The following is a 144179-nucleotide window of genomic DNA, read 5'->3' as shown; positions in this document are numbered from 1 at the left end:
ATAGTTTTCCTGCAAGTTAGCTGAAACACAGGCTATGTCCTTGGCATTCAGAATGTAACAATCAGTTCTGCAGACACTAAATCTAAGCACAATCCTATAAAGTACTTAAACCCACAGAATCAGCCCCATTCTGCACAAAACCCAGTAGCAGCAGTCGTCATGCGTTACACACAGTTAACTAAGACTTTGCATAATATGAATAACTGTTTTACTGCATACATTATATACAAGCCATTTCTTTAAGCTCAAGCAGTCAGATCACTGTCCTCTGTAAAATGCTTTATTGACTTTCTTCCTATATTTAGTCTTTATGTAGCAGTAATTCCTTATTCTGTGACAACATGCCATTCCACTGCTACCTTCAAAATGCTGTTTTTCTACACATGTGTGCAATGTTAGCTCAGAAAAACTTCACTCCTCCTTCCAAAGCGGAACTGAAAATACAAAATATGTGCCCAAAGTAAGCACTCTGATCCAGACCCAGATTTCATGGCTGATTGATAGTATTTCTAGAATAGGTTAAAGCCAAAAGGCTTGAACTGAAGTCAACTATATGAACTATAGTCATCTTGAATAATCGCAGTAGTTATACCACATAGAGTTGTCATTTGGTTGTAATTCAAATGTGTCCTTACCTGCCAAGTGGCTTAAATCATAGCTTTAGTAGTCAGATAACATGTACAAAGATCCGCACAGTCTGCAGCACCAGAGCTGTACAGTCACCAAGTACTCGGGGGAGCACCGCAGCTGCCTCTCCGCTGCCAACCGTGCTCGGAGCAGGACCTGTCCTGCCTGCTCTCAGCAGAGTGCAGCTGCTCTCCCCACACCTCTGGGGAACCGGCGTAAGCAGGGGCAGTGACTGTCACGCACGCACCTGACCGGAGACCGAGTTGCCTGAGAAAAACCATGAGAAACTGTAGTCTTAGGCAGAACTGCACCAGGTGGAGCATTTAGCCTGAGGAGTGGCCAGCGGCCGTGGGGTCTCGATGGAGGGAAAGTCTTCACTGGCGGTAGCAAATGTCTAGGCTGAAGCACAGGTGCTTCTTGCATGCCCAGTCATCAGAAGAAACAGCATTCACTGAGGTACAGAAAGCTTAGAGACTGTGTCCTGGAGAAGGTAGTCCTGGCACAATTACGCCACTGGGTTGCACAAGATGTGCAGAGGACGAGACAAGCTGAAAGGCAGGTTTCTGGATAGGAAGTAGTGAGCCTTTTTGTTGGCCCTGCCATAGCTGACGTTCCAGGAGTAAGTGTCAAAATAGTTCTGTGAACCAATCTCTCAAGGATTTAAAAAAGGAGGGGGGGGTGGTGGGAAAAAAAAGAGCGGAAGAGGATGGAGTCCTGGGCAGGCCTCTCTCACGTGATGTTAGTGGGCATGTGAGGCTCAGGATGCACTTCTGGTACTCAGAGTTCTTATTCTCTGAAAGAAAACCGTAACGGGGAAAGAAAGCAAAGCTCAGCACAGCTAGGAAGATGGTTGTGCACAATAGGAACAGGATGAGGAAGAAGGGAGGGGAAATTCCCTGTTACAAGTAACAATATGATGAGTGACAACATTCAGTATCTTGCAATCAGCAGCACTTACACAAAAGCTGATGTAGAAGAAAATCTGAAAGTGTGTTACTACATTGGGCAGGGTGACTGGGAGCATGGTCAAACGGGAGGCTGCTCTCCGTCTCAGTACGGATGGGGTCTACAGCAAGCAGGTTAGAAGCTCTGCAGCGAAGAGACAAAGGCTGATGCCAGGGTGGGCTTTTGCTGTGAATCTCACCACCGCTGGAAGCAAAACAAATGGTGGCAAGACTGGTCAAAGGAACAGAACAGAGCTGGTTCTGGAGGCAAGAGTTATGATCTCCCCCCACAGTCGTCTTAGACTGGGCACTGAAGAGGTCGCTGTACTCAACTGGGGAAACGGAAATCTTCCCCTCGGATTTTCAAAGCAAGTCCCTCGGTTCCAGAACACACCTCAGCCTTGTTTATTGACCTCATATTAGTAGCTACCTTTAATCAGTAGCTTTAAGAGTCTCGTAGTATTGGGTGAACATCTTTAGAGTGAAGTAAATAAAAAAGAAAAAAATATTGTTTCTTTAGGAATTTAGATCATTTGATCAAAACTTTCTTTTTCTGTTGAAGGTATGAGCAATTCAGATGTGATGGTTGCTCTTCAGCGTGGGTACCGAATGCCACGCATGGAAACCTGTCCAGCTGAGCTTTACGATATCATGAAAACATGCTGGAAAGACAAAGCAGAAGAGAGGCCAACATTTGATTATCTACAGAGTGTGCTTGATGACTTCTACACAGCAACAGAAGGGCAATATCAACAACAGCCATAGAACAAAGAACACTTTTTCTATGGACATGGATCATTGGCACAGACTATTATTTGGACAGACTGCTCAAACCAATTCCTTCATGAATTTGGATGTCTTAACTGAGTGGGGAAGCTGAAATGCTGAAGGAAAAAGTAATTCTGCAGAGAAATAATAATGTTTTTATTTGGTTAAAACACTTCCTCTAAAGATCGAAGTTCTCCTTAAATGCTCTGTATTTTGCATCTGCAGAAACATCCCAAACCAAGCAGGCTTTTTTGGGGTGGGTAGGGAGAAGGAAGGAAAGCGAACATGCACCGGTACAGTTTGACAGTGCCTTCTTAGGATCTAAGTCATGGAATACATCACAAAGAGACCTTTATAAAAGGGGTGAGAAGATGTATGAACAGCTGTTTTTCAAAAGACAAAGTCATGAAGGAGAACTTACAGATTTAAGACATAGTGATGTTCTTAAATAATCTTTTTTTGAAATACAGCATATTGTGGAAATTATTTTTATATCCTTGTTATTTCACATTAGTAGTTGGAGTACTGTCACCTCTTGTAAGACTTTCTAAACGGTGTCATGGTTTCCTTTAAGGAAGGGTTATGTATGTAATTATTTACACTGAAGATGATTCTGTTTTACTGCTGTATTACTCATATTAAATTTAAAATCATTTTCAAAGCATCACACAGCCATCACAGGTGCAGAAGTGCAATATGAACACACATGATGGCAGAAGCAGCAGCACAACTATCTCTGTATTCAACCTTCCCTTTCCCACGAGGCCAAAGTCATCATCTGAAGTCCATGGGAAAGCACAGGATTTTGAAGGAAGTTAATACTTTCATTGCAGTTGCTGAGACTGTTTATCAGTGAAAATATTTTAATCTTAATTTTTAATCCTCTGTGATTATTCAAGAATATTCCTTATATTTTTTGCTGCTTTAATCAACTAACCTCAAATCTGTTTTAAGCTAAAACTAGCCCTAGCACTATAAAAAAAAACAATTTGTGGAAATATGCAATAGGATATCAAGTGACATTGCAGTGACACTATAGGTTTGTTGCTCAGTATATAAATCTAATTCATAAAAGTGAATGCAGTTTGCAAAGGTCCACATCTTGAATTGTTCTATCAAATTACTTACCGAAACAGCTGAGCTAGTACAATTGCAATGTAACTACAGCATAGATTAGGTTTGGGTTTTTTAATCCCCCCCAAAGTTACACTGGTTCTTACAACTGAAACTCAGTACATCTTTGCCACCCCTCATCCCAATTATTTAGGCAATGGTACTTTGCAGAAGCTTAAAACCCTTTTAATAAAGCTTCAGTGTGCCTGCAGCTGAAGTTCAACAGCATAAATATTCATTGCTTTTCTTTTCCATTGGCTTCCTTCAGTCAAACTGTGCAGTTTAAGCAGACTATCAGTTAAATATGTAAATAGTTTCTATTGTATGGTGATTTTTAATTTTAATAAACAGCTAATCTGAAGCAAGTTGTATGGTAGTAATTTGAGATAAAACAAACAGCTGATGTTCTATCCAGAATGGTAGCTTCATGTGGAACAAGGGAACATCTGTTCATCATCACTAACAAGATTATTTTGCAATGGTAAATATTAATGGATTCTGCTTTCTTTACATCCATTGAGCTTTGAGAAGCTGAAAAGGACTAAACCAGCCATTTCTGCATCCTTGTTAAGGTTTCTTTTTGGTGTGGAGGGCAGGAAGAGAGGAAGTCAAGTCCTCAGCTGTCCTCCAAAACAGCTTCTCAGAAGTCTTTAATGTAATAGCAGCATAGTCCATTGCAACTCTTTGGAAGACATTACAGTTAAGAATTGATTAGTACTTCACTACAGGCTTCATTGTATTTTAAGGAAAAAAAATAGCTTAAGATAATGTAAACTTGTCTTTCAAACCATTTCCTGTAGCCAAGCAAAGAGCTCTGGGAAGTAGGAGGGAACACGCAAACAGCAGTTGCTCAAGGGAGTAAGAGGTTATAGTTAGTGTTACATAAACTTGCTAACATACACTCTCAGGCAAGAGACAGAGAGTCAAGGTGTAATACCATTTCAAACGATCTAGCACTATAGAAAGTTTCCAGCATTAGCCTGTTTTGATGATTTTTTTTTTTTAACTTCTGTTTGAATATTGCTGTTAGACCAGTTTGTAGGTAACAGCTTTCTTATTGAAGGGTTCCATACTCAGTGTATTGTAGCACTACACAAAAAATTTTTAATAGCTGGAATAGTTTGTGTGGGAGTAGAATAATATTTTAGAAATTCTACCCTGGAGGGATTATAGGCCTTTAGAACTCCTGGAGCCAGATAACCTGTATTTAACAGAAACACTTCAAAACATGAGAACAGCACTAGCCCAAGTGCTACATCTCCAGCCTGGTTAAAGACAGGGCAGAGTCATTACTTATCACTGCATTTGCACAGACCAACCCCAAACTCAAAAGACCTGGCGAGAACATCACACCAGAGAAGGGCTGTTCTCAGTGTCACACAGGAAGGCTGCACCACCTAGTGTCTCTACAGGGAGGGTGAGGTTCTTGCTCTGAACTGAGTCCCCTTCCACTATGAGAAAAGGCATTACAGGGACCAGTGAACCCAATTTACTTATGGATTCTGCCTTGTTCTAAAGCAATTCTCCAGCACTTACAGCCATGGTAATTCCACAGTAGTTAGAAAAAAAACCTCTCACCCTCAGTGCCTGAAATGGCTTTAAGAAAACTACTTCAAATTTTGTCATGCTCCAGGCTTCCTTCCTTGAGTTACAAGATTAAGTAATATACTCAGCTATGATTCTTTCAACTCAAGAACATCATATGTAAGTCACCATGATCATTTGGCCTCTAAGTTTATGATCTTAACTTACCTTGATTTCACTGATTTTCTCACCTTTATAAAATGAATAATCATAGCTTAATTTAGCAGAGGAAAATTTTATTATAAACAGATTTTTCAAAGTTTAATGCATATTCTTAGTGGAAATTCAAATTATATTAAAACAAGTTCCTTTACAAAGCCAAGTTAGTTGAAAAATAGCAAGGAACCAGATAAGGCCTCATTTTGTTGCCTCTTTTATGAGGTTTTATGTTTAGCAATTTGCTCAGTTTGGTCCCAATATGGCAGTTTCCAGGTCAAAGCCAGAATATTAAGTGAAGAACCAAGCTATTTTGACTATTTGAGATTAAGGTTACAAGCCATCTGATTTCTAGGACTCAACAATGAAAATGAAATACTTTATTTAAAAAGGTAACAACAGCAGCAGATGAGGAGCATCCCGCTTTGCATTAATCAGGTTTATCAGTATAGAAGACCATGACAGCAGTTACTCAAGAATTAAAATTATATATATCTATTTTTCAAATCACATCCCTATATCAACAGTAAAAGCACAAGTTTAGGTCTATACTTACATAGCTCTAAATTCAACCCTGATTCTGTTAAAACAGTTCTGTATTAAACATTTTTCTGTCAGTTAACATGACAGTGAAGATGGCATCTGAGAGTGAGAAAAAGCTACCAACAGTTTAAGATTGATAAAGAAGCCCAGTAACTGCACACGGATTAATCAAATATTATTCCTTTGCTTTATGAGCCAACACTACTTGTTTTCTTGAAGAGGATGAAGCATCTTCATACTTCCCCCAGCCTTTACCAAGAGGTGTACTAGCAGTGGCTGCTACTGTGGATTTCAGGTTAGCCAACAAACCTCTCCTGGGTTTTTGTTGTTTTGGCTCCTCTGTAGAGAAATGCTTTTTCTGTTCATCAAGTTCTTTTTGCAGGGAAGACACTGTTTCTTCAAGCTCAAGAACACGTTTAGCCCAGTTCTGAAGACTATTCATTTCTTGATCCTATAAGGATAAGGCTGTTAGGTGTGTAAACACTCAAAAATCTTTTTTCATGTAGCTAATTTTCTGTTTCAGATTATTTTACTATACCAGTAAACACCCCTGTTATTACTATGCCAAATGGCTATTCAGTACTCATTTCTTCTGAATTACTTCTATGTAATTTAGCAAACAGCAAACTACAGGGCCATCAGATCTAGTTAGAGACTAAGTCTGACTGAAGAAGCTGATGCTAAAATGCTTAGCCACACTATGCAAAGAATTGCTGTTGTTCTAGGAACCAAATAAAGAAGGCTTTCCTGTCTTAAGCTGCAATTACAGAAAGCAGAACTGGTCAAATCAAAACTTATCATAGTTGTAAGTCTGCTAACCAGGACTGAATGAATGCTTTGAGTGGGCAGAATACAGAGTCTTAAAGATGCTCTCTAATCCTTGTGGTTAACAGAAAGTCACCTTTCTACATCTTAGAACCAATTAAGAAACAAAGTTCAAGATGAATAATTTTCAGTCTCAGACTTAAACTAAAAAGCAGGCAGAAGGTAATTTAATGTTCAAAGAAAAACTTCACTAAGCAGTCTTATACCTGCCTTGCTTCATTTGCAGATTACAAATGAGGCATAGATGCAAAGTGTTAAAAGTTCAAAATTTTCATTTTTTTAAATTTAGGAATCTAGTTGATGTCTGAGGTCAGATGCTGCCAACTTCATGAAGTCCCTGCTTTTGAAGGAAAGATATCTTCTATTTCAGTATTAAGTAGTTTACCTGCCCATATCTTTTATCCAGCTTGGCTACCTCTGCAGGAATGTCAGTATAGCTTTAAAGCCATAGATCCTTAGGTCTTCTTGCACTAACATTTGTGCACTGACAGCTTGCCTGCCCTCAGCAAAACACTTCATGACTAGACTTCCGCGTAGTATTTTCTTTGCTTGACAATAATTTGTGGCATCTTTAGATTAGCAAGAGTTGTCAGTACAGAGTTACCCTATTGACCAAATTGAAAAATGAATCTTGTCTTACAAGATACAAAGTCAAGGAGTGAAACACAAGGGCTTTGAGCTCATAATTGAGGAAATTAGGGACAGAAAAAAGGAAAGCAAAAAACCCAACTTAAGTAAAAACATTATGCTAACACAGAATCATAGAATAGTTTGGGTTGGAAGGGACCTTTAAAGGTCATCTAGTCCAACCCCCCCTGCAATAAGCAGGGACATGTTCAACTAGATCAGGTTGCTCAGAGCCCCGTCCAACCTGACCTTGAATGTTTCCAGGGATGGGGCATCGACCACCTCTCTGGGCAACCTGTTCCAGTGTTTCACCACCCTCATCGTAAAAAATTGCTTCCTTATAGCTAGTCTGAATCCACCGTCTTTTAGTTTAAAACCATTACCCATTGTCCTATCTCAACAGGCCCTACTAAAAAGTCTGTCCCCATCTTTCTTATAAGCCCACTTTAAGTACTGGAAGGCTGCTGTAAGGTCTCCCCGGAGCCTTCTCTTCTCCAGGCTGAACCACCTCAACTCTCTCAGCCTTTCTTCATAGGAGAGGTGTTCCATCCCCCTGATCATTTTTGTGGCCCTCCTCTTGACCCACTCCAACAGGTCCATGTCTTTCCTGCGCTGAGGACTCCTGAGCTCGACACAGAACTCCAGGTGGGGTCTCCAGAGCAGAGTAGAGGGGCAGAATCATCTCCCTCGACCTGCTGGCCATGCTTCTTTTGATGCAGCCCAGGATACAGTTGGCTTTCTTCTAGATTTTCATCCACCAGTACCCCCAAGTCCTTCTCCACAGGGCTGTTCTCAACCCCTTTACCCCCCAGCCTGTACTGATACCAGGGGTTGCTCCAACCCAGGTGCACGACCTTGCACTTGGCCTTGTTGAACCTCATGAGGCTCACATGGGCCCACTTCTTGAGCTTGTCCAGGTCCCTCTGGATGGCATCCTGTCCCTTAAAACTGAGCAGTGTTTTGACATGTACAAAGATGCAGAAACATCCAGTACAACTATAGATACAAGCCATATTACAGTTGCTTTAAAATTTTGACAAACCTTGAGCATGATTGTATGCTTCAGCTGACTGTTCTCTTCTGCCATTTTTCTGTAGCCTTCATTAGCTTCTAGCAGGGTTTCATTTAATTTCTGTATTTTAAACTTCAGAGATTTTATAAGCTGAAAGTAAAACCCATACACACTGAAGTTCAAGACAGCATGTTTTACATGAATTTTGTTTATGACTAGAACTCATACAGACACTGTAAGCATTTCTGTTTAATATTGAACAGTGCAAACTGCAAGATCAAAGCAAGGAAGACTAAGCCTGCTTCTCTTGGCCTCCTAGGTCCCAACCCATCATTTCTGGTGATAAAATACAGCTGGAGCATTCAAGCACTATTGTGCTGAAGCTACTAGATTTACACAGACCTGTCAATCAAAGAACAGCCACACAGACTAAGCTATTTCTGGAACAGTCTGCTCCTTTTCAGTAAGGGTAGTTAAAAGAATGCTCTCGTCTCATTAATGCTATTCATATAATGAATTGGAGCACAGTTACAACAGAAGACCTCACCTTTCTGATGGGAATATTGGTGATTAAGTCTGAGGGAAAAGAAACTCTGAACCAGCAAAATTAATGTTATATCATTAATTTACTTCTACAAGGTTGGAGGGAAAAATATCTAGATTGCTAAAAAAACCTTTGCCCACGTTTAATGGCTGAATTGGAGGGAAGAAAAAAAAAGTAGCAATTACTCATCACACATGCACAGATATGTGAGGCAAAGCAGCAGAAGGGCACTGATGGAACTGACTGCTTTAAACTGCTCTCACTTCAGTTATTGCCAGGCAGCAATCCCATCATTCTAACACTTCTAGCCACACGAAACAATCAATACTGTATCCCCATATCAAGCATAAAAGCCAAAGTTTCTTTCTAGCATCAAAATTTGAAATTGACATAGGAAATGGAAAATTATGTAGAGCTCTCAAGAACAGGAGTGGAAAACAAATGCCAGGGCCATAACACGAGACATTAAACTTGGTAAGGAAAAAGTTATTTTTGGAGTACACTTTCTCAACAGAAAGGGATTTAGGTTCACTTTCCATTTACATGGTTTATTAGAACCAGCTGGAACTGTTTCTCCAACCCCTACTCTTATTTGTTATTAGTGAAAGGAACAAGGCTTGTCTCTTCCCTCCTCCCCATCCTCTTTAAACATGGGAAACTAACTGTAGCCTTACAAGGAGTTCATTTGAGGTATAGACTAAACATGCATACCTAAAAATAATTAATATTTGTTTTCCATAACACAGCCTGAAGCTCCTAATTTCCACCTCTATATGCTACTCAGAACACAAGGATCTTGTTTGTTTGAAGAACAGAGACATTACCCTTTACTTAAGTTCAAGGGGATAGTGGAGTTCAGTACTTACAGAAAGGGCTGGTGTAAGGCACTGTTGTGGCTTTAGATCTAAACTGTTACCAGATTCTGTAACTCTTCCCCTGTGCATGATCAGGCAGCATTTCAGGAAGGAAAGCACTGAGGCCATGGCAGCAATGTTTACAACACACTCCAGTACAAGGCAATATATAATTCCCTACTTCCAACTTCCATCATGTTTACCATGTGACTTGTTACAGTAGTAGATGCCTTTACAAACTAGAGTAAAGCCAGAACACAGCCAATCTCCAGCAAAAGTCATCCACAGTTGGACAAGGGCTTTTTTGTAAACTCGACACCCATTTGCAGGAATCTTCATGCTTTTGTCTACAGTGCAGGTCTTTAAGCATTGAACCATGCCAGAGTTTAGAACTCTTATCCCCAGATTTGTTAAATACTAAGCAAGAGCTACCTCTTCTTTCTCTTTGCATTGTTTCTGCAATCCTTCATTGGCTCTCTTCATCTTATTCATAAGATCTATAGGCAAAAGAAAAGTTTGCTTGTTTATACACAATACCAAAAGCAAATTGAACTTTGAATATCCAAATTAGATTCCTACCTAATTCCATGTTATTTTCAGTAGTCAGTATATCTGAATTTGGACTTCCCAGAGCCAACAGCCTCCCTGACTGTTCATCAAGTTGCCTTTCCAATTGCAGTATTTTACTCTCTCTATCCTGAAAAAAGAAGGGCACATGGTAGAATTTGTCTAAATTTCTGCTTAACTTGATGCACTACTGCACGTCCTTCAATTATACTACACATGTATATTCAGTTTTAAAATAATTTCAGGTGGAAGTTCTGATGGTCATGGTTGAGAAATCACAGTAAGGAATAACACTCAGATCATGAGGCCTTCTAGGAGGAAGTTACTTTACACAGGAGTCAACTCCTCCCATCTGAAGATTTCTAAACTGTATTAAAAGTAACCATACAGTGGAAAGGAAATTTTAGTGCATCTGTGTTAAACACTGTTGCCAGTTAGCTTGCTAAATAAGGAAGAACATATTTCATACAATTAAGTTTCAACCTCAATCTCTTTTTCAGTACCTGTCAGATCCCTAGGGTGGTGTTTCAGAGTGAGAAATCAAACAAGAGTCACCATCAAGAAAAGTTATTGATCTAATTCTGGTTCTCTGAAGCTGCCTGCTCAGATTTTGTGTTGTGCTCTCCTTTGTCAATCAAGAATTTTATATCTTAGGGATTTCATCAGTTACTTATCTGACTTGCTACCAAGACCATCTTGTTCTTTGAATCTTCCCTTATGCAGCCTTGTGGCCAGTGTAAGAGGCAGCTATAAATACAGAGGGCACTATTAAAACTCTTTTCCTCCACCCCAACATGGTGTATAGCTAGGGCTCAAGTGAACATAAAAACAAAGTCTAAGGGCGGGGGGGGAAGGCAAGCATGAAGGAGCTGGAAAAATAGAGGCCATTATACAATACAGTGTTGCTTGTCAGCACCTGAATGGAGAGCTGTAAAAGCAGAAATATTTATATATCACAATCTACAACAGAAACCCACTTCCTTCATGTCTTGAAAGGAACCTGCCTACCACTGGAGTGAGATGTCTTATCGATTCCTGGATAGGAGAGTGCAGTGAGAAAGCACCTCTGGTGTTCTATTCTTCCACACAGACCTTCAGAAAAGACTGAGACGTACAAGTCTCATCTGTTGCCTGGATGCACTTAGCTATCTATGCAGGGGCTAGAAGTAAAGCCTGACAGTTGCACATGGCTAACGTGGCTCAGTTGCAAAAGGAATAGCAACTTACTGATGCCAACTCTGAGCAGTTCTAGGTATAAGTACATTCAGGAGATTAAGTTCTCCCCTGCATAGTTTGACTTCTCATCAGTTTCTTATCCCACAATCCTCCCTCTAGACCTTCAGAGCAGAGATCCATTATAATTAAAATAGCTACCCTGTACTGAATTCCCCACCAGCCCTTTCAGACTAGCTTTCTACAATACACCCTACAATCACAAGGTTCTCCACAAAGCCAGACTGCTGTATACACCATCCCTCTAGGTGTTCCAATCATTGCACTACAGAGATAAAGATGACTTGGATTTAATTGAACTGTGCCCTCAAAGATGAGGAAGTTTAGGTATACACCACAGGTAGTGTTAGACAGAAGACATCTCTATCCTTATGGTTATCACTGGACACCAGAACAGCTAGGCTGAACTGCTAGTTATTTTGACTGTCCAATGTTACATTTAGGATTCCTGAATGATTCTCCTAAGGAAAAGCAAAATTTACAGTTAAGAAGCTCGCATGCATTTTTTATCAGCAGTCAAGTCATACCTCAACTTTCTCTTGTTCAGCTAGAAATTCTTCTATGGGAACATAATGGTCTTCAATTTGTTCCATTGCACACATATAGGCATGTTTCTTGATGGCCTCTTTATACATTTCGAATTTGCTCTCCAGTTTTTCTTCATAACTGTCTTTCATATCTTCCAAGCGGTTGCTGAAGAGAACATGTTAGTTTTATTTAATCTATTAGCATTCCAGCTATTACAATTTGACAACATGACAACATTGCCATTCAACTGGCAATATCAAAGTTGCTCATCTAATCATAAATAGTGAAGTTAGGAGACCAAGAATTACTTTTCTCCCTTTTCTCCTTTTTATTCTCAGTGATGCTACAGACTTGCACCAAGGCATAACTTCTACTTGGCATATACCAACAAAAATGCTATAGGACACATACTTAAGATCTGTCAAACTAAAGTTTTATAAAAAAAATCCACCAACATGTAGTGATAGATATGACTACACCCTATTAGACCTGATATTTAAAGCACATTTCCAGGGGGTGTCTTTCACATTAGTTTTTTTTTGGTTGGTTGGTTGGGGTTTTTTCCTCCATTAAAGATAAATGCCAAATTGATTTTGCCTTATTATTTCAATACATTACACATTACGCCTGTCACAATTTAAAAAAATGCCCCAGCAGTGACACAGAACATCACCTCAACAGAGAAAAAGCATCACCGCTGTTTCATGTGTTTGGCCAAAGGCACCCAAACAATTTTGAAGTCAGTGCAGGTGTTAAACCAGAGCGTGTTCAGCTGGCAACTTAACTTGGGGTTAGTCTCTGTTAGCAATTCAAACAGCAGGAAACTGATTTCAAGAAGAGAAGAGTTAAGAGGAAGTGAATTCAGCTTGAGCAATCGGGACACACTTGAAAAAAACCCCCCGAATTAGTAACATCAGTGCATGCAGCAACAGTAATTTATAAGATAGTAAGCTGACAAAGGTTCATAGGTCCTCCAGGAGCAAGAATCCAGAAGGAGAGCTCAAAGAGATACAATTCAAACTCCCTTAAGCACATGCATGCATATTAGCATGAACAAGTGTAAGTTTTGGAACAATCACAAGCCTCAGTGGGGTACCTGTAACAGTCTTCCACATCTGCTAAATACTAATAACAAGTCAGGACAATCTCCAGTAATTACAAATCAAACAGAGAAAAGTTGAACAGAAAGCAGCATTACTTTTTCATTGTACATAGGAAGAGGCTGATCTGTACAAGTTTATTTTAATGTTCCTTCTTCTCTTTTCATCAGAAGCTTTGAAACTGTCCAGCCCTAACTTCTCTAAAGAACATGAGTATGCATGTCTTGCACATACATATACATGTATACACACATATATGTGTATATGTATAAATGTATGCATTTATATATGTGGAATCCTTTCAGTCTTGAAGAGGACTGCAATATGACTTGCCTCCAGGCTTCTTCTGTTTCCAACAACTGTCGGAACATTGCTTCTGCCATCTCTTTACGTATCTTCACCTCCAGAAGGAGTTTACTTTGCCTTTCTGCAACTAGCTTCTCCTTTAGGTTCTCTGTAGTTTTCAAGAGATCCTAAAATTTAACATATTTCAGTTCAGAAAACAAGCTAGAAACACATATTGATATGCATGTCACATGAAATATTCACACAGACAGCCATCCACAGAGGGCATTTCTACAAGCCTATATTTTCAGGGGGGCTGCACCAAAGGTTAGATATTTTCAAACATGAATTTCTACTGCAAAGACAACCTTTCTCCATCTTGATGGTTTCTGCTATCAAAAAGTTTACTACTGTTTTGGCATTTAAATATTGATTTGTACAACTGCTTAGCATAAAGCCTACTTGATTTTTACAGTTTATTGCTATTAGATTGTACAGTTGGTTTTTTTAAATGCTACATCTTAACTTGTTCCTGCTGTTCCCAAAAGAGGACAAACGACTAAATAATGTTGGTTTAAACACATATACTGCTTCCTTACTCTTCTTGTCGAGCAATCGGTTGAATTCCAAATTTAGCACTTGGCCTAACCAGAAAGCCACAGGCGGCCCCTTCCACAACTACTTCCTCCAAACTAGACCACTAAGTCTAGGTCTGCCTGACGCTGAGCAGAAGCTTACAAGTTCTCATTTGATACAGCTTCCAGCACATCTCTTATGGTAAAAGATTCTAATATTACAACTAATAGCAATGGCTTTCTTGGTTACAATTTTGAGTAGATATGTATTTACCTCATGACTCAGAATGGTGATGTCCACTTCCTCTTCTGCAGTGGTTTCAGTACTGTCAGGAAAATCATCTACAGATGTGCTAGCATCAAAGTGTATGATACGTTTGCCATCACCTCCAACTAACTTGGGTGGAAAGTAACCAAAACTTTTGGGTAGGATTGTCTGGATTACCTGGAAAATCCAGAGTTGAATGCATTGATTTGTCAATGCTGTCAATATTGCAGATATCACAATACTAGGAAGAAGTGGCATGAATGCATTGTTGTATTTACACTATAGTTAATGACTACAAGAACATTAACAAAATTTTCCATAGTTTTTAGCAGACAAAACCACCTATCAATATGAATATAAGACTTTGGTACCCTAACAAAGTGAAAATGGGAAAGATTATCTACTAACAAACTTTGCATGCTTATATAGAAACGTGTTTTCTCTCCCCCTAAAATATAAGGTTTTGGTGTAGTTTCCTGGAAAGTTAATGAAAAGCAGCAAATCCCTAAAACATTTTCTCCTTCCTGAAATACTGTGACAAGGATTCAACAATTCATACAAGTTATGTAAAGATTTTAAGTATGTATGTCATAGGACAACATATCAGAGAAGCTGATCCTCAGTGCATGCTCTTATCTTATGATGAAAGTTGCAGCTGAACAGAATTAGAAGAATCTTTCTCTCAGATCATATTAGACATGCCATTACAGGCTTGGAATGTGTCAGAACTAATCCATGGTTCCACACTAGAAATGGACTTTATTTATGCCATGAAACACAGTATAGCTCACCATCCCACTCCCTGCAAGAAGCAGCTTCTAGGGAAGCTGCATGAACTTAAGACCAAACATCAGCCCCAGGTCCTGAATTTAATGGGAGGCTGACAAGCAGAGGTAGCAGAAAAAGCATGAAAGCATGTATATTTAGCAGAGTTTTTTTGCCTTCAAAGGGGAGGAGCACAGTACCTTCAAGCATTAACTTACAAATAAGTCTTCTGTTTTTGTTATTAATTACTTGCACTTAGCCAAATAGGAGCAATGCAGGCACAAGAGATCTCATTCAGACTACAAAATAAGAGGCTGCTACCACTACTAGCTGTCCAAGAAGTTTTGAACAATTGTCATCTTGTGCAACAGATGCTTAACTGCACACAGGTTAAACAATTCATCAAAAGCCTGAATCAAAATCTTGCATTTGCTCAGATATATGGTATAACCAGTCATATCTGAAAGCGCCAGGACTATTTTACACAGTATGTCTGTGGTGTAGAACTGAACAAGCCACAGACAGCTGCAGCTATCTTAACTTCTTACTACAAATAGGTTTGAGGGTGGGCAAGACTACTAGAAGCCTTTTAGAGGGAAGCCACGTGCAGAAGAATTAATATGATGCATCAAAAGTCCTAATCACACTCAAGTCCATACAACCTGATTATTTCACAAACCAATAGTAACAAAGAATAGCAGAGAAAGTAGATGCACTCTTACCTGTTTGGCTATAGCTGAAAATTTCATTACATGTAGTGTTTCATCATATGTGGAAGCATGCTGATTAATGTTTACAATCATACAAGCTTTGCCTTTTCCACAAAAGAACGGCTGAAACAGACGAGTCAATTTGCTCTCTCTGAACGGAATATAGCTTGGCTTCATCCTCATGGAGAAAAGAATAATAAAATTGTGGAACAAAAAATTGTAAGAGGCCTGTGCAATGCTGTAACTTAATTCTGTTTCTCTTTCAGGAAACAGATCCCATAGGATGCTCATATTTAAGCCTAAGCTATTTCACATCAAAGAGCAAACTATTTCCTGGATCTCATAAGCTCTACAACAAATTAAAGTATTTAAAAGTAAGAGAAGTAAAAAGTGTCTGCATCACAGCTCCCTAGTGTTGAAAAACAGATCCTGGAACAAGTCAAAGGCTAAACACAGGATTACCTGTCAACTGTCAAATGAGTCCACCTGTGTAATTTGGAGGTGGAAGGGAAGAGGATGAAACAGGAGATCTGTGCACAAAGCATATTGCTCATATGCACACACTGAAAAAAGCTTGGTAGTTTGCTGCTAATTGCCTTTTTTTGTTCTCCACAAAAAACAGTTTTAGAGAAAGAATGTTCATTTCAGGTTTTCTAGTGACATCTGGAAAAAAGGCAGCTTACAGGATTTTGTAGATTTGTATTTTCCTCTGACTTTGTGAATCCCTTGCAGAAACATAAAGGGATGCTTAGGGTTTCAACCTAAAACTCAGCATGTTGTTTACAACTTGTCACTTACTTTGGATTTTGATTTTGCTTCAATGCTGCAATGCATTTTCCAAGGATATGAAGAGAATTATTAATATTTCCTGCTTCTTTTAGTCTGTCTCCAAAGGCTTGTGTTTTATTACACCTCTCTGATCCAGCCAAGTCACAGAACGACAGCCTGCATGAAAGAATTATCCAGAACACACATACAAACTTAATTCTAAACAGTATGAAAATAGAACTGCATGTCTTAATTTCTTTATATGTCTAAAGTCTAAACAAGCGACTCATTTCAGCCTACCTAGATCACAGAATAAGTTGTACTTCAGTGTTGACATTTTGTCTGGAACACACTACGCAAGGTATTTAGGATAACAGCACTAACCTATCTTCCTATTGTATATAAAGATACCTGAACAAGATTGCTGCTCCTAAGACAGTCTATTCTGCACATTCAAGAAGTCTGCTTATAGGCTTAATTTAAAACTTTGTAAGCATTCTTAAAGAATTTGGTTTAGGAACCCAAATTTTGTTGCAATCCTAAAGCGTGCGCTTCCAGACAAGACGAGGAATTTATGAAATAGTTTTGCATAGTGGGGCTATGTTACAGAAGCACTTTGACCGTCCCCTTCACCAGTTCCAGCACTGAGAGGACTGCAAGATAGTAGTAGGCTTCAATACACTGCAGTCTGCCTCTTTTGGATGCAGAAGAATGTGCTTCCTATTGCAAATAAGAGGCCAGAAGTCCTTCCCAGATCACCTTAGAGCTCTTTGGCTATAGCAATTGAGTGCTGCTAAACTCAGGCCACTGAATTGTCCCTCATGGTACAATAGGTTACAATCAGAGACAATTAGCCTGGATAATCAAGGAATTTAATCACTTTTACTTAATATAAAGAAAGCCCTTGAAATACAGGAAGCTCTGGAAGTTAGAAAGTTTATGTAACACAACTATTACTCACTTATACATACACTTATTTACATAAAATAACACCTTTGGAAGATCATAGCCTTTCACACAGTTGAAATATGTACATATTAATACTATACATATTAATAAGGCACATATTTCAACTGTGTGAAAGGCTGTGATCTTATGATTTTTATCCTTTTCAGTACAAGATGAAGAGCTTTTTTTCTTCCTTAAGCAACATACAAACTGTCATTCATCTAACAGCTGCTGCAAGCTTTGCCAGGGGAACACACCAAGACACAAAACAGCAAGGAATACAGATACAGTCATTTCCTCAAGTTATCTTTCCTTAGAGTATTTATCACCGTAACATCTGACATTAAAAGGTGTTACCTCACAATGAGGTGTATTTATTACCAACTCTGCTCAGCAAAGACAAGAGAGAAATCAGTAGGAGCTATAACTGAACTAAAACACTCTGTTAGAGGACTGTCCTCATTTTTCCATATCAAGCTAAGTGGACAATTAATCAGGGAAAAAAGAAACGAAAAAGCTATCTAAATGGCTTCAAACAGCTCCAAGCCACTTCCTCTAAATCACAAAATAACAAGAGAGGTGTAAGGACTTAGCACTGCTCTTACACAGTGCAATGACATTAGCATTTTAGGTCAGGAGAACAGTTATTAAGCAAATCACCTCTTACTGTAGATTGTACCATGGAGCAGTCCCAGAGCACATCACCTGCATTCTTTTTAGATGACAGACTTGAATTTGTGTTCCAGGAGCACATCAAATGTGCTGCCGCAAACATTGAACCCATAAACTCTAGTCTGGTCCCAAAGTAGAAAGATACACTGGCATAGCTTGCACCTTGGGTCTTCAACACTAGCTGCTGTGCTCTGACTTTAGAGACTGGCATCAGCCAGCCATTTGAATTGTGAATACCACACTATATATTTGGGTAATACATAGTACTACTCTGTCCCCACCTCCTCACTATGTAAGACAATATACATCTATTTCCCTCAATTTACATATTACTGACAGAGTTTTAACAGATTCCTTCAGCCAAACCTTAACAGAATAAAAGAGACAGGGGAACACTTCTACACCCATCCCTATCAGGTTTCCAGTCAGTTTTATGCAATCAGTGGAGTTCTGATTTCCTTCTCAGCTCTCACAGGATTTATTAAAAGAAAGTTCACCAGTTTAGCATGCTTACACCTTATCAACTTTTCTAAAATATTTACATTCTGGTAATCAGCTGAAGCATTCACTTACTCTGAAACTCCAAGAACACGCGGCTGATGCTCATCAGTTAGCTTTAGTAGCCTGATTGAAAATATACTGTGACTGGAATGGAAAGAAGTCCTTTTTAATAACCACAATTATGAAAATTAAGCAGTCACTGAAGCAAAGTAAAATTTGTATGCTACAGAAAGTTCAGTGCTGAAGAAAGAACAAGAATTTATTCACTAATTTATGTTAGTTACCTTCGCAATGCATCATTCACCAGCAAAAAGCAGCAATAAAAGTTGTATTTTGTGACTTTCCATTTCTTTCAATACAGGAAAGGGAAAAATATCGCATGAAGCATACAAGCTGTCTTGGAGAAAGAACAAGCTGCTTCACTTAAGTCTACTGATCATAAGATGAGTACTCAGGTAGCCACTTCATATACAAACTTTAGACAGTATCTGAACTCAGTAAATCTGAAGAATTAACTCCTTACAAATAAATAGGTGGGGGGAAGGGAATAAGTTTAGGTTCAACAGTCCTGTAATTTTGCCTACTTCAACATACAGTTATTTGTTCAGTTTTGAAATTATTCTGTTTTCTAGAAAGGTTGATTTTGTAATACTGGAAAATCCAGTTATTCTGTTTTAGACATCAAGCTACGAAGCCAGTGGATATGCTGTCTGAAACCAAAGAGAAAATCCCAGAACCAGAAGGGTCCTGTCCCCAGTTTATCCAGTAAATCAGGAAGCACAAGAGACAAACTTCCTCAGTATATATTTAAAGCAGTGCTTTACTCCTCAGCACCAACCCACAATTTAAGAATAAAGTTTCTAAAAACAAAACAAACAAAACCAATCTGAAACCAAACAAAAACACAATTCAGAAACAAGCTAAGTGGAAGTCAGCATATTCTCTGGAGCAAAAAGAGGACATTCTAGGCACAAAACTCTGCCAGAAAAAACACAGTTCTTTTTTGCACTACTTCAGGCTTGAGTGAAATTCAGGTGGAATCATAGCATGAAATTTAATGGCAGCTGTCTTTAGCTAATACAGAACAGCATAGCTCTTGCTTTTTAGAGAAAAAGCAGGCTTAGTAACACTATCATTATATTAGCTAAATATACAACATGGCCCTTCCACACTTAAAGGGCAAATTAATAAGAGGGCATTAAAATCAAGTAAGAAGGCATTTTCAACAGAAAGTATACCACTTTATTTCCTCCCACTCCATAAAACCAGATTCTCCCTGACCTGTCTCCCAGAGCTGGGTAAGAGCTAGGGGCTTAATTCTTAAGATACCAAGTAAGCTCAGCTAGAACACAGCAATCTAAAAGCATCTAGATAATCTAGCAGCATTGAAAGGTACTGCATGACTTGCTCCTTCCTACATCCCCTACTGACAACCTCCAGGTTTCCAAGAATTGTACTGCCAGTGATGAAGAACTATCCAGCTTTTCCTTCAACATCCTCACACAGCCATTCCAGTCAGCACCATTAGCATTTGCCAAGATGTATAGCCCTGTTAGCACTCAAAAATAAACGTGATTTGATCTTTTTGGTTGTCCAAAGCCATGAACAGCAACCCTAGTCCAGCTACTATTAAAGCCATAGGGTCCCTCCTAGCTTTCTTCCAGAATGAATTTCATAATAAAACCAGAATGATCAAGGAAAGACTTAAGCTATTATTGAAGAGTGTCTCATTTCAAACATATTCTAAAGTCTTCTCCCTCCCCTTAAAAGAAAAGAGACAGAGTATGTTTATAATTAGAGGAACAAACCTCCTACTTGATTGCTCATTCATTCTAGTACAAGCAAAGCTTCGGTTCTTGTTTCCTATTTTTAGTATTTTGCAGGCTTCTTCAGTGCTCTGAATGTTAATCCACTTTAAGTCTGTGAAAAGAGACCTTTTACATACACTTCTGATCATCAAAAAAATTATGTGAAACTGACAAGGTCATAAAACAGTATTATTACCTTTAATGTAAGAATTTCCTCCTTGATCCTCACAAATTCTTAAGACTCTGCGCTTCTGAGTTTTTGATGTAGATAATACATTTAATAGGTCATACACATATTCATTATAAATTTCACAAAAGGAAATCCACACAGATGCTTGTGTTCTTTGGTGTATATTAGTCCTATATACATCAAGTGGAATAAAGTTGTTCTCTGCTAACCCAAAACAGAGAAAGAGTTCAATGATCAAACAACTCACTGATAAATTTTAATTGCAGTATATAGAACCTTCTAAAAGGAGGAGGCTTGTATGTATCTCTGTTGTACAATGAGATACACAGTACTATATAACTTTGAGTTTACTCAAGAACGTTCAAACTTCTCAGTAGTCACCTGTAACCAGAATATGCCCAAGTTCTAAGCTATTGCCCCCCTCTACTACAAGCTTCCAGCAGCTTATATACTAGCCTTGCAGAACTAAGCCTCCCTCTTCCCCCAAAAGGAGCAAAGCTATCAAAATATTTTTACATTGTTACTGTTTCTCCTGAGTTGAGCCATTATAATTTGGTTAAAAACTCTATATATTTACTTTGTAGTATAGTACAGAGATCTTTTAATCCACCAATAATTTCTCAGTTATATTCCTAAATGTCTGTTCTTTTTTTTTTCCCCACAAAGTTTTTCCACTTTATTTTACCTAGTGAATCAGAAGGAAGACTTTTTGAAGTGCAGTTGAAAGAAGCCGACTCCACATCACACATATTTGTAATAGTATTTGAGATGCTTTCTGTCTCCTTGAGAAAATGAGACAGTTATATCCACGTGAACAGACTATGAGAACAGCAGAAGTAAAAAGTGACAGTAATTCCAGTATTTAAGATTTAAATATTGCAGTAGTATTAAGTGTTAAACCCCCCTTACTCTGGCTGCAAATGAAATGTTTTTAACAATACCAAACTAAAATCAATAAATGCTCTTTCCCTCACAAGAATTATTGTGCTCTGCTACTCCCAGCAACCTGTTTTGGAGGCCAATTGCTGCTAACATAGTAGACTTACTTTACAGTTCTGGGAGAACCAAGATCCTCTGTTAGTCTGACAGCCCAGAATGCCTTTATGAACTATTGGACAAATCTGAACAGTACTTCAGTCAACCAAAAGAACTGGAGAATTAAGTTTCTTTCAGGAACAGATAGCAGGGTGGTGGGCAACAGAGAGACTAAAGCAGCAGAGATTCCTAATTTGCTTGCTTGTTGACAATCACTTTTGTAAATCACAGGCTTGTGCCAGGTCTGTGAAAGTCTGAGTCAAACTTAAAGACCTCAGAGTGAAGTGATAGCTTCATAAAGGACTTAAAGATCTGATAAACCAACAGTCTATGTTGGTTTAATTCAGACTGAATTAAAAGGCCATTAAAAATCCTGTATAGATAACAGCGCAGTTTCTTTAAGTACACGTTTGCTGAACTTCTTTACATCAACAAAATTATTTAAAAACCTGCCAAGACCTTTCAAAGCTTAGGCTTCAGATTACCACTAGGAAAACTGGTGTAATGAAGTAGCAACTCCCACTATTTAGAGATTCCAGCATCTCCATGTACTACTACCTGCCTCCCCGTATTTTATACACCGATATAAACTTTCATTAGGACATTCACCCTGATTTCCCAAAACCCAATCCTGATAGAGGGTCATCCTACAGTAAAAGAGGGGAACAGATTCAAAGAAGTAAACCTTAACGTTCTAGCTATTAGAATGCAGTGCTAAATTCGTTATGGATTGTCTACTGATGCCTATGTTACTCGGTATATCCAAAATGGAATTTTTACAAACAGAAAAGTATGAAGCCATACTTTCAGATCTTCCATTTTAAAGACACATACCATATGATTTTGTTGTCATTTATTTTATAAATGACCATTTTGCAAAGACTGCACTGTCTATATGTTTATGTTGCTTGAGTAGTTACAAGTATAACCACAAGCATGGATTCTATTCATTCTGTTTGTAAAGTACAAAGCAGAATTCTAAAGCAGGGCAAGGGACTGACACACATGGCACATGTATACATGTCAAAAATGTAACGGAATGTAAAAAACCCAGTAGCACAGTACTTGTGCACATGGTAAGTTTTTGTAAAGGTATTTCAACAAAACTGAATGACTTAGCTATGTTGCTATACCATTCTTCAAATCCTAAGACCAAATACAGAAAAGAACACAAAGATGACTGCCTGAAAACAAGTGGGAACAGGAACTGACATTGTTTGCCAGTGACAGAAGCTGACATTTAATAGCAAATATGAGGACAGGTGGGAATAGGAATGCAAGTAAAGCAGCTTTTAATCCAGTAAAAACCAGTATTTAATCCAGTGAAAAGAACAAGTACAGGGAAGGAAAGAGAGGGTGTGAACCATACCAAGCAAGAGTTTTTGCAGCAGTTTTGTATAGAGGACAAACAGTAGAACATTAAATACAAGGGTATTGCAGTAACTCAAAGCAGTTTAAACTGAGAGAATGAAAGGAACAGCAGGCTCTTTCTGCATGACATGTAAACTGAGCCTGGGAAAAGGGCCTACAGAAATCCATGTAAACCAAAACCAAGCCCACCAAACCGTATCTGCTCTCAGGTTACAAGCTTGAGTGAACATCTGAACAGTGATGCTATTCACAAGCTATCAAGCAGCACAGCTTCAGTACTGGGGATAGCTGAGCTATCACTATGGAAGCATTGTAACTCGTAAGCAAGGTCTTGTCCTGTATTATTTTCTAGATGCATTTTTACCTTTCCTTCCAGATGGTGGAGTCTTGCTTGCTTGCTTTTCACTGTAGTGCATCAGCATCTAGATCACCTACTGCAACATTCAGTAACTAAACTATGAATAAAGTCAGACTGTGATTTAACAGAAAGGAATATTTGTATAGAGTTATCTTCAAAATAAGATGGCTGACCTCCTGTTCCAGACCTTGAGCTCCTGCTTATTCCTTCTTGCACACTTGTAGGTTCCATATAGTTTTTAAAAATATTTACCTACTATCCTCCTGACCATCTCAATTTTTCTTTGAGACCCTCACCCTCTGTGCATACACACACACACAGTGTGAGTGAGCTTTTAAGACCCTCAAAATAAATATGCAATCTTTAGCATCTTTTAGATTATTTTTTTTTGTCTGAGGTCTTTCCTCAGAAGTTAACCAGAATCAGACTAAATGAAGTTCTGTTTGCAGAGTTTAAATTAAGCAATAGAATTTAGAGTGGAACTTTACATATGAATTTGATTCATAGAAGGATATTCTTTCAGAGCTAATTGGAGTACTTTAACAACATTGGTATTAAAGACCACAGAAAAAAGAAAACCCAATCATTACTTCTATACTTCCCAGAATTCATTCAGAGGTGCTTTGAATGATAACCCCAAAATGCAGTAGGCTCACAGTTCAGGTTAAAAATGTTCTGAACATAGGGAAAAAAAGCCAGACATCTTGCAACTGGTCTTAGAACAGTCACACACACAAGTGTGCCCATTTTCTGATGAGACCCATTTCTTACACTGGAAAGAGAAATGACTAGATAATGAGAACAGGAGGCTGCCACAGTAAAGGACTCCTCTATTCTAGCTACAATCTTCAGAGACCAGAGTTAAAGATGCATACAATCCTCTAAAGCAGGCTGTAATCCTTTTAGGAAATTCATTTTGTGGCATCTCACTTCACCTGCTGTATCAGAAAAGTTTCTTTATGAAGTTACATAAATCACGGGTTTACCAACTTTTTAATCTGCCTTAAGACTCTTCCACCAAAAGGGACTCTTCTGCCTTCTTTGCTGCCCCTGCTAAGATGTTGCCATCATCTCTCCTGAGCTAGTACTGGAATTTGAGCAACTGCCCAGAGATCCAGCCTGGGAACCTGACCCAAAAGAAGATTCACTTAACAAGAAGCAGGTTTTATATAGGTCAGCTCTCACAGACTTTTACAGGGCTAGTGTCACCACAGTGTCAAAACTGCTCCTGTATGGAAATCCAGGCTTTGCAATGGTTTTTGGCTTGAACTGTGTGCTGCCTGCTGCACAAAGTTCTTCCAGTTTACCCTGAGCTCCAAAAACAGCCAGCTGCCTTATTATTCCAAGGTTCACCAAATATCTGTACTGTAGATTTAGATAAATCTGAAGAATCAATAGATATTTTATTAGAGATAGTCTGTTAGACCAGAAGTTTTTAAGAAGCTTCATGCAGTAACAAGGAAGTATTTGGTCACTGACCTCTTTCAGTGATGCAAGAATAGCAGTTTTTATGGCTTCTTCTTGCTTAACTTGTGCATCTTCTAGTTTCTTAACATCATTGCTCAAATATGGTTTGAAGTTCATCTTCAGGTAATGTCTTCCCCTTATGTGGTTAAAAATCACATCAAGTGAGCGAGGTAAAATACCAAAATCTTTTGAAGTCCCTTAAAAATAACAAAAGATAAAATGTAGAGATTCACACAACCTTCTCATTGGATTTTGACTTGGTTGTTATGTATGGTTTTTGGCAAACATTTTATACCTTGGATAGTGAATGTCTTGCCTGCGTTTGTAACCCCATAAGTAAACACCAGTCCATTCACTCCATTAACATACGCTCTTACTATCTCTTTCATTGAGCCTTCAAAAAATTCGCTCTGAGTAGTTTCTGGTCCAAAGACCTTGGAGAAGGGAGAAAAAAAAGAGAAAGACAAAAAAGGAATGATAAATGGCACAAAGAAGTTTAATGTATCAAAATATTAAGCACTGATTAATAGTGACTAGTTTTTCAGAGCAAGCTGAGTAGGAGATACCAGCTTAGTTTTCTGTCTTGCCTGAACCCCTTCTGATTCAAGATTTTTTGCTGGGTTCTCATAGGACGCCTGCTTAAGTCTGAGAGGCACTCAGGCTTGCACTTATTTTTGAATATTTTCCTACTCCTAAAATAAACTACTCAGAATGCTACTAAGCACATACTGTTTAGTGGATACTTTCAAGAGCTTTGCTAATGATGCACAACTCCCTCCCCACTGTACCAATCACCCACAATTGATGAGAAGATCAACATTACAATGGTCTAAATGACTCAAAGCCTGGAGCTGTTTATGTTTTGATACTGTAAGAACAGAAGTTCTTGCAGTAGGTAACCCGAGTTAAGAAGCCTAATTCCAGTATAGAAGGTTTAAGCAGTTAGGCTGCTATTCTTTCAAAAGAAAGTCCCTAAACACATGCTTACATAAGTCCCTTTAAACAGGTGATTTCCTGCAATACTTCCCAGATGAGGGCATCTGCAGGAACAGCAGAACCACTGTAAGTTTGTGCCTACAAGAAGCTTCTGTGGCATCTAATCAAAGAAAACAGAGCTACCAAAGAACCTTTCTTGTCTCATCTAATAGGCACCTCCATTGTAATACAGCTTTCTTGACAGCCTAACAGTAAATAATAAGCAGTCTTGTTTTTTTTAAGGCAAGTACCATCACATGTAATTCAAAGAAGAAAAATCACATTGCATGATATAGTAGAAAATTCAATTTTTATCATTACAGTGGGGAAAAAACAAACTACAACGAAAAACTAGAAAAAAGTTTGCCTACCTGAGAAAAGGTGAACCTGTGCACAGAATGACCAATCCCTCTTTCACTGTTTTTCATTGCAGAAGACTCTTTGGGTGCATTAAGAATTACTGTCTGGGGATCTTCAACAGTTACACAACCCTTAAAAAACAAGACAAGGTAAACCGAAACACAACACAAAATTATTTAGGAAGAAAGCTACCTAAAAAAAAACAACCACAAAAACCCTAGTGTTTTCATCTGTTTACCAGAGCTAGAGAGTTGCAAAATTTACATATAATCTCTTGAGGTGTGTAACGACTACAGAGATATCCACTTCACATGAAAGGCAGAGTGTAGACAAAGCCAAGGCAATTCTCTGGAGTTTTCTAAGAGGTATAAAATTTTTCTAAGGTTCCTTCCAGCAACTTTTTTTTTTAAAAAAACACTTTCTAAACCCTGGTATTTTGTGACTGTGGCTTGCACAATCCTAGCTATGAAAACAAAGCTATAAATAAACCTACTAGTTTTCCACTTCAATCATTTTCAGTGTAAAACAAGCTATGACCAGCATAAATAAAATAAGTTTGAAGCATTATCCTTTGATTGATAGATGGTGTTATGAGTAATAAAGAAAACTGAATTAGTTTCAAGTAATTTGATTGCCATTTCTCAATTAAGTGAAGGTGAGATGCAATTACCTAGCACTCACTAACTAGATAAATGTAGAATGCTGTAACCCAGGAAAATTTCTTTTACACCAGACAGGCTACCAAAAATACAAACTGAACTACCAGTATAGCTTAACAGTGCCTTGAAGCATCACCTGCAAGGACTGATTGTAACTAGATCTGACATTTATGTTCAGAGGCTGACCAGCACTGGTAAGACTAATAATACATGTGTAGCATGTACATAGGAAGTACTGCTCTTCCTAAGAGTCTCAATTAGCAATTCTGTTTATCAACTAGTATAGAAGCTCTAAGAAGCTGGATACTGAATTTAGACAAATCACTTGCTCACTGTGCCATGCTCTAAATCCATGTACTCTTTAACATTCCTCCGACATTACCAGGAACAGAAATGCAGGTCAGATGTACTAAATCCTAGAGAGCTACAAAAGAATCCAACATCTGCAGCATGTGCCATCAGCTGCCACCGGCCTCAGATGCTCATGAGTAGAAGCCTTGAGGTAGTCAGATCTGCAGAGCTGGAATCCAGCTAGTAACACGTCACTCTCATTGTCTCCCCCAGCTAACCCTGCAGGTAAGTTGGCAAGAGTTGGACCATTTCTGGCACTGTACACATCGTTTATATCCAAAGAACACAACTTCCTGCTCTCCCATGGATGACTCCAGAGAATCACCAGCAGTTGTATCAAGACTACAGAATTTCATACAGTGCTCTTATACTTTACTTGCATAAATCATTATCTCTACAAGCAACAACAGATCAGTTAACCTGTTGATTATCTCTGTTTAAAGCATCAGTCTACAGCTGTAAGAAACAGGGCTTGGGTTCTACTTTTTTCTTTTCTTGTTGCATATTTGGAACAAAGATGCCTTCCTGAAAATTATGCATGGCAGGGAGGAAAAAAGCACCTAAAAATTAAGTTGATCTCTCACTGATTATAGAGATGGGAAGGGTTTTTTGTTTGCTTGGTTGCTTTTTTTTTTTTAAAATTTGTTACCAAGCATCTTCTTCACAGATTCTGGTGATAGTTAACAGAGTAGAACACATTGAAGATGTTGAAGATCTTTCAAGCATTTATAGTTTTTGGAGGCTGAGGAAAAAGCATTCATACCATGCAAAAAAGGTTATACAGCTAATATATTGGAAGATCAACTATTTCATCATGAACTACATGAAGACAAGAACTTTAAAAAAAAATCTAGTACAAACTTCAACACTTACTTTTTTCCTCCTTGCTTTTAAGAACAAGTAGTTTCCCTAATGGTCAGATAGTCAGAAGTGTCCCATTCCAAAGAAGAATGAGATAGACAACTCTTAAGACAATTTGATTTTGTAAATCAATTTACCCTTACAGCCAGCTCAGATTGCTCAATAATACCAGACTGGAAGCACTGTGGCAGTGCATACTTCTCAACAAGAACTGCCTAAGGTAAGCTGAATGGAAGTTGTGGGGAGGGGGGAAGGAAATCCAAGTGAAAAAAATACAGAGGTTCCAACTCTGGCAGATTAAATGCAAGAATACATTTTGAAAAAGCAAATCAGAACTAGTATTAAATCCTTCTCCAAACAGGTCAGGAACAAGAGGACTATAAGAGAGCCTGTGAGACCCTGCAAATGTGAGGGCTGAGAGATATGCTGCAGAGACCTTGCCCTCCAAGGACAGCTAAATGAATTATTTGCATCAGTGTTCACAATGGAGGGGGGAGGGAGGAGTATTTCTGTGTGTTTGCATGTGTACATGTATGTGTGTGTAAAACACTGAAGCATCTGAATCTTGACAGTATAAACTGTAGAGGTTGTAGAAAAATTGGAGCAGCAAGTCACCAGGGATGAGGTAGCAGACTATTCTGGCATTCCAAAGAAACTCAGGGGCCAGATACCTGAATTACTCCTAGAATTGCATAATCTCTTCCATGAAACTCCTTCGTTTCTTGAGCGCTGTACAGAGTCAAGAGTGACACCAACTTTTAAATAACATACACAGTGAAATTTTGCAGAGCTACAGGTGTGCATGTCTGTACCACGCAAATTAGTAAAAATTGTGATTAAAAAACCCCCACATTTACCCAGGTGTCCACTAATTCTATTTGGAAGCAGTACATGGCTTTTATAAAAGAAAGTTCTGGCTTACAATACTTGGTGTTCTTTGGGGAGAAGAAAAACTTATTTCTTAATTCTCCAACTAACCTGAGATTCATGGTTTTCAAGCTCTGCTATAGAAAAGGGCCTCACTCTCAAGAAGACTTTCAAAGGTTGATATGCCTATTCATTAAAAAAAAAACACAGTTATAATGGCCACTTCTTAAACAGAACACCCCCAAATCATATCAGCATACATCTCTGATGCAGTATTTCCTCTTTTATCTTACTGCCTCACTTTCTCTTTCCTTGTGAAGTTCAGACCCTAAGCTTTCATTTGCTTCTTTACCTCCTAATGTCCTTAAGTAACCCCTTTTTTGTCCCGTCCCGTGTCGTCGTTCCCCCCCCCCCCCCATGTTCTTTTATGACAAAGGCAAGTTTTTTATTTAAGAAAAGCACAGTATTGGCAGCACAAACTGCACTGCTTCCACCTTCTGGTCTCCCTCTGTATTGAATCCAAGCTGTATTTTCTTATAGCTGCTCTGCAGTACTGCTCTTCCATTTTGTACACGGCATGTTCAGTTCATAGATGGACACATTCTTAGCCTCAAGAGACAGCTTCGTTACCACCATCCAGGCCTTAGCCCCTCATCTTCCTCACAGTAACAACCATGAAACAGTTCTCAGTTGCTAAGGTGGGCTTTTCCATTCCGTACCATTATACAAAGGTCTCCCCATCCAGGTGAAGCGTTAATAGCAGGGAGATTTTGAGAGGGATCCCAGCATTCCTGCCTTTCTCAGAGAGCTTCAAAGTCCCTACTTTGGCAACTTGTTCATTCAGCAGATGGACCTACCAGAGGTCTCCACAGCCCTCCCATGACCAGTACTCCGCTAATCATACAAAATTAAGTCACCTGAGGGAAGTCAATCAGGAAACCTATCATTCTAAAAAAGCAGAGATGGCTATACTATCTTCAAAAGTGCACTGCAGCACAGAATTATAGGTTTTTATTTCCAAGCACCTAACAAGTTTTCAACAAGGGTCTGTATCCTTTTTTAGCTTACTGAAAAGAACCTTACAGTCGCTTTACATTCAAAGTGCAATTACTGAAGTCCTTCACTTCCTTCTCAAAAGCTTAGCACAACACATCATGTAGCACTGACCATCTGCATTTGCTGCTGGCTATGATCTACTTGTAAGCAATGAGAAGTAAGCAGAAGAATCAAACACATCGTGGGGGCAGGGGAATACAGCAGTTCTTACCAAAGAAATATTTGTCAGAATTAAGGCGTGGAAAAAAAAAACCCCATAATCAGAAGACATATTACAAAACCAATCCACACCTCCTGTTCCTCTGTATTAGGCAATGCTGTTGACTCCATAGGTGAGGGTTTATCCACTATATTCAGAAAAGAAACTGATTCCAATGTATCAGATACATCTGCAGAAACATAGTTTTTCCCCTCATCATCCATTGTTCTGTGCAAAGGAACTTGTAAGGGGAAAAAAAAAAATCCATTATTTTCTCACCAAACAGCCAAAAATACACAGAGCAAAATAGAGATCAGAGCAGCTTGTATACAAACAAGCACTTCTGAAGAAAACAAGGTCCTCTAAAGAAGCTTGGAAGTACAAAGGAACCTTAAAACACAACTGGCAGTTGGGTTATACCGAGAAACATGCAAGTGAAAGCATACTAACTGCCTCTGTTGGGCATTACTCTCATCCACCTGCAAGTGCTGGGCCACAGCCTGTAACCCCCACCCGTGAAAGGCTCAACACTCCCCAGGCGTCAGAGACTCGGCCCTCAGGCCCAGGCCCGCACTCAGCCCCGAGGCCACCGTGCCCTGCCTCAACGAACCGACGGACCGTCCCCTCAGACAAGGCCCCGTTCACACACAGGAAAGGGGCAGCCTAGGGGGACCGGGCAGGCATCGCCAGGCGGGCGCACCCTCCTCAGCGCAACGGCGGCCGCCCGCCGGCGAAGGGGAGGCGGCACTCCCGCCCGGGCTCCGCGCGGAGCCCCGCGGCGCCCGGCAGCCACGCCGGGCCGCGGTGCAAGGCCTCACGCCGAGCCCCGCCGGCAGAGCGCTCGCGCGGCACCAACCGCCGCTACCTTGCCGCGCGCGGGAACCCGCGAACACCCCCGCGCGGGCGGGGAGGGTGCATTTGGGCGGGGGAAGGCGGGCGCTGATTGGCCGAAAGGGAGGGAGCGGGCGGGGTGGAGCGGCGGTGACGGACTCTCTCCGCCCGGCAGGGGGCGCCGCCGCACAGCGCAAGGCCGCCGCACAGCGCAAGGGCGCCGCGGCGCCGCCAGCCCCCGAGCGGGGGAGGCGGCGGGGGGAGCGTGTGCAGCGTGTGGTCGTGACGCAGATTTATTTATCGTTTTTAATAAGGGATGGGGGAAGGAAGCGGTTTGAACGGCGAAGTAAGGCGGCGCCGACGGCGGCAGCTTAGCGGCCGAGGGAGGGGTGTCTTGCCTGAGAGCGTGCTGGCTCGGGGGGGGGGGGGGGGAGGAGAGAAGACGGGGAAGATGCAGATACCTAAATATTTCCATCAAAACAGTTATATAAAGTTCTTGTGCCTGTTACGTAACCATTTCGACACCACGCGGTATTGTCGTAAACTAAGTAGAAAACAAATCACGAAACGTCCAGGTCACCCAAAGCGGGAGCAAGGGGCGCAGGTCGGGCGAAGGGCGCACGGCGGGGCGGCGGACCGGCCCTGCTGGAGGGATGCATCACTTCCCACAAGCAAACGATCTGCTCTTCTGGTAAGGAGCAGAAAACCTTCATGTATGAACCTGTCTATTCAGAGAGCAGAGAGACAGTTTTATTTCTGTGAAGTACAAGAGCCAGGTGCAAAGGCAAAGTTGTATTTGTCCTTGTTTTTAAAAGTAAGTTGGAGGCAGGTAAAAAGAGAAAAAACACACTCAAAAGACCACAGAAAACTTGTTTTTGAAGAGCCACAGCTGCTCAGAGAACATAGATGGGACTTTAGGTATGTTTAAGGGGCACCGTGGAAGTCAGAGGCACAGCCTGCTGTAAGCTGATAAAAAGCTATTATGTTTTGACCAACAGTAAAGACTAAAGACAGAAATTATGTCAAAGCTAGCCCGCTCTCCCCTCCCTAGATCCGTCCAAGTGCTTTTGGTCAGAAGGCTATTGGGTTCAGCAGAGGGAAGATGACTTGGGTGAAAGTCAGTAACTAATCACACACAGTCAGTCTCAGCTAGTGACACTTCTAGTCTGTTGTTTGTCTGCCCCAGTTTATCCCCTTTTAATCTGACCAGTCTCACAAAGTGAAGTTTGCACCATGCTTTTCAGAGCACCCCATAAAATATAAATAATTTTAAAACTAAGGCTAGAAATGTTTGTCAGGCAGCTCATACTTATAACATATTACCAGAAACTAACCTTTAGGAAGACACAGGTTTTTTTTCTCTGCTCACACAGTTCTTTGAGATGTTTCCCAAGGATGCAGGCTTGTTGCAATCCATGTGTGTAAATGCAACTAAGTTTCACACCTCTCCCTTCTACCAAAGCTCTTGAGCCTGCTAAGTATAGGGATATAATCCTTCTAAGGCTTTACATTTAAGGAAATTAAAACAAGTGGGCAGGTGAGGGACTCTTGAATCCCTTAAGAAAGCTCAAGCTTTGGCCAGTGTTTCAGGTCTTAGCAAATACAAATGCGACCTCAAGGTCCACACAACCACATGTTTCCTCACTTCTGCTTGTTTAATCAGAATCCAAGTTCTCTCCCATGCTTGAAGCAGAAGCAGCAACCTGATCTTAAGTGGATGAAATGAAACAGTGTTCTTTCATTTAACTCGGGGGTTTATGTCTTGTAGGTTTAAGAATTAATCCTAGTTCCTTTAAGGATTAGTTTGCAGAAGCAAAAAACCCACCACCAAACTTGAGAGGCCTAAGTAGCAGCAATGAAAATGGCTGTTTTATTGCCATATATATGAAACTTACCTTTAATATTACCTTTAATATTCAAATCTATGGAAATCTAAACCTAGAAAGACAACTAGAGAGTTCCACAGCTTAGTTTTGTGACTCTACATGCAAGTCTAAAGAAAGAACTTGCTAAATTCAGTGTATTCACCACAAATTACGAAGTTTTATAACTAACACCCTCAGGATCCATTGACTGTGAAAAGCATGGAAAAAAACAGCCAAGTAAGCTAAGTGTTAGTTCAGCCTAGCATAGCAAAAATTAAGAATTGAAAACTTGGTAATTTACCTAAACATCAATTTTAATGCTGCTGCTTGTCTGGGTATAGATTAAGATTTCAGCTAAAGTTAAATCCTTTATGGAAAATATATTTTTAATAATTTCAGTGCTGCACATCCATACAGTCACCAACCTCCAATGAAACTATGATGCCCAAGTTTCATCTTCTTGATGTTTACAACTGGCATATTGTTCCTTAAATATCATACAATCCTCTCACACAGCATTTTGGTTATGATCTCTGTTGTCCTTCTTCGTGAAAATCATCACAGGGCTACCCAAGACTCTTGGCACGCATATGAAAACAAACAGTGATGAAAATTTGTAAATCAACTTTATTCAACGATGACCATCATTTAGGCATCGGCAATAGTAACTTCAACTTCTACACCTGGTTCAATGCTGATGGAAGTGATCTGCTTCACGATCTCAGAAGGACTGTGTAAGTCAATGAGCCGCTTATGGATACGCATTTGGAAACGATCCCAGGTCTTGGAACCTTCACCACAAGGTGTCTTCCTGGTAGTGATTCGCAGAGTCTGAAGAGAAGTCATGAACACAGGGTATTTAGTTGATGCATACAGAAGACTAATCTACCATCAAATCAATCCACCTAAAAATACTGTATGGTATCTATGTCACTGGAAAGTTACTTCTTAAGTTATATTCTACTGAAGTTAACACTCCTTCCCTATAGTCAATTTAATTAAAAAAATCACAATTGAAATAAATTGAAGGACAAAAAATCCCCTTCCATGTTCAACATGTTTTGCACTAAACAGTTGCCCCAGGTGTCAAAGCAACTTGTGAAGTCATTATCCGTTTACACCGCATCACCATCAGTTTAGTAGTACTGCTTTTCATCTCAACTTTTGTTTTTTAAAGAAAAGATGTTTTAAGTGCACATTTGCAGAAAAAACCCCAAACTTTTAAGACAGGAAAACAGTATTAAGTACCTTGGTGGGCATGCGAACAGGTCCTTTCACCTTTAGGTTTTTTTCCTTAGCGCCTCTGATCAAGTCAGCACAGACTGAAAAAAAAAAAAAATAGCTCAGGTTTGTGAGTATTTTTTTTGCTTGTTTTCTTAAGGGAAGATTTCAAACAAGAAGTTGGCTCAGAATAGCGTATGAAATGATCATTGGCATTCATTTTAAGGTTTATCCTCATAGCCAACCACATCCAAGTGGAAGCGTTATGCCATGGTTAGCAAAATCATGTTACAACAGTAGGCAAAAGCCATTACTACAAGTTTGAGCTGTATTTAAGCTGTTATCAGCCTGAAGACCCTGCATCAAACAGTGATGCTACAACATTTACATTATATCATTAAAACACTGCCAAAGCCAGTTCCTAAACAAGACTAAATAATTTATTAAAGAATGTTAAATTTCTAAACTAAACTCTTCATAACAAGAGTGACAAAATGTCAATTGAGAAACTGGGGCCTTTCAGTTCTTAAACATTCAAATAGTGACAACTAAAATCCCCACAAGAACTAAAGGGAAGAAGCTGCACTCTCTCAAGTTAGTCATTACAACATGAAGTTTTCAGTGTGATGAAAAACCCCAAACACTAGCTTCCATTAAAAATTAGTCAGTGTACAAAGCACTTTGGGTTGACTTTGTTAGCCAAGTCACATACAAACAGGCAAATGCTAACATCTTTAATTACAACTGGTTTCAATTCATTGCATTTTGCAATATCATATATACCATTCATTACTTAACAAGCTACCCCAGTTAAAAAAAAAAAGAGTATCACTCACCCTTCTCAAGTGATTTTACATTGCGACTTGTCAAAGTAATTCTAATGCGATGGATTGCTACCTCTTGTTCCACAGGTGCTTTGCCAGTATCTTTAAACGCCTAAAATGTTGAAGTTACAAATATCAGACACTACAGTCAACAGCAACTAACGCTACCTGCAGCCTCTTAAAAACAGACATCTAGAGTGTAGAGAACAATTTAGCTATGGGACTATTTTATGCTACTGACTAGATGACATATCCAAAGGGTACAGTGGCATGGAAGAAAGGGTGGGAACAGAAAGGAAAGGCAAAATCCTAACTGCTCTGAGGAGATGCAGTTTTTTAGTGTCTAACTGCATCTCACAGTGGAAAGCTGCAAGAACATCCCTCCCTGGTTTGCCTCTGTACAGGAGGCTGTCCAGTCACGAATACTCCTCGTCCTCAACAAGAAACACTTTTCAGATTTCATGTATCTTACAACTTAACCTCACCACGGATTAAGTAGCAAAGATATCAATAAAACAGCAACAACTTAAACAGTGAGAATAAAAAGGGGCACCTGGCCAGAAAGACTAATTCGGCCACTCAGGAGACTGATGTGAAGAGCTTATGCAATTAAACCCTTGCAAATAATTGGGCATTAATGTGGACCAAGTGAACTGATGAAAGAAAATAAAAGTCAAAATACGGAGGAAGAAAGGTCTTAAAAAACGTGACTGAAACACAGCATTTCTCCGATTGATGAGATACTACCCGTCGTACTAACTGACGCACATTCCTCTAGTAAAGGCCGGTTTTAAGGGCAAACGCAGGAGAGGCCTTTCCACCACCACTCACGCCGGGCCGAGGTAGCCTCCTCTCGGCTCGCGCTTCCCCGCGGGCAGCGGCGGCCCGGCCGCCACCGGCGCCGCTCCCGAAGGGGAGCTCTGCGAGGAGGGAGCGCTGCGGCCGCCGCGGCCTGGTGCGTCCCGGGCTCACGCACCGCCCTCCCTGCAGGCCGGCTTCGGGGGCAGCCGGCGCAGGGCCCAGGCCTGAGGAGCTGCCCTCCCGCGCCCCCGACTGCGAGGGGCTCAGGGAAGCCGCCTCAGCAGCAGAGGATCCTTCACGCTTCCCCCCACGACACGCAGCCCTGCCCCGGGGCCAAGGCCCAGGCGGCGGCCGAGGGCCGGCACCGGCGGGGCACACGCGGCCGCCCGGCCCCAGCAGCCACGCGGCGCTGCCGGCGGCGAGAGGCGGCGGCCCCTCTCCCCTCCACTCCCCGGCGCCTCCCGCCTCACCATGGCGGCTGCAGGGCCTTCCTGACCGACTTATTCCCGGGCGAGGGGCGGTGCGGGGCCCAGCGAACAGCGGTGAGCCAGGAGGCAGCGGCGACGGGCGGCGCGGGGAGAGGAGGGCGCGGTGGCGGCGGGGCGCTTATATAGCGAGCGGCGCCGCCTCTATCCGGGCGCTGCGGGACCTTTCACCCCAGGGCCGGGCCCGGAAGTGCTGGGGAGGGGAAGCCGGGTCGGCCTGGCCTTTTGCGTGCCGCGCGGTAGCGGCTTCGTAGGCGCTAAGTCGCGGCGCTGACGGCGAGTAAAGAGGGGAGAGGGGGCCGGGAGCGGCCTCGCCTGCCCTGCCGGGCTCCGCGGCGGTGAGGGGCAGGGGCGGCTGCTGCTGCTGCGCACCCGGCAGGGCCGAGCTCCGGGGCCGGCCACGGGACGTGCTGAGCGGGCCGGTCTCCGGGGCGAGAGCAGTTCGTGGGGCTGCCGTGCCCCCGCACAGCGCCGCTGCCCCTCGGGCCCCCTGGGCGCCTTGCGCTCGTCGTTGCCGCTACCGGTAGACTTCGGCTTTCTCTTGGGGGGTTTGACACACGGGCAGGTCTTCGTGGCTTCCCGTGACAGTGAGCCCACTCCCATCTAAGTTTTCTGGTGTTTTTTTTTTTCCTTTTCAGTCGCTACTGAAAGCAGAGGTGTGAGATCAGAAGTTTTAAGCAGCTTTAGGTAAAAATGCTCGTTTCATTCAATCCTCAATGTAAGAAGCTAACTTCATTTTATTCATTGAAGTCCCTTTATTTATTCAGATTGGGCATTGGAGGGATGTTTGGGTTTTTGTTAATGAAAACAGTAATTGATTTGGCCTGGATGCTGGTAACTGCCAATCCCAAAACAAGCATTTTGCTGAGAGCATGCCTGTTTCTAGTTATATCACAACTTGAGAGATTTATCTGACTGGAGAAACATGTTGTATGTTATGAAATGATGGCCTATAGTAACATCATTGTAATTATCTATGAAAAATAATATTCTAGTTGGGGGGGGGTGTCCAGTAATCATAGACATGAATACTGTTAGCAAAACTACTGCCACCTTTGGAAACTTAGTAATTACTACAGTTGTTCAAAAAACACTCCTTGGTATTTTAGTCTGAACTTACTTTCAGCTATCCCACTGCACTTAATATAATTCCTCCCCCTGCCCCTCTTAATACTTGAATAGGTCTTCATGTAGTCCTTAAACCTCATGCGATGGAGATAACGTTTGTATGCCAATTGTTCCATTGTGGTGCTCAATTTTAGACTTGTTTTGCACTGGGATCATTTGTACTTGCTCTTTGAAATCTCTGGTTTACTAATAATTTCTTTGGACTAGATGCTATATTCTGATAAAGCAGTTCCAATAAACGCAGATCCAGAAGTAGTCATCCTATCAGTGCTTCCTGAAATGCAGCAATGTTTTTTGCCGATGGAGATCAGTACGTGAAAAATCTGGTTTGGTGATAGTCCTGTTTCTCTGGCCTCTTCCTCCCTGCAATGAAGGCAGCATTTGTTTCTGGTGGTTTGTTTCCTGAGCCATTTAACAATTATATTAACAATTTTGAACTCACTTATGCATAAGGAACCCATGTTTACTCTGTTATCAGCTATTCCAACTACTTCCTGGGGAAGTTTTCCATCTATAGTGTTTTATATTCATCCCTTTCAAATACATGACCTCATACTGGTGATACTGAAACACTTAATTTTCCAGTAATCCACATGGTTCCCAATCAGCAAGCTTGCTACGTTATTTACTTAGAGCTTTTATGAATGTTCTTAGTAAACTTGATTTCCAGGTAAAATATTGACTAGCTTGGTGCCAAGAACTAATTCCTAGGGGATTCCATTAGAAATATGTCTGATGGATTCCTCATTGATGACACAGACCTGTAACTTTAGTTTTAATTTACTTACTATGAACTACACGTGCACAACTATGCCAGTTTCTCAGTGTCCTACTGAACAAGTCAATGTACAAACGTGTTATATCAACACTGTTCCTGTTGTCTACCAAACGTATGCTCTAATTGCATGAGAAAAAAAAGTCAATCTGAAAAGACGCTTTTTTCCATACATTTAAGCTGTGTAATTTAAGTAAAATTTCCTCATTTACTTCTTGTTCCTATATCAAGAAGTCAGCATTTTTTCTTTCCCTGGGATTAATGCAAGGTTCACAGTAAGTTCCCGAATTTGTTCCTTTCTTAGGGTTTTTTTTCCTAGTACTGGCACCACCTCAGCTTTCTCTGAGATCCCCCCCCCCCGGGCTTCCCCAGATTTTTCAAAGCTTATGGAAAATCTACATTAACAGTACACAAGTCTCCTTTGCCAGCTCTTAAAATTCTTGGATGCAAGCTATCTGGAGCTGCTGATTTAAAAACCACCTTACTTCTGTTCTTATGTTTAAGGCTTTCCTTAGCTACTGTTAGAATTTAGTGATATAAATATGTTGTTTGTTCTCTACAACTGTAGAACAGAAATGCCTCTGAACTTCCTGCTTTCTTTGAAATACACTATTAAAAAAAAAAACAAAACAAAACACCCCTTCATGCTATTCACATGGGTAAGTATCCATTGTCAATAAAACTTTTGCTTACCTTCTGAATATTCTGTCATTCTTAGCTTCTGATTCATATGTTATATCATGCCTGTTTTTCCTTTGGTTACATATTGGTTTTAATGTAGGTTTTTCTCCCCAGCTAATGCTAACTTCAGTTTAGTTACAGGTTGTGAGTTTGGGCGTATAAAGATGCTGTTGGCATATGCTTTTTAGATTAATCTTTCAGGAGTGTTTTCCTCATGTCACATAATTAAGCAGGTAAATTATTAAGAAGCAAGATATGCTTTTAACACGACTTAGCAGTCTGTAGCAGAAACAATTTAATACCTAATTTCATGATTTATCACTCAGAATATTGTTCCATGTGCATTCATGACACTTTCTGACTTTATTATAGATTACAGGGGGGGGGATTGTCTCCCTTCTCCTTTGACCAGTTCGTCCTTCAGAAACAGTCTCTGATTTGAATATTTTGTTATCCATATATTTTCTGTCAGCTTATAGTAAAACCAATTAGATTCAATTTAGCTTCCAAATTAGTAATTCATTTGCTATTAATTAAATATGTATGTGTAGGGAGTTAGGTTCTTGTCAGGTTTTTGGTCCTTTGCTTAATTTTAGCCTGAACACCTTTACTTTGTGCTAAATGAATAGTCACCTGATTCTTTAGCTACTTAATGCCATTGCATTTAATCTTGCTAAGTTTTGCCTGGGAAGATTTCTTTTTTCCTCTGTGACAGGCTAAATTATACAGTTTTTTTATAGAAAAGTGTCCCAATATTCTACAAATCTAAATCCATTTAGTCTAGATGTCAATTAACCTTCTGTCTTCCTTTGTTTGTGTGATGAAAAGGATCTTTGAGGAGATCTAGATGTTCTTGTAGTGCTAGAGTGGTCAATTCAAGAGTAGATCCTGGTATGAGTCTACCTGTCTGACCGAAGAGTTAACTGAACGGGCTTGTGCCTGCTGTTACTCAGCATCTTCTAAAGTATTGTAATAACTTCTCGAAATGGAGGCTTGTGCTGTCTTCTGGTGAATGCTGAACTCCTCACCTTTGGGGTGGTTCAAAGGACAGGCGTATTCCCCAGGCTTTGCATATTCTTTTGACTAGTTTTATTCTACTGATTCTGATGCCATTCTTTTGACTAGTTTTATTCTACTTATTTCACACAGGTGGCCTGCGGATGGTTTTGGCAGGGCTCACAGTAGCTTCCTTAAACCTGCTTTGTCATTTTTCGTAGTGATTATTTGATGTGAGCAGCTCCCTAGAAGCTACCGGGGTTATGCCAGCCTAATGCCTCTGGTCTTTGCTTTCAGTAGTGATTAACACATTGCTAAAATATATTCGTATTTACTTTGAAAATTGCTTTCTTCTCCAAGGTCTTTGAAATCAGAACACACTTTTAAAGATTTTGTTTGAACTTCTGATCATAAAATACCTGTGAAGCAGGATCATACCCGAGGCTTCTCAGGAAATCATCAGTAGATGGTGGAGTATCTAAACCAGTCAGCAGCAATCCAATGAAAGCTGTTTTCAAGCCTTTTAAGAAAGGCTTCAGCATCTGCTTCATCTTAATTGTAGGTATCTGATAATCCTCTTGTGTTATCTTGAAGTTATTCAGTTGTATCATGTCCCAGAACTCTCCTCCAAGTTCTTTGCTCAGCAGTTAGGTAGTACCTGTTAGTATCTCTTTGTCCTCTCTAGATTTTGAACATCTGTATTTACAGTGTCTACAGCTGCCTCAGCTATTGAAACTTCCAGAAAACCCACTGCAACTGAAAATATCCCCTTTTTAAAGCTTGATTTGTGTAGTTGGGTAGTTGCTAACTGGCAACTAATGTTCTCGGCAGGTAGCAGACAGACAGAGCGCATAGTGCATGAGCACTGGTCTGCAGCCAGAGTTCTCATATTGCACCTAGCCTGTCCATTTTGAATTTTTAAAATTTTCATGTCAATTGTGACATAAAGATCACCCTATAAAAATGCAGCCCCCCCTCAAAATACTAGGCTCTCTTTACCTTAAACATTTTTTATGTAACTATGGAAAACATGAACTAGATCCATGGCTCAGAAAAAGAGCAATTGTGCTTTGACGGACTCCTTTACTGTTGACAAATGTTGCTGCAAATATTGATCATTAAGAGACTTTTTCAAGTGGGCAGCATGAGCTTCATAATTATTATTGCAAGCTCTTTCTTTCTAAATATGTACTTTACGCCTGACAGATAATACACTTGGCTTCTAATATTGACCTGGTTAGAGCATGACTTCCCTGAAACTTCTCCTTTGTCAGCCTGTGTTGCCTTGTTCTTCTGACACAAATCACAGTGTCAAAAAATACTTAACTGCTAATATGCTACAGCATTTCTAGTGACACTGAATCTGTGGTACATCACTGCAACATGTCTTTGAACACTCAGGATTGCAACAGGGTTGTACATCTGGGCTACTTTCAGGAGGATATTATTTGAATTTGTCCTGCCTTAGTTCAGTCTTAAGATTTTTTTCAAATTGATGAAGTATGTGTTCTCTGCTTGTCTGGAAGAATGTTTGTTGCTTCTCCACTCCTTGCTCTGCAGATGTGACACTCTGTCAAATTTGTAATAATGAAACAGCAACTTTTTGCAGAGAATAACTGTGCAACTCTCACAGTCTTGACAGCACCAAGGCAGTTTATTGATTAGCAACATGTAATTTGCCAGTAATCAGTGAACTATATATTGTGGATCAGTATTGGCAGTACAACAGAAATCACAACACTAGATGCTTACAAAGTGTTAACTGGCACCTACAAATTTCTTACGTACCCTTCTACAACTGATCCCACTTAGGCATTCACACAGCTCTCTGCACATCTCCTCTCTTGCAAGAAGTGTGGGTTACAAATGCATACTCCCACTTCTGGCAGTGCAGGTTCCTGTTTCTAAATCCTTCTTGTTGGAGATGTGGGCACATGTACCTGTGGAGCCAATCCACATGCCGGTGAAAGCATCCCCCGTGAGTTCCCATACGCACTCCTGAGAGGTGGGTCCCTGCTGCTATGCCTCATCCTGTCAGTCCCCCAGCCTGTACTGGGAGTGGGGTGGCAGCTACTGGCCATGTCCGATGGGGAGGATGCTCTGCAGCCTTAGAAGTAATGATGCCTGCTGCTCTGGTACTGCTTTCCCACCCAAGGTTTCTTCCAACAATCACAAATTCTCATGCAGCTTTTAAAGCTAACTTCTCAAAAGGCTCTTGGTAATCTAATCCCCTGGTTACTGTTTAATCTGGGTGATCAATGTCTTAAGCAAGTTTGTTATTGTTAATTTCCTCTTCGTGTGATCAGGTTTTGGGCAAACATCCTCTCAGAACATGCTGATTTGGGTGTTCTGTTCGCACACACTATTTACACTCACGTTCCTACCATATCATCTGTTGTTACCCAGGCCACGTTACCAAGAGGGGGGCATGCAATTCCTGTACAAAAAATCCCCAGCATCAGTTCAGTGAAAGCAGAACTAGTGGACGCACAAACAAAACTGGTATTTTTGCATCCAGTTTTCATTTTGGAAATCACCTTGGAAGACTTCATGTGTGGAAAGGTTAATCAAGTATAAAAAATATATTCCAAACTACACAAATCTCTCCAATCCAGATTTGGCCACTTGAGGCAGCACTGCTTGGCACAGTTTGTCGTCATCTGCTTTACTTTGGAAAAAATAGACAGTTCAAGACGACTGCAATAGTTTGTAGCACATGTTGAAAAGCTGCATCTAGTCAAAGAATATCCACGTGATTCTTTGAACGTAGCAAGCTGTTGTACCAACTGAATTGGAAATGGCTTCCAGGATGCAGATTGTTTGCTACGCTTACCTCGCTGGCTTCTCTTCGGCCGCTTTGTACTCAGAGCATTTAGGAACTAGCGGTACATGCTGGTGCGTACAAACTCTCGCAATAGTGTGCTAATAAAGACTTTGGAGTTGTCTTTCCTCCTTATGTTTGCCTCCTGCAAAGACTTTGTGGGAAGCTACCAGCGGCAGGGTGTTTGCATGGCTGGATGTCTGTCCTTGAAGAAGAAAAAGTTGATTAATTTTACAGCAGTTATGTTTACCAATATATGTAGTCCACATATATTTTTGCCCATGACCCTCTGTCTATTGTTTTAGAGCCCAGTTATGAAGTCACTGATCACATTTTTTTCTTCCAAAGACCAGTTTAATCTAATCTAATTCTTTGGCGAGACAGAGTAGGAGGGAATTGTTTCACGGTGCTTGTGCTGCCTCTCTATCATGGAGCAGGGATAATTTAAGGAATGATCCTGACCTCACACTGCCTTAAGACTAGAGGAAAAACTTCTCTTGATATGGAATGCATCACTGCATCATGTGTTTTTTTTTTCCTGAGAAGTTTTTCCTCATCCCTTTAAGATTAGTTCCCTCCTTGCGATATTCTTGATCCAACTGGTTTTCAGATGATGAACATTTGCAAGCACAAAATTTAGCAAATGCTTGCCACAGATGATGAGGAGATTTAAAGCAAGGGGGAATCGCCATCTTGATGGTGCAGGACTACTGCAGCAGGATATTAGTTGCATCTCACAATTTTATCTAGATGACATCCAGGTGTCAGATTGACTTCTGTGGGACTTCCGAAGAGATGCCCTTCTCTGGAGTCTGCAAAGAAAGACTAAAGCCAATTCAGTAATGCTTCTCCTGTTGTGACCTGACCCTGTGTGAACTAGCCAAGTTAAATTACTCAAAACCTGACAGAAACAGGAATAATAACATAAAACTTAGGACCTGGAACTAAAGGAGATACTGTGGTGTTAAAGATGTGCTTTAGAAACAGGAATTATTAGCCACTGAGGAAATCATTACACTGTGATTGTTCAGAACAGCTGGTTAGATCCACAACATAACATGAAAGTGATCCATTAGGCATCAAATATTAAGTTTTGGTTTCAAAGGGCTTGCTGACTTCTCTAAAAAGCTAATGTGGCAAAGCGGCAGCTGCAGCCTACTACATAGAAATTACGAGGTTGCAGTAGGGGAGCAGGAACAACAACTGTAGAGTCTGTAATGCCATTTCGTAGAAGACCCAGCAGTTCTGTTTAAGAGAACAACTTACAAGAGAGTAAAGCAAGTCTATTAAACTTGTCTTTCACCTAAATATACAGCAGAAGTTCCTACTTCACTTGTCATGAAAACAGAGTTCGTACATGTCCTTTCACACCAGCCTAACAGACATCATTGTTACAAATACGGAATACGGTTTGGTTAGTCTCCCAGGAAATACGATGAAACAGAAAAGTCTTTTTCCCCTGCAACAATCACTTAAATGTTGTAAGAGCAACTATACATAGATGCACACAATCGCACTTCCAACATTCCTACCTCTGCACATGCAACAGGTTTTCCAGATGCAGATCAAGGGGAGCAGTATTATCTACTGGTTTAAAACTGAGGAAAAGATAGTATTAGTGCTTAAGAGGGTTGTGGTCAAGCAGTTGATTTTTAGGCAAATAAAATTAATTATTGTGGTATACATAGAAGGTGGTTTTGAGTATGGTAGCCATGCCTCCTGAAAAAATTTCAAGAAATATTAATACTTGTAATTTTTGCAGCATTATGATCTCATGTTTTTCTTTTAAGTAGAAAATACATACATTACAAAATAATCTTTCAATAATTATGACTGTTGGAAGATGTTTCTGAGAACACCCAGAAGGTACTTCATTCTATCAATGGCCCCTTCCCGCACCCTTGCACCAGGTATATTTCCTTTTTGAGAGACCCTTACCCATTCAGAGGAAGAATGGCTTCTCATACACTCTTGTGAAATGTTCCTGATGTGAGGTAGAGCCAATCACTTTGTTCTGGCAGGCACAAATGCTTATGCTAATATCTAGGGATTGATTCTCCTCTTTCCTGAAAAAAAAAGCAACACACCTTTGATATAGAAAACTGAGCTTTTTACTCTTAAAATCCTTTGTATATAAAAGAAATTTCTTTTCCAATGAAGAATCCACCATTGCTTGTGTACTAGTATACATTGCTGAATCTTTTGTGTGGTTAAAGTATAGCACTAACTAATCATCATCATCATTAGCACACAGTGCAATCATCAAGAAAAGAAAGAAAAAAACCTCACAGACAGTTTGGGGGCTGGTAATGGTTTGCAGAGCATTTAAAATTAGACAGTTTTTCGTTTTCATGGGCCAGGACAGTTGGATTTTTGGGGTCTGGGAGTGACCAGTGAGGGGAAGGCTATGCTTCTTTTAACTAAACAAGAGACTACTACAACCTGGTGGTAACAGGTGACTGCTCTGAACTGAATCGGTGGCCTCGTCTAATTTTAAGCACTAATTCAAGACCTTAGTTTAAGCCATACGGGGTCCTGACAGTCCAGTGGGCAGGTAGCACAGAAATTCATGTGCCAGCATAAACTTATTTTTCAATGAAAGCTTCACTGGTTGAAAGGCTTGTAGCAAATAGGTTCGGTTTTGGGGGTGTATCCCCTCTCCCTGTGTCTGGCTTGTCTCATTGCCTCCTCCAGCCACCTCCCTCATCTCCCAGTGCAAATGGCTCTTTCATACTACCCTTGCTATGATTTGTCAGGTAGTGCTGATTTTCATGGTGAGGACACTTTTCCGAATGCTGTTTTCAATTCAATACACAGCTTTTTAAATGAACTATGCAAGCATGAAAATGTTTTAAAAAAATTTAAAGAAATTTATTTCCTCTGAAAGTCAGCTGGTGACAGGAATGATTAATTAAATTTTAAGAATATCCTTTTTCTCCCCTTTAAATTAGAAAACATCTAATAGCAATCATTTCACTCCCAAAAGCTATACAAGGATTTACAACTTTAAGGGAGGTCTGGAGAAGTTCTGTCACTTTCTATACAAAGAGAATTTCGGGTGACATTCATCTACTGGCACGTCAGTGCAATGATACGTTCCTTCAAAAACTTTATGTGTGGCTTTTGTGTTATCTGCAAAACATTTTAATGGAACTGTTAGATGAGAGAGAAACAAGGATGCAGCCAAAGTATATGACATCTCTAAACTTACTGTATTATATAATATATACTATTAACTACTATTAAAAAAAATCCAGCCTCCCCAGCCTATCAGTTCCCATATTTACAGTCAGCTTTTTTACTGTCTCTGTTCAGATGCAACTTTCTATACTTGTCTCTGGGGCCAGCTTCACTTGTGCCATATCTGAATCAAAACCCTTTCACCATTTTTGAGGTAAGTGGTTGAGAAAAACACATGGCTTGAAAATAAAACTGGTTTTCCTTCCGCCCTTTTGGGGGAAGTAACTTAAAAAGAGCTGGACATTTACATTTCCAATTTGCAGCCTACTTTGCTCTTTGTAGCCTGGCACATGTGCAGTAGAATATTTATTAAGTTATGAATTACCCTATTATCCCAGGTGCCCTGCAAAGGCAAATGCAATCACCTCCCTGCTCTGCTGAACACTCAGGCTATTGAACTTCAGGCTGGGCAGGGAGCGTAACTCAGCCTCGTGCTCGGAGAAGTCCAGGGGTGGATGGTGCCTCTACTATCAAATTGTCCCATGGCATCCTTAGCTGATGGCAGACTGGGATAGATGCCAGTAGACTTTTTTGTTCCATTTGCCTTCTTTAACTGGTTTTAAGGCTTTTCATTTGACAAGCAGACAAATATTTGGCAGCTGGGTTAACTGAAGCATAGAAAGAGGCTCTTTGAGCACTGCATTAAGGTATTTGCAGCAGATAAATGGCTAAAATAAAGTATAAGTAAAATGTTCAAATTATAGTTAATTTTTAAAATAACCATTCATTTTCTACCCCTATTTTCATCTGTGTTCTAGTGGATGAATTTATAAACACAGATGCTAATGCTGCAAACATTGATCTACAAGTCAAATATTAAGCATCTACTTAAGTCCCATTGAATTTACAAATATTTGCGGTATATTCTGTAAAACATTTTTTTGTTTTGTTTTCTTTGTGCAGATATATCTTACGACAGAATACAGAAGCAATCCATACATCTTCACACTTACGTCTTCATCATACCTTCTGTTCTGTATGTAACTTCTACTATATAACCTCCAAGTCATATAGTATTTTTATCATTTGAAGATAGTGTTGTTATGTCTTTCTTCCTGGGTTGAGATAAAGCATGACACCAGAAAAAAAAAGGGGAAAAAAAAATAATATGAAGTAAGTGAGCACAGAAGAAGCCTCCAAGGAAAGAGAAGAAAACAACAGAACAAGCCAGGAGCAGGGTTACAGAGGCTCCTTGTTGATGGGAAGCCAGAAGCTATGTCAAAGAGAAACAGATAACCATTCCCCGCTTAATTATCAAATATGTTTAACTGTAATACTCCCACCCACCCCACCCCCAAATAAAGACAGTAGCAGCAGAATTGTAGCTTATGCTTACTTTTTTCAAAACTGATTATTAAATGTCTGTTGATATTTCTATTTGGGAACCAAAGACACTAAACCTTCAGTAATAGCTGTAGTAAGTGAAGAGTAATACAGAATGATAAAATTACACTTCTGTGTTTTTTCTTTTCCTTCTTTCTCATTCTTCCTAGAAACTGTTTACTACAACTGCGTACTTCTCATGCTTCTAGCCAGCTTTTCTTGTCTTTCTTATAATCACTTGACTGCTAAAGTAATTGTTGAACTTCACAGAACTCAAGACAGCATGTGGAAGTTGCTTTTCATCGTGAAGAAAAGCATGAAAAAAGTTAATTTTGACCTAAACCCATTTCAGCACTAACTAGTATTGGCTCTTATTTGGGGATTCAGTTTGAATTAGATAAAATTACATAAAATCTGTCTTCACTGCATCCAGTCAAGTTTTGCACATGTGCCCATTTGAAGGAAGAGAGGAGACACGTGCGGGAGGTTAGGGGTGGAGGTTGGGGGTGGTGGATGCCATTAGTTATAAAAAAAAGAAAAAAAAGGCCAGAATTAGAACTTTTAATTCATGCTTTCCCTTGGTAGACAATGCTATCTGTATAACCAAGAAAGCACAAAACGTAACACTCTGATATGGTTAATATATCCAGAGCTACTGCTGTTGATGACTAGACATGAGAATGCAAGCACTTTACAGTATCTTCTTTATATGTACTTTCTGAAATTAGTAAATGTGGCCAGATTCACTCGTTAGGTACTGGGAGATTGATGAGAACTAGCTGAGGTTTCCATGCGGACTGTGGTTACCCCAGATTGCTATGAGGCAGGAGCTAACCCACCCGGTTTTGAATAGTTAGCTCTCACTGCTGCATAGCTGGATGTTTGAAAGGCAGCTTGTGCTACTTAAGAACAGAGAACATAAAGCAAAACCAAAAAAACAGCTCACTTTGAGAAAATGGCCACTGACATGGCATCCCAGGGCCCCAGAAAGGGCACTTAAGTTGCTGCTATAAAAAAAACCAAACCTAAATGCAAGAACAGTTTAGTTTCCAAGGAAAATAATTGTGTCAAGCTGTGGAATATAGTTGATGGTAAGACATGAGAGATCTGACATTTACCAGTTGGGACAAAAGAGGCTTTGTTCCTTCCTAAGAGCACAGTCAAGATGCATGGTCGCTCTTACTTCAGGAGGTCCTACCTGTTCTTAGCATCAGATAACTCATGCCCTGAATAGAGCATGCCTGGCTGGCAGAGGGCTGGAGGCCACAGCCCAAAGACATGTTACAATACCACTGTGCCCAGACTTACACTGATGCTGCATCATCTGAATCTGTGCAATACTGGATCCCACACTTCCAAATTTGCTAGACCCTACAGAGCCGATCAGGACATGAATGCTAGTTCAGCCTTTCAAACTCATTATGCTTTTATATATACCCTGCCAAGGCATTTAGTCCACAGAAAGAAAAAGTGAAGTCCCTTTTTATATTTGGTTGGCTGGATGACTGGGGCAGCCGTACCAAGGATCCTCAGCACTGACTTCACAAGTGCTTCATGCTCAGAAAACATGTTGATAAACTACAATTACCTGGTTGTAGTGCTTTCTGTAGGTCTTCAATAAATCTTCTGTTTAGGCTGATCAAGCTGCTGGTGATCAGTTCCAGGAATGAAGAGAATAAATAAACTAGGTACAAATAACCCAGGTTTATCCTGACTTATGTCTTGCTAACCATCTGGAACTGTGTTGCATACATATGTATGGGGAAGGAGAGATAAGAACAAAACCAGCTTCTAGAAAGACTTAGGGGAAAATTTGGGTAAACAGAATCCCATGAGAGATGTAACACAGTTGTCTGGAACTGCTCTGCTAGCATCATATGCCTTCTGCTATCATTTTATATGGAGGTATGCAAGTGTGACAAAGTTAAAGAACAATGTGCTCTTTAGCTTTTATGCCAGCTTTAGAAGCAAGAAGGCATCTTTTGAAAACCTGAAGCCATGTCTGGATGAAGAAAACAGAAAGGATAAAATTCTGGTGGATTAAATATAAAAATAGATGGAAAAAAACTTCAAGGAACTAACACAAACCCTATAATTTATAATTTTCAGAATATCAAGAACAAGAAATCTGTCAAGCCTCTCTGGTAGATCTACTGATGTCAGGTTTTTAAAAGAAAAACAAAACAAAACAAAAAACTCCTAATCATTGAAACCTGACTGCCCCCCCAAGACAACAAAGCCATTGCAAAGAATCAAAGTGTGTTCCTTGCATGTGTGTTGTCCCTGGAAGAAACACAAAACAGGCTCATGCTAGAAACATTTTTGTAGGAGAACTCAGGATCTATCTGAAATTCAAGCATCTATAAATGTTATTATAATTGCAGAACTTTTGTGGTTGGAAGGGAGCTCTGGAGATTGTCCAGTCCAACCCCCTGCTCAGAGCAGGGTCAACTAGAGCAGCTTGCTCAGTACCATGTCCAGTTGGGTTTTGAATATCTCCAAGGATGAAGACTCCCCCACCTCTCTGGGTAACCTTTTCCAGTGCTTGACCCTCACAGTAAAAAAGTTTTTTCTTGCATTTAAATGGAGTTTCCTGCCCTTCAGTTTGTGTCCATTGCATTTTCTCCTGTCACTGGGCACCCCTGAGAAGAGTCTGTCTCCATCTTTACTGCCTCCCATCAGTATTTATACAAACTGATAAGAGTCCCCTGAGCCTTCTCTTTCCAGGCTGAACAGTCCCATCTCTGTCTCTCCTCACATGCAGAGGTTCCAGTCCTCTAATCAGCTTAATGGCCCTTCACTGCACTCCTGGTCCAGTACCTCCATGACTTTCTTGTTCCGGCAGAGTCCTGAGACAGCCACAGCGCTCCAGATGCATCTCACCAGTGCTGAGTGAGCAGAGGGGAATAACCTCTTCTGGCAGTGCTCTGCAGGAGCTGGCAACACCCTTTGTAGTGCACCCCCGGATGCTGTTGGCCTTCTTTGCCGCAAGGGTGCATTGCTGGCTCATGTTCAATTTGGTGTCTGACAGGAGCTCCAGGTCCTTTCCTGCAAAGCTGCTTTCCAGCCGGTTGGTCCCCAGCTTCTACTGGTGCTTGGGGTCATCCTCCACCAGGTGCCGGACTTCGCAGTTCCCCGCGTTGATTCCTATCAGCCGTTTTCTCCAGCTTGGTAAGGTCCCTCTGAATACCAGCACAACTATCTGAGGTATTGACCACTCCACCCAATTCTGCATCATCCCAAAACTTGCTAAGAGTGTACTATGTCCCATCATCCAGGTCATTAATGGAGATGTTAACCTGTACTGGGCCCAGTGTCAATCTCTGGGGTACACCACCAGTGACTGGTCTCCCACTGGACTTCATGCCACTGATCACAACCCTTTGAGCCCAGCAGCTCAGTTAGTTTTCAGGTTTCACTATCTAGCCTGTACTTGATCAGTTTCTCTATAGGGATATAATGGGAAACAGGGCTGAAAGCCTCACTAAGGTCAAGATGAGCAACAACCACTGCTCTCCCCTCATCCAGCAAGCCGGTAATCTCATCATAAAAGGCTACCAGGCTGGTCAAGCATGATTTCCTCTTCATAAATCCATGCTGACTACTTCCAATCGCTTTCTTGTCCTTCATATATTTGGCAATGGTTTCCAGAATTATTTGTTACACCACTTTCCCAGGGATTTAGGTGAGGTTGACGGGCTTGTATTTTCCAGATCCTCCTTTTTGACCGTCTTGCAGATAGGAGTGGCATTTGCTTTCTTCCAGTCCTCGGGAATCTCTCCTGACTGCCGTGACCTTCCAAAGATAATCGAGAATGGCCTCACAAGACATCAGCCAGCTCCCTTGGCATTTGTAGGTGCATCCCATCAGGTCCCATGAGCTTGTGTACATCCTGTTTGTTTGAACGTTCCGTAACCTAACTCTTCTCTACCAAGGGTAAGTCTTCCTTGCTCCAGCCTTATCATTGGTCTCAGGGGCCCAAGATTCCTGAACACAGACATTACCATTAAATACCAAGGTGAAGAAACTACAGAAGAGTACTTTGGCCTTCTCCATGTTGCCACCAGCTCCTCCACCCCATTCATCAGTGGGCCCAGATTATCCCTAGTCTTCCTTTTGCTGCTGATATACGTGTAGAAACCCTTCCTGTTGCTCTTCACGTTGCTCATCACTTACCAGATCCAATTTGAGACAGGCTTTGGCTTTTACAACCCCATCTCTGCACGCTTGAGCAGTGTCTCTGTATTCCTCCTGGGTGATCTGATCCTGCTTCCACCTCTTTTATGCTTATTTTTCATGTTTGAGTTTAATCAGGAGTTCCTTGTTTATCCTTGGAGCCATCCTGCCACCTTTGCTCAATTTCCTGTTCATTTGGGATGGACCAGTCTTGGGCTTGGAGAAGGCAATCCTTAAAAATCAACCACGTGTCCTGGGCCTCTCTTCTCTACAGGACCATATCCCCTGGAAGTCTTTAAGAAATAACTTAATGATATGATTGACATTTGTACAAGATACATTAGCAGATACTATATTAAAGGAATTAACAGACACATAGATGATTTATTTAGGAGCCAATATTGCTTTGGTTGTAAGGAGTTGTGCTTCACGATTGTGTTGAATTGTATCGGAATTCTTTAGGAGCACCAACAGCACGCAGATAAGGAGCTGGGTGATATGTTTCCCTTGGGTTTCCAAAGGTATTTGAAAAATCCTTCACTGCGGACTTTTTAAAGGTACTAAGCAGCCATGTTTAAGAGAGAAAATCCTGGGCTGGATAAGTCAGAAGATAGGAAAGCAAAGCGTTAGTTCTCTCAACTAGAGAAAGTGCCCCGTGGCGTTTCACAGGGTTCTTTGCTGCTCAGCACATTCATAAACAAAGTGCAAGAGGGTAAGCCATAAGATAAACAAATTTGCTGACGGTGGAGTTATTTAGGACAGTGAGTGCAAGGGCAGAAGGAAATTCAAGGTAAATTGATGTAAAGTGAGGCAAACAGACAAAACAATCCTTATCACGTAAAAGGATGGATCCTGAGCTATCAGGCCTGAGATGTTTATTGATTAGCATTAACTCAGTGCTCATTATCAATCAAAAAGAAGCAAATCAAATCTTTGAAGTTACTTAAAAATAGAGAACATTATGACAACAGGCTATAATGTGCCTACATCTAGAGTGCCATGCGGAGTTCTTACTCCCTCTCAAAAGAGAATCCAGTAAAGTTGACAGAGACATCTGCAGAGCTGATTATGCTTCAAGAGCAGGTCTTGGCCATCCAGTATTCTTCTGTCAAGTATAACAGAGAATTTGAAGGGTGCTTGATTTTTCACAGAGACTCAAGTAGCACTTACTGATGCTAAAGTATCATTAAGCACAAAATATCAAGTTTCTAGCAGTTTAAGCAACAAGCTACCTAGATTGGCAAAATAAATACAACACATAAGCATCTAGGAACTACTAAAAACTTTAACTCCATTTTTTATTACATTATTTTGAAGATGGGAGAAACATTTTTATGTAAGGCTTGATGGTAAGGTGAGTCATGCTAATGGCTTTATCCGACATTTTGTCTTGCGTGCCCTCAGCTAATCATTTTAAAAGGTAACTGGCTTATTATGATAACTTTTATAACTTATTTCTTGTTTATTAAAAGAAGTTATGCAACATGAAAAAAACATAAGTTTTGGTTCTATAGCGTAATTATTTTGACAGAGAAAACACAGGAAATCTATTCCAGAATTTACCTTAGGTTTTTTTATTTCAGCCGGCATTTTACAGTTCCACTTAAGGGGGACAGAAGAGCAAGAAATAGTTAAGCTTAGATATGCTTTATAAACCATTAATTTCGATGACCAACCCAAATACCATAAAGATCTACAGAATCATCTCAAATTCACATAGTTGCTCATTTACAGGATTTCACGGGGCTAAGAACAGATGCGTGTCAGAAATCAGGAAAGTGGCTCAATTCCTTTGGGGTTTTTTTTCCAGAATGGAAGCAAGGGGGAGGAAAGGGAAAGAAGAAAAACAATTTGACTGAAACATCACTCTTTCTCCTGTCTTAAGAAGCAGCGCAGTCTTTGAGCAGAATGGCAATATCAGCTACAGCAGTTGGATCTTCATAGCTCCAGATAAGGGTTGAGATCTCAACAGATCTATAATTATCAGTTCTGATAAATCAGAGATCAGAGCTCTTTGTCTTTAGCGTCACCTACAGCACTTCCTCTCCCAGACACGTTACAACCAGATTTGGAAAGATAGTAGATTAGACATAAGCAGCGCAGAGGATAGTTCAATAGTGTATGCTTTGAGCACTGGCAGAATATAATTATTACTGCTTTAAGCAATCTTCCTTTTCAGTACTTCCAGTATCTTGTCTAATATGGACCCATGCATTACAAAGGGCAAGTAATCCCCCCCTTACCCTGATTTATGAGGTTTTTGTATCTATCCATCTACTTTCATATTTTCCAAATTATTTTTTAAACTTCCCCTGTACCTCCAAAGCCTGGGAACTTTCTATTCCACACAAGATGCTCTTATAATACTTCAGATACTAAAGTTTACAATATACCAACTAGCAATTTGCAACTAACACACCTGGTAGCATGGAGGTCTTATAAAAGCACAGGTTGTTAATGTATCTTCTTACTCGTAATAGCCTTAGACCAACAAAAAGATTCCTTCTTTCAATGGGGAGAGTGGGTAGTTCACATTTTCCATTTCAGAAATGGCATACTTACTGAAATTAAGTACATCTAAGAACAAGAAAAAACCCCCACTGACACTCTGTATTTATTTTTCTGCATTCATTGGTTTGTGATGCATACTCATTCCTTGGTAAATGAAGAGGAAAAGTTCAAACGCACAAACCTAGCTAGTGTAAAGAGCTACTCATATCTGACATTTTGGAAATACCAAAAGGTATTATGTACAAAGACCCTTCCAAAAGCAGCCCTTTTTTGTACTTCACTTATTTGAAAACAACTATTTTTCTGCATGTCACATTCCCCGCTTTCTCCCTGGCCAAGGCAGCACACAACAGATCAACCAGAAAACATCGTATTTGCCAACACCTTGATCCTTGTCTTTATCCCCTCCCATGGTAAAAACGCGCAGTTTTGTTAAATCTCTTTATTTATAATCTTCTTATAACAAAGCAGTTTCTTTTTTTAGTATAAAAAACAGCAACAAAGCCTTTGGATCACACAGGGGCTAAATTCATTATGTTCGGAGGAAAGGCAGAGGGAAAGAGAAGTCGACAATAAAAGAAACATTAAGAGTCCTGAGTTTTCCTAGAGGCTCCCCTTGAGGGCCCTGAGGCTGGGAAGCAGCTGGGCTGCGCTCAGGCGCTCCTCTACATTTGCCTTCCAGCAGCAGCTGATAATGCCCTGGAGTCTCTGGCCCACTGCTGACTCGTGGAAAATGGCAGCAGCCAGCGAAGGACGCAAGTTATAGGCTACCACAGCATAGAGCACGTATTGCCGCTCACCCAGGTAGGGCTGCTCTCGCATGACAATTTGCCAGAGGGTGATAGCGAACGAGTAGATGTCTGCTTTGGCAGTGACCCTCTCCCCCTTGAGGAGCTCGGGGGCACGGTGTGTGTACGTGCCCCCTTGCTGGCAAACATGGGGACTCTGGGACAAGCCCTCCTCCAGTTTCTGGGAGCACCCGAAGTCTCCAATCTTGCACGCTCCCTGCTCAGTGATGAAGATGTTTGCAGGCTTCAGGTCCAAGTGCACAATGCCCTGGGAGTGAAGAAAGGCTAAGCCAGTCATAATGTCACAAGAATAGCACACGGTCTCTTCCATGCTCAGGGCCTTCCTTCCACATCCTCCTTCATCGTCCTCACTCTGTCTCCACGCATCCCCAGTGCCATAAATTACATGGTGCAGGGTGATGTTGCCCACGTACTCCATAACAATGGTGCCCAGGCTGTTCTGGCTGGCCGGGGCACACGTGCTGGCAGCCACCACACGTACCACATTATTGTGCTGTAGCCGGGCTACGTTCAGCTCAGCCCAAAAGCTCTGTCGTGATGCCAGCCGGTTTTTGCTGCTGTTCTTCACCTGCTTCACAGCCACTGTTGCGCCATGGTAGGTGGCTTTGTAGACAGAACCAAAACCCCCAGAGCCTAGGGGCTGCAGGAGACAGAGCTGATCCCAGTCAATGGAGCACCAGGCCAGTCGCGGAGGCAAGCGGCGAGTCCTGGCTGAAGGAGTTCCCCCCAAGAAGTTTTTGCTGTCTTTGCCAGGGATAACTAAGGGGCTGCTGCAGGGTCGCAAATCCGCAGATGGGGAAAACTCCAAAGGAAGAAAACAGTTAAGAGGAATAGGTGATGGCATAATAAGATGAAGAAAACAACAGGCAGTTACTAAGACAGAAGACCAGAAAGTTTCCCTGACAGAAAAGACTCTATAGTCCCTTCCAAAGCCTTTTATCCTCTCTTCACCAGTCTCCCTCCCGCCCCCAAATGAACTGCATCTGTCACAACTAGCTGAACCCAATCACGGTCACCTGGAAACATTCTCCTCCGACCCTGAAGTAAATCTCTAGAAAGTCAAGGCAAATGGATTTAAAGCTAAAGAAATACTAACTCACATGTATTTCACATAATTTCTAATCTCAAGAGAAAAGAAAGATGTTCTGCCCATTGAATGCCTCTAGCAAAATGCCCCGGCAGTAAATAAAGCAGCGATTGGCGAATGCATTTCACCATGGCTCCAGGCAAGAATGATCATCATCAGATGCATTAAACAGCTCAAAGTCATTGTCAGAGGGAGCAGCTGAAATGGTGCTAGCATTTAATGAGCCTATGGCAGGCCTAACTGAATATAAAAGTGTGTCTGTAGAGACCTGCTACTTAAATGTGACTGGGACAAGGGAAGTAGTTTTGCTGCTTAACTCTGCCTATGCAGAACAGTAAGCTTAATAGCAGCATGAAGACAAATGATTGTTCTGTATCATCCGTTGCATATAGTAAATAGAATGATACATAAAGATTTGGTTGTCTTCCCATCGCACCCTATGTAGATACTACAGGTGTGTATTTTATTTCTAGATCCTCCTTAGTAAACTTACTGCTAAATTTACGGAGCTGTTCTGGCAGAAATCAAACAAATGTAATTTTGCCTTGCTGGTCCCAATGTTTTTTTCAGAGGGGCTTTTGCTCTTTTGACCCTGCTTTCACCTATTCACAATGCTTATGCTAACTGCCTTAGTGTTGGGTACCTGCTGTACTGCCCTTCCATCAGAGCACCCTTATGGGACCTACGCAGCTGAGTGCTTTTGAATATTCCAGTAAGCATCTTTCTGTACATGTTGACAAATATCTCGGAAAGCTATTTCCTACCTCCTTGCCCTTCAGAACTTTCCTCTGGATGTCAGCTTTGCCAATACAGATCCTGCCACGGGGCTTCAAAGATTGGCAGTGCCCGTTTCTCCAGAGTTTACCTCTGGGCAGCGCCGGCTCCACAGGCAGTTCCTGCAGAGTTTTCCTCGTGTTTTCTGTTCCTTTTGTTTTGCTTCTCTGGATGAGTAAGATGCAGCACAGATGCGCTGACGGAGGTTTCAGGGGTGCTCAGAACATGTGCAAGCAGAACTGGAGTGTTCTCCACCTTGAGAAGGGTTCAGTTCTTCACCTCAGCAGACAAACCTGATGTCCCAAAGACATCTTCTGACCCTACTTGAACTCTAGATCAGCTCAGCCAGAGGGTTTCAAAGGCATCGCTCTGTAGCGAATCAGCAATGGAGATCTCCCCCGGTACTGAGACTTAGGACTATCAGGAGAAATTTGTCATTGCAATTCACAGGGAAGCAAACTTGGACCAGCGATGAATGAGAATGGGGAATTTGGGTTATCACTTGCCAGTGTGAAACAGATAGGCTGGGGAAGAACTAGATAAATAGGTGCTAGGAGTTGTTAACAAGTAAGAGTGCAAAGAGTTAGGGATGCCCGAGGGCCTCTCAACAGCCCTGGGTGGGACGGTGCCTGCAGATGGGACTGCCTGACAACACAAGGCTCCTCTTTCCTTGCCCCTCCCAGAAAGGACTCTAATAGTCCAAGAGGCCCCTGGACTCCCCTGGTGCCATCACACCCTGCGAGCTGTCTGCTGTAAAGCAGAAGCCAGCCCAGTAATACCCTGCTGCTGCCCCCTCCTAGGGGCAGCTCTCTGGCCTGAGGCACCGCTTCAACACCAGTTAGCAGGGATGCTTTGGGGGCGAGGGGAAGACCAAAGGAGCTTTAGTGTGGTTTTAAATATGCAGTGAAGTAAGCCATGGAGACAACAGGGATTTTACACCCCTTTTCTGAGTGTGATTTTATGCTTCTATGAAAAAGCCTTCACTTCTGATCTTTGCAGAGAATTTTTTCTAGGCAGGCAAGTTGTGATGGGAATGAAAAGCCGCAATAAGCAGATGAAGCTATACTGGAGAGAGAAAGGATATTTTTTATGCTTATTTTCTGAGAGCCATTAGGGCTCTAATTCTGGCATGGACCTCTGTGCCATATAGTATATAAATAGAGCAGAAAGACAATCTCTGCTATAAATTCTCCAAGAACTTCAGCCTTCTCATGGGAGAAGTGCACTTGTTACAACCTGTTTTCACCAGGTTAAGGTGGCAGAGAAGGTTCAAAGGGAAAGTTGGTTGAGGGAGAGGAGTAGGTAGAAGGATGCATGGATGAAGGGTCCGAGTTAAGCTGACAACTATAGAAGCATATATGGAGATTTTGAATGCTGCAGAACACAGTAGTAAAATCTATGTTCATAAAACAGAGGGCTAGGATTAGGGCTGTTCCCAAATTTCTTTGGTTGAAGTCTTATCCGGAAGGATAAAGCAGACCTTCCATACTATTTTTTTCAAATTCCATGCCCCCTCCCCACTCCTTCTGGTTGTCCCTTTTTTAGTAATTTACCTGTCATTCTTTTCTGCTAGAAACCTTTCTGGTTTACCCCTGTCATGGCAGGGATGTTGTATTGTTCTTGGGGAGCACACTGAATTTTTGAACAGGAAGAGTGGCATATTTGGGGATCCAAACAGACTTAATGCAACTTACTGCCTCGTCTCAAGCTGACTGCTGAGGATCGGAGCAGGGGGACATCCAGTGTCTTTCAATGTGAACACAATTAAAGCAGATTTAAAAGCAAGCAGGCTTTTATTCTTAATAAACGTTATTTTCCTGTAATCCAGTTGACGACACGGCCCGGTGACTTCCCTCGAGACACAACCGCTGTAGGACGTCCTCGCCACAGTTCACAGCCCCGTTTAGCTCCAGCAGCATTACCGCAGGCCGGAGGGGAGGGCTGCAGTGTGGCCCGGGGAGCCGTTTTCGGAGGGGAGTAGAGCTGGTGGGGACAAGCGGCCCCTTCCCTCCCGGCCACCCTTCCCCAGGGGAACCCACAGCATCGCACCGGGCACCCACGGCAGCCTCCAACCACACTGTTCCCATTTCACTGCTATTTGCACAAGGAGGAGGGAAGCTGTATGAACCAGAAGTCATTGGCAAAGAATGCAACAGGAACTTTTACAAGTGACAAGAGGGAAACACACAGTCCGTGTCCTGAGGGCTGCAACATGTCAGAGTTACCATAACCTGCGGCCATGATGGTTTTGTTCCAGGCTTGTATGTCCTATTTCTACAAGTAAAACATTCCTGTGCATCTGATGCTGCAGCAGCTGCCCAACCTAATCTGTGCTTCCAGCTGAGAAGGAATACAGAATCAGTCTCGTTCAGTTCACCTGTTTATATTTCACTTGTATATCAAGAATATAGAAACTCTTTGTTTGCCATTACTGTTAGTTACTACTGCTGTTCATTGAGTTGCTGGACAGAAGTCAGCCCCAGTACCAAGGGCCTTGAAGGACTGATGTGGATGTAACCCACCACAACACAGGACACATACCAAACACCAGAGTTTGATTCTGATCAAGGTACATCACTGCTGTGGTTCTTAACAGCCAAAGTGTTGACTAAACCAGGAGAAGGACAGAACTGGGGACTGGAACTGATTTCAGGGAGTTTAAGATTGTAGAGTTATATTCTTCTCCACAACCATTACTTTATTTCTTTGTGTATTTGTTTGGTGTACCATATAACAAACCTTTGAAGGCCTTCAGTGGCTTCCAAGAACTGCTTTACAGTATAGAGGTAGCATTGTGTTTCTACTAAATTAATTATAATCTTGCTAAAGGAGTCAAATTTATCTCTTAAGTACTTAAATTACAGTCCTACTCTCAAAGTGACACAGTTCCTTAGCCTGTGCCTTAGTGATTTCTGAGAGGTTTTCTTCCCAGTTTTTAATCAAAGTTTACTTTTTTCTCTATTTACTGTCAGTCCCTGTGATCTCAGTTTAGGATTTGGTGATGAACCTATATTCTTCCTGACGCACATAGTGTTTCACAGGCCAAATGCTGCTTCCAGTCACACCTCATAGAGTTCAAATGATATTCAGAGTTACCTGAAAGCAGTTCTGATATGATCAGTCATATGAGGTGTAAGCAGTATAATTATTTGAAGCCAGTCCATACACAGCTTTGCTCTGAAGACAGGCCAATGAATAACCATTTTTTTACTACAAGCACAAGCACAAGCCAGAAAAGCATCCAGTTCACCTTTCAGAGTTTGGTTGTTTTGGTGAGACAAATGACACCTTGGAATAGCAGATACAAGCAAGTTTTCATTAAAGCAGTCAGAGGTAAACCCAAATGCAAAGAATAAATACATCTGCAAGAACTGTGATGCTATTTTACAGCTGATCTTTGGAACAGAGACATAATAATAATAATAAACATTTAAAAAGGTTAAACCCTGATTTATAAATAAAAAGATCAAGTTTCAAGTACACATTGCCAAACAGCTGCTTGATGCTTTGTTCCTTCCCAGTAAGGTTACTCAGTGTGTTCAAGAGCATGAAGCAGAAGCTGTCCTTACCTGAACACATCGAGGTTTTAAATGGAGCCGCTAGCATGGCAGCTGAGGTTTCACAGCTAATTTACTGGGGCCTCACTGAACACTGGTGGACCAGGGATAACAATCTGGGCCCTGCTGCTGTGGATTAACATCACAATTGCAAAAAAGCACCTTGAAACAAGCTAAGAGAATCTAAACTTAGGGATAAAAATGATAAAGTGTGAACTACAGGCTGACCCATAGCACTGCTTTCTAGCCATGCAAAGACAGGCACCTATCCTGGCAGGTTTACTGCTGTCATATGGTAGGCACCTCATGCAGTAGTCTCAACCAAATTCTCCAAGACTGGCTTTGCAGTCTTGCCCCTGGAGCAAAGGTGACTTTGCTGGGTCACGGGGAGATGGCAAAAAGTAATGGTGGAATTGGGACTCGTAGCTTAAGGACTAGAAAACAACCCCAATGCTTTAATGAGAAAAATGAATCACCTACAGCAAAGGGCCCAGGGGGTAACGTTAGTGCTATTCTACTGCTTGGTGACAGCTGCGTTCCCAGGTACAGCCGATTTAATGCTGATGCCTAGGACTGAAGTATAAAAGGGTCAGACTCTCCCAGCAGCTCACACAATCCCATTAACACAGATAATGCCCAGCTCTGTGACTCTGTATTAAATACACTGCCATAGCCAACCTGGGGGCTCCCTGCAAACACCACTCCTTCAGAGAGTTGCAAAGAGGGGAAGAGGCAGAGGATCAGATTAAATTCAGTGGCTCTGAAATGATGGCCTGGGTGCTCTGGTGGACCATAGCAAATTATCAGAGGTTGCCCTAAGTTACAGGGTATTAAACCTACCTGATTAAAATGGGTTGTACAGTTCAAGTACGTTGTTACAAGGTTTGCATCAGTGAATAAGCAGAAGCTTCTTGTAAAAATACTGCTGAAGAAAAATATGCCTAAGCTGAACAGAGCATATAAACTATGGAGCAATCCTGTAATACTTTATTGGCATAAGGAGCCAGACACTGACAAAGGAAGAGGAGACAATTTTTAGGTGAGGACAGAGTTCAGCGAGTTTGGGAGTTTAGTCTGTGTTTATTTGTCATTGATGTTTGATATTTGATATTCCTATGTTAGGGCTCGGATGTTGCTCATTTATGGCACGCCCCTTAACCTGTATTCTATTTTCCTTTTCAATGTAAGTACTTGTGAGGGAACTTAAGGATTTATCCATGACCATGTGTGTAACAATTTAACATGAAGGCAGGAAGCCAGAGGTGAGCTTAATTTCAAAGGCACAGCCTACACGACTTTTCTGCTGAAATTCTATCTAATACTACACAAGGATAGCTGACAAACACCTTCCTCACGCGAGCCTGCGCCCCATAGATAAATTGCTGTCTCTCATAGATTAATCAAGTATTTGGAAGAAACTCTTCCAACTTGCCTGGGAAACCACACACTGTGTTAACTAGGAGATACCTTTACAAACTGCATGATTCATTTTGGACTTGTAAAACACAAATACTTCAAACATTTTGAAGTAAACCAAACCAAAATAAAACTCATTTCTCAACTTTTCCAGGTTTGATTGCCCCCCCCCGCCATGCATACAGACACATACACATCTGCATGTACACACACACATACATACGTATATATACGTACATCCACAAAAGTTTAATCAATGTACTGATTTGCAGAAACTGTGACTATTCCAGGACTCTGCATTATTTTACACACGTCAAGCAGAGATCTGACCGATTTATATGACAGCGACGCTAAACCATTCTTCTTTGTACACTGCAGTTTGGTGCAACAGTGAAAATCAGTGCCATGGGCAAACTATCAAGGATCAATTCAAATTATTTCCAAACCAGCCACAGTGTGCATTACTATAGTCCTGTTTTCAGAGCACTCAGCTGATAGCTGATGTCTCTTCAGTACCCTCTGAGGCAAACTAGCTTTGTAGCTGGTGATTCTGTGACACAAACATCCCTGAAGGAGACAATGTTGTGGGATGACAATGACACTGAAGGACACAACTGTTAATTGTAGTTTTTAAAACAGTTATTTCTCAGAAAATGTTCATTTCTTGAAGACACACAGACCAATACAGCAAATAATTATGTAAAAATAAAAATACTGGGCAAGACGTTATGCCTTTATTAGGAGTAGCGAAAGTTTATACTGAATTACCTGGGATATAGTACACAAGCAGGAACTTGAAACTTCACGCTACTGCTGGCGTCTGTCATTTTCAACACCACTATCTCCACTGTTGTTCAAAACACAGAAATACAGCGTTGCTGTTTATTTGCTAACAGCCCCAGCTAATAATGATAAGCAGCAGTTAATCCTTTAATACACTTCTCAAACTTTTAAGCACAGACTAAATTTTGTAACAGAGCTTATCTTGCTCTCCTACTTGCTGCCTGTTTGTGCCTGTGCCAACTACAGCAACTGCCACTTTGGAAAACTTAATTTCTATCCAATTTAATACAATGTTTTGATTTGCAAAGCGGGGAAACCAACAGCATGTAGCTGCTCAGTTCTTGCTAGTCCAGCAGAGCTCTGCATCACAGTTTTGGATTTCTCTGTCAAAAAACCCCATTCTTTATCCTAGGGCATGCTTATACATAGGAAGGAAAAGAAAGAGAGTGAAGGGGGAAACCAGAACAGTCTTTCCTTCCACTTTTGGAGGACAGCGAGACCAGGTATAGAGAAAACTGAAGGAGCATTTTTCTGTACTTTCTTACACGAGTTTTGGAAAGGGGTGGTTACAGGAGAGAGAGAAGGGCACATGCCTGTGGCTCTGAATTTAACAAGGAAAGCTCTGGAGGGACTGCACCAAGAAATCTCCGGATATAACACAGGTATCATCCATGCAACCCTATTCCACTTACTACAGAGGCTGACGGAGTTTCTAGAGGGTGTCCGTTTGGAAGAAGGACATGTTAATTCAGTAACGGTGGGTGAGATCAGCTACGATAGCGAGACAATGGGATGGTTTTCTCTCAGGGGAGGGGGAATAAATGGTTTTGCAGAGTATTTCATATCATAGACCATCTGTAGAGCTTTTGACTCTCAATATAACAACGCCAACCCTCTCAAGCAAGTGACACAGGAGTGATAAGTCAGCTCAGAGGAAAGGGGTAGGGATCACAAGGAAAAATGACCGTGTACAGAGAAGGTAAAAGCCAACAACTCTCTGTAACAATCATTTCTCTCAGACTGGGTTACAGCAAGAAATCTAAACAGTCAAGATTTGGAAAAGAGAGGAACCCAAAAGCAGGAAAGCACAGACAATGCTGAGGATGTTAACAAAATATGTTCTGAAAAGCAATGAAACGTGAAATGCTATTCTTTTACTTTCCTGGCAAACAGTCTACGCTAGGGAACGACTGTGTGGAACCAGCAGAGAAGCAACTTTCTGCAGTTGTGAGCAGGCTGCTCGTCTGGCTGCGTAGCACCTCTTCCCCCCATGCATTAGAGTCAGACTTCTTTGGCAGTGTCACAGGCAGTCACAGGAGGTCTGCGGGATCAACGCAACGGAGTTTCTCCTGGAAGTTTTTCAGAGAGACAACCCAGATACTGTGTCTAGCACATGCCACACCCTTGCAGTTTATCCTGCAAACTGTAACAATCTATGTAAATGACTTGCATTAATCTGAAGTGATGGAGAATCACACACCTACGTCTCCCAAACAAGCGGTCCCACTACAGAAACCCCAAACTCACCTTCCAGTGTCTCACAGCGTTTCAAAGTGCAATTTGATAGCAAACTCAATTGCTTCCTTCAGTTCAGATCTGTCTTGTCACAGACACAGTAGCATCATCCGATTTGTTCCTTGGTGAAATCGTGAAACGCAGATACTTATGCATTAAGATTTTCTGAAAAACTGACTTTTTACCAGTCATAAATTAGACAGACAGTTATACCTTTGCAAACTCAGAATAACTACACCCAGCAAAACTGGATGTATTCTGTAATTCCTTATTAATCCCAAACATGCAGATCAAGATTATCTATTGAAATGCCAGGCATAAGTTATTCATTAACTAAAACCATTCTGTAATTTTATTGATATATTTTGTGGAGTTCACATATTTTTGTACAGCAAACATAACACTGTAGGCCACAAGAAGCTGCAGCACTATTGTTTAATAGCAGCAAGGTATATTTTATAATCAGGGTATGTGGACAATAAATAGTCTGTTTCTTTGGATGTGAATGTTTAAAATGAAGTTCTGCTGCAGCTTCATAATGTGATTGCTATTTTACAGAGCTTATACACAAAAATATATATGCAATCTTTTTGTCTATATTTTATACAAATACAACAGTAGTTTGTGAATACATTTTAAAGTACATATACATGATAAGCAACTCGATTTCCCATATCACAGGATAGCAAATTTTAAATGCAAGAAACATATACAAATTCAGTCTGGAATGCAGGGTTTTCTGTGTTCTTTTTTTTCTCTATTTTTGACTCAAAACTTTTATCATTAAAACATTTTAGCATACAAGTCCAAACAATTTTTCCACTAGCTAAAAATATAATTTCAGCAATCCGAGTAAGGTTTGGGTGTGTCATCATTCCCCAATATACTTTTCCCAGTTTTTGTTTAAATTCAAAGGCTTTTAGGAATATATAGTATGTTCTTCACTCCACACCATATAAAAAGCCCACATTTAACTTTAACTAGCAGTCACCTATTTTTGTGAACAAGAGCTGGGCTTGTCAGCGTTTAAATTTGCATGTCCAAAATTTTACTTTTGCAAGTGCTTATGAATACATTGTGGTGTTGCACAAAGTTCATTAATGATAAATTCAGTCACAGTATAAAAATATATCATACAACTATAGGTCTAGTATAGTCCTTTTTTCTATGGGTAAAAATACATCTGAATGAGACAGGGAGGTTTGTAGCACCATGAGAGGAGTTGTATCCCAAGTTACATTAGCAGCATGATCCAATATAACAATATTGCAGGAGTGTTTCTGAGGAGATAAACATTCACTCTGGTTCAACTGTACCACTGAAGCTTATACTGAAAAGTGTTTACATATGATTAGCAATAGTTCTGTGTCACTTCCAGGGCTAGATAACTGTTATCAAAAGACACTGCCTTCCAACAAAAGTAAGACACCCTTATTGCGTAAAAGCTCTGGGACTACCCAAATTTTGAACTACTGTGGCGTTGTTTGTACGTTGAGCGTGATGCCAAGTAGGCTGTGGTTTTAACTGTACACTGGGAGGATGCAGGATGGGCAGCTAAGCCTATACGGTTTACTACATACCAGATAAGTACATTTATTTCAGAGGCTTATCTATAGACTGAGAAGAATACAGGATGAGCTGCTAAACCAGTGTATGAGACAGACATGACGAAGGATGCAATCCTGCTCCCCTCGACCTTTACAGATGCAGGATCAGGCCCTAAGTTAACTTCAGACAGCAGCATAGCGATGATCGGATATGATAAAAAAAATCTGTATCAAATACTGCATGTTAAACATCTTTGCCATAGTTTACCATCCAGAACTCCAGAGGACACAGTTTGCAATTGGTGAGGACAAACTCCTAATTTTTTTTGACTGGTATTCAAAATGGCAGTAGAAGACAGTGTAGTTTGAAACATGTAAACCTAGTAAAAACCATTGTAAAACCCTTAAGAAAGACACACTGGTTCTGTGCAATATAGCAAATTGATAAGAAAACACTGTAATAATGTACCTGTTTAAAATTACAATGTCTACCATTTTGTACACAAAGCATTATACCAAAGGCCTACATATATGTAATCTAATGGCACTTGAAACAAATTATAATAAAAGGTTTTATAATAAAAAGCATAACCTGTAAGAAATTTTCTTAAAAGGTTTAGGTTTTCTTTTTGAAAGTGCTATATCTTGTAATATGTGTAACATAGAGGTTGACCAAGCTTTATTTTAAAAAATATTGGCCTATAATACATGTTTAGCTCACTAGGCAAATGATCCTGAAAATATGTACTCTTAACATTCATTATTAGCTTAATAAAGCAATCAGCTCTGGCTCATGTTTCAGTCAGTATATGGTTTTTAAAAACCGCTACTGCCAAATTAACAATAAATCACTCTATTCCACAATTTACTACTAAATAAAGCACAAGCAACAAGTACACAAAAATATATATATTTTTTTTAAAAAAACCTTACTAGAAGTTTAGAAGTTGCACAAAGAGTGGTGCATGATCAGCCAGCCCTCCCCCCTCCCGCCGAGAATCCATCTGAAATCGAGAAAACAGGGTTTAAAAACTGACGTTTTAGTAGTGGCCAATACCGACTCTGCCTAAGTGATACTCCAAAGCACTCCGGTGGTGGTAGTATTGCTTACAGCGTCAGCCTGCTTCCACGTTACCGTACATCCTAGTTCAGTGGCAAACACACTCGGCGCAGCCACCCACGGAAACCCTGACTGAATGAGGTTCAATATCTTGTCTGAGGTCCCTATTTCTCAAATGCAATGTACGTCTAACTCCAAAGTGAAATGTCAATCCCTTTTCAGGAAGCTAAGGCACGAACAAAGTAGTAAGGATTCTGGCTACGCACTAAGAAACGGGTGTTGGCAAAGTGTCTGTTGGGTTTTGGTTTTTTAATCAAGTGTAATCGGCAGCTGAGACTGATAAACAGTCACTACGGATTGGAAATTCGTGTGCCAGAGGCTGCCCAGGACAGGCAGCGCTGCCCAGCCACGCTGCTGGGCCAGCCGCAGGATGCCGAGCACTCGCAACTTTCCTCTGCTGCAGAGGGAGCTGCAGATGCTCGGCTCCATGCAGGACATGGCCCACTGGCGGAATTAAGTCCATTTATCTTCATCTCAGATTGATTTAAAAGATTGAGAATAAATCCGAGTTCTTCCTAGATGCGTTATGGTTGCTGATTTAAACTAGAGTTACATTCGGTTGCATTCGCCTTGTGCTCTGTTCATCTGTGTTTTTCTTTCCTTTAGAAAGGTGATGAGAAAAAAAGCAATATTGAACAAATCATTCAACTAAAGATGTAAGTAAGTGAGCAATCTGTTTCACAGAAACCAGAGGAAGCAGTCATGAAGCAGAGCTAAAAGCCCACTTTGAGATAATGTGCTCCTAAACCCAAAATCTAGGAGTAGTTCGCAGAATTTCAAAAGGTATTTTCCTTATTAATATATCCTTATTTTAATGCCTTTGGAACAAAAACACATTTATAAAAATGTTATCTTTCAGTAATAAAATTTAAATACACATATGTATAAAATAGTAAAACTACACCTGCATATTGCTCCTAGAATTAAAAAAAAAAAGTAGGAGCTACTGATAAAACATCCGGAGCATGAGCTCCTTAAATGGGAGCAACTTTTGTTTCTGTGAAGTATATTTAGTTTAACCACTTAAAACCTTGTATGAATCCTCATTATTGTTTGAGAGATATTAATGTACATGATTTCTATTTTTTAATTCCTTGTACAAAAATGACAAGGAAAAGAATGTTATTGTTGAATTACAGCAAATCTAGTTTGCTTTCATGCATCACAGGGTCGGGGGTTTTTTTTCCTCTTTTGGTTATTAGGGGTTGGGGAATAGAATATATTGCATTAGGTAAAAGTGGCGTAAGCAATATGCTTTTACTTCACTCCTAAGAGTCCTGTCTTTAAACCTTGGCAATGGGCAAAAAGTCCCTAACCAAGTACCCAGGTGTAGAAAGTGTGATTAACATCTAACTTGTTGCTTAGGAGGACATAATACACCATGTAACACAACTGAAAAGATCATTCCAATAAAAAAAAACAAAACAAAATCTGGTATTTGCAAATTTACATTCACTCTCTGACTGCACACTAGCATTGAACTGAAAATAGATACACACTTTCTGGCTGGACTTGATCCACCCTTTGGCGGTGGCAGCTGGGAGAAGACTGATGCCTACAAATGTGAATACACTATTGGAAGATTCCTATGCAGTACTCTTTCTATGCTACTAAAGAGAAAAAACAGCAAGTTAAGAATTAAAACAAAAACTGCGACAAAATATTCTGCATTACTAAATTACAACACTTTTATATTTCAAGATCAGCCATTAATTTCGCCTGTTTCCCCTCTACCAGAGTCATGAAAGCACAACAACACAGTTCCAAATTCAACTTGAAACATTTGTCATTTAGGCAAGCAGAGATTCTCTGTTGAAATTCTGTTCAGCCATGATTTTAGAGAATTAAACTAAATTTTTTTCTTCCGTTATCCATAACAGGCCACAAAAATTTAAGCCAGAAAATGGCAAAATTCTTAACACCTTTTATAATGACTTCAATACAAGTCAAAATGCTATATATATGTACATGTGTATATATGGACTTCTATATATACACACACAAATTTTCAGAAAAATCTGAATTCTATATTTATTTAAAAAATTTAGATTTGTCATTATAGAACAGATCAGATGGGTCACCACTTGGGAAGAGGATTTGTTTGGAAAGGGACTGGAGAATTTTTTTCCCAAATCTTCAGGAACCTTTGTGATACATATTTTAACTGGATTCTTTGCAAATACTAAAATATATTAAAAGGTAAAAGTGGTAGTTCTACCACTGACATCAATAAAACAGAATAGCTGGTATGGTTGAAAAAGTTTTAAAAAAGGGATGAGTGTTGAGAGTTTGCTTGGGATGACTTTCTACTGAATGTTTTAAATGTGTCAATTGGCAGTGAAAATGAAAACAATACAATGAGACTGTTTTTTTTTAAAAAAAGTAAACACAACTGAGAATAAACACTTTCAAAACATTTTTTAAAAGTTAATTTAAATTTCTTACTGGCTTCATGAGATTGGTACTGTACAAAAGCAGAGAATTTATAATGTCTTATAGTAGGCACTAAGTTAAAAATGGTCACCTAAGGCATTTCTACAAATAGACAGTAACAAGCCAGCTTTGTACATCCTATTGAAAAGCTTGATGAAATCGTGGTAGGGTGGTGGTTGTGCTTAGACTGCTTGTGAAAGCTGCTGACAATGAGTGCAGAGACCCAAGACCTATACTATTGCTAGGATCTTGTGGATCCTGGGTTTGTGGTGGAAGTTGAGTCATAGAAGAATGTGCCTCCTCTTGTGTGTAACTCATTCCGAGGTTTCCCACTGAAACAGAAGGATTATAGGGAGGGCCATTTACAGGTATGAAGTTGAACAGCTGAGAAAAGTCCAATGACGGGGTGTTTAGAGGTTCGCTAATAGGAACGGAGCCCTTGGAAAGGGAAACCTCCCCAGACCCATCATCTAGTGGCCCTACTTGTGGATCCAGCCCTAGTTTTGATGAAGATGCTTGAGAATCCTGGGATGAAGAAGGCATACCACTTTGCAACTCCATTAGGTAACTTTCGATTTCCCCTTTCAATGGCTGTTCTTTTTCAGGCATAGAAATTGCGTATGAGGTAGTACCGAGCGGATATTTCAATGATAGCTGGTGAGAAGGGTGGACAGACTCCATATCTATTGGACAAGGCATTCCCAATGGTAATGATGTGGCAACCATTTGGTGTGCAGATGCAGAACTCTGCATGGACTGAATCTGAGTGTTGTAGAGATTTAATTGCAAAGTGTTTGTAAATGGCTTTGATGTCAGTTCACTGGAAGGTAAAGACATCACTGGAAGCAGCTCATCCTTAATAGGCACAGAAACGTTGCAGGTAAAGGGATCTAGAAGGTCCATTGGCTCTGTTTTGACCTTCAAAAGTTCTTGGTTGTGACTTTTCTTCATGTGGCGCGTGAGGTGATCCTTCCGCCCAAATCTCTGTGCACAGTACTGACAGAGGAAGTCCTTTCTTCCAGTGTGCACTACCATGTGTCTACGGACATCCTTTCGGGTGTAGAACCGACGATCACAGTGTTCACACTGGTGTTTTTTCTCCTTCACTCCACCCGATGACTTGCCTGCGTGAGTTTTTAGGTGCTCCAGCAGCACTCCTGTGCTTTCAAAAGTCTGCAAACATACCTTACAGGTGAGGTCACCACTTGTTGCAGCATGCAAAGCCAGGTGACGTTTGAACCCAAGCTTGGTATTGTAGTTCTTTCCACATTCTTCACACTTAAAGGCCTCTTTGTTGGGATTGTGTGTATGTAGGTGATTCTTTAGGTGATCTTTTCGGTGAAACATTTTCTCACAATAATTACACTTGTGGGTTTTCTCAGGAGAATGAGTAGCCATATGCCTTTAAACACAGATATATTCTGTAAGTAATTATTTTGATCAAAAAACACACGTGCTCATTTTTTAATGGCAGCTAAATACTACACTAAGGGCTGCTTTGCAACAGAACCTTTTAACTGAAAGCATGACACTACAAAGACAGTTTGACAAATTTAAATATAGCAAAATGTGAGCCATTTCTCTTAAATTGACACTTTAGTTTTGGTGGGTTTTAGCTACTGTAACAGGGGTATATGGGCAAGTATGAAAGTACTCGTGTAAAAGTCCATAGCCAAAAAATTTTCAGTCCATACTCTTTTTTCTCGTGACAATTCCTTATACAAATGAAAATTCTACGCTCATTTAAAAAAAAAACAACAAACAAACAAACAGAAAACAAAAGCAGAAAACAAATTAAGAAACAAAATCAAAGACATTAGCTTGCAAACTTAGGTAATTTAGAATTCTAGAAACAATCCAATGGCTACTTTAATTAACACATCCTCTCTGCAATCAGCTGAAGGCGTACACAAATATATACTTTTACACGGCTTAACACGGCCAACATAAAATAGATAATATAATCTGAAAGATAAATAGAGTTTAATACCTTAGTAATTTGTACTTAGAAACAAAGGCCTTGGTGCAGTCTTGTTGTGTGCACTTGTAGGGCCTCTCTCCTGTGTGAGAGTATGAGTGAACCTTTAATTTCTCAACACTGTTAAAGGCCTTGTCACACAGTTGGCAAGGAAAGTTTTTTCTTGGTTTGGTTTCACCACGCTTACGTTTCCCTGAAGGGACTTTCTGGGTATCTCTTACTTCTGACAAATCACCAGGAATGACAGTGGCCATCGCAGCCTAAACCAGGCCTTCTTGTTGGACACTTGGGAATTGCCCAACTCCACTAAATGATTTAGCTTTAGATGGCTTCTCAAGTTTCATGTGGTCGTAAAAGAAAGCAAAAGGGGACTGGAAAAAAAAAATAAGAAACAACTAGTTTGTAACTAAACTTAGATTTTGAAGTTTACTTGCTATGTGATGCTTCTGAATAAAACTTAAAAATAAAATTAGGTTCAGCTGGTCTAATGTAATACCTGTAGGTTTCTTTACACTATTTGCTGCAACTCTTAAAATGCATTGCTCAGGATGAACAGATCCACATATGCCCTGAAATCACACCTCACAACTTTCCCCTCAAGCACTGATGGAGAACAGCAAAGTTTCTCTCAGATTATGGGAGGCATCAGGCAAAGAGCCTACCTACCCCGACGGCTTTTGGCAGCTTCGGATTTGAAAGGAATTAAAGCCATGCCTGTGGTGTTTGCACAGACACACGCACACATGCACGCACACATGCACACACACAGTTATCAAAGTGAAAACCTGTAAGTCTCGAAATGTTTGAAAACCTGCGTGAAAAGCAGCAACACTCACGCTGACAGTCTGGGGGGGCAAAGTGCATGTTCTCGGGCATACCTCCTCGTTTTGATTGCTGCACATCTATGCATCTGCTCTAGTAAAATGTATGCATTGCCAATGATTGCTGACACCAGGTGAAATTCTCCTGTAAACTTACCCTCTGCTAACAGAGACTTGATGTATTAACAACAGAAATCCCACGGATTAGGGACAGATTAGACAGATTAGGGTTTTATCAGCCCAGCGCTGGAGACCCCTGCCCTCCTCACGCTATCCTGCAAGATGTAGGGGATGTAAGTGGTGAGATTTAGGCTAGCTCAGGATAGAGGCCCGTAGTCCTGCTGGGAAACCGTGAATTAAGCCAGAGGCTTTCAGCTAAAGGAGGTGCACGACACTCATGTCTGTCTAGTGGGCAAACAGCTTTAAATTAATCATCCGGTAATGTATAGTAGCAACTGGGCGCCTGCCATTACAGGGCACTCAACAGCCCTCCTTTGTCAGGGGAAGCCGACAGCTTCTTTTCATCATTGGAGCACAATTGCTACTTTAGATACCAAAATCCAGCGCTACTCGTTGCGGGAAGGGTCGAGTGTGAGGTCTGCGTCACTGGGGGCAAGGAGGACGGCAGGAGGACGGCACTCAACGCAAGTGTTGGGCAGGGCCGGAAAGCCGCCAAATTTGGCCTTTCTTCCTCAAAAGTGGCAACCTCCCCCCGGCCTGGGTGTCGCGGCTCGCAGCTGCTGTCCGCTCCGGCCTCTGCCGGGGCAGCTGCGCGAGAGGCGGCTGGGCCGGGCAGCACCGAGGCCGGGGGCAGCGGCCAGGCCAGGGGCTCGTTGGCCGGCCGCCCCCACGGCCCCCGGCAGCGGGGCAGGGGAAGCCAGCAGCTGCTGGGACAGGTGGAGCCGGGCGGCCGGGAGCCGGGCAGGGAGCACCAGGCCACAGCTGCTCCAACCTAACGCCACCTCCCCGATAAACAAAACGGACTCCTCGCCGCTGGCAGCGAGGGGCGGCTGGATAGCTTGGAGGCGGCCTGGCCCCGGTCTCAGCTGTCCTCTCTCCCCTGCTGAGGCTCAGCAGAGGTGGAGGGAGCCAACCGCTCCAGAGGGGAGCGGAGAGCAGCACCCAGGTGCGATGGGGCAAAACTAAACAAAAGTCCTTGCAAAAGCCCCGGTGTGGCCCTGGAAGAAAGCGGGGAGGAAGGAGAGCCTGTGTTTTTCTCATTGCACGGCAGGACAGGAGGGCAGGGAGGCAGGGAGGGGGAGAAGGGGACGCGCCTCTTCAATGTCCGCATTTTATGAAAGCTTCAGACTGAGACTTCCATTTGAAATGTGTACACAGAGTATGTCTTTGTCTATGCCTCTTCATCCCTCCTCCCCAAAACTTTTCCCTTGTCTTTACAAGAGGAGGGAAACACTGGCACACCAAGATGGAAATCTGCTGCTTTTCAACCCTATAGTCCTTGAATGGCAGGTTAAACTATGCTACTTTCTTTAAACAAGAAGTTTTCTAAGACCACCTTTACTCCCCCAAGTTTTATATGGAACCACTAACCTCTTTAAAGATATCCAGTGACAGAAAAAGTGTTTCTTTAAGGACTCTTATAATTTCAGATTTGTCTCCGACTCATTCCCACTCATGGGACGAAGCCTGGAGACATCAATTCCATGAGTGGGAACATGGACAGGTCTTCAAAGAATCAGCTTAATTTTATTTTCTGTCTCATAAGCAGCTTTCCAGCTCATAAGTGAAAAAATGAAACAGTAGTTTGGAGACTTGAGACCAAAGTGTTTCTGCAATAAAAGTAAATAAGACCAGTTTCCAAAGACTTCAAGGAGCCACCGATGTAATCAAAAGGAGGGTCTGACTCACATCAGTTGTGATAAATTTGTGGATTGAGGTATTTTTCAATATATGCTTTAATTAGAATCTGGTAATAAAATTAATTGTGTTTTCTTGTAAATGAACACACTGGTCTTCTATGCATATTGGCCTGAATATAGAACGAAATCTTGTTTTAGCCTAATCTCTCCTCGCAAATGAAGTTCTGAGGGAGAAAAAAAATCCATCCCACTCTATGCTTACACAGGGTGTATCTATACCACACGGGCACCTATATGAGACCCGCTGCACAGAGCCGACAGTGCAGCAGCGGTGGCCCTCGCTGCATGGCTAAGGCACCTACGGTCTCAAAGGGTAAGAAAGGGCTACAGCCCCTTTTGCCTCCCTGCCAAATCTACACCTAGCCTGAGAGGGGCAGGCAGCATCAGCAGCAAAAGGCAAAGAAACTACATCCACAGTCTGCTGCAGGGGAGTGTGGTTAATTTGACCATGCTGGGTCCAGAGCTCAGCAGCAAGTGGCCTCCGTGCCCAGCCGGTGGCAAGGGAAGCAGGCACCACTGGTGGGACGTGGGGAGGGAGGGTGAGCTGCTGCAGGGAGGGACAACGGACAGAACTAGGATGGGGCTGTGGGGCCAGGGAGGTGCAGGGAGCACTGCATGAGGGTTGGGAACATCTAAGGACACAAGGACAGGGGTGAGCTGGTAGCACTGGGGGCAGTGGGGGAGGAACTGAACGTGCGTCAAGCTGGGGAGATGCAGGATCTTAGGCCATGCAGAAGGGTGATATGCAGGGTCTGATGTGAGGCCAAAAGCAGTGTTTGTTGTGGAACAGCGTATGAGGCTTAACTGCTAAATTAATAACTCCGACAAGTTCTCACGCCTGTTCTCAATGCAAGGATCGCACCTCAGGCTGGAGGCCATCCTATATTCAGGCCAATATAACATTGCTGTTATCTTCTCCAAAACTTCAGGTAACCTAGCTGCTGTACCAGATGTAACTCAGAACGTTCTCACAGATGAAGAATTCAGGTTTTGTTCCTCTATGATCAAAACTAATTAAGCTGACTTTGAACTGTGTTTAAGTGTCCTTAAAAATGCATCATTAGAACAAATCTAGTGTGGATCCAATCTTTGACAATGACAGTGTTTTATTAAAAAAACATGTACGCACTATTATCTCAGTACCATTTCTCAACAGATGAGGCAATCAAGAACTTCAGTATTGATCTCTGAATAGCAAAATAACCACTTTTTTTTTTTCTTGTGGATATATAGACTGAGCAATGGAGATAAAACTTAAAAAACCACTGATCCTCAAATATTACACTTTCCAAAGACCAGCTGAAAGAATTTTATGAGTAATATTGCCTGTTTGTGTCTCAACATATTATCACTTAAAATCCTCATTCTTATTGGTGCTTTCACAACTGCAGGATGAATGATTATATGCAGTATCAAGTATAACAAACACATTACACAAAAGCTCATATATAGTACTATTTTTAAAGAAGCATATACTTAAAGCAGCCTCTGTTCAATGCACACCTGATGTTTGCCCACTAAAGTCCTCAGATTTTGGTCTTAACCAGTTCCGCTGACTCTTCTTGGAGGAAACCAGAATCCAGTACTTCCCATTTTTACTGGTCTGAAAAACAAAAGGAAGAATGGACTAGACTCCAGCGAAACCAGTATATTCAGAAAGGCTGGGATGCGGCAAGACTGGGGGATTGGAAAGAATCGGAAAGGAAAAGTTAAAAGGGATAGATCCAACCCATGCACAGAACATTATGTACTGTTAATTATAAACTGTAGGAATCAGTCGTTCTTGCATTATCAGTAGCAATTATGCACTTCAATTTGCAGTATACTTACATCATTTCAACTAATGCTATGCTGGACAATAACACATGAAGAGATAAAATTAGACAAAAGCAAAGGAGTTTTCAATAAAGTTAAAAACAAAACAAAAAAATCCACAGACCACAAATAATTTAGAAATAACAGCGAAACATGTAAAATGCTGGGCCCAGACTTGAGTTTCTTACTCAGAAAGGACTGAATAAGAGAAGATTTCTGGATTAGGCCCAACTTTACTAGAACCTAATGCCTTCATTCTGCTTAATTATACAGGAAATAGCAGCTTAAAAGGTGACCTGTAAAGGAAAATAAAATTAATTTTAAAAAAATAATAAAGCCTTTTAATGATGTACATGCTACAGGTAAATCCCAATAGAGGGCAAGTCTAGGTGTGCCTGAGCAAATCCAGAGGGCCTTTCTGGAATTTCCCTTATATCTCCCTTTTCCCTGCCACCATCCTTTTGTAAATTTGCAGCATGTCTTCCTCTTCTTGCTAGAAGGCCTCCTGGATGACACAGGCATATGTTCAGCGCCTCATTGTAATGGGGAGGTTTATCCCCTCCAACTCTTCCAGATGTGTAAGGGCGAAGCCCTATGCAGTGCACATACCCCACGTGGCATAGCAGGCTGAAGGTATTTGGCAGGAGCCCCAGAGTAATGTAACATTGCCCCCCGCACAAACCATTTTCCCTTCTCCCTTCCCATTCACTCCAGTGAAGTATTCTTCCTTTTGGTACCAAGTTCAGCTTCGCACATACTCAGCCTCCTCTGCCAGTAAGCATGAACATGAGCAAACAGGCGTCCTTGAACACCTATTAAAGGCAAAAGTACTTCAGAGCAACCAGCTGAAGCTCTCTGACAGCTGAGGAGCGTTTATTTGGGGCTTTGTACATACAGGCAGGAGGTAGCAACAGCTCCAGTACCCAAAGAAAAAGTGAAAGCTTTGTTTTCAACTAATGAGCAAGAGAGGGGGCACAACCCTCACTTCCTCTTTTGGAGGTCCCCAAATCACCTTGTTTCAGGGAGAAAATGCTGATGACTCTTCACTCCCTCTCCCAGCAAGACCCTTATAAATTAGTTACCCTGCGATGCCTATCTCAACATCTTGCACTATTGCAGCAGAAAGGAAGAGCTTCATTATCCAGATGTTTCTACTAACGTAGCTCAGAGTAAATAGACAATATTTAAGACAGCCACATAAATGTGATGGACTAAGTCCTTGTGGACTTAGTCCCTCCACTATTGGTATTTACCGACTATTTCCTGTTTGGAAAAAAACCCCCAAATTCTATCTAAAATATTATAATGCCCTCTCAACAGTATTTAACATTGTCTCTTAAATGCTCATGGTGCGCAATTCTCACCACACATCTAAAGTCACTCTAGCAAAAAGCAGATGCCCTCAGAGATGGGCCATTAGAGGCTTGGAAAGACGATTGTTTCAGGGGGAACTGAAGCAACTGGAAACAAGTAAATAAGCAAGATAAACAGCAGATGTAGTTAAAAGGCTGAAGAGAATGAAGGAGGAAGGTCAGGTACTCTTATTCATTACCTTATGAATATAGCAAAATCGCAATGCAGTGGATCCAGATGAGGACAATGCTATACCTACAATTAGCTGGGATCTCAACTTCTACAAGATCATATTAAGCAAAGAGCTTAACAACATACACACAAAAGGGGATAAGTTTGTATGAATAATGAAAACGTCTGCTACATTTGACAGGATTAAGTGAAAAGAGAAAATGAAAAAAATCCTATGCTTTGCAACAATAAATCTGTTTATTAAGGCTATTGGATAAGAGACTTTTTCTTATGCACAGAATACAGAAGTTGTCCATGATAATACTGATTTTTAGACCACCTTTCTCAGAAACTTTTGGTGCTAGAAAATCTCTGAGGCAGAATACAGGACAAAGATGTACCATTCTTCTTGTAACTGCTTATAGTTACAGTGTTATTAAGGTTTCTTCTCAACTAGATGAGTTAGGAACAATTTTTAATGAATAACAAAGCTCAAACTATTCTCCACGTGAAGTAGAGAAGCTGCAAAAAGCATTGCCACATGCACATGCCCAAAACCCACTTGGGAACTAGTAACAAAATATGACTTCTATAATTTGTCAGATTATAATTCTTAGAATTTATCAGATCTTCCAATATCCATGAGGCACTAATTTTGCTAACTCTCCAAACACCCAGATAATTCCAGGTTAGACAATATTTGAATTTCTACCATCTAAGGAGTCAAAGAAAAAAAAAAAAAAAGCCCCCAAACCCTAAGCTAAATAATTTATTCCTGTTTTTAATATTAAAAAAGTAACATACTTTTTTCAAAATTCACAGTTCATCTTTAAAAATCTGAAAAAATAGCTGCACTTGAAAATGTTTTAAAACATATTCGATATCTAAATTAAAAGGATAATGAAGACATTACACAAATACAACCAATAATCCTCCTCCTAACTTGCATTTCATACTTTTCTTAAGATTGTCCAAGCACAGTAAAGGAAAACACCAGTTTCATCGTTATTTTCTTTCAAAATAAGAAAGCAATAATGAGAACACAGTGTTGAGAACACAGTATCTGTCATTGCGCCTTGTATACAGAGCAGTGAATCTAACTTCAATTCCTGAAATTAATCAGTTTTAAACCAGAGGAAGGGTCCCAGAAACATCAGAGTCATAATAATGGTGGAAGCGATTAAGGATTTAATAGTATTACAGAGTCATCCTGGGTTTTAAATATTTCTTTAAGGAAACAAAACGAAAAGTGGTTACTTACCCTATAGAAACTGTGATTCTTTAAGAAGTGCTGTCCACACAGATCCCAGGTGAGCATGTACTCACATGAACAGGATCAAGTTCTCTGAAGACAGTAATGTCCATCCAGGCTGTGCCTGTGAACCCTCCCAACCGCTACCGGCAGCGGTGTAAGCCAAGGGGCTCCCGAACTGTGCCACGCATGTCATCGCACCACCTAACGCGGTCTGCAGCAATGGCAGCTCCCAGCTCTGCTCTTCACTCACGCTGCGGGGCAAGAGCCATCACCTGCGCCACTGCCATCAACGTGCTGCCTTGGGAAGTGGCAATCTCCCTCTTCAGCGGCTGCCGTAGCCCCGCCGCTCCCAAACCTGTGCTCCCGTCCCAGGGTTTTAGATGCTGACGTGAAGGAGCTGGCAAGGTTTGCTGTGGCTGATGAAAGGGAGCAGGGCCATCGGAGAGAAATACGTGAGCAAGAGTTGATGTCCTAGCTGGGAGCGTGGTATGAGGATGGGAAAGCTGAAACACAGACTGGCATCCTGGTTTGGGAAGAAGGAGGACGAACACGTGCAGCCCAAGGAAGCCAGGAGCTGCTGGTGCTCAGGGTGGTGATGGAGCAAACTAAGCTCAGGATGCCTCAGCCTAACCTCTCTCGGGTTTGCCAACAGTAAAGACTCCTTCAGAGCGAAGGACAAGAGATCGCTTGTGGTGCCTCTATGGAGAACGTGCCTGGAGGAGCCACAATTACTGTAGTGTAAGTAACCATTTTTCTTCTTTTCTGTACCAGGTGACTAATAGTCACCTGACTAAAAAAAAAGTACTGACAGAGGAAACCTTCTCTGTCTGAGCCGTCAGGGATCGCTGGGGGAGCTGAGTTGGAGGAAGCACCAGCAAGAGACAGTGAACGTAGCCGCTTACTGTGGCTCAGAAGAGCCAAAGCGACAGTCAGAGCGCACCTCCACTACAGAGCAGCAGAACTGACCTACGAATCTCACCACGTCTGCCCCTCTCAGCCGGGGCTGTTAAAATTGCGCAAATGTTGCCAGAGCTCCTGAAGATGAAGGAATCTACCCTTGGGTTAAGGCAACCGAAGGAGGAGCACCACTTGGCCTCCTCCTGCTTTCCTTGTGCGTCCTTACACACAAGCCTCTCACTAGGCAGTTCAATTTGTGGAGGTGCAGATTTAACCCTCCTTCCTTCAGACACCTCTGCTGGGACAGTTGTTGGAAGGGGCCGAGGGTGTAAGTGGCGAAGTGCCTGCACCACTCCAGGACGGCACGCTGGGACCTGCAGCCCTGCAAGGCTTCAGCCATCCTTCCCGGATCATCAAGGATCAATGTGCCTACTGCACACTTGCACTGACCTCGGAGCGAATGGTAGGTCTGACTAACTTTGTAGAAAAATGCTAGACTTTTTGCAGCAGAAGACTCATCTCAAAGTAGCTGCAGGTAGCAGGTCTAGCTGCCAACCCGGGACTTCCAGAGGTCCCTCTTACGGAGAATTAACTTTCAGCAAGGGAGGATCTCAGCTGGAGAAGTTGATCCCACCACCAGAAATTGTCAAGCAGATAAGAAAAATCCATGCTTAACTGGGAAAGGTGTTGGAGTATTGATAACTTCAGGGGTGCCCCTGTGTTGAATTAAAATCAGTCTTCTGACCTGACACAGGGGTCTACATCACTGTTTGTTCTTGGCAGGCCATCTGATCCGCATTATTTGAACAGCACGTCACTCTCAAGGAGACAGCCAGTGAAGCCTGTTCACCTGTGCCCATGTTTAGAAGGAGAATCCTGTCTTTGGTAGGAAGATGCTGCTTCTCCCCCATTTGTTCTTGGCTGGATGGGGCCGGAGAGGGAAGGGGGCAACAAAGGGAGGTGTCTCTCTGTAGCCCGAGTTCTCCTACATCTGGAAGGTCAAGCTGAGGGGCTTTGATGCTGGAGGACAAGAAGGAGGAAGAATGGGCATTGCTGGGGTGAGACTGTTAACCAGAAGGTGGGTCTGCCCAGGGAGCCTGCCTAGGCCAGGAGCAGCTCACGCCTGCGCTTTCACAAAGTGATACTTCATTTAATTTTCTGCCTGTTTTATTGTGTAATTTGGAAGATATTTGAACAGCAAGCAACATGTACGCACATGTTTCTGCCCTAAGCAATGAAGACACCTGGCACGACGGTCTATAAACACGGCACTGCCAAATGGCAGGAGGCACAGATCTCAACCCCCAGAGCCCTGCCTCCGGCCACCATGGCCTTTCAGCAGGCAGCGAGAGGAAGAGAGCCAACAGGTACACTACCTGACAGCAGCTGGGAATCGGCTGGGGTTTTACAGCTCCTGTTCTCTCACAAGCTGACGGAGAGATGTGAAAAGACAAAGGGGTCCACGCAGAGGCCCCCGGGGGACAGGGTGGCATTGAGAGGTGGGTGAAGCCACTTGGCCTTTTGCATTTTTGGACAACAGTTATTGTAAATAAACGTTCAAAGATGTAGGCACTGGCCCTACCGTACAGCAGTGTTTCATGCAAGGGGAGCACCTGCACATATGCAAACTAATCACAAAAGAACGGATAGGGGGTTTGCCTTTTTTTTTTAAATATATATGAGGATGTATTTAGCTTATCTTGAACTTCAGGACTTCTCCTTATAGCAGGCAGCTGAGTTCAGAGAAATCCTTCCCCAAGGATTCAAGCTCTAGCCTACAGTATAGAGGGGTGGCCGAGGGAGCGTGGTAGGACAGCAGTGAGAGCATGCACAGGCTGCAGGAAGATACAACCAAATCCAAGCATGCAGCAGGAGAACTGCCCGTGAAAGCTGCTGCAGGAAAATGGAATGATGTGGGCAAAACAGTGAAAATATCTATCCAGCGATCTTAGGTATAAACATAAGAACGACTTAGAGATAATAACACGTAAGACTACCCCTTGGGGAAACAGCCTAACATAGAGAACATGATGAATGAACATAAGCACTGAAACTAAAACCAGGCAACCACTGTAGTCTACTGTTAGTGACAGGACTTTACTAATATCTACTGTGTGCAGAACAATGATTATGCTGCAAAGAGTATTATACAGAACGTAGAAAAATACAAGAATTAAGATATTTCATCAATTCAAAATTTTAACAAAGTCTTTGTTGTTTTTTTTTTAGAAAACATTCACAAAACAGAGAAACTTACTGAAATTGCATAAAGTAGAGCAGTAAAAAACCCCGATCCTTTCAAACTAGTGTGAAATATGGGCAGCAAGATGAACAAATGCACTAAAATGATTAAACCCATTTCTTTTCTTCTGGGCAGTAAATACACAGATTCCACTAGTAAGCATCTGTTAAATATACATACCTTTTATTAAATAATAAAGCAAGCATTTGGAGGAAAAAACCACTAGGTTGCTGTGGGACAGTAACCATCACACAAAAAAAGGTATTTATATAGATTTGACTATTAAATACAACATAGGGGTTTTTATGATCATAAGACTATTTGCAATTCTTGAAAGCTGTACTACAGTCATGAAATTTGGACAACCAGCTTTTTAATTTTAGAAAATAACTCATTCTTATAATATGCTACACCAGAAAGAGTATTACATAACCTTTTTCAGAATATAGAAGAAAAATTCTATCATGCCTGCCATTTTTTTTTTCCTTCTTAAGTTTCTGGAAAAGTAGAACATGAACTTACCAACATTTATTTTATCATGACCTAATAGTCTGTAATTTAAAGAAAAAAAAAAAATCACAATACTATCCAGCATTTCTTTGTGGGCTTTCCATGTTTCAAATTACTTAGGTCCAGTTTAAATCTTGAAGAGCTCAGTTTTGGTTACTAAATGTTCCAAAGGATTCCTGATTATATACTAAATTAAAGGAAACAAGAGCTGCCTAGAATTAACCCATCTGATGATTGTGGTTTTATGGGCTTTTTAAGAATCTCTACGGCACTGCATAGATGTTTTCCTAAAAACTTTGGAGAGGCTGTGATACAAATAACATTGATACTGTAATTACTGTTAGAATGTTTAAAACCTGCAAAAGTGCTTTCATGTATTTTGGAAACACACCACTACCACCTCCCCCTCCCCAAGAATAATCTGCATCCATTTTTAAAGTGCTGATGCTTCTGTGAAAGCAAACTTTGGTTACTATTTAATCTGCACACAGGACCATGTCATTTTTATAATAAAATCAAAAGCAAATCCTGTATGTGTACAAGTAAACACAAACACACATCCTAAAGGTGCCTATGAGATTATACACTGATATGATCAGGAATTAATTGATGTTCGTAAGGAACATTATTTTCCTTTGTCCCAAGACATCTTAAAATGAGACTAGGTATGCGGGCTAGATTAACAGTACATCTAGGCCAGCATTCTGCCTCCAGTAATAACGAAAAGTACAGAACAGGTATGAACATGTGATATTTCTCACTGATACTCTTCTGACCTCCAACTACTTTGATGTGAGGGACTTCCTGAACCATATGTGGTTTCTGTTAGTTTAGCAACTTTCAGCATATCACTCTTCCAAACAATAGTCCACGCTCCCCCTGGAAACCCTATCAGTTTCTAGTATCTACAGCATACTTTCAGAAAGTCATCCCACAGGTCTCTCCACTACCGATTTTATGGAGAACCTCTTCCTTTTGAAGGTGCTAAATCTGCCTTCTCTCCTAACTGTCTATGTTCTTGTTTGAAAGGCAGTGGTTAGTCTGCCTCTTCCTTCCTCTGCAGATCTCCATGGCATTGCCCTCAATTCATTCCTTTCCCTGACCAAAGTCCCAGCTTACAGAAGTGTTCTTCATACGGAAGCCACCCCATGTAGCTCATCATCCTTGCTGGCCTTCTCTAAGCCTCTTCCAGTTCTAATAAATCCTTTCTGAGATGAAGGCTCCAGAAGTGCACACAGCACTCAGGAGGCAACTGGACCATACACTCTTGTAATGATATTCTCAAATTTTATTCTATATTTCTTTCCCCTAACATTTGGGCTGTGTTTTGGTGACCAATGAGCTCACGATCTAAGAGAATCACCAATCACAATCCCCAAATCTTACTCCTCAATGGTAATACTCAGCTTAAACTCATATATAATCAGGACTGTTCTGCCCAGTGCTCCTCGGTTACCCTCATTTATCTACACTAAATTCTGTTGCCCATTTTGTTGCACAGTCCTCAGCACTTTAATGTTCTTCTACTGGTTCTCCACAGCTGGCTCTCTTCTTCATAGCAAACTTGCTCACCCAATTGCTCATCCCCTTACTGATACCATTTATGAATGTGATGAACAGCACAGATCTCTGTGGAACATAACTGGGACCCTCCTTTAATTGAGAATTGACCTTCTACTTCTACCCTTTGATCCTACCTTTTAATCTGTCATTTACTTGTGCAAAGACCTTCCCTCTTACATTATGGCTCCCTAGTTTCCTTAAAAAGCCTTTTTGATAAAGTTCACTTTGATTTTTAAACCAGAACATCTTTAATTCTTGCTGATGCCTTCAAAGAACTCCAACTCCCTAAGATAGGACTCTCTCACAAATGCTGCTTTGACTCTTCCCAAATAATCATACCTACCCAGGTGGCCACCAACTCCATGCTTTGTTATAGTATCTACCAAAATTGCCTGGTACAGATTTCAGATTTGCCTGATGCAGGCCTGCCTGGCCCACACCACCCCTGAAACCATGATTTTACATACTTACATTTCAGAAGATTTTTCTAAACCTGAATACTTTAGGATGTACCATTTAAACAACATAATTAGGTTGCAGAGCACAAGCAGATAGGATAGGAAGTTACAAGTTTTGCTTTTTGAGACAGAGTCATCTAATTTGAATCGTAATGCAAGATGTTTTTAACAGTTTCAGTACTCAGTCAAGTAAAAGGGTTTCTGGTGCTCTAGTCTACTAGGTGGAAATCACAATGTCATTGGTGAACTCAAGATAAACTCCACTCATGTATATCACCACACAACATAATCCTGTGCAGCTAGTGATCTCTGCTCGGTCAGAGAGAGACGGTCTGAACTGGAACGGCACAGAAAAAAGCAGCCACCAGTCACTCCGCTTTGTGCTGTGCTCCTCATTTAAGCTGAAAAAGTAAAACTTACCAAAGAGCTCAGTAATTTCACTTGAAGGTCTGCTAGGCAGACAGCACAAAGGAACTGCCAGAAGGCAGGGACAGGTTTTAAATAGCAAAGTCTGTAAAATAAGCATGGACTAGAAGTCAGAAAACATGGGACTACAATAATCCAACCAGTGATTCATTGTTTGGGCTTGGAGAAATCCTCTACCCTACCTCAATTTCTGTCTGCTACAAAAAAAAAAAAAAAGGGGGGGGGGGGGAATATACTTACTCGTCTTGCTAACACAAGCTCAAATAAGAGGGGCAAGGTGGTGGCAAGAAGTCTTTGAAAAATCACAATACCACACAGAAGCTGAAGTGACTGTAATAGGCAAGACCCTTCACAGGAAAGCTAGATTTGCCTCATGAGGTTAGGTTAGATGGCTGGGAAGCTCACATTTGGGACAAAATGACAACTCGTGAACGACAGAAATAAAGTGACTGAGAGAAAGGGTAGTCTCCCCAGTACACATGCTGCATCCCGGGTGTAGGTGGTAACTCTACACAGCTGTCCAAAGAATGTAATAAGCGGAAGCCCAGTCCTGCCCTGAATCACGCTGCCTGAACAACATTGCCTGGGGGCAAAAACTGTGACAGGGTTTGGCATTGCTTTTTTCGTAACCTTGGATTTTCATATGATTTATTGAAGCTATTCCAATTAAAATGCTGATCCTGGTTGCCCTGTCTCCTCTGCCTCTTATCCCAGCCACCAGAGAAAGGCAACAAGTAAGAAAGAGTGCCCAATTTCCAAGCAGCTGCTAATCTTCCAATACACTCTGCAGCCGAGGAACTGCTGTTCTATCTGAAAAGAAAATACTTCATAGATTATTGTAACTTTACATTAAATAAAAAGTGTCATGTTTAGTCATGATGGCCTTTGCTACTGCTGCTACAGCTGTGATGCTGGATGACTGTATCAATGACCTTATGAGCTATAACACAAAAGCCTTAGGAAAGGATAACTGAAGATGCAGAATACTTAGGGTAATGCCAAAGCAAATCCCCCTTCAAAGCTGTTATCAGTGAGCCTTTCAGAACCTGCACAGCACAGACACTGAATGTATTTCTGACTCTGTTCATACATATCAGCTTTGCCTATGCAATGATGTTAGCATACACCTAATCAGCTTACCCCATTCACAGAGTGTTTGCGTGCCATTCTGCTATGAGAACATCCTTGTTAACGAGGTAAGTACATAGCTCTGCATTTGTTCCCATCTCCCATTCAGCGTGTTGAGCGGTTCATTTACAGTGCTCTGCTTCAGTCTGTCATGCAACACATTTTGGGATGCACATCTTATGAATTCTGAGATGTGATGCCAGATTAATGAACAATTAAAAGCAGTCATGCATAATTTAGAGCTACACGACTGAACACAGCAGAGGGAGATGAAGCCAGGCAGTTAGTATCCAGAACAGTCACCTGGAGTACAATTTTTGGATTCAGGTGACTGGCAGCAACTACTAGTTTCAGGCAGCAAAGGCAGAACCTGCCAGGAGTCCACACAGATTCTGCCCTGGAGTTGCACCAACAGAAAACCTATTTGGGAGCTCCTGTCAGCCTGATGAAATGTCATAACGATGTAGTCACCAAACAACTTTACCATTAAATCACAAGGTAATCAGCTTGTTATTGGCAGGGCAACCAAGTCAGGAAGGCTGAGAGTAGCATGAGGAGGTTTCTCCATGTCTGTCAATGCACAGGAGGTCACGGATAGCTTTGAAGGGATAGGGTTCCCTACTGGCACAGAAGCAGGTCGTGAGAGGCATATCTGCTGCCCTACTCTACCCCAGCTCCACCTCCCAAAACACACAGGCTTAAGACTTTATCAACACGACGGCATATTCCTTCATGGTCCTGCTGGACAGAGTTTATCACAGTAAGCAGTCACCAATACTAATAATGGGTGGCCTATGATGAAAGACCTATGACCTGCAAGGTCATTTTTGTTCTCCACAGTCCAAGACACCAGGGCATTTAAGAGCTCTCCTCTTTTTTTTAAAGCAACTTAGTGGACTCTGCTTCCCTGATTTCCAAGCCTACATTAAGTAATCAGAGAAAAACACATTCAAGACTTTGCCTTGAACAGCTGCACACTGCCAGTGGGGCAGGCTTCCAGAAAGGTGGAAGGAAGATGGTGACAAAAAGATGGAATAAAAATAGTCTTATGACTGTATGGTATGCATCAATGTTTCATGCACATTATGGGAAAAAATCCTGGAGGGCAGATGGAAACATGAAATGGAGATGCTTTTGTGAGTCCCGGAGAATGTATTCCTCTAAGTGCTCTCCAACAAGACGCTTGAGCTCCTTTCACGCTGTGGCAAAGTAGCTGCAGGCTAGCAAAAAATTTGCAATCAAAAGGTACGTTTTAGTTTAATTTTATTTTTAAGAAGTTGTGAAGAGATGAGTTTTACAAGTCGTGTGTTCAATTATTTTTCAGACAGGTGTCTAGAAAATGGATTTATTTACTGATGTAGCTGATGGTGCTTTTTCAATGAAAAAATAATGACCTTAAAAACAAAGTAGGTCGTGCCAGGAGTGCTCCTCTAGATGACATACACAAGATCCTGAATACTGTCAGGCAACATTTCTAATTAGCTCAACTGACATAGTGGTCTCAATATGGAATATCTTCTATGTTTTACAGGGTGTTGGAGGTAAAGTGCTTGACCAGTGTTTTGTTACAACTGTTTATGTTTAGCACCTTTGTATTGCCTGTTTCTTGTCCCCTTCCAGAATCGCATAATCCATTTCAATCTTCTGGGAGTTCTCCAGGAAACCCTCCTTTCACCACTCTGCCTTTGCAACCTCCTGCTGAGCTGAGCTGACAATTTCAAGGTTCAGATCCACCTTTCGTTTATCTTCTGAAATCTGATGGCTATCTTTTAGCTAATAATTCCCCTCTTCATATGGGCTGCAGATTTTTTATGTGCTAAGAGAAATCAGAAAAAATAACGATGTTACTAGTCACCCCATTCATTACAAACTCTATTTTACTAGTTTCTTCCCTCATGACCACATACAAATTCTTTCCCCCAACTTTTCATTTCACCGTGTTCCTTTCAAAACTGCAAGATGCCTTCCAAATTACTTCCACATACTACATATGCTGTTGTAGGTTTTTCTGGGACATACGTAATGGAGTAAGTTGTTTGCTATTGTTTCAAAACTTGAAATGGTCAGACACTGTTGGATAGGCATTTGAGTATAAAGGGTTCCGCCTTTGTTTTTTTTTTTAAAAAAACCAAAACAGTAGGCATTACATTTGTAACAGCACACGTGCAACTAGCTGGCCTCATGCTGAAGGATATTACTCCCTAGCCAATTCCTGGGAGACTTAAGGGCCTCATTTATAAAGACAACAGGCAAACTGTGATAATACACTGCAAGGCTACCTATCAACAAGCTTGATCCAGAAGTGCTAAAGGAGAATTGCTTACAGAAAGAAAAAAGGAAAAAAAGAAAGAAAAAAGGGGAAAAAAAGAAAGAAAAAAGGGGAAAAAAAGAAAGAAAAAAGGGGAAAAAAAGAAAGAAAAAAGGGGAAAAAAAGAAAGAAAAAAGGGGAAAAAAGGGGAAAAAAAGAAAAAAGGAAAAAGAAAAAAAGAGGAGAAAACCCAACACCTCCTTTACCTGCAATGTTTGTGTCAAACCTCCCTCCCACACTTTTCACTCCAAAAAATTACTGTAAAATACACTGCAAAATCAAGAAACATATAGACAAGCTCACTCTACTAAATAAAAGTTTTAGAACAGCAAAGCAGTTCAAACTTCCTTGTGTACTTCACCCTCAGCAAAGATTGAGCATGCTAATGAAACTCCGTGACAGCCCAGCTTTATATTTGCGACTGCATTAAGATTTATAAACACCGAGCATGACTAAGGTCTGGAGCAGGGGGGCAGCATAACCAAAGCTGGGGAAGGCTGTGATTAGTGAGGAGGAAATGAGAGGAGATCAAATCAGCTGCGAAAGGAGGCAGAAAAGTGCAACTCAGGTTGGGGACTTGGAACAGCAAAGAAATGTACCGTTAAAGCTTTAAAGTGAGACAGATGAGAGGATGCCACTTCAGGGAGGGGAAGAAGAGTAAAAAAAAAAAAAAAGGAAAAGGCAATATGAAAAACGCAAAAGCATCGATGTGATCAAGAGCTCTTGTATTTGTGGAGTCAGGTACTGGAGAAAGCCCTGACTCAGCACCACAGATGTGACAGATGACACTGACTGGGAGGAAGGCAAACCAGCACTTGTGAAACTGAAGGACGTATTGCATGGGCAGGGGTGTAGGCAGCAGCAGGAGGAAACACAGAGCCCCATGTAACGCCATCCATCCTCTGTGTTTGTGCATCCCTGCGAACACAGCGTTCCCTCCAGCCTTCAAACTCTCTCCCCTTGCACCCACGCGAGGAGCTGAGCTCCAGGGAGCATGGAGGTGAGCTGTGCCGTGGCTCCGGCTCAGCTGGGACGGGCATGCTCCTTGCTGTGTCTAGCTGAGCTGGGCTGGGCTGCTTCGTGCCTTCCCCACAGCCCCAGGGCTCCCCAAGGCAGGCAGGGAGCAGGCAGAGTGCTCCATGGTGACATTGGCACCAAGAGCAGGGTCACCTCTCTCCTTCTAGAGATCTGCAGGCTTCCCAAATAGGGCAAGGTAGCTACAGGACAGAGCTGCGAAGACTTGGGCAGTGAAGATAACTTGATGCCACTCCTCATGGGATGGATTTCTTACACAGAGGGTAGAGAGCGCAGAGAACAAGGGGAAGGAAAAGACGTGGAGGTACAAGGGAGTGGACACGGTAAAGTTTCTGAAAAGTCCTTCAGTACAGCAGGACTGGTAACTAGGCAAGGGTAGCTGAGTGAAGACTGAACAGAATTTGCTGGATTTGACATGCAAATTTTTGGGGTGGGGGATACCAACAGTAAAGGTTGTTACTCTGGATGAGAGGGTAAGAGAAATTAAGAGATGTAGGGACAGTAGCTGGAGTGCAGAAGTTCAGAGGTGGCCCGTGAGTGACAGTACATCTGGGTGGATGAGGAGCCCAGAGCAAATAAATATAACACGAGTCTGATCTAAGTTTGAGAACGCCTAAGTTAAATGGCAAGGGGAAGGCTGCTACCTGAGCCAGAGAGCTCCGCTCCAGAAAAAGTAGTTTAAACCCTCCTGTGAAGTTATTGTGCAATTGGGCATGCAATACTTACTGGATCGGCTTCCTCCTCCAGCCTCTGCAGGATCCTGTAGACATTTCTTGGGTATTGTTCATGTCTGGTGAGTCACAGTGCTTGCAGCAGGCCCAGGCCCAGCTGGACACTACAGCATAGGTGAGGCTACCGACCTTTATTTGCTGGGTTTTTACCCGGTTACCTCAGGCCTCTGCTGTGGCACTGTGCACCATCCGGGGGCGGGAGGGGGAAATAAATCACTCCTGGATGCGGTGGCAATGTCACTTGCAAAACCACAGCCCAGAGCACGTATGAGGGCACTGATCAAGAATCCCGTTGTATTTCCTCCTCTTCTGCTACATCCTTTGTGGTCCTTTGTGTTGATTCATCCCCGAGGCCAGGTCCAGGTGTGCTCTCTCGCTTTCATTTATGTGGGCAGTGACCTGTACCTGCCATCCCGTAACGATTCGTATCTGAGTAGGGTCAGACATACGTGAACCGGAGGCCACCAGAGCTTTGGCAGACTCTTCAAAGCTAATCAATCATTACAACCAACTTCCTTACAACCCCCACCACAAAGAGCAGCACTCTTGGCTACCTGACAACACGTACGGAGCATGTACCTCCAGTCAGGATGATCCTGGAGTAAAGAAGGACATGGGTAGTGAGCCAGGTGGGAAGAAACACAAACTCCAGCACGTTATAAGCAATTAACCCAAAGAAACCTTAGAGTGGAAACTAACTCACCACATCAAGCATTTACTGCACTTACTACAGTAAGTAGTCTTTTTTGATATAACTTTGAGAATTAAGTTCAGCACAGACACATGATGCTGCAGGAGGAACTGAAGTGTGTTCAAGGTAACATCCTACTGTGGACTAAGCCATAGTAAATTGTTTTTGTTAATTATTTCCCAGTGATCAACAGCCTAGACATTCTTTCTCACTGCCTCCGTTTTAAGGTTCACAAAGGGACAATTCTACCTATTATCTGCTTGAGTGAATCCTATTTTTCCATACTTAGAAAAGCAAAACAGAAGTAAAAAAAGAAAACGCAGTAAATTTTGCATGCAGTTTCTGTTTGTTAGGGCAAATCTTTTTTTCAACATACAGGAATAATATCATGCAGAAGGTAAAAAAAAAATCCCCACAATAGATTATTCCTCATCCTCTGCCTTTAAGAGACTACTCTAATAGATAACACAAACAGGTTTGAGCAACTGTAGTCACTGTTTTCAAGCGTATCTTCTCTAAGCCACTGAGATGCCAAAAGAACGGGTCAGGTGGACATACATTTCAGATCTGCTAAGTCCTGGTCCCATCTCTCTCACGTACCCCTCTGCAATTTTGACCAAAAGCAGCTCTTATCTACTGCATATCAGCTAGCGCATTTTTATCAACCTCCAATCCTTGCTTAAATAAAGAAACAAAACCACTTAACTAAATCCAGCCTACCTCTCTGGCAGGTATGCCCTTCTCTTGCAACCTGACCCGACCATCCCTAGTTGCTAACGTGCAGCCCTAGCCATGCCACTCTTGCAGATCCTACACTGCCCATTAGCAGTCGCAGCACCACACTCCTCCTTCAGAGGTTTCATTGCTCTAATGGCAAAACCTGAGGAATCACTTCAGCTCCTCGCTGCAAAAGCCCATAGGTCACTGTGCACTGTGAATCAAGTGTTCGAGCTTTCTATTAGATACACAGGCTGTTCTTCATTTACAAGGGCCTGGATGTTAAGAAGACACCATTGCAAACAGAAGGAGTATTTATTTACAGATATCATTAGCAATTTACAAGAAAATGTAATAAACAGGTCACGTGAACAGCTGAAGCACTCAGTGGCTAACTGGATATTTCAGCTATCTTAACTAACTTCAGTATTGCATCAAATGCTGTAAGAGAGCGACAGATCACTAATGCCAAGTTAAGTCATTTTCAGTAACAGTTCTCATGGAATTTTTTCCTTCTAAATAATCAAAACAATTGGTCATTGGACCTTATAAGGAAAAGTGCCATACCAAACAGAATTTCATAAAATACAGCTGGTTTAACTTCACAGCTCCCTCCAGCATATCTGCAGCACCTGAATTTTGGGGCTGCATTTTTATGTTGTTTTTTTTTTAAACAGGACGACAAGATAAAACTATTAAAATAATTAGCAGTAGAGTAACTTACTCAGATGGTTTCATCTGTTCTTACGACAGTGAGAGACATTCAATAAAACCACAGCATAGCAAATTTTAAACTAATAAACACCAATACTTTATTTTTATTAGCCTGTGAGATTTACTGCCAGAAGGTAGCATACAGTTAGACAGACCAGACTTACACAGATAACTGGCTCATCCAGAATTATAATATAATTTCAAGAGGGCTTCAGAAAAAATAATACCAACCCTATTTTTTCAGGACAAAATCCAAACCAGCAGAGAGTTAAATAAGAGAGGATCTTCTCTGTATCTTATGATTATACCACCCCTGGAAGCATCTGATAGCAGCTAATATCAAGACAAAATACAGGACTAGACAGAACAGTAGTCAGAATTCCTGTGTTGTATCAGATCTAGAGAGGATAACACTTTTGTGAACTCCAAACAGCAGCCTCCCATCTCTCCACAGCATCTTTTGAAACATGCAGTCGAGCTTGCCTCGAGTATAGCAAAATATATGTTTTAAGACCTCGGGCACTGGGATACCTGCCAAGTCACAACAAATATGCATACATAATCTAATCTACTTACATTTTGAGTGGAAACTCTGTGCCCTTTAGATATATCCCTCAAGGCTACGAATAGCATACTTGTTGGACAGGATGAAGTTTCCCTGTGTAAGTAATAACTGAGCTCTTCTGGCATCTACCTACTCCTCCCGGCTTCTTCCAAAACCAAAGACTGGGGAGGGAAGAGTGATGAGGATGAAGGTGAGGAGTTTCGGAGATAGGGGCAAAAGGAAATTAAGGAAGAGGAAACAGAGACAAATTATAGGTAGATTAGGAACAACAAGGCTCCCTTAATAAAACAGCTATAAGAAAGCAATCTCTTCCCCCTGCCCCCCCTTTATCTGGCAGGTGACAAGTTTGTAAAAAAATCCTCAAAATGGAGAAACCCATGAAGAGGAGAAGGGGGCCTAAAAAGTGAAATGAAGCAAAGCAGAGGCAAAGCAGCAGTGTTAACAAATTGCAAGGCAACACTCACTGTCCAACAGATTTGAATACAGAGAGGATTATTCACAGCCTTGGTATAGTCACCTTTTCTTAGGAAAAAGTGGCTAGAAAGAAAGCCAATGAAATCCTTGGGAGCCTGTATGGGCTTCTACAGCTAAAAATAAAATTAACAAAACAAAAATCAAAACAGTCTAGAATACACACAAGTGTAAACAAACAGGGGCATATTTTGACAGAACAAAGCAGTAGTTAAATAACTGTGTTGCCTTCTAAAATGAGGGAATATTACTATTTTTCTTTAAAAGCAGGTGACTATTGGGTTTGAAATTTCATACTGCACTTGTTTCTATGACCTATGATCCTTCTGTTAAGAAAAGCTAAACAACTGGATAAATTTTAATAAGAGATCTTTGCATTTGGACTCTAGAAGAAAAATTTCACTGGCAGCCTTACTTCCTACCACTAACCAATCTCTTAAAATATAGTATCTACTAATCCTTTAAAATACTTGGCCTAATTGCACACAATAATGGACAGACTTATCTGAAGCAGATCTAGTGTGGTCTACATTACTTGTTTTAGCAGGATTTTTTTTTTCTTTACTTCTAACAGGTAATGTTACAACTACAAATTTCAAACTGCAACTGCCCTGCTTACCCAAATCTGAGTACCAGAGGGCAGGCAAGGGAGATGTGGAGACTCGTGCCCATGCCATCAGTGTTTGTAACTGCACAAACGAGCAGTCTTTAAGACAAAAGAAATAGTTGTAAACACGAAGCGTGGATTCATGACCAGCTAACACTGGGTAATACCGTCTGACAGCAAGCTTTCTATCATTAAGAACACATGAGAAAGTAACACATAGAAACTTGGCTGTAGAAATTACACTTCTTTCCTGCCTCCTATCATACCGAAGAAATCTGCTGGAGTAAAGAAAGGTATGCATCCTCTTCTCCTGCAGAGAGAGCTGGAAGCTCATCTTACTAAACCACACTTGCTACACGTTATCGGCCACACACAATACACTTATTTCTGACCCGTAGCGATGAGAATCTTCCATCCCTCTCCTCAAACGCGCCGCTCTCTCCCAGCCCCGCCAGTTAGCGCAAGCTGCCACCACGACTAGTGCTGGGGGAAACATCTGCTAAAGGGCCAGGTACAAAATGGTCAAAAAGAGTTAGGGTTACGCAAAGGAACAGCTAAGAAAAACGACACAACACTACCAAAACAGGTACAATGGCCTGATGATTTCAACACGTCCCTTTCTGAAATCATTTGTTTCCTTAGCAAAGTAGGCGGGTGCTTTCAGAGGAGGCTATATCCCAAACGGGAACATGAGAACGTGTCAGATATCTGTATTTCAGTCTCATTGTTACCACAGTTGTCACCAAAACTTTAGGGTTTGTACCCAAAAGGCTGTACTCACAAACACGAGGGCTGATACTTCCCTTGAATTACAGGGTCACAGAAACCAGCACTGTGAGACATCACTTTTTTTTAAAAAACAAAACAAAACAAAACCAAACCAACACAAAACAAAACACTGAAGAATCACTCAGCATGGATATGACTATAGTACAAATAGTTGCTGCCAGTTAACCTCAAGGCCTGATCCCTCATCAGATTTGATAGCTGCCTTGGCAAGCAGCTTCAGCAGTTACCTTCTCATCTCTGGACCCAATCCCAAAGGCAAAGCAGCTATCTCCAGAATCAGGTAACTCACCTAAGCAAGCGCCTTGTTTTCTGGGTCGACCACAGGCAGAGGCAGCCGTGCCCAGCCAACACCCCAAGCTGGCTGGACACAAGCCACCTCCTTGCTGGAGGCCGGGCTGTGTGGCAAAAGCAGTGCCAGGCTCAAGCGCCCGTGAGCAGCTCGGAGGTGGGGTAACAGCTCTGGCACAGCACCTTGGCTAAGGCTTTGGGAATTGGAGATGGACACATCTGTCCAGCTGTCGTGTTGAATGGAGCACAGGACAGCACTCTGTCAGCCTGTCCAGAGCTTAGTTATTTTGAGTGTGCCTCCACTCCACTGAAACAGTTCAAGGTACGGTGCTTCTTCCTCCTTTTCCTTCTCACACTGGTGCTTGTCTGGCCACGCAGTGTATGAGGGCAGAGAGCTAAAACAGTCAAATTAACCCTAGAGACCTAAAATGGTCAAATTAACCCTACAGAAAAAATGCCGACTATTTCCGTGCAGTCTAAGTCTTTGGAGTGGCTTAGTGCCAGCACAAGAGAAGGCAGAGAAGAGCCATCTCAGGTACAGGGATGAGCAGGTTGGGATTCCCACAGCTCTAGCCCAAACTGCAAATCACCGAGAAACTGCACCCGCAGATTTCCTATGGTCTCTTGGCACTAACCAGATTGAGCAGGAACAGCAGAAATTTCAGCACCCTGCTAAACAAGGGGATTGGCACCACCTCCGTCTTGCAGACCCAACGTCCAAGAGGGTGGCGAGGGGAACCAACCTGGCAGAACAGACTGAGCACAACAGACTAATGGAGTACCACGGCACTGTGAGATGCTCTCACCTTAGCAGGGGTGATGAGAGGTACTAAATGACTAAGTTCATATTATTGGCGGTGCATGTATTTCCTCGAACAAACTTGGTCATAACTAAGTCAGCCAAACATCTACAATCACAACAGAGAGAAGGACTGGGCAACTGTTTCAACTCACTATTCCCACTACAGTGAAAATAAGGTAGAAGTTTCCAGTCCTCTGCACCAGAGATGGCTATCAACCACAGAGACCAACACAGGGGTTTCTAAAAGGTGAATTTAAAAAAGTATCTACTATACTTAAATAACATTACCTTTCATATTGAAATTCTATCTTCTGATTTAACAGGAAGCAAGGCTGCCATGTGATGAGATGGAAGAGTCTCAGAACAGCATCAAATCCAAATAAATACTTTTTGCCTCATTTCAATATTGAGGAAAGGTGGAGAAAAGTTATCTGGACATACAATTTATGATGGTAGCATGGCCTCTTGCTTGGAGCATGTTTTCAAAGAAAGAATAAAAACATGAAGGTAAAGAGAAAATCAAATAAAACGTAACACGATTTTTAAAAGTTGAACCATGTCAAACATCCAACTTTTCTTCAAAATGACAAAATAGTCTTTATATAAAGCAAGCACAACAGTGCTAGTCTCACTCAGTAAGAAACCTGATACATTACCACCTGAGCAGTAGTTTGTTGAGCTGAGAAGAGAGGGGGTAGTTCAGGAATAGTATGGCAGGAAAAGCAGCAGATCAAGAAGAGATGACAACAGATCTCTTTCTGAAAGGTGGAAGGATGTTATTTATGGACTTCTGCCACGACTGGTCTTCAGTCTTTTCTGATTCAACATTTTCATTTAAATTTTTTTTTATGCCTTTAAGTGAGCACTACCAAAATGTGTAGAAAATACAAAACTAGGAGGTACCAGAAGTACAGTGCAGACTGAAACAACACACAAGAAAACCTGCAACAAATCTTAAGGACAGCTGCGACAGAAATGGGATGAAAAATAACAACAAAGGACAGAGTAACGCACTTAGAGACTAGTGGTTTCTGCTGAAAAGTGACGTATCGTTAGTTGGAAGTAGCAGAGAAGGAAAAAGTTTGTGTATAACCATCCTATAAGCAGCTAGTAAAAGTCACTAAAGAGAGCTGGTTGAGAAGAAAGAAAATATAATGATTCAAAAAAGCAGCTGTATTTCCAGTGCAGAAAGGAACATACAGATGACACTACAGCGGACTACCAAGATCCTGCTGAGAACACCATGTATAAATCTGGTAATACATATTCACAAAAAATTTATTTGGGATAGCACAACAAAACATCTGACAAAAAACCCCAACCAACCAAACAAAAAACCCAAACAAAATGTCTTAAGTACACCAATGAGAAAATCAGCAGGGCTCGCACAAAAAATAAGTGTAAGCTTATCATAAGTAAGTTTAGGCTGGAAATTAAAAGGGTTCCTAGCCAACAAAACACTGGCTTTAAGTTTACATGTCAGAAGATAGGGATGTGAAGAGAGGAAAAAATGTAACTAGGAGCTATATAGGTTCACAGACAGACATGGTTTCTGTGACAGCAAGGCATTTGGCTCAGCCAGGGTGATTTGTTCCAGCTCTGGGTGATTTGTTCCAGTTCTGGGTCCCTGAATTCTCATCGGAACACAACGATGGTCCTAGCGGGTCAGAGCAGAAGCCCATCTAGACCAGCAGCCTTGCTCCAGTACGAGCAGATCATGAAGGCGGCCAGCGTGTAGTATTTTGGGCAAATATCAACGTTTGTGATAGGGACTTTCTGCACTAGATAGATTTAATAGCCCTCTTTTCCACTAATTTGGCAGTCCCCTCTTATGCCCATGCAAGCTTTTTTTTACTCAGAACATCCCACGGCAAGGAGTTCCACAGCGTAATTTCACATTTTATTCACATCTGCTTTCTTTTAGCTTGTTCTGAACCCATCTCCCACTAGTCCTCTTTCCTCTCAGTTAATAATTTTGCTCTTCCTTCATCTCATCTATGCCACTCATGATTCCTTTATGATCCCCTGTCTATGATATGAAACCTCTATTGTATTCTCCCTTTTGTAGTCTTTTACCAGGCTGAAAAGTCTAAGCCGACTTAGACATTCCTTGCATGGAAGCTGTTTCACTAGTTTGTTCATATTCATCACCTTGTCCTGTATTTTCTCCATTCTACATATATCTTTTGTACAGTATTCAGGAGACAGACACACCACAGATTGCTGCCTGTTTTATTTCTTTCCTAACAATTCCCAATGTCCACCGAAGTACTACAGATAGTAAGCCTGATGTCTCTACGTCAGGCAAGCCAGCACAAACCTGGAATAACAACGGAGGGGGGCGGGGAAGGGTGGGAGGACACATGAACAAACACAACATATTGGTGAAGAGGCAACACAACTTTTGGAAAAGGAAATCAAGCTCTATGGAGTAAGTGGAGTTCTCCGAAAGAATCAATAAACACGTAGATAAGGGAGATGCAACTGAACGGCATGCAGGCATACCTGCACTGAAGTGGCTACAGACGGACAGACAAAGCTGAACAGCCTGGTAGTTACTGCCTCTTCCAATAAAAGAGCTGGAGATGTGAAGTGAAACGATGAAGACACAGGCCCAAGAAGGAAATGTACCTGTTCTGTGTGGAACTCCTTGCATTTCTGCTGTGGAATTTCTGCTGTGGAACTCCTTGCAACAGGGTGTTTAGACACTTAAGAGTTGACAAAGGCTCAAGATGTCACAGGAAAAAGTTCATGGAAAGGGTCCAGTAAGGGTTAGTAAATACAAACCCACCATATCTGGCTCAGGAAGCCTTTGACAAGCAAATTATTGCAGATCAGGAGAATACTCTGGGAAAGCTATCCCTACACGCTTGCCCTGCTCCTGTGCCTTTCACCGCACCTTTGGTTTTGCCACTGTCAGAAACAGAACACCAGGCTTTGATATGCACACAAGTGTAATTATTCTTACTAAATAAAATGCAAACAGAATTTAATCAGCATTTATCAGGTTGATTAAAAGTACTATTTGTCATCTCAGGCCTTGATTGGGCTGCTAAGACCTGCAATAACAGTTCTCGAATAACTCATGATTTGAAAGCAGGACAATTCCTCTGTTAATTTACACAAGAACCGACACTGCTGTCAGTAGGTACAAATGTTAACTCAAATCCAGCATATTTTACTATTGGCAGAATGAGTAGGATCACATTTCACCATGCTGCCAAACACTTGCCATTATAAGACAAACTCCTCTACATAAGACAACTTCAGACTTTGCCAAACTGCCATTGTTTGGGCTGAAATTTTACAAGTTAGTGTCTGCTTCAGTGTTTTGTTTCTTCACTTTTTATTCATTCAACACAGTACAGCCATTTCAAAAAAATAAAGGTTAATGTAAAAAAAATTTTGTCTGTGTCAAAAGACTGGCAGACTTTTCCTACTTTTCCTAGAGTTTTGAACCCCTGTCCTTTGGGATGGAGACTTGAAATTAGACAGGGATAGTGGTAGAGCTGTCATTCCTGTGAACTCTACCCAAATTTGGCCAATTTCTTGATTGCTTATTCCACAAGCCCTTTAGTCATTCAGAAACCAATCTTTTGAGTCAGATAATTGAACGCTGTCCTAGAGAACTCAGATTCTACTAGAGATCTCTGTGTCATTTAAATTGAACGCTACAGAAGAGGTCATTAATTTTCCAGGTCCTTGGCATGAGTCTACAAGGAGTGATTTGCAGAAATACTTAGTGCCTGCAGCTGCAGTGGAAGGCAGTGAAAGCCGCGTTCTAAACAGATTATGAAGACAATGGCTTTGAAAAACTCGGCCTAGTAATCTCAAAACAGGTTCTCCCAAAAAATGCCACAGAAACTTGATTCCTAAAAAAACAACTCTCAGAAAAACCACAAGAGCCATTTACTTTATTCTCACTCTGCATTTTATCCTGTAAATGCACTGCAGGCTCTCCTGCTTTGGTAGCAAGGTGCTTACAGCACAAGTCTCATGATGCAGGTTGGGCAAGTAGTGTCTCTCCATCACAACAGTCAGAAATGATGTACAAGCAGCTAGGTATTTCATGGGGGTACGGACTGTGGCTGTAGGGCAGGATTTCTCAAAGTATCCAGAGCCTGAAGCAAAACATCAAATGTGCTAGAGAGCATACCAGAACTCTGTATAAATATGTTCCATTGTCAAGATCCATGTATAAGTTTCCAGCCAGCAAACTGGCTTGTGAACTCCCATCTGCGGGATACATACAGCGCTGAGAACTAGCATCCTATTGGGTATTTGCCTTCAGTGATCCAGGGCCTGAAAAGTAGGATAGCATAGGAGTACCCATGATGATGACTGAGAGGAACATAATTTGGTTTTGTATAAATGAGGGACAGATGAATTCACTATTTTATTTAAAAACAGTAGTGTCAGCCGCTGCTGTTAAATTAACATACAAAATTAAACAGGGTGCATGTATGAAACCGCAAGTACTTTAACTGCTTTTTCCCCTTTCCTTTCCACATGTCTCAGTTCTCCTCCTTAGAGCAACACTGTAAGCTTGTCAGGGGAAGGACAGATGCCTGCTGTTTTCCTTTTCAGCCTCTAGTACGCTGAATCCTAAAAATGGATGCTACTTTTTTTTTTAAAGACATGAACAAAGCAACACAACTCCGAAAGCCTCCTTTAGTTCTATTTATTCTTACTCGGTCATCAGTGCTTAGAAACAAACATTCTTCCTGTCCACTGCTCTCCTGTGAAAGACCACAGTATCTATAGTTACTGGAGAAGAGCGCTTCAGTTATCTAGGCTCCGATCCTTCCCATGCTTTACTTTTCAGCTTGCCCCAGAAGGCTTGCTTTCTCGGAGGATACCAGAACTAAGATTTCTCTCTTTCCAAAGGCAGCCACTGAAATTCTCTCTCATCACTGGGAAGCTCGTCATTCCTTAAAAGAACCAAGCACCAAGATCATATCTGACACTGAAGAGCTAAAAAGTCACTTCTGATCAACTTACAACTTCCAGCCAACTTGCCAGGCCTCCCCCAGTGCAAGGAAAGCAGTGAGACTGCAACTCTAGCCCTAAGAAAAGCTGTCAGAGAGCACAGGCTGAGCTTTTTAAAAAACAGCTACCAACTTCCCCCAAACCATTTTTTCTTCTTAGTTGTAGGTCTTCCTGTGAAAGGAAAGCATATTGGGCAGGTGGCACATACCACCACAGTAACACTGTGAAACTCTCACCAGAAGGACAGAAATAGCATCAGAAACAGCACCTCAACTTCCTTCAAAATATCCATGATTTTCTAACAGCCCTAAGAAGCAAACACCATGATAATTCCCCATCCTAAGAACAGAATGGCATAAGGGAACAGGGGGAGAAGGACTATATCAGACAAGAATCTTTCCTATTCCTTTCTTAAACCATGCCTGCTTACAAGAGGCAATCTCACACAAATATGAGATTTTTTTGGCTGATCTTGCTGGGTTGTTTCTCCTTGGCCATTTGGAAATCAAATTTATTAAAGAAAATATTGTAATTTTGGCTAGAGGTAGCTTAAGAGCTTTCATCCTTAGAATCCATGAGAAGATACTTCCCTCTTCAGTTCAGTGGAGCAGCACAAATTTGTGGCTAAGAAATTTTGGGTGTAATTCTGAAGGAACAAACAAACAAGCCAAAGTCCAAATTCACACAAATATCCTCTCAGGACAGTTGTTTATTTTATATAATTCTTCCAGCTGTGCAAAAGGTGCTCTAAGCAAACAGAGCACGTTGCAGAAGAAAGGGAAGCAGCTCAACACAGCCTGCGCTACGGCAGAGCTCTTCCCTGGGGGGCGAGAAGTCAGAGCCCAAGAAGCTGCTGCAGCACACACCACAGGGCAGCAAGACCCAGGACCTGAAACTCTGTTGGCAGATGGACATTCCTGATGGCTCATCTCAAGGAATGTCTTAAGAACAGCACACAAGAATCCACTGAAGCACTCAAGTAGTTAGAGGATCGACATATTTTGCAGGTATATCCTTGGCCACAATCTGCTAGTGCTTTATCTGTAACTATTTACCAATACACAAGTATCCCTCTGATTCCTAGTGCTCCTATGTCACAGAGCACTGTCAGACTAAGCGATGCAGAAATAAGAACACAAACATTTTTCTTTCGCAACTGATGAGTAATATGTGACGGAAAAATGATGAAAGCAGAGTAGAAAAGCAATCTGGTACAGGAAAATGGTAGTAAAAAAGTAGTAGTGAACATTCAGGAGAGGATGAATCAAAACAAAAAAACCAAACTGAACATTTCCTATAAATCAAAGATTCCAAAATACTAAACAATAGGAGACTTGATTATGAAGAAATCTAAACACATGCAAAAATAAAATGGCCAGATCAACAAGGTGTTTTGAAGTATTATTAAAATGATGGTCCACCTTGAGAAGGTAGTTTTCAGATGCGCTGACAACTCTGGACAACCTTATTTTATGCTGGTTTTTCTTAGAGATACAAATGAAAACCGTTGTTGAGGAAAACTGCACAAACTTGGAATAAATATGAAAGAGTAACAAGATGGGAAACAAGTCATTACTAGTCAGGAAAAGAGAGAAAGCAGAAATCCAGAAAACCTGAAGCAGAATAACAACCAATTTAATCTCTTTGAGGGCAGTGGATGCAGCGATGGTGGCTAGGAACACAGAGTCTTCTGGTCCTCTTTTACTATAAGTAATTTATCATGGGCTTGACCTCTCATCTGTCTTGATGTTTTAAATATAAAAGGTCCTCTTTGGTAAATATATTCTCATCTTTAAGACATAATTACGGTCTGAAAGTTAACACTATAAATAGCACTAAGGAGCTTCACATTCATGTCTTCTTGATTTCTGTATCAATTTACTTGATTGCAACAGTCAAGCGTATGTCTTCTAGTCAGTCCTCCAGACTGAAAGGAGTTCTTATGAGGGTTACCTAAAGAGGTGTTTGACAGGGTGATAGTTTTGAGTTTACATCCATAAATAACAGTTGAAATATCAATGTGTAACTGTAAATACATATATATACAGGACAAAGCATTCACAAATGTTTAGCAACTTTCTTAAGAAAAGCAAGTATCTGAGTGAAAAAAAAATTAGATTAGGGAAACTTAAAAAAAATAAAAAGAATACATATTCCACTAATCCATACTGGCATGCCAGGAAAACTTAAAGACAATTTGGAACAAACTTCACAAATTCTTACAATTAGGAAATACATGAGGAATAACATCATGAATAAGTCTTCAAATTAGCAAGTGACCAAGAAGTATGTGCTTTGCCAATTTCAGTTCAAATCAAAATACTTCATGATACAAGCATATTTCTAGTACTTTTACAAATAAATGAGTTCTTTGGAATAAGATTCTTCACTAACATTCTCATTTTTTTTCTTGCAGTGTCAGAAACAGCCATTTCAGGACGACTTTTGCAAATCTGCAAATTGAAAGGGACAATTAACATGTAATCTCATATGAAGTTAGAGCGTTTGAAAAAAGGACAAGAATCTTTTAAATATGAATCTTGGAAAAGTTTTTTTTTCCCCCTTCACTTTAACGACTGTCTGAAATAACTACTGCACTAACCTGATGACACACTTATTTACTATATTTTCTTATGCCCGCTATTCAGTTGTTGGCAGTAATACAACTTCATTTAGCAATAGCTTGGACCCCTCAGTAAGGGAATGTGTACATAGTAGCTCTCTAACCTTGCTGCCCAGCTGCTAAGACAGTCACATGAGTCACTTGCTGCCTTTAGAGCAACACACACCACTTGCTGAATTTAGAGACATTCTCTGTTTCCGCACTGGCCATACATATAAATTGAGTAATACCCTATCCTAATCACACACAAAACTCTCTAGGCATTTTATTCTTTTTTAATTTAAACCGGTGAGTCAAAGAACATATTTTTTACTAATGCAGTTAACAACCCAGCTCCACAAAGTGATTTATGTACTGGTTTTCAGCATTATCATTTTCACTCCAGTTAGGCTAACTTCAGGAATCAGTTCAAACGTAGGTAACTTCGTCTTATTGTTCAGTGAAAATCCACCCCTGGAAGAATGAAGAGCTCCATCTGCCAGGACTGTCCAGTATACAGCTTTGGTACAAAACACTTTACAACAACTCCTTCCTTATCAGGATTTTAAACTGTGACTGTTTGGAACACCACCTTATTCAACAGTCTATTTAAAAACAATTTACATAAAGACTGGCATAGTTACTTCCATGCAGAACTCCTGTCTACTGATACATAAAACTCCTTGTTGAAAATACTTTATTTATTAACATAATCTATAGGCACTACGTAGGAAGTACTATCACATACAAACAGTACACAGCCTTACAGCAAAACACTGTGAGGAGAATCTTCTTTGGACTGTCACTGCATCCTCCATGTAGGCCCTATGATGTTTCACTTTACTCTATAACACATACTATCTTCTTTCCCATATTCTCCCTGTGTCTCATTATGGCACTGTTCTTTGCAGATGATTGTATATGGAAGTGATCAACACCACAACGTATTATGCTCTGGTCATACGTGTTCACGGACTACCAGTGTGACAAAAACCCCACAGAACCATACTTCAAGGTACAGGGCTAATGCCACCGAAACCGAGGAGTCTTTTAGATTATATGAAACACACTTCTCCAGTTCAAAAATGTATTGGCCCATATTGCAAAAGGTGTGCCACTTCTTTAGCCACACTAAAAGTGTGGCTAAAGAAGAAAGCAGCATGTCAAACCTTACCTAGCTCTATTAGTTTCAAGTACGGCCAAGCTTGCCTTAAAATGGTCTTTACAGACTTCTTGCCAGTAGGAAATCACAGTAGGCAATGTCCCAGCTCGCCAGTCGAGCAGCAGCACGCTTTCAAGTTAAATACTCTAATCTGTCAGATAACATTAAATAGAGCTCCATAACTAGCCAGAATAGAGTATCAAGTAGTAACAACTAGCTAAACTTTCCACTCATGTTGTACCATTCTGAATTAGCACTTGTAAAAATAAATGAAAATGGTTATTGCTAAGCCGTTTCAGCAAACTTTGCACTGTAATTCAGCTAAGTACAAGCAAATTCCTTGTACTGGTATTTAATACCTAAAAAATTCTAGTCGCTGATGTACACAGTGGTAGTCAACCTACAGTCAAATTTCAGACTAACACACACTATCTACTGTTCTTACGAGTAACATCTAAGATTTTTGAAGTCAAAGATAAAGCAGAATGTATTGTATTTTTTTTGTTGCATTTTTTGCACTTCACAGAATTTTCTGCCAAGTCAGCATTGCTGTTTCCCACATTTGGGTGACTCTTTACACAGCGACAGTATGCAATTACAAAAATTGAATAAGGAACATATAACTTCAGAAAACAAAGTGGTAGAGGAACATGGGGCAAAATTAGCAATTGAAACTACTAATCCCGATGAATCTCAAAGTCTCCAAATCCAGATGAATCTCAGAGCCTCCAAATCCAACTGGCATAAATTCTCATCCTCCTTTACTCTATCTTTCCCATAATCAGTTTAGCATTCCATTCAGGTATTTGGCTATCACAACATAATATTCTACCTCAAAATTAGGAATTGCTACCCCCCCCACACTGAGAAAAGGTTTTTGCATATGCCATTTTTAATCAACAATTTGTCTCGAATAACCAGAATGCCTTAAAGCAGGCCAAACCATGCTGACATATAAAACAATTCTTGGAAAAAAGGCTGCAATTTGATAATGCACTTATTATGCATTCTATTAAAGAAGCCTCTCTCCTTAAGTAGTCAAGTTTATGGGTATATTTCTGTGATAACCTGAAACCTTTCAGACGGACTCTAGTAAGAGGTAGCTGCCTGGAATAAAAACATTGCCTACTGAATGATGTATGATGGCTTAGTGGATTAGCGTGTTAAAAGCATAATCTCTTTTGACACAGCTATTTTTAAGTGGTCTTAAAAAAAAGTATAAAATGTTAATTCTGTTTTCCAATAAACATAACTTTTGATCTGCTGAGTCAGAGGTGTTATGCATAATAATCACAGCAGGAGTACAATGCTATTTGTATTTGCTTAGAGGAAAAAGCATGAGCATAATTCCATGCAAATAATAAGAAAAAAAAATCATGGGGCAGAATTCAGTTAAAGGCAAATACACCAGAGGGAAACAGTAATTCTGACAAAACAAAACACATGTTTTCCTAGGTACAATCCACACTAGGTTACATCCAAAGTGATGTAACATTTACATTCAGGTTTTATAATATACATTTCCAACACTGGACTACAATACTGTGTGCTACTCAGTCAGTACCATATCATTTTTCCATGTATCACTTTTAATTCTGAATTTGAACCCACAAAACCAACAAACTCACTAACCTTAGAAAGCACTTTATCATGCACTATCTGAATGTAGTAGAAGAGCTTTGTGTTTGTACAGCTCCCAGAAATAATCATGGCAGAGTTCTGAATACCTATGCATGTGTAGGTACCTAACCTTTTTACCTCAGAAAAAAAGTTATGGATGTACATGGACACAACATAATTTTTTTTGCTTTGATCAAGTTCTGATTGTTTTGTTACTGAAAACTATTATTCTAAATATACATTATGTATTACTTCCATAAATACATTACTATAACACACATTCCCTTACTGAGGGTTCCAAGCTATTGCTAAATGAATCTCCCATGACATCTAAGTATTATTTACTTGGTTGAAAAATATAATCAGATTAATATAGTAGTTATTTGTCTTTGCTTTCAAGAAAGTTAAATATTTTTCCAAGATCTTTAGTAAAAGGATTTTTGTCCTTTCCAAACACTCTAACTTCATATGTGGTTACATTAATTGCCCCTTCAAGTCGACAGACTTGTAAAAATCATCTTGAAGTGTCCATTTCTGATACTGCAGGAAAAAATGAAAATGTCGGTGAGTGAAGGAAGGATCTTATTCCAAATAATTAATTCATTTGTAAAAGCCAGAGTAAAACAGTTCCCTGTTCACACTGTAGAAAGAGACCAGTCCTTCACTGCAGGTCTGCTCCTTCCACATTCAGGACATTGCAGTTCCATCATTAAGCAGCATCCCCTGCTGAGAAACACATGACTCTACTGTTCCATGATGTACCCTCAATGACCACCAGTTTCCGAATGATGCTAAAAAAAATACTGGTTTTAACCTATAAAACCCTGAACAGCTTGATTCTTGACAACCTGAAAGATCACTCCATTTCATGAGTGTCACCTGAAACAATCTCAAATGCATGTTACAATAAAAACAAAAAAAGATGGGAAAATACCACTTGCTCTCTGAGAAGCATTTCAACTTTAACATAGATCTCTTACTCTGAGAAAAGCTTAAAATGCTAGCATTACAGACTATACAGTTACTACTGTACATTTACTAATGACCCACCTAGAATTTGATAGATGGAAATGATGATATTTGGAAAGCATGAAGTAGAGGCTGAATATCTTGGAGGTCGCAGTGAAGAAGAATTGTCAGCATCCAACAGGGTGTTAATACGCTTTGCCAGAGGAACCTGGGACATGCATTTTTATTGACTGTTTGTTCAATTTCATTTGTTTTGATTTATAGCAAAGCACTGTTGAAGAGGCCAAGGAAACTTTGAAAAAATCTGGTCAAGATCAGACAGGAAAAAAAGCCTCCCTCTTCCATCTACAAATTCTGTAGTTCAGGTCATTTAGTAACTTTGCCAGCCACTGCAACATCCTCAAAAAATATCAACAGACTTCCTAAACAACTGATGAATGCCACAAGTGGAGGGGAAGAAAAAAGAATAAATTTTTATCTCCACATAACCAGTCTAAAAATACCCAAAGCAAGAAGATGAAATACTTGCTCTTCAGGCCTGAGCCCTGCCATGCACGGGGGGGAGTATACGTATTTTTTACCAGGTACTCCCTCAGATGTACCCCCAAACACAAAATCACATCATGGATTTACAAAGTTGCTAAGTAACAGTTCATTCATAAGAGGGATACAAATACATTATGATCTCCATCCACTAGCCCTCTCAACCTTCCCACAAAGGCCTAAGTTACAAAAAGTTTGGAAATATGTATGTATATATGTACAGATAGTCTTCAGAGCACTGTTGGCAGCAAAAATGGTGGCAAATTTTTACATATATTTTGGAAGGAAGAATTAATAAATCAGTTAAGCTCTGCCTGCTTCAAACTACGAGTCCTACTATCTCAATAAAACAAATGCGATTTAAGTACTACTTCACGTAACGGTTACAGAGCACTTGCAACTTGACAGCAAATTTCGGCCGGCCTTTAAGCTTTTTTGTTAAGCTACCTACATAAAACCTTTATGCTAAAACTACCACCAAATATCAAACTACCTCCTTTATGATAAGAGTCGGATGCTTAGCAGAAAGCATTATTTGACTTTCAACCACAGTTTAACAACTAGAACTATGACAGGAATAGGGGAGGTTTAGGGCATCCATGAAGCCTTTGAGGGTTTGCTCAGAGTTGAGAGACTATCTATGGCTTGATTCCTGATGAAAACTGCAACAAACAGCCCAATAATCAAGTACTTATTCAGACAAAACCTTTAGGGAATTCAGTGTGCCTAATGAAGAATTGTGGAGTTCATCTCAAGATAACTGAACATATTATCAGTTTTGAGGTTGCAACATTACTGTTCGACTGAAATCACAAATTCATAGGATTTAAATATTTTGAGACACTGAGGGGCAGTGATTTAAGTCATGAGAGCCCCTTCCGGACCACACCTCTCTTTTCACTCAAGGCTTGAAGAAAGATCTGGTCTCCTTTTATGTTCAGTATTTTTATTAGGGAAACTACAGAAAAATAGAAAATAATAATATGTATTCAACCTCCCCAAACTAAAGCACCTTTCTACACCAATCAAATGAATGAGTAATCAATGCAGTTAAAAACTGCTTAAATGCACTTTCCTTCAGTACAAATATTTAAGTATAACGAAGAGTAAGAAGTTTGTTTTACATGATGCATAGATAAAAACTGTACTAGAAACCAAAATGTATTACTCAAGATGGACTTAACTTACTTGTTCTCAAATATTCTGAAGTGGTCAAGTTTTCAAAAGTAAAATAGTATTATACTACAGGGGAGATGTCTAAACCCAGGTTTTTCCCAATAAACTTATTTCATAGTTTATAATTTCTGAAAGTGTAATCTATATTTCTGATTGCCTTCTACAGCAATTGATGCTAGGACTGTGTTTGAGTATTTCTTATAAGAAATAGTGATACCACATATTTGATTAATGCTACAAGGCTGCAAAACCTGACAACTTCTCCTCATAGGCTAGTTTAACATTCATCCAGTTTGGGACTATTCCCATCATCCAAATCCCACTATGATTAAGTTTCCCGTGTTACTCTACACTCAGTTTTTATACTTGCAGCATCATCAGCACAAGTTAATTCCACAGTACTCCTCAGCACAATTTTTGTAGTATAAAAATGATCAATATCAACACTTAATGGGACACAAATTCATTTTGAGAGAACAAAAGAGTTTTAAACAAGTGAAAGAACTGATTTCAGAAAAGAGTGTATCCAAAAGAAAAGGATACACTCATGAAGCTAAGACAAAAACCCTTTAAAATTACAACTGGGAAAACATTACATTTTACAAGTAATGAGAAATTAAACGAGTTTGATATAAATATTTCATATATACTTTTTAAAGCAATTTCAACACATATTAAAAACAGCCTGAATAATTAGGATAATTAACATATTATGATTCTTGGTAACTTTTTAAGTAACAATAATGTAACTTTGTTGTTTAGGAATAGAGCTGATTTCATTGTACTGGTATGCTTATAACTGTACTTAAACACCATTTAAAATAGCATGTAGCAACACCATCCTTTGACAGATGCAATAATATCTTTATTACTTTTTCTGAAACTGATTAAAATATAGCCATAAGCTATATGTTTGTGCTGGGGTATAATTAGAAGTGGTTTAGTCTAAACACAATCCCAGTATTCAAAAGAATTAAAGAAAACTGTCAAGTCACAGAGGGAAAAAAAAAATCTACAGATTCAAATTTATTGGCATTTATTGTGATCAGCTATGTCTAAGCTCTTCTCTAGGCTACGTGGTTCACAGTTTCCTAGTGTCCTAGATGAAACAAATTCTGCGTGCATTGACCACAATAACTTCCAGTGAACAAAATAAGCTTGAACAATGTCTATGTTTAGCTTTTAAACAGAGCACAAAACCCTGACAGAATTTTACATTTGTTTTATTTTAGTTTAATACTCACTCTTCCTACAGTATTTGTGAGAAGAGCACCAGTAACTGATAACAGGTAGCTAACATGACAAATTTATTCCTTGACAGTGTATCATCTGATGAAAACCTAAGAACAGCTGTAGGCAATTTCTACTTTTACATATTTATATTTTATCTATACTTCCATGTGATAAATACAGTATTATTAAGCCTTGCATGTAGGCAGCTGTAGTAAATGCACAATTAGTACAAATGAAAATTCCACACGTGACAGTAAGAGTTTGAAGAAACTTAACATTTACAAACTTGTAAATCTTTTATTACTAACTATACAGGCTTGATTAAAATTTAATAGTAAGCTGCCAAAATCTCTCTTTCTGCCTTTTTTTAAGAGACTTTTTTGAAGAAATTCCTATATCACAACTGATTCAAGACATGACCTTCTCCCTAAACAGCCAGATGTTTCCTTAAAATGTGTGTGTGTGTGTATCTATATTACAGATAAATGTAACATTCATGATAACTACATATACTGCACAATAAACAGTTTTATTAGAAGTGACAAGCACTTGGGACAGTAAAATCTGATTTGCATACACAGGGTCTTTCTGCTGTTCAAACATTTAGTGGAATGATATCTCATTAACTTAGAATCAGATTATTTGCAGTGCTTTTTAGAGAACTCATGCACTAGTAAATCTGATACCCTGTAGTGTACAAATACATACTCAATAACTGAAGAGGGAAGATAAGCTTTCTGACATTGTCCTTGCTTTTTGATTACTTGGCAATTCACAGTAAATGTGCATAAGACAAAATCAGCTATCTACATCTTATTTAATGAGAAATACTTCAGATTTGGCAGTCTCCAAAGTGTAATGTGACCCACAAACATAAGAAAAGCTTTTAGGTGAAAGTCAGTGATACACCGTGTCAGGCTACCAGGTAAATTACCTGTACAATACATAAGCAAGTCTATGTGCAATCTGCATGGTTAAATGATATCACATAAAGTAGTATTTACAACAATATGGAAGACATTATTATTAGTTATCCTAACTTCAGTAAAAAAACAACTTTGACAAATAATTCCCTTTAAACACTTTCTAATCTGATTTCTAGGGATATTCTCCTTTGAGAGAGGAATTTAGCACATTAAGTGCAAAAGAAGATTATAGCAATTCAGTTTACTGTAACAGACACTTTTTGCATTTTTCCAAGTTCCTTTACATAGTTATTTCTTAATTGCATTTGATGGCAATTCTAGGTTTTACTTTCCTGACTCCCACTTGACTTCTCAAAGCTGATTTGAGCTACTTTACTTCGGAGTTTTGAGTTGCTGTTCTGTGTATTACAGCCACAGTTGTCTACATTCATTTGTTTTATCTGTCTCACTTTTTGGTTTTATACTAGTTCAGCCCTGCTTGGTTTTTTTTTTCCTCTTTCCTTTCCTTTCAACAAATAAATTAAAGTTGTGCACATCAGGCCACATTCTATGCTCTTCATGCCCCCTTGTAAGTCTATCAAAACCACCAGGATTGGGCATGCGTAAAATAGCCCATCACTCTGGCCATGTATTTTAATGTATTTGACAAGGTATCTCTACACTCTGGACAGACAGTGAATCAGGAAAGGGACAGAAGTTATTACAAAGAAGGCTATAATAGAAACTGATTTATTCCTTCAACATGAGCATAAGTATACGAGCTTTCCCGCTCTTCACTGTCAAGTATGTACTTATGCAGTCATCTCAAAACCCCGCTATGTACGGTGGTTAATTTTAATGCCATGATCCCACAGTAACTGTTTACAAGACATGCAGGGTCCATTTAAATATTAACAATTTTAATATATTCTATGAGAAGGCCCCATCCTTATAACTGTTATCACATAACTATTTTTAAAAGCATGTTATATCTTGTCAAAAATTTTAAAAACCCCTCTAATTCTATTCATTTCTGCTAATTCGTCCTTCTAAGATGAGACAGTAACAGGTGAACACTGATACCAAAGTAGACGAAAAAATACTTTAACAAGCCAATCTAAATAAAAGTAAAACTGAACTTGCAGTAATGGTGACCAGTTCTGTTCAACAGTAGGTTTTCATAACTTGCGTACAATTAGAATTTTTCGCATTTGATGTTTGGTGGACAACTGTTCATTTAAAAGGCATTAGTAACTGCAATCTAATCAATTTCAGATAAAGGGTCACTATATTCCTTGAAAAATTAAAAATAAAATATAGGCAGCTGTATAAGTGATTATATTGAGAGTTAACCAGTGTTTTACATTCAAATTACAAGTTTGCACAATTTAAAAATCAAAATAAATTTAATTACATTCTAGATGTGATTTTTTTATTAGCAGGAAAAATACACAACTCTCCATTATCCAAATGCTCGGATCAATGCAAAAAAAATCCCCTACACTTCAGAAATTTAAACACTTCACATGTGATCAATACAAATTGTTACTTTGTTCTAATATTTTAATTATTTTAAAATAGCTTTTTAAGGCTACCTAAACATTTGGTAATTGGTTAAAGATGCTTAACAGTTCAGTGGATTGATACTGCACATTTCTTTCAAAAGTAATGCAAGCTAAATCCTCACTAGTAGCAGATATTTGGAGAATATCTCCTTGAGAGCAAGTGCTCTCTATCACTTCGGTGGTGGTGGCTGCTAACTCCTTTTAACTCTACACTGATTTGAGAATGGTCTAATTGCTCTAACATATTTCATGTTTTCCAGAATATCTCCCCTTGGTAAACAGATAAACTTGTTCAAGAACCCTCCCAAAAAGGTATTTGCTGACAAAAACTGGTTTTAAAGATATGGGAGGTTATAGATACAAAACTTAAAAAACTTATGTTTTAGACTCTGAAATAAAACATCTCTTCTAACAAAATAACCTTGAACAGTTACAAACAGTGGTTTATTTAGAACATGAGCAGTGCCCTCTTTAACCCATTAATTTTAAAACACATGCACTACTCTGAAAGGAGGAGACTTAAGGGCACCATTTTGACTGACTAGCTGCAGAGATGGACGACCATTAGAAGTGGCTGCACTTTGTATGCAGTGCCTTTTGGAATTACACAAACTTTTAAAAAGTGTCTTAATTTAAATCTCAAAGTTCTACACTGGGAAACTCGTTTTTCAGGATAATTACTAAATGAAAAGTACACACCAAGAAACACACTTGAACTAAGCATTCAAGAAAAGTTGAATGCATGTCAATTTAGATTCCTGTACTTGCTGTACTGTTGTAGAATACTGTAGTTATTAACTTTTAAACATTATTGAATAGGATTGATAAGTATCTAAGAAGGATTTTAATACATTTACAGCTCCCTAGTTTACCTACAAAAAGTAGGGTAACTTTACCAACAACATCCCATAGTATTTGTTTCCTCAGGTGTTTTAATTTTAGAAAATCTTGAAAAAATACTGAATCATGTATAGAACCAGAGCAACATATAATAGAGAAGATTATCTTAACTCTTAGAAGTAAGGAAGCTTTGAAAGTTACTTCTATTTTTATTAAACACCACATCATCCCTGTAAGAAGAATTCAGTGTTCTACAGAAAGAGAGTAAGTTTGTAAAAAACAATCCTAAACAACATTTATCTTCTGCTATTATTATCACCACCTGGATCATACCTTAAAATTAAACCCAGTTTAGAAGGGTATCAAATTCTGTGAGAACACCCTTTCCTCTTCCTCTTCCCTGTGTCCTGAATTTTGTACTATGGTTGGATACACTGAATTTACTTTATAACACATAACTGTAAGTCAAGAAAGATACTCCACAACATGTGCTTCTTTCATGTTGTTATTACCAGTGCCTCTACCTATTTTCAGCATTACAATATTAATGATTTAGAAGCTCTTAATTAGGTAAAAATGTAGTAACACATTAAACACTTCATACTGATGGTCACAGACACAGTATTTGAAGAGTTGTTAAATACTGTTCTCAGTACCATTAACTGCTTTATTAAAGTTAGTTCTGTACATCTACTACTATCTATCTACCCTGGTACATTAAAAACACCAACACATGGTGTACTGCTATTAATTTATCAATTTCTATGCATTTCAGGATAATGTTACTTCAGTCAATAAAAAGAAGAGATCAGTGTAAGAAATATTTGGAAAGGAACTCTTAAGTATAAATTCTTGCTAACTATAAAAGAGATCTCTAAACCATAAAAGACAGTTTGGGAAAAATGTTCAGTTTCATTCCTTTATACAAACTGATTAATCTTTCTTCCTTAATGAGCCTTTTTTTCTAGCCTAAGAGTAGTTAATGTGATTTAATTTTCACAACTGTGAGTCACTGGAAAACTTTGAGATTTCTTCCAAAATCTCTAACCACAAGACTATCCTAGTCAACAACTACTGTACAACAGCTTCTTTGGTCACACTTGCAGAAAAGGTAGAGATCATTTGCGAACACATGCTATTAGACACAGAGGGCTATCACAACTGATACTCAACTTCCACAAGTTCAAATAAAACATTTGCTGAAATAGCCTCCCTACAAGTTCAGTACCCCATCTTCCCTCTCGAGAACCACATACCTGTATTCAATTTTTAATCTAGAATTAAATACAAAGACTACAAAAACAAGGCACGTGTAAAGGAAACATCATAACTCCTCATAAAGATACCAAACTGCCATGTTAAGAGGCGATGTTAATTTTTTAAATAGGATATTTCACTGAAAATTAAAATACATAGGAGATAATAGGGGCAAACAGAGCATTTCACATCATTACAGTTAAACATTTACAAGTTAAAAATTGAGCAAAAAACTGTATCAGCCAGAACCCATGCTAAAAGCATGCATGCACACACACATGCACACACATACATGAAACTAGACCGCAGTTAGGATGATTTTTCTTTTTTTAAACAAAGCCAGAGGCAATTCTTCCAAGTGATGTTATAATTACACAGCTAAGGTGTACTTGTAAAAAGCCCCTAGTTTGGCCAATTAAAACCTACAGTTATTTTCACTACCGTCAAAACCTTTTGGGACTGTTCAGAAGATTTAAGTATAGAACAAGCTGTACAATGCTTTTCAACAAACTCAGGTGTCCCCAACAAAACTGAATTTATTCAAAGTAAAAATAATGCACTTCACAACTTTTACAAAATGTCTGTGAAATCGCCCTATGCACATAGGTCTCCTCCCAGGGAATTCACAGCTAGCAGAACAGCACTAGGTTTTAATATTAAACAACCTGAGACTATTTCATTTCTGCAACACCCATTCCAAAAAACGCTCTCCAAAACACAGCATTTTAATTAACACACCAAGAAAACTCCCCTCAAGACCTGCTACGCACAAAAGAATTGCTTTGATCCAAACGAATCTGCACGTTTTCCCCTATTATTCTGCCTTAATTTGTCAGAACAGGGCCGATTTGATACCTCTCTATTAAAAAAAAAAAAACAACGAACCATCCCTCTGCTAGAGGCAGAGGTGCTGCAGAGGTGATGATAACCCTAGGAAAAGAGAAGCTGTCTCTTTAAAATGCCCTGCTATGTCCCTGATCCCACGTGGAACCAACATCAGCAGCACTTTCGCATTAACTTCAATGTGAGGCGAGATGAGGCATCATTATTTTATATAAATAAAACGAGGAGACTGCAGAATACATTCTTTGTGGGAGACAAACAGGTGAACTGAACGTGCCTGGGAAACCAGCAACCACCCGCAGGAGAGGTGCCCTGCCCCTGAGCCCTCTCTGCTTTCCCTATGGAGCATTACCTCAACCCCACACTACCCTGAAGAATCCAGTTTAAATAGAGGAGGGAGCCACCAGGAAAAGTTGAAATTCAAAGGCAACGAAAATGCACTTTATAAACCGGAAAGGTTTACTCTTTGCCTCACACATCCTAATTAGATCAGGAAAGTGACACTACAAAGGCATTACATTCCGGTCCAAAAAAAAAAAAAAAAAAAAAAAGAAGAAAAAAAAGAATGGAAAAAAAAGGCAGAGGAAAAGAAAGGAGCCCCCATCTCCAAACCCCCCCCAAACACACCAAAAAGCATCAAAAAAGGAAGCTATAAAGCAGCACATACAGCATTTATCTTATCTAGGATCACTCCACATTACCCCCAAGTTATGCACTTTCTGCACTATCATCTCCCCCTACCTCTCTCTCCTGAAAGGGATTTTCACGTTTTCTCATTGTCGGTGGCGAGTTATAAGAGGCTTTTGCCTTTCCAAAGAATTCATCAACAAAAAAAAATAATAAATATTAACTCCTTGCTCCCTGAAACCTTAAAACGGTCTCGGGAAGACACGGGTTTTATTCTGTTACCTTGAGGAAGAAAAGGGGGAGCAGCCCCGATTTTTAGGTATTTTTTGGCATTTTTTTCTGATTTTTATTTTGTTATATGCCTCAGTTCTCCCTCCATTTTGGTTGTTTATGATACTGACAACAAGCTGTCCCTGCTCTCTCTCTCTCTCTCTCCGGATCTCTCCTGCTTTCAGTTAGCAAACCCCCCTCCCCAATGCAACGCGGCTCAGCACTTACTTGGGTTCACACTTTTCTCTAAACACACACCGATGGGGAAGGGAAAAGCTTCTGGGCCACTCGGAGGGGGAGAGCAGGCAAATTCGTTTCTTTATTACGAAAAAAAAAACTTTTGTCCAAAAAACGACGGGAAAGGGGGGTCGAGCGCCCCAAAGTCACTCCGGATCCCCCCAAAGCCGCGGCCGCCAGGTCCGGGGGACACCCCACGGGTAGCCGGGTCCGCGGGGGAAATTTCTGTGCGAAATTCGGCCGGTTTGAGGCGGGGGGCGAATTTATATTAATTTTTTCCCTCATTTTTCGGCACCGCGGTCTCTAATGTCTTCCGCTCCCTCTCGCCGCTCTCGCCGCTGTCACTGCATTCACAGCACAGGCTCCGGAGAGGCGAGGAGGGGAGGGGGCGGCCGCGCAGCTCCTGCTCCTGCCCCTGCCCCGCGCCGCCGCCGCGGCCCCGGCCCGGCCCGCCGCGGGGGTCGGCGGCGGGCACCCCGCGCCCTCCTGCCGTCCCCCGGGCAGACCGCTGCCTCGCCCGCTCGCTCGCGAACCAACATAGCGCCGCGGGGAGGGAGGGGAGGAGTGGAGGAAACTCCTGAGAGAGGTTTTTCTGAAAATCATCTCTTTCTCCCTCCGAGGGAGGGGAAGGGGGGCACCGCTCGCCTCGCCTCCCCTCCCCTGCTCTTCCCCTCCGGGGGGGTCCGACGCGGGGCGGTGGGGGGCTGCGGGAGATGGGGGAGAGGGATGGAAGGGAGGGATGGTTAACACAAACTTTTCCTCGCTGCTCGCTGCTCCTCTCTCCTCTCCCCCCTCCTTCTCCTCCTCCCCCTTCATAATTTAAATAACCCTGATATTTCCCTGCTAAACCCCGGCGCCTGCCCCCCAAACCCGCAGCAGACTCACCGCGGGAGCCTCAGCATCCCCTCTGCGCCCCGTTTCCACCCTTTACAGTGTTCTCCGATTTTTCTGTAATTTTTTCCCCATATTTCGGGCTGGACGCGGCGGGCCTGGAAATTGTTTGCTTTCCCGTCTTTCCAGCAGCCATTGTAGTGTATGCGCTGCGGTGCAGCCCAGCCTGCCGCACACGCCGCGCCCACACCGCCCGCCGCCCACACGCACCGCGGGTTGGACGCCTCCCCCCGTCAGTCAGGGCCGCGGCCGCGCCCCGCCGCCGGCGCCTGCGGCCCGCGCCGCCCGCCCCGTTGGTGGAAGGAGGCGCCGCTCAAGGCCGGGGCGGGCCCGCCGCCGCCGCCATTGGCCGCCCGGGCCTGCCACTCAGCGCCGCCGGGGCGTGGGCGGCGGCGGCGCTGGGCCGGGGGGAGCCGCGAGGCCGGGAGCGGGGTAGGCTGCGCCCGTACTTAACCGGGCTGCCCGAGCCGCTGACGTCTTTCGAATTGGAGACGGGCTGCCCCCTCCCGCCCCGGGCTCCCGCGGACACGGCCGGGGACGGAGGTGAGTGCCGCCGCCGGCGACCCGCGCTGCCCGCCCGCCCGCCGTGCCTGCGGCTGAGCGCCGCTTCCCCTTCCCCGCCGGAGGAGGGGAGGCTCGCTCGCCCTTCGCCGCCCGCCCGCCCGCGGGCTGGGGGAGCCCTGCCTGGCCGGGAGTCGGCGCGGGGGGCCCGGCGGCGGCGGGGCCCGGGCACCGCTCTCTGGCGGCAGGTGGTGCTGAGGGAGGGCTGCGCGCGCGCGCCGGCCGGCGGCCGTTGGGCACCGGTGGCCGTTGGGGAGAGGGGCCGGCGGCGGCGGGGGAAGGGGGCGCGGGGCTCCTCCGGGCCCCCTGCCGCCGGTGAGGAAGGCAGGGGCTGGGTGGTGGTGGTGGGCGCCGGCGTCTCCCCGGCGCTGGCCGGCCCCGTGGCGGCCCGCCCGCCCCCTCTGCACCTGACTTGCCCCCCAGCCCTCTTCTGGAGGCTGAGGCGGGCGAGGCCGCTCAGCTGTGCCGAGCGTCCGGAGCCGCTGGCTGCCTCCTCCCGCCCCCCGCTCCTCTTGCTGTAATAGCGATAAAAACCGTAGCATTTTTATACGGCCTTCACTCCAGGGTCTAAGGTTTAATAAGCTGGTCCGTACTGCAGCATAATTAATGATGTTGAATGTATATGTGCGTTTAAAAAAGCCAAACGCTTTTCAGTGGGAGGGAGCCCATGGAAAAATGTCCTGATGGTTTATGAACTGAAAAAGCCCTAGGGTTAAAGAGTGCTAGCAACAAATGTATTTCTCTGTGGTACAGTTTACAACTGTTAATGTGTTAAAGCATAATTAAGAACTGTGGAATAGACAAGCCTTTGGTTGTGGTTAGGCTCAGACCTGTAATCTGAAAGCAGGAAGGGAAGCCTGTGCATGTGCAGAAACTGGGGGGAAAGAGCTCTTCCTGCTCGACTGCTCATTCACTCACACAGCAGCGTTTCGGTGTGATCTCCCTGCCCTTCTAGCTGATAATGTTTCAAGTCCTGAAGCACTTCGGAGTGGGGAAGAGAGGAACACGTGCAGGAGCTATCAGACCTTTTTGGTAGTACTGAGTATGTTTAAGCATTTGCTTACCCTGAACTAAGCAACTTCATGAGAACCTGAACTGCCTGTTCATTAAGTAGGTATTTAATGTATTGTGTGCATTGTTCCTTAAGCTGGACACGGTTGCAGGCTCTGGTAGTGTAATCAAACTGAAAATGCTAATTGCAGTTTTGTGTAATGAACGCTGATGATGACGCATGCTACGACTCAGGAGTACTCTTTCAGAGAGTAAGGCTGAAGTCAATCTAATGCCGTACACCTTGAGGCATGTCTGCTCAAGTGGTACTTACACCTCTAATATCAATGAAACAGAGTTGTTACGCAGACACAAACCTCTAAAAACGTTGTGCCTGACTTAGATGAGGCATTGTGATATGCTGCTTTTGTTTTCTTCTTTTGCCCCCTCCTTCCTTGAAGTCTGCATGATCCTATTGTTCTACATGCTTGTGTTTCCATTTGAGTTGGAAGTGCCTGATCAAAAATCCTCTTGCACCCATAAAAAAGCAAACATTTGCCTAGCTTGTAAAGTTAACTTAAACACTGAATAGTTCTCGAAGGAAAATGGAAGGGTTTCCTGATGCTTTCTTTGAAAGGCCCATTTGCAGAAAACGATTGTGTGGAATGCAAAAAAATACTCCTAGGCATCAGAAGAATATAGTTGCACAGGATGTAAAATCTTAGGCTTATTCACCTGCAATAGCTTACTCTTACTCAAAGAAGAACTTCTATCTAAAACATTGCTTTCTGTCTGTGAGCTACTAAGAGCAGTGTTTGATTTTTTTATTTGCTGATATCAAGTAAAACTGGCTTTTTACTGCAGACTTGCAGTTATCATTCTCTAATGTGAACAGAAACAGGTTTAAGTTTAGAATTAACAGCAATGTCTTCATGAGAAAAAAAAACCAACAAGATCAAGCAAGGATGTCTTTCACAGTTTCCTTAATCAGCTGTACTTTAATTTGCTGCAGAGAGTTCTCTTCCCCAGTCCTGTGTTTCTGCTTGCATTGGCTCAAGCAGTCATCTGGTCAACATTAATTTATTTTTGGTTAGATTTAGTATTTGTTTGGAACAAATACCTGCATGGCCATATGTGTGCCAGAGGCAATGTATGGGAAGTAGTAAAGGGAAGGAGGGTCTGCTTTTCATCTTGATGTCATCATCTTGGATCAGTATAGGTTCTTGGCACTGAACTCTGTGTCTCTCAAGCTTACAGTTCGTAGAGTCAATGTCAAACTGCTAAACTGGTGAAAAATGTGATTCAAGCTGTCATACACAGTGTAAGCGGATCTGGTCCCTCCTTGTGGTGAAACCATTTCTTTTTCTGTTAAGTCTCTGATGCAGTAACACAGGACATGGTTGGGCACTTGTTATACCTGGGAAGGCTCAGTGAAGATACAGATGTGATCCAGCTAAGGAGTAGGCACAAAGCTGGAAAACTTAACTTGTATGTTGCTCCCACACACTACTAATTGAAATGTCTACAGTGTGTTGGCTGTGAACATTTTCTGTGGAGCTGTTTCTCCTAGACACGGTCGCTTCCTCAATGATACGACAGGTTGGTATGAGAGTCACTGCAGTGGCTCCATTCTCTGCAGGAATTTATCAAGGAGTAAGCAGTCTCAGTGACAGGCTAAACTTGCCTGAGTTGTCTTGCTGTTAATGCTTTTGAAACAACATTTTGGAAAATAAGTTTTGTGGACTTTTTTTTTAAAGACAACCAGTGTGTGTTATCGGAAGGCCTTTATTACATGCTGCAGTTCAGACTTAATCGTGAGTTGCTATTAAAAGTAGATACTTAACCTGTTGCTTTTCTGTTTCTAGCCAAGGTACGAGTGTCTGTCTAGAATGTCCAGGCATGCACAACAGCTTAGAGACCATGATATAAATCCATGTGTAGTGGTAAGATGATCAGATTGGGATTTCTGTTTGTATGTTTCAATGTTAAATAATGCAATTTCTAGAGGATTTTTTAATGGATAGCGCTCTGGCGTTGGCATTTTGCATAAAAAGTTTCTTAGAGTGTGAAGGTGGGAAAAGCTGAAAAGCATGTTACAGTAAGTGTGAAATAACAACCAGTAATTCCTCATAAATATGAGTAATACAACTGATAGCAGTCTCGTCAATTTTCTGTCCTTAAAACCAGAGCCTGAAATCCTGGTTAGACAAGCTTGGTTGATTTTAAGTCTTTTGTGGGTTATACCAAGCATCTTTGTAAACAACTATTCTGTGGACTCTATCCTTACTATTTAAAGAGTACTACTGTCTGTTATCTGTAAATGAAGTCATTGCTTGGAATTACCAATTATCCTTTGTGATAGATGTTCCTCTGCTCTCTTTGATAGTATTCTTTCATCTGAGAAGCTGCCTCCTATCTTCATAGATATTCTGGGACTTGTTAGAATTTTTAGACACTGAGTACAGTAGCTTCCCTCAGCTCTGAAGTATGTTTTCCCTATTAAAGGAAATGGATGCCTCTAGAAAATGTATGGATGACAACAACTGTAACAAGGATATGTGTACTGCTTATTTTTTGAAGTACAAAAGCTGCAGAAAATTCTGGGTAAGCACAGTAGATTTTCTAAATTTTGCTCCATGCTTTGCTTTAAGTACATTACTTCTGACACACTGCTTTCTGAACTCTTCAGGCTTAGCTAGTGCTGACTGCTACTGTTTTTATGGTGATTTACAGGCCTAGGTAGTCTCGGTATGTGTTGCTGGAAGACTTGAGCGGATGCACATTGAAGTACTTCACTTGGTTTTCCTAAGTTTACCCTCTTAGATTGTGAGTCAGTGTTCTTGCAGTACCTGGTATGTTTCCCTCTGAATTTGAGTCAGATATTTCTAGAAATAAGTTCTGGTTTAAATGGATATAACAAAAAAATTCTGAGGTAAGATGAAGTTCATCTGTTTTTCCATTGGTTTGGGTCATGTTTACTTTAAGATAAAGCTTAGGAAGAGTTCATTCCTATTTGGTGGTGTCCTTATTTCCTTCTCTCTTGCAGTAGAAAAGTCTCATGAGGAACTGTGTGCAGTTAAACTGTTCTCTGCTATTTTCTTTCCTTATGCCATAGTAGTAAAGTCTTTTAGCTCAGCCTTCAAATAATTGCACAAACTACTAAAAAACTACTTACAGACAATTGCACATTAGTCTTATATAGTGTAATGGGAATACTGTAATTTAACTGTCTTCTGAAGCAGCAAGGTAAACTATCAAATATCTTCAATTAAATACTAGTACGTTTAGTTATCAGCTAATCAGACTTGGAGTATCTGGCTCTTGATATATAAAGAGTACTTCTATTAAATAATCTTATTAATTTGCAGCTCAGAGGCAGAGACTTCTGAGAAATCTGTGTTCTCATGGTCACTTTCTTCTATTTTCAGCATGACATTATGATGCAAAGGAGAAGAAATGGTGTGAAACCAGAGATGCCCTCAGCAGAAGAGAGAAAGAAAATGTTGGAATCAATGGGGAAGCCCTACTGACTAGAAACTTGCATTGACTGACTGTTTTCACTGTACATATGAAGACTTACCAGCAACGAGTTGCCCTTTTATGAACTGGACTTTACAGTTGCCATATCTTGGATTAAAATAAGCTCTTAAATTTTGAAATGTGTGAGCTTTCTAGGGTAGAACTTCCTGGTTTTATTCATATTCCCTGTCTTGGGAACTTGGCCTCTCACTGGAAGACGTGGGTATCAACACAGCTTATGTGTCTAGACTTTGGAAGTAGAAACTAACTTGCTGTGAAATGCTAAACACAAAATTAATGGGACTTTCAAAGTCTGTTTGAAAAGAGGGGTCTGGTGAATGTTGCAGTGTAGTTCTAAGGATGGAGCGGGTTGAGAGACTGGTATGTGCAACATGTTTCTTGCATCCAGCTATTCTGCCTAATATTCTGGATTTGTCATGTGTGATCCTATCACTATTTTCACATGAGTTGTATGCTGTGTCCCTGGTTTAAATAAGACTGTTCACGAACTAAAAATCCCAAATCCAACAAGCTTGTCATTAGGTCTGCCACTGCACTCATCAGTGACAGCAGAAGCTTGCAATAAATCAGATCCACAAGCTTTGCTTGTTACAAGGTTAGAGAGGTTGATGAAGATAGAACTGAACTCCTCAGGTCTGAACTGAATAGTACCTTCTGTGGATAGTAAATAGATACTTTGCTGGCAGGGAGGCAGGGGGACTTGTAGACATGTAAACGTATACTCTGAGTGACATGGCAGGTTTAACTATAGTACATCTATCTAAGACTCTCTGGACAGCTGAAGCCCTGGGTTTGGAAATGCTTACTCATACAAGACTACAAAGCTCAGTTTGAACAGGTAGTCTAATCTTAAGTAAGATTGATTCCTTAACTAAACTGAACAACTAGTAAGTGTAAATGGGTGGCTGTCTAGTGGAAACACTGTTTTCTTACCTTTAGTACCTTCAGGTGTCCTGGCTTAAAAGCTTGCATCCTGTGGTAAAACAGAAGAACCACTGTCATGAGCTCAAGTTCCATGTGAAATCCTTTAGGACTTACTGCGATCAAGTTGGCAGAACTCTGGCTGACCTCATGGAGGATGGTGTAAAAGTGTTGTCTCTATTTAGACTGTTTTGGAAAGACTTCATGGCTTCCTGTTTCTCCTTCTGTCTGGCTTGCCTTGTTTCTTTCCACTGGAGGCCTATTTCTATGCTTAGTGGGATTTTTATGCTGTTTCCACCTTTCCCCTTGTTTGACCTGACTAGTAACTAATGGAGATCTGCTTTTTCTCCTCTTCTTTCTGTCTGTTCTCCTTATACATCTGAGTTTTGAAATGGATTGATCATACCCTTTCTGTTACTGGAATGAGTGTGTAACTCTACGCCTTTTGAGTATGCAGTTGTCTGAGCATAGCTGTGCAGCCTCCAAGCCATGTCACAAGTTCTCTAGTCAGTTCCTGGCAAGGGAAATAGACTTTCTTCAGTCAAGATCATCAGATTCTTTATTTTAAATTACTTTCTCTGCACTTAAAATTCAAACTTGGCTGACATTTTTCTTTGTGGAACAGAGAAGAAACTTTCGTTATAGATTCAAAGGCTCTTTCTTGCCCACCAACTTCTTGTCACCTTCTTCTGATACCCTCCTACATACCAGTCTTTCCTTCTTTTTTCCCATTTGGCACCAGTTCTTTTTTACTGCTTCGAGCATTTTGGTCTGTTCCCGTTCCAACTTTTTTTTCTAGTAACTTTGTCTCTAACCTAATGAAGTCCTGCAATGACTTTCTAATACAGCTCCTCTTGAAGGTCTTGTGTTCTTTGTTCTCCTTGTCTTAGTGAGAGGAGAAGTCCTTGTTTTTATTAGTCAGACTTAGCCATGGTAATTCCTCATTGGCCATGCCTCTATTTGATCTTCTTGTTCCTCTGCAGTTTTGGGGGAGCTGATTGTCCCCTTGTCCTTGGGGCTATCTTTCTAGACTCTTCTGGTTTTGCTGCCTTGCTTGTCTAAGGGCACCTTCTCTCCCACTTGGCACAGGTTTGTCATTTGGCACCTCTGCTGTATCCTTGGGTATGTTCTTTGCTCCTATGGCTTTAGCTACTATGCTAGTGCTTGCTGTTTTCCTCTTGCTGTGCTCTTATAGTCTGGGCTTACATTAAAATCTACTGTATGTTTTAGTTCTGTGCAAGGAAAACAGCATCTCTTGATGAGCTTATGCAAGGAAGAATCGGCATAATTACAAGTTCCTTAAAGTCATCTCACTTATCCTACGTTTTCCTTTCAAGTTTTCTTTGAGTGTAGAAATGCCCTTTCTCCTAGGTTATTGTTGCATTTACAGTTTTTTTCCTGACAATATTTACTTGGAAAGTTTCTGCTGTTTTTGTTTTCTTTTAAAGGATGATTGACTTATCTTTAGACTTTAATAGATTCCTTGTACTGCTTTGTAAAGTGTTTGTAAAGAACTAGTACTGGACTTCAGAAAGTCAGAAAAGGAGATGCATTCCCTGCTTGCGAGTATCAAACAATGCAAGAATGTGGGATCACAGGGCAGGCTAAGGCACATGTAATGCAAGAACAGTATTCTAATATTAGACTTCCTGGTCATCAGTGGACACACATGGTAAGCTCCCTGTGGGTGTTACCACAAAATTGAGTTTAGTGAAGAACTGAAGGCTACTTAAGCAGTGACCTTGTGGATTTAATTCAGGTAATCAGTCATCCATTGTAGGGAATGCCATTTATTCATTTATTTCCATTGCATATGCCTTACAGTTACTGTTAAAGAACACAGCTTTGAAGAATCTTGGAAAGCAAGAGGTTTTCTTCCTTATGTCATAATGCCTCTCAAGAGTAATCCATTAGTTAAGCCTGAGTTTTGATAATTTTTCCCTCTCTCTGGATGCTGCTGTTCTTGCTTTCACTACTGAAGCTCAAGAGTGGTTAGTTATGATAGCGAAAACATAGGCTCTTACATATGAAATTGTTGAGTCTTTTCAATTAATTTTTGTAGTGTGATTGTTCTCACAACCAAAGACAGTGAAAGATAATGGTCTTTTCCTCATACCTGAGGACTTATATTCCACACTTCACTGAAACACTGAGGTAAGCTGTAGCCTGCCAGTCTTACTGGGCAGAAATAAACTGCATTGAATTCTTAGTTTTGCTAAAGCACACTCGTGTGTACTAACCCAGAAAACATAACACAATGGACCAATATAATTAATTCAGAAGCAGGGAAAAGACCTGTGGGGTTTGTTTTGTTTAATAGGTGTAATTCTTCATTTTGCTTGTGGTACAAGGACCAAATCTGGATAGTGGCATTAATGTTTCATTATTTTTTTGACAGCTGGATGGTGCTGTTGCACAACAGACTGTATGAAAACAGAATCACTCCACCCACTACTGGCTCTTTCGAGCTTTTTTAGCCTCTTCCCACAGAGACAGCAGAACTCATGGAGGAGAAAGGGAAGATTAGTGCTGTCTCTACATTATAAACAGAAGAGGAGGACAAGAGTGTAAATCACTGCTGGAACATAGGAGGTTTCTCTGCAGCCTGAGAAGCTTTGGAATATGGTCATTGAAGGAGTATTTTCACTGTGGTCACTTGGTCACAGCTGAGCACTGAGCAGCAGCTACAGGCTCTCTGCCAGGCCCAGGTGAATGTCCAGACTCCCCTCCGTACACTTTACCACCTTGCCTTTCCTATTACCCTACAGCGCAAGGCCTTTGTATGTTTGGCTCTGGAAGTTTTCTGCTGCCACAATTGGGATGAGTCTGTGCTCTTGAAGCTGTTAGAAGACACACACGTAGCCCTAGAGTCCTGAAAACTTCTTTGGGCTTAAGAGCTGAAACTTTGAAAGGCAGGGAGTTGCATGTGCTGCACCTCAGAGTCTTTCATGGTCTTCTAATAAAACTTTTGCACTCATGTGTGACCAAGGGCATGCATATAGGGGAGATTTCCCTAAAACTTCCATAGAACAGGTAGGATGAATTTAGAGTATACAATGTTATTCTGCTCTAATGCCTTTGGAGGCAGACCTTAACTCATGTTAAAAGTATCTGCATCTCTAAAGTCAGTCTTCCAAAATAGCTCCAAAAAAAGTAATCGTAGTATGAAAAAAGTTTGGAAAAATAGTACACTATTGCAGGCTTTTATTCTCTTGCAAGAATTTGAGGCAACTGGAGGAAATAGTTCTGTAAGGATTAAAAAGTAAAACAAGCATACTACTACAGCATTTTTTAAACTTCTGTTGCAGCCTATTTGATAGGAAAAATGTAAGAGGGAAGTACTGTGTTTATACTGGCTAAATACAGTGGGTCATGAAAATAAAACCTTAGTATGTTTTTTATACATGTGATATCATGTATGTAGTAACTAAGACTCATCAGATTTTGAATAAGTAATTCCTCTCCATCCTTTAGGTTCCTACCTTCATGCCTCCTATCTCAAAATCATTTTCTGAGGATTTTCAGTTTTAAGGCCTTCAACATAATGATTGTCAAATCACACATTATTACTTCCCTTTTGACAACTGAGCTGCTAAACTGAATGCAGCTAACTTGAAATTCCTTTGCAACTTGCCTGTCTGTCCTTTCAGTATCCCTTTCAATAGGCTCAATCTCTTGTCTTCGTCACACTGATGCTATATTCTGCCCTGTGGACACTGTTCTCCTATTACATTAATTTTTTTATTTTTTTCCTTGGGTATTGATTTCTGTATTACCTTCTTGCTTTTATCAATTACACTGTCTTCCCACCCTGTCTTGTAACTTTTTGATCACCATCCATGCCTGAGGTTCAGAGTTCATCTTGGAGGTTTCATTCTACAGCTTTATCCTCCCTAACTGCCTTTTGCCTAGTCATTTCTTTCACAAGCTAATTTCCATTAGCTCTGGCTGGAATATCTTCCCTGCTCACATATGCGTTATACAACTGATTTATTTTTTTTAAGTGTCTGTTTTTTCAACACCATCTTCCCCTTCAACCCAAAAATGCACTTCTATAGCTAATTCCCTGTGATTTAAAAAAAAAAAAAGCTACTCTAGCAGCAAACTCTAAGACTACATGTGTGTCTATATAAACTGCTAATTAGGTAGCTAGTGAAAGCATCTCCTTTTTTTTTAAAGTTCTTGTAGCCCTTTCTCAAAAAAGCTTTCCAGTCTCACTTGTAGTATGGTGGTGCATCATGTTTAATTCAGGCTGTCAGCTCCTTGAGCAGCAACCTGCCATTTTGTATTAGTCTGTAGAATGCTGTACACAGCTGTGGCACTGGAGAAACAATACAAATAATACTGAAGTTGGTTAGGTTGAGAGCTATGACAGATTTTCACCTCTTTCTGATACTGAAGTAACGTGGCAGATGGTCTAATTATTATTAGCAGTTCCTTCCCTGGAAAATCTCTTCTGAGGAGAGACATGAGGGCCGTTTAATATGAAAAGCTTTCTCCCAATGCTGTCTGTGGGAGTAATTCCTGCATTTGTTATATAATGTCTAACAATCAGAAAAGTTGGGTGGCATGGCTCTTCCATCAATAGGACAGAGGTTTCTTTTGGTGGTGTTTTTTTAAAGCCAATAAAATCTTCATTGTCAATGAAGCTAGGCATACATCTATTTTTTTTCTGAGAACATTCTTTTAAAATTAATTTTGAGATTGTTTTCTATATATAGGCTTTTTCCCCTTTTGCTAAGTAAATTGTGATATTTGCATCAACTTCTAGGTCCTTTATACCCCAAAGGATTATTCGTATTTACAGCCTCCCTATTTCAGGGGCTGTGTGGTTTTTTTGCAACTTTCAATCTGAGCAGATTCTGTCTGGAGCCCCAACCCTAATCTAGTTAAACCTATCTGGAACTATTCTACAACCTGGTATTGTTGTTGTTTGGGGTTTGGGTTTTTTTTAAACTCAAACATTAATTGTTGGCAAATTAGGTTTCGCATTGCACTATTCTTCCACTCATTACTCTCTCTTAAAAGTCCCACTACCCTTGGGCTACCTCTTTACCTATTTTACTTTGCTAAACAGCTATGCACTGCAAACACTTCCTGATACTTAAGTGACTTTGGCAGAACACAGACTTGAAACAAAAATGAAAATTGCTCAATGCCTGCTATTTTCTTTAACATTGTTTTCATTTTCAAACAGTTTAAAAAATATCTTGCCTCCTCCTTCTATTTCATATTTCTTCTGGGTCACATCAGTGGATACAATCTATGAGCCACCTTTTGAAGCTGCTATGTAACAAACATTTTCTGTTAATGCCAAACTCTTTATTTTACCTGGAAAATGTTTTTACCCTTTTATGATAAACTTTACCACAAATATTGCCTCCTGTTTTAGTTTTTTCTCTGTACTATATATTTTGTTCTCTTCTAGCAAAGAGGTCATCTTGTATCTAACATCCTCAGTGGAACAGAAGTGCATGCATCTTTGACTACCTGTTCTTTATTTCTCACCACTCAGTATTTTAAATTTACACCTTCTCCAATATACTTTGTACATTTTTTTCTTAAAGGTTTTAAATTCAGACTTTGCTTTTGGAAAGGTGCTGTTAAATTCTGGTACTTCAGCACCTTAACTATGCCATGTGTATGTTTTGTTTTGTTAACACTTCATGTGACAGTTTCCTGGCACAAAACCTGTCCTTTGTGCCAGGGAATATCAATGTTGTCCATTGCCCTGTAAAATAAGAATAATCGCCCTCTGTCATTGCAAAACACCCTTTCATGTGTGCTATGGATCAGTGGATTTAAAATAGAAAGTAACAAATCAACTATTCTTAAAAAAGCAACCCTCTTTAAATTTACTGTTACTGGAAGGGATGAAAAGAAAAAGATTTCTTTAACTGCTTTACAGTAAAAGCAGTTGAATATCAATGCTGGATGATGTTAAAAATAGCTGGAAACTATACAGTTTGGGAACTGGATGGGTCAGGGGTCAGATTTTTGTTGTATATGCATACAACAAAATTTAATTCAGTGTTCTGTGTACAGATAATACTGTGCCATGTTATATCAATGGGTTAAAAACTGCACTTATACTTTAGAGTAGTTCCAAAATGGAAAACAATTGTAAAATGAATAAGATGATGTATAATGATGAGAAAGATTGTGCTCAAGATAGAAAAGAGGTACTCGCTGAATACACTAAAAGCAATTCATAGCTGTAAGACAAAGTTAGACTAATAGTAGAAATAGGGGGCATCAGCTCAAGCTTGCAAATGCTCATAAGCCTGTGAGGAATCTAAACATTTTTCACTGATGATAAAAGATGGCAATTGTTTTGTCAAAAAAGATTTTGCAATGTTCTCACAGAAATAGTTCACAAAAATAGCCTGCTGGTAGTATTCTTTTATTGTGCTACACGTGAATCTCAATTTTTCTTGCCTTGAAACATGTGGACCCCTGAGCAGTCCTGGGCTCTAGAGTTGAGTGCAACTGTTGAAGTGATCAGTGAATGTGGTTGCATGTGAAAAGTAGTTTTCACAGGAGTTTTGTGGCATTTTCTCCTGATTTTTGTTAAATAGTGGAATTGAATGAAGTTGCTGCAGTGGAATATGTTAGCAATACAGCACTTGCTTCAATACGTAAGTAACAAAAGGATGGAATGAAGATAAAGGGACAGATCCTTAAGTAGGGTGTGTGCTATGAATTTGCCACATCCTGCAGTATCAGTCTTCAGTACTTTGGCTCTAGGTTTCCTGGGGTGAATGGACTCAAACAGATGTTACTGATGGTCTAAGAAATGCTGTGTTTTAGTATTATTCTACTTGACAGGTAAACAAAAGCAGTTCCTGAAATAAGTTAAAGATGGCTGTTTAAGATCGTGGGCTGGTCCTATACAGGATGGAAGAACCACTTTGACTCTCAAATTCAAAATGTAGATCCCCAAGGGCCTTTTCATGTGTTGGCTGTCTCTGATTTCAGACATCTAGAGCCTGTGTGTGCCAAATGCTTTGATATCAGAAGTCCCTGGTGCTTCATGTTCTGCTTTGCACTTTGGTGCCGGCAGTGCTGACAGATTGGGTGTCTCTCCCCACCTGGGCACTGCTGGGATTTATGGAATAAACATTTCACTCCATCAGCCCTGGAGAGTGATTGTGAAGTCTGCTAGTGTGTGGGTGAGCAGAAGGAAATTTATTTTTCTGCAGGGTGTTACTTGATGGTAATACTTTCAGTGATTCCCTTCAGCAACTGCCATTCCAAGTCCCTTGTTCCTGCCCTCCAGCTGGTGCCTCTGTGATCCCCACTGTCAATGCTGGTGCAGGGCTCTAGCCTGGGGAACATATCCAGCTGCAAAATTGCGAAGGGAAACTGGGGAGAAAGGGAGGCCCAGTGCTTTTTCAGCCCAGCTGGACCCCCGGGCACCTCACTGTGCAGCTGCAGCCACGCTTGTGCCCCTGGGTCAGAAGGGACAACATCGGGTGTCTGAGTGAGCAGCAGAGGACAGGGAGCAAATGCTGAAGCCACAGCTGCTATCACAGGCCACGCAAGGCTTTCTGTGCTTGAAAAAGGGGCTTAGGTATTCAAAGCTGTGAGTACACAAGGGCTGTGATTCTCGAGGTGGGAGGCAGATAAAACCTAGAAGGAGCCATGATTTCCTAGCATCTCCAGCTGGGCAGTTTAAATAGTCTTCTTGACAGCATGCCAGTCTTCTTAGTCCTAGATGTGATCACGTTGCAATTAAGTGCTGCAAGCACACGTCTGAGGAGTAGAAAAGCACTGAAAAGGCTCACTGGTAGGTTCTACCTACCTGTGAGTTAAAAGCAGTTTTCAGGTTTCTGCCCTTTAAATTTTAATGTTCAAAACCCTGAGAATCAATTATGTTAATAAATACTTTAACACCTCAGCTCTTTTAGGGTTGCTGTGGGACAAGAAGACTTCACAAAATGCTTTGGTTTTCTGCGGTGTAGAAAAATTGCCAGCCAGGAGTTGGCAGAGAGCATCAGTATCTCTCGGTCTCCTCCAGTTGGCAGCTGCAGGAGATCGGCCTGCCGGAAAAGCTGCTGTAAAGCTGGATGTTTGCAAACAGCCAGCTGCTCCTTGTGTCGGGGAAATCTCATTCTCGGTTTGACCCAAACGGGTACAGATCTGCTTGATTTTGTACTGGTCTGGAAATGCAGGCTGGTCATTTTTGAATGTGCTAGTGAGGTCATTTGTTGCTGATTATTGCTACCAATTGGCCTCTGTTAAGCAGCGAGAAGCCAACTCTGTTTCTAAAATCTAAAGCAATTTGCTAATTTAAAATGTTAATGGATTCACTTATGTTTCTGTTTGCATCCTCTATCAGGTCTAGAATTGCTATTCACTTGTAGAGAATGATTTTGTGTGCAAGTTTTTCCTCATGATTTATTTCCAGTTCAGCTTTCACATTGCTAGATTCTGCACCAACCCAAGAGAAATAACATTTTCTGTTCAGTAAGGGACTAATACTTTTGATGAGATGTTTCTGACACAGGAGGTTCACAGATGTTTTTGCACAAGCCTTTAAAAGGACATTCGACATGTGGCGTTGCAGGAACATATTCAGCAAATTTTAGGTAAGCAAATTGACTTAACTTAATAAACCGCTTTTCATCGAACTAGATGGAGCCAAATCAAGTACTTTGCCAATAAATTTATTTTTATTAGTGCAGTGTAATTTGGTGCTCACTGAGCTATCTGGTTCACGCAGCGTTCGGGAGGGGAAGGAGCGGGGCCGGCGGCGTTGGGCGGTTTCCCGCCGAAAGAGGGCGGCTCCGCCGGCACCACATCACCAGCGGCGGGCTGCAGAGCTGCTCCTCCTCCCGGTTTTTAAAAGAGGGGATTGATCGATACTGTGCTACACAGCCCATCCCTGAAACTCGAGAAAATCATAATTAGAAACGAAAGCCGAAGAAAGGTGAGCTATTTCGTATGCCCGGGTCACTGCTTTCCGTTTCATCATCCGTAAAAACCCGAGGGGGGCTGGGGTAGGCAATTGCCACAACACCAGAAAGTGTCCTACGACTCTGCTGCCAGTCTCACAGTAATTTCTGGGGTTTCTAACAAGGGGAACCATTCACTGTGTTAAATTCACATGCATAAACCCTTTTGTGGGTAGTGAATGCTTTGGCACACGCAGACCTCTTATTTCAAAAGCCCATATTCAATACAGATTTCAACATTTCTGGACAGCAAGTCATCTCTCTGTACCCTCAAAGACCGAGAACCACAAAAGTTGTGTGCTTTTTATAATTAAGTGTAACCTCTCCAAAGAGAGATGATTGTACCATGAGAGAGGAAATTTTTTTTGGCCAGAAATTGCCTCCCTCTATCACTTTCTTTACTGAAAGATGTGTGTGGGATTCAGGATATGCTGTATCTTCACAGTGGGTCTTGGATGAGACATCACGGATCATGTGCTTTGGATTTTGTCCGACACAGAGCCTGTCAGGCAGCTCACAGATAACGTTGACTCCCACAGTATTTATCCAAATGACCTTAAAATGACTTAGTCAAAGCAAAAAAAAAAAGGTTAGTGCCTTCCCCTCCCCACCTCAAACTCCTGAAGAGTTGCATAAAGATCAGATTTCTTCAAGAGATATAGGAAGAAGACTTTGTTTATATTCCCCTTATTTACATTACAGCAATTGTTTAATATGCCCTGCTGTTTCTGGGTAGGTAGCACTCCCCGAGTGTGAAACAGTTTACTAGACTGCCAGAATGACAACTTCACACCGTATTATGAAGGCAGGTCCTTAGCATGGCTTTTGTTAGAGTGAGGCATCCACAAGCCCTTTGTTTCACTGCCCATGATCCCACGTTAACCTATCACTTCTACCTTCATTACCCAGCATATGCTGACTACTCTGTTTTGTTAGGTGGGGTTTAATAAGTCTTTCTTGCTGTCATGTGAATAATCAGGCAAACCAATATTAGATGTCACTACTTCAGCCACTGTAATAAGAGTTTTGTTAGCAAAGTGAGATAGAAATTAATTTTATTTTGAAATATTAGCATTTGGTTGTGAGCGTATCTGCTTGCAAAGTTAATTTTGTTTCTTAATATACATATTCCTTAGACTGTGCCATCATTGCCTGGTTTCTGAAGCTGAAACAATATTGTTTTTCTTCCTAGTCATGTGTTTTTTGTTAAAAAGTTTTGATTTGGTTCTCTTGAAATTAGAAGCATATTTTGATTCAATTTGATTATTTTTGAAGTTTAGCAACTCTGACAACAGAAAAAGCTTCTAAAAGCAATTTCTGAAAAAAATCTGAACATTTTAAAATAAATGAAACAACACCAACTAGTTGTCCTTCAATAACCTCATTGTATTTTAATTTCTCTTCTATTTCTTTTAACAGTATTATCCACTAATATAACCCAATAAAGACATTTCAGTCATTGCATCCATAAACTAGTCTTGATTTATTGGGAAACATCCACATTCACACAATCTGTCCTAAAGATCTGAGCCAGCAACTTACATGCATGTGAATGCTCATTAATTTCACTGGTGGATCTGAGAGGAGCTGTTAGCGGACTGTAAGGACTGAGCTGCAGTGTTGAACCCTTCTGGGTGACTGGTAGGAGGAAGTTTACTTCTGTAAGATGGATGAGAAACACTTAAACTATCAAATACTAGTTACATGTAAGAAAATGCATTGCTTGTGTCAGGGAGTTTAGACATTATTCTTCTTCTAAATGAACCTCAGAATGTCACAAGTTGCTGTAAATGAGGATAGCCTTTTGAAATGTTCCCTCTCTGCTAAATAGAATCAAAGCTGTTTGAGAGAGGTGCAAGTGTGACATCCTGCTTATTAGCAGGTGTGTCATCTGCTCCTAACAACTTATCTGGGGGTGCAGCAAACAGCATTGCTGAAGATTAGCTTCACCTATAGACATTGAAAGAAAATGTCCACAACCTCTGGCCACCCAGCAGAGTTAAAGTGTATTTTGATTCAGTAAAGGCAGCAGTAGGAAACCAAAGTAATTTTTTCTATTCCCAAGAAGCCAGATCATATAACTGGTACTTTTCTTCCTCAGGTACTACAAAAACCTAATTCTTGAGAGAAAAGAAGATGACATCTGGCAGTAGCTCTGTGCTCCTTATGTCTGCCCTGAATTTTGCCCTGCTATCAAGGACAGCTAAGATTTTATTAACCAAGAGCAGAAAAACAACTTCCAAATTCCTCACACAGACCGCGTTCTACCAGCTGTGCTGAAAAAAACAATGCAAGGAATGGCAGCTCATGGCACCTCTGAAGAGGCCATCTCTCACCTTATTATGAAGACAGGTAGTTTCCCAGGTAAACCCGTACCGGTGGTCTCGTTGTTCAAACTTCTGAGCCTAATTCCCCTAAAAAACAAACCAACCAAAAAACCCCACAACAATACCAGAGAGGAAACCAGCACACATCTAAGCAGGCATTTACATGTCAGCGTTCACTGCATGTGTATGATCATGTGCATGTCTTCCCTCTGGTGAAGCGATCACATTTTAGCTCTCAAAACCAGAAGCGTATTTTTTCCCCTTTCTTTGAGACCTGTTTAAACTATTTGGATGTTATTAAGCTAAGTATCATTTGTGAGGATAATTCAAGCAAGGGGAAACAGAATGGAAAAAAAGAATATTTGAGAGTATTTGCAGACTTCTTTTGGTATTTAACAACAGAACTATGTTTTTATCTAAAAAAAAAATAAATCCTCTAGAAGAGGGAGTTTATTGCCAATGTAAAATCTGGCTTTTTTAAAAAAATGCAGACCTAGGCCATAGACACTTCACTCTTTCGAATAACTTCTAGAAGTTCATATGCACCTGTAGTATCAAAGTTCCCAAGTCAGCAAACGGCAAAATCTGGAGCCTCGATCACCAGTGATATGGTCCATTAGAGCACATGGATGGGGAACACTGCAGTCTGTGCCCTATTCGTTATAGACCTGTGGCATCTCCACAGGACTTTTGTATTCATAGACGCAGGCCCAAACATTAAGAGTTTCAGACGAGGTTTTCAGAATGGAAAGCTATGATTTTAGGCAGTGTTTCTTCCCTGTGACTGTTGGCCCTCTGGGTATGTCTCAGGCTATACTCATAGTATGGAAATGCCCAACTACTTGATACATCTCAAATCCTGACCTTTAACTGTTCATATCACACTCCTGATGTTTTTACACCTTCATTTAAGTTCCTCAAGAACCTGCATCACATGCTAAATTCCCAACTCCTCCTCCTGTCTAGGGGAGTGGGGACAAAAAGGGAGAGAAGATATGGGAATATTTTGCCTCCACTCATGCTCCCTTAAAGAAACTGAGCTGATTTGCAAACCTGGAGCCTAGTTCTAGTCCAGTTTTCTTGTCTTGAGGTAAAGCCAAAGTTTGCCTTTCCTTTGAGAAGACAAGTGTGTCTACTCCATTCACCCCCACCCTTGACGATAGAAACTCTGTTTTCAACCCGGGCTGTACGGTCAGAGTGGAAGTGCAGTGGATGCTCCTTCTCCATGGAAACTACAGATCAAAGTGATTTTCGAGACATATTTTGAGTGTAGCCAAGTTTTCTAAAGCATTACACAGTCTGTGAATTTGCCTTTCGTGCACTGTGGGTTAATGAATAATCCACTGTGTACTTTTATCTTGCAAAGTTTGGTGTTTAATTGTTGGTTGCAGCAGATGGAAAGCAAATAATTATTAGCGATTTTATTTTTTTTAAAGTGGTATCTGAGATCAGTAAACAAAATGTTGTAAGGTGAGTTAAATTGTAGGGCTGAGCTAACAGCTCACCATTGTCAAATGGGGAGACCCTGCTCCCTTTACCCCATCCCCTTGCCTAGGGACAGTTTCATCTTCAACCTTCTGCCAGTTCTCACACTTGCTGGATCCTTCATTGAGCTGATCAAATTTGCTAACCCAGCAGGTTAAAGGGAATAGCTTCTGTGGGGTTAATGACCGGTTTTATGTAATTTCACACTTAAGCAAAGTGATCATGCAAGCACTGGGACACGTGAGCTACAGGGACCACACAGCATCTGCTCACAGATCACCATTTGTGATTGCTGCCTTTCTGTTCAGTTATGAACGTTTATGCCAAGAGACCTCCCGTGTAAGCCTGGGTTACCACCAACCAAAGTGATGAGTCAAGACTCTGCAACAGCTCATATCCTCTGTGGCTCACCAGAGAGACCTCTAACACCAAAAGACTCCAACTGCATGACAGTGGGTTCAATTCCAATTTTCCCATCTAATTGTTTGACTTCTTAACAACAAAAGTCTGCAAAAAAAGCCTGACAAACCAGTCTTATGAGTATTGCTTCCTGTTTTCTGAAGCTGACTCCAGAACAACAGTTTGTGTAATGATGATGAGCTGTTAAATAAAATTAAGTCTTTTTCCCTACGGACTTTGTAATAAAAACTGTAAACAATATTTTGCAAATAAAGCTGCAGGCCTATGGGCTGTCACAACCAGATGGCATGAATTAGTGCAGGAAGGTTTGTTGTGCTTCCTTTCCCCAGCTGTCCATCCCTCCCTGGCTTTTGGATGTACTAGCCTTGGACAGGGATGACTCAGCTGCTGGTGAATCACCTGCTGAAGTGCTAAAAGTGATAGCTTGGCTCCATTTCCTCAAGCAACAGTGAGCTGTCAAGGCAGACTAGCAAGAAAATTGTCTTCTGCAGCTGGGAGAATTTTCCTGCTTGCACATCTAGATTCGCTACAATTAGAGGTGGTTGCACAGATTTTACCGTGACTTCAACAATCCCTTTTGAGATCTTGCTTAAAAAAAGCTTCCTTGTGCAACTGCTTGTTCACAATAGGGCTTTTCACAGGCATTGCTGTAAAGCTTTCTTCAGCAGAAAACCAGTCAGTGAATAGCTCATGTACAATGTAACTGGAGAAGTACTGGTCAGGGATGTTTCACTGTTTTCCAGTTGGTGACATGGAAAGTAATGGAATATTTCCAACCAGAAAGATTGTTCCCAAAAAGAGATGAGATCTAGAAAAGCCTTCTGAAATCTTGCTATTTCAAATTACTGTTTTCTGGATCAGTGATGGTGGAGAAAGACAGGAGAAAAACTAAAAACCACATGGAAAAATTTGCCAGGCTCTACATCCCCACAAGACTGCACATGTCCAACCAGCTGCTAGGGAGAAAAACATGGAGAACCTATTATCACTATGTGGCGAATCTAAATGTCCTTTACAAACAGAAGCTGTTTGAGAGATACAAAACAATGCTAGTTTACCACAGTATTTTTTAACTAATGTGATCAATGCGCCTTTTTGACTATTCTTTCAGTGTCAGTACCTTCTTCCTCTTAATAGTCAAAGAAAAGTAGTGAATAAGCCAGCTGCCTGTTTTCAGCGACAGTAGCACCAACCGCCCCTGCTGACAAGCAGGCAGACTTTGTGAGAAGATCATCTCCAAGTCTCTGTTGTGAACCTTGGCAAGAACCATCATGCATTTTGTTCTCCACCTGCTGTGGTACAGATTTGTACTACTTAATCTAACCAGCAATCGTTCCGTGAATGGCTGAAGTTTGATGAAAATATAGTAACAGCTAGTTACTTTGGCTTTCCACCATCAAGAGGATAGCATTTAGTAAGTGCAAAGGAAAAAAACTAAGCTTTATCTACAATGGCAATTATTTTGCTGGATGTTGTTTACTTTGGGCTTTGTTGTATGGCTTAACATATTTTTGGAGATTGGCTACATCCTCAAGAAAAGCACACCTTCAGCTCTCCTCCCTCCCCTGTGGAGAGCAGCAGTATCATGGCCCCTGTTCAGCTGGTTGGCCAGATCACCCTTTCCCAACAGATATTTCCTATCATCTTTGTCAGGGTCCTCTGAGCCAAAATCCTCCTGCAAACCTATGGTTGCACAATGATGGTGTCGTGGTTTAACCCCAGCCAGCAACTAAGCCCCACCCAGCTGCTCGCTCACTCCCCCTACTGGGATGGGGGAGAAAATCAGAAGGGTAAAAGTGAGAAAACTCGTGGGCTGAGATAAAGACAGTTTAATAGTTAAAGCAAAAGCTGCACGTGCAAGCAAAGCAAAACAAGGAATTCATTCGCTCCTTCCCATGGGCAGGCAGGTGTTCAGCCATCTCCAGGAAAGCAGGGCTCCATCACACGTAATGGTTACTTGGGAAGACAAACGCCATCACTCCAAATGTCCCCCCCTTCCTTCTTCTTCCCCCAGCTTTACATGCTGAGCATGACGTCATATGGTATGGAATAGCCCTTTGGTCAGTTGGGGTCAGCTGTCCCAGCTGTGTCCCCTCCCAACTTCTTGTGCACCCCCAGCCTACTCGCTGGTGGGGTGGGGTGAGAAGCAGAAAAGGCCTTGACTCTGTGTAAGCACTGCTCAGCAGTAACAAAAACATCCCTGTGTTATCAACACTGTTTTCAGCACAAATCCAAAACATAGCCCCATACTAGCTACTGTGAAGAAAATTAACTCTATCCCAGCCAAAACCAGCACATTCTCCACTCCTTATTCCATTACCATTTACATCATGCTCGGGTCCCACACTATCCAATGCAACCTCATTAACCACCACCCCCCTTCCCATCCTTTGATATAATACACAGATATAATTCCCTTAGTCTACGGTCCACCCCTGTGAAATGTCTGTAAAATGTCCATAAATGTCCACAAAATGTCCATTGAGTTCATTTAGTCCATGACTTTGGGCTCCATCTGTTATGGCAGTCACTCAGGACAGGAGAGGTGGTGTGTTGCGTGAAGTTACTGGGCACCAAAGCCAGCTCAGGTCGGGTCGCTGCTGCACTTGCTCTGCTTCTTGTAAGGCTTGTCCTCCATGGGTTCAGGTGGTTCCTGCTATAGTAATTCCTATAACATACAACTCAAATCATGAGTTACAACAGTTTAAAGGTATTTCCATTACAATCTGCACCCCTGATCCCTTTGGACCAGACCATCGGGTTTAACATTGCAATGAACTCCTCCCCCTGTCCCTGCTCTGGCTTGGACTTATCCACAGACTGCAGTCCCTTAGGGGAGTACCTGCTCCAAGTGGAGCCTTATCTATGAGCCACAGTCTCTCCAGGGGTATACTTGCTGTTGCATAGACTTACCCACAGCCACAGTCGCTTTGAGGTGTACCTGCTCCAGCGTGGTCTTCTCCATGGGCCACAGTGCCTTCAGAGATATACCTGCTCCAGCATGGCCTTACCCACAGCCACATTCCTTTCAGAAGTAAACCTGCTCTAAGATGGCCTTACCCATGGCTGCAGTCCCTCCAGGGGAGTACCTGCTCTTTTGTGGACTTACCCACACGCTTTGAGGTGGTCCAGCATGACCTCATGCACAGCGACTGATGCTTCAAAGTGTACCTGCTGCAGCATGGAATGATCCACAGCCACAGACGCTTTGAGGTGTACCTTCTTCAGTGTGGACTTCTCCTTTGGCCACAATCCCTTCGGAGAGATACCTGCTGCAGGATGGACATAACCACGGCCACAGACGCTTCGAGATGTACCTGCCCTGGCATGGGCTTATCCATGGCCACAGACACTTTGGGGTGTCCTGCTCCTGCATGGACTCATCCACAGGTCACAGTCCCTTTGGCTCGAGTTCACACTGGAGTTCCAGCCTGTCCAATACAGCAGCACAGAAGCAGCAGCGATGCCCTGGCCATCTGCCAGCCCAGGCACATCGCCATTGCTGTTATCAGAATTCCCAGGCACAGCAGAGGAAGATGATCAGCAGTACAGCAGTACAGCAAGCAGGAAAAGCAAAAAGCAGCCACTAACGAGCACTTGACTCTAATACACAGTAAGGCAAGCAAGCCCCATGGCAAGCACAGGAGCCTGCCGATTAATAGCTAAACAGCAATAACAACTATAAATTTGATCTAGCACATTCCAATCAAACCTGTCGTTATCTTGAACCCTTCGAGCCCCACACTGGGTGCCAAAAAGGACTGTTGTGGTTTAACCCCTTAGCCAGCAGCTAAGCACCACCCGGTCGCTCACTCACTCCCCCCACTGGGATGGGGGAGAGAATCGCAAGAGTAAAAGTGAGAAAACTCGTGGGTTGAGATAAAGACAGTTTAATAGGGAAAGCAAAAGCTGCGCGCACAGGCAAAGCAAAACAAGGAATTCATTCGCTCCTTCCCATGGGCAGGCAGGTGTTCAGCCATCTCCAGGAAAGCAGGGCTCCATCATGCATAATGGTTATTTGAGAAGACAAACGCCATCACTCTGAATGTTAACTCCCTTCCTTCTTCTTCCCCCAGCTTTACATGCTGAGCATGACGTCATATGGTGTGGAATAGCCCTTTGGTCAGTTGGGGTCAGCTGTCCCAGCTGTGTCCCCTCCCAACTTCTTGTGCACCCCCAGCCTACTTGCTGGTGGGGTGGGGTGAGAAGCAGAAAAGGCCTTGACTCTGTGTAAGCACTGCTCAGCAGTAACAAAAACATCCCTGTGTTATCAACACTGTTTTCAGCACAAATCCAAAACATAGCCCCATACTAGCTACTGTGAAGAAAATTAACTCTATCCCAGCCAAAACCAGCACAGATGGTTAAATTCTCAGTCATGTAGGGTAGAGAAAACAGTGCCAAAAAGCATTATTCAAAGTTATGTATCTGTGTAACTCCTCATTGTAGCGAAGCCAGAAGGTTCATCACCTGGCAGGATCAAGTGAAATGAACAAGTGTAATTCCATCAGTTCTTATTTTTGGAACAAGTCTGATTGTTATTAACATTTTTGTGGGGGAAGGTCCAAGGACATGGCAGAATCCCAGTATGAGCCAGGTTTGCCCATATAACCATGCTTACTGTCTCTCAGTAAGCCTTCAAATTAGTCTTATGATAAGCATGTTGTTTGAGAAACACAGATGAGATTTACCCAAAGGCATTCTTTCACATATTTTTCCATTAGCATCCCACATCTTTAATATTAAACAATATTCCATTGTCTGGAATAGCAGACATTGGACTTGATGCTATTTGAGGTTCTTACACACAGAGGTAATGTTCCAAAACATCACCACATGCAGAATGCAGATACCCAAATATCTGCAGAAAAACAAATGCAAGGTTACCCATACATCTCTAAGTGGCATGTAATACTGTGTACTCTAATACCATTCCAACCTCAGTGGAAAGTCATGGCTAAGCTGTGTGCTTAGTTGCATGACAGCACACACAAATCTTAGAGCCGAACAAGTATTATCAGCATTGTACTGACTGTGATTTGCCCTTTTTTGTCTTTCTACCTCAATTCACTTTCAAACCATCAGCCATTTCAGTGTTGGAAGTCTCCAGACTACTGAAGCTAAATATTTACCATTCTATGAACTTTATTGTAAAGTTAAGCATAATGTATCTGTTCGTAAGTTTACAGTTTGTTTTTTTTTTCTCGTAAGATAATTGCTTTTGTTAAGAGGGATCTGATTTCTTAAGGGGTTATACTCCATTTACAATCAATCCATTTTGCTAGTCTCCTTTAAAAAGCTCTAAGATAACAGCAGTCAATTTATAGCAGTCCTTTCTCTACGCAGACAAAGTACAAAGGTTCTTAATATTTTCCATCCAAGTCTCCTTACAGTCCAACTTGGGAGTGGTAATAAGATGAGAGCCAAGGAATTTCCAGAAATCTTGAAGTGCTAGTAAGTCATTACTGATGCAGTGCCATGAATATTTGGTTGATGAAAGTTAGATGCAGGACCATTCTGCCCCTGATTAGCAGATATTATCAATGTATGCCAACAAAAGTCAAAGCTTCCTGCTTGCTTACACAGTGGGGAAAGAAGAAGAAGAAAAAGGGTAGTCACTTCCCCAATTAAGGATAAACACAACCTTTGAGCACTCTCTGACCTCAAATAGTCTCTGCAAGAGACTATTTTAGCTACTGCCTTTTCTGAGCACTTTCCTCACCTCAAGTCATTCTTCGTTTAGGTTATATTTGTTTTACAGTTTAAAGATTATAGATCTATTGGTGTGAAAATGTTCTTTAAAAATATTTGTAGGTGTATAAAATCTGGAGACCAGTCCTGCGGAAAAAGGGTGTCTTCCAAAACAGATTTCATGGCATACATGAGCATGAAGTCCCAACAAATGCAGAACTTCATTAGTCACCACATAAGGTCTAATGGTTTACATATAGGAATGTAATAACAGACATTGTAGATGTCTTCAGGGTGATTTCCTGGATTTCAAAGTGGCTAGATCAGGTGCTTCAAAATAGTTAAGAGAATTCATATTTGGTTTGTAAAGGCATAATTTGTTGTTCTATTATATATCCTCCAAAATTCTCAGCCAAGGAATGGTGTGATCCCTGAACGTCTCTCCTAGCTTGTTCCCTTGATCCATGTGTACTTTTAGTGCTCCTTTTTGGATATTAAGAGAACACTGTTAAAAAGAAAAAAAAAACAAACCAACCTATAACTCAGGTGGAGAAAATGGATGGATATTCATGGTACGTCTTTGTGGCTTTGTCTGCTGTAATACAATAAGACAAAAAGCATATGTATACAAGAGAACACAGGACAGGCCTCCACAGTGGAAATAATGCAACAGTTCTTCGGATGTGAAAATTCTATTCTTTGTGTGTCATGTTCTAAAAAAAATAATGGCAAAAAGGCTAGCTTTGTGGCTGGGTGAATAAAAAAAAAGATGTGAACATGCCAGTGTCTCCTTAGTGTGGGTTCTTAGCAGGCAGGGTGCTACCCCATAAAATGCCTGCTATTTTTAAAGAGATTATTTAATCCAAGAGGGAAAGCATTGATGGACAAGTCACTACATGGCCTCAGATGAAAAGCTCGAGCCTGATATGGCATACTAAATTGCAAAAACTAGTTAAAAAGACTTTGAAAAGGGGGTGGATTTGGAAGCCTTCCTGTCTGCCTCAGGAAGGGGGCATGTTGCTCCTTCACTCACAACAGCTCTGATCTACCTCTCTTTACGTCTGTACAGGCAGAGTCCAAACAAAACTGAAAAATTATACTTCATATATGTATAATTGAAATATATATATGTATGTATGTGTATATATATACACACACAGACACACACATACCCCTCCTGTTCTATATTCTGCTTTTCCAAAATGCCCAACCCTCTGCTTATCCTCTTTACAAAACACCTTGTTTGAGACTTTAAGACACAATGCTAACCTACCCCTTTTTTAGCCCAGGAAATTTTCTAAAACAGTAGAAACAGGTCCAGCCTTCAAGAATCCTGTGGACCAAAAGGATGTATTCTGGTACTTCCCATAAGGGGACTATGTACCAACTAATTACTCATCAACAATATTACCAATATCACCCTTCCCTCTTTTCTTGCATCCCTCCACATATTTAGAGGACTCCCATTTGAACTGGTGAAATAAACTTCCTCACTAGTTCTTCATCTGTCCCCCAGCTTTCTTCTCTAAGGTGCTTTTCCACTTTGGAAACTGTAGCTCTCCTGTCAAACCTAGCTGCCTCTCTCCAAATCTAGGAAGAAGCAGACGACAGGACATTATTCCTTGAACGTGAAGTGATTGCTTAAGTGCTCTCTCCCCTTTGAAGGGAACCTGAAAACCTGACCCGTTTTAGATGGGCAGAGTTATAATCACACACAAATTAAAAGCAAAGATACTTTGGTTTTTTAATTATCTGAATGCTAAGGACCAATCCATAACCTTTAAAGTGTTAATATAAATATTATGGCAGATAAAACAATCTGTACCTAAAATCATGAGTGAAGGCAGTCAGCCCTTTCATTGTCAATGTAAAAAAAAAGTTGAAGAAACTAGCTTCATAGCTGTCTTCCAAGTCCTCGGCTCAGAAACAAGGTTGGAAACAGATTTCTGCCTGTTGCTGCAGGTGGAGATAATTTCTACAAGCAAGCTCTACCTGCTTCAAGTATTTCATTTTTTTGTGAAATGAGCTTGGTATTCAGTTTTTTAGGGAGTTGTAACACAGAAGATTTCAACTAGATACCTTGCCATTTCACTCCCATCCTCTGTTACAGACTGACTCAATACCAGACCATGGAAATGACATACTTCCTGAAGGAAACACTTCAAACAAGCACCTCACCTGGCTATTCTGGTGAGATTTGTTCTTTCTGGATACACATCCTTTACAGATGTGATTACTTGGAACTGACAGCTTACTCTTAAATGAAGTTGTAGAAGCTTCCCAAAACACAGGTATGCTATTTTACAATAACTGTAGCATGACTCGAATCAGTTTTGGAATTTAATTAACTGTGCATGGTGCATTGTAATGAGTGTGCTTTAGAGTCAGCCATTATCATGCCAGAAATATGCAGACAGACCAATAAGTAATGCAGTGTATTTTCTAAAATTAGTATAGAGAAGTCCCTCCATGTTAGCCCTCCACCAAGAATTCCCACTGTGGGAACTATGGGCAATAATCATTGAGGATTGCATGGTCAACAGATTCCTC

At 41.1% G+C, this 144179-nt stretch overlaps 6 protein-coding genes, 2 long non-coding RNA genes and 1 other non-coding gene across 19 annotated transcripts in view; 4 read left to right on the top strand and 5 right to left on the bottom strand.

Annotated features, from left to right (window-relative positions):
• The window catches only part of LYN (LYN proto-oncogene, Src family tyrosine kinase), a 55549-nt gene extending 51758 nt beyond the window's left edge, over positions 1-3791 (top strand). For all 3 annotated transcript variants that reach the window (XM_072852465.1, XM_072852463.1, XM_072852464.1), the window contains exon 13: positions 2134-3791. In XM_072852465.1, the coding sequence (XP_072708566.1) occupies positions 2134-2336 (203 nt within the window). In that variant the 3' untranslated portion in view covers positions 2337-3791. The remainder of the gene's footprint in view (positions 1-2133) is intronic.
• A 2002-nt stretch (positions 3792-5793) lies between these two features.
• Positions 5794-30532, bottom strand: LOC140646913 (kinesin-like protein KIF20A). Its single transcript, XM_072851265.1, has 19 exons — positions 30525-30532; positions 30167-30315; positions 28931-29005; positions 26093-26212; positions 25042-25180; positions 24759-24943; positions 21201-21297; positions 20522-20719; positions 20326-20437; positions 18590-18661; positions 16427-16573; positions 15641-15806; positions 14160-14330; positions 13359-13498; positions 11925-12090; positions 10177-10294; positions 10030-10094; positions 8230-8349; positions 5794-6186 (listed from the first exon to the last, which is right to left on the bottom strand). Exons 2-19 carry the CDS (start codon positions 30296-30298, stop codon positions 5911-5913), a joined length of 2499 nt encoding a protein of 832 aa, XP_072707366.1. The 5' UTR covers positions 30299-30315; positions 30525-30532; the 3' UTR covers positions 5794-5910.
• A 2845-nt stretch (positions 30533-33377) lies between these two features.
• RPS20 (ribosomal protein S20) lies at positions 33378-36246 on the bottom strand. Its single transcript, XM_072852462.1, has 4 exons — positions 36087-36246; positions 34828-34927; positions 34019-34092; positions 33378-33601 (listed from the first exon to the last, which is right to left on the bottom strand). The coding sequence occupies exons 1-4, from the start codon at positions 36087-36089 to the stop codon at positions 33419-33421; spliced, it is 360 nt and encodes a 119-aa protein (XP_072708563.1). The 5' UTR covers positions 36090-36246; the 3' UTR covers positions 33378-33418.
• LOC140648715 (small nucleolar RNA U54) lies at positions 34170-34234 on the bottom strand. The gene has a single exon (XR_012041327.1). It is a non-coding gene; the product is annotated as a small nucleolar RNA U54 (small nucleolar RNA).
• Positions 36247-36290: 44 nt separating the features above from the next.
• Positions 36291-47045, top strand: LOC140647638 (uncharacterized). The gene is made up of 4 exons (XR_012040884.1): positions 36291-36624; positions 36740-36788; positions 45818-45896; positions 46646-47045. It is a non-coding gene; the product is annotated as an uncharacterized lncRNA (long non-coding RNA).
• Positions 47046-54355: 7310 nt separating this feature from the next.
• On the bottom strand, positions 54356-55405 carry MOS (MOS proto-oncogene, serine/threonine kinase). The gene has a single exon (XM_072851264.1). It carries the CDS (start codon positions 55403-55405, stop codon positions 54356-54358), a length of 1050 nt encoding a protein of 349 aa, XP_072707365.1.
• An 8632-nt stretch (positions 55406-64037) lies between these two features.
• On the bottom strand, positions 64038-116927 carry PLAG1 (PLAG1 zinc finger). Of its 7 annotated transcripts, none has more exons than XM_072852452.1 (4): positions 116732-116927; positions 74976-75075; positions 70784-71142; positions 64038-70195 (listed from the first exon to the last, which is right to left on the bottom strand). In XM_072852452.1, exons 3-4 carry the CDS (start codon positions 71023-71025, stop codon positions 68932-68934), a joined length of 1506 nt encoding a protein of 501 aa, XP_072708553.1. In that variant the 5' UTR covers positions 71026-71142; positions 74976-75075; positions 116732-116927; the 3' UTR covers positions 64038-68931. The 7 variants fall into 7 exon arrangements, 4 of the variants coding, with proteins under 4 accessions (XP_072708553.1, XP_072708554.1, XP_072708555.1 ...); XM_072852453.1 differs by lacking the exon at positions 116732-116927 and adding an exon at positions 115838-116413; XM_072852454.1 differs by lacking the exon at positions 116732-116927 and adding an exon at positions 78073-79166.
• Positions 116928-117015: 88 nt separating this feature from the next.
• On the top strand, positions 117016-131035 carry CHCHD7 (coiled-coil-helix-coiled-coil-helix domain containing 7). 3 transcript variants are annotated; one of them, XM_072852459.1, is made up of 5 exons: positions 117016-117280; positions 119662-119887; positions 120154-120231; positions 120794-120892; positions 121717-131035. In XM_072852459.1, the coding sequence occupies exons 2-5, from the start codon at positions 119876-119878 to the stop codon at positions 121816-121818; spliced, it is 291 nt and encodes a 96-aa protein (XP_072708560.1). In that variant the 5' UTR covers positions 117016-117280; positions 119662-119875; the 3' UTR covers positions 121819-131035. The 3 variants fall into 3 exon arrangements, with proteins under 3 accessions (XP_072708560.1, XP_072708562.1, XP_072708561.1); XM_072852460.1 differs by lacking the exon at positions 117016-117280 and adding an exon at positions 117318-118408; XM_072852461.1 differs by lacking the exon at positions 119662-119887 and having other exon boundaries at positions 117036-117280; positions 121717-131034.
• A 446-nt stretch (positions 131036-131481) lies between these two features.
• On the top strand, positions 131482-136206 carry LOC140647636 (uncharacterized). The gene is made up of 3 exons (XR_012040883.1): positions 131482-131681; positions 133808-134070; positions 135827-136206. It is a non-coding gene; the product is annotated as an uncharacterized lncRNA (long non-coding RNA).
• Positions 136207-144179: the final 7973 nt, after the last annotated feature.

This window comes from Ciconia boyciana, chromosome 2 (genome assembly GCF_034638445.1).
Source record: "Ciconia boyciana chromosome 2, ASM3463844v1, whole genome shotgun sequence".
Classification (NCBI taxonomy): domain Eukaryota; kingdom Metazoa; phylum Chordata; class Aves; order Ciconiiformes; family Ciconiidae; genus Ciconia; species Ciconia boyciana.
This window is presented reverse-complemented; position numbering and strand designations above follow the sequence as displayed.

Coding starts and splice junctions, on each gene's coding strand:
- LOC140646913 (XM_072851265.1), bottom strand. CDS start 30,298: ATGGATGATGAGGGGAAAAACTATGTTTCTGCAGATGTATCTGATACA. Junction 20,720..21,200: donor TCTTCCTTCTGATTCACTAG/GTAAAATAAAGT, acceptor GTTTTGGGTTAG/CAGAGAACAACTTTATTCCA. Junction 15,807..16,426: donor AAGCAAAATCAAAATCCAAA/GTAAGTGACAAG, acceptor TTTCTCCATGAG/GATGAAGCCAAGCTATATTC.
- RPS20 (XM_072852462.1), bottom strand. Junction 34,093..34,827: donor TGTAAAATCACTTGAGAAGG/GTGAGTGATACT, acceptor TTTTTTTTTCAG/TCTGTGCTGACTTGATCAGA. Junction 33,602..34,018: donor CTGTTCGCATGCCCACCAAG/GTACTTAATACT, acceptor ACTTCTCTTCAG/ACTCTGCGAATCACTACCAG.
- MOS (XM_072851264.1), bottom strand. CDS start 55,405: ATGCCATCACCTATTCCTCTTAACTGTTTTCTTCCTTTGGAGTTTTCC.
- PLAG1 (XM_072852452.1), bottom strand. CDS start 71,025: ATGGCCACTGTCATTCCTGGTGATTTGTCAGAAGTAAGAGATACCCAG. Junction 70,196..70,783: donor TCTAAGTACAAATTACTAAG/GTATTAAACTCT, acceptor CTGTGTTTAAAG/GCATATGGCTACTCATTCTC.
- CHCHD7 (XM_072852459.1), top strand. Junction 120,232..120,793: donor ATATAAATCCATGTGTAGTG/GTAAGATGATCA, acceptor TCCCTATTAAAG/GAAATGGATGCCTCTAGAAA. Junction 120,893..121,716: donor AAAGCTGCAGAAAATTCTGG/GTAAGCACAGTA, acceptor TTCTATTTTCAG/CATGACATTATGATGCAAAG.